The sequence below is a fragment of the Myotis nattereri genome, assembly GCF_964212035.1.
Source record: "Myotis nattereri genome assembly, chromosome: 1".
NCBI classification, from domain to species: domain Eukaryota; kingdom Metazoa; phylum Chordata; class Mammalia; order Chiroptera; family Vespertilionidae; genus Myotis; species Myotis nattereri.
The window spans coordinates 52,191,892-52,332,508 of NC_138075.1; the positions used below are offsets into that span (position 1 = coordinate 52,191,892).

The 140,617-nt window shown below is 39.4% G+C and overlaps 2 protein-coding genes across 3 annotated transcripts in view; both read right to left on the reverse strand.

The window, feature by feature from the left end:
• The window catches only part of CCNB2 (cyclin B2), a gene marked incomplete at its 5' end in the record, with an annotated part of 21,699 nt that extends 19,044 nt beyond the window's left edge, over window positions 1-2,655 (reverse strand). Inside the window, one exon of one of the 2 annotated variants that reach the window (XM_081099088.1) lies at window positions 2,523-2,655. In XM_081099088.1, coding sequence (XP_080955214.1) covers window positions 2,523-2,546 — 24 coding nt within the window. The remainder of the gene's footprint in view (window positions 1-2,522) is intronic. The other variant, XM_081099087.1, reaches the window with a different exon arrangement.
• Window positions 2,656-14,454: 11,799 nt separating this feature from the next.
• RNF111 (ring finger protein 111) lies at window positions 14,455-116,333 on the reverse strand. Its single transcript, XM_081099073.1, has 14 exons — window positions 115,954-116,333; window positions 62,239-63,131; window positions 51,565-51,691; window positions 47,823-47,986; window positions 44,531-44,725; window positions 36,486-36,805; window positions 32,448-32,706; window positions 26,789-27,137; window positions 24,979-25,104; window positions 23,817-23,943; window positions 21,008-21,100; window positions 19,133-19,228; window positions 17,964-18,067; window positions 14,455-16,150 (listed from the first exon to the last, which is right to left on the reverse strand). The coding sequence occupies exons 2-14, from the start codon at window positions 63,110-63,112 to the stop codon at window positions 16,033-16,035; spliced, it is 2,952 nt and encodes a 983-aa protein (XP_080955199.1). The 5' UTR covers window positions 63,113-63,131; window positions 115,954-116,333; the 3' UTR covers window positions 14,455-16,032.
• Window positions 116,334-140,617: the final 24,284 nt, after the last annotated feature.

A 140,617-nucleotide genomic window follows, 5' to 3' on the forward strand; every position in this document is an offset into this window, starting at 1 on the left:
ATAACATCACTCTACATTAGGCAGATCACTCATCTACCGTATCTATATATATATAAAGCGGTAATATGCTACTTGGTCCTAACAGTGTCCCAGTCACAACCATTGAACAGGCTGTGCGTGCACAGGAGCTGGTGGGCAGGGATGGGGGCAGGGACTTGCACCACCGGAGACATGAGGCTGCTGCCGGGGGCAGACCCCCGGGCAGAGGCATGCGCAGGTCTGGCACGTCACCCGGCCTGGATGGGGGGCATCAGGATGGGGGCGCGGCCTCAGCTGAGAGAGCTCAGGGTCTGAAGGCACGGAGAGGAAGGGAGAACAGATGGGCAGTTAGGGGGTTTAGACCAGGAGGGGAGAGCAGATAGGCAGTTAGGGGGATCAGGCTAGGAGGGGAGTGCAGATAGGCAGTTAGGGGGATCATACAAGGAGGGGAGAGCAGTTAGGGCCATCAGGCCAGCAGGGGAGCAGTTAGGGGCATCAGGCAGGCAGGCAGGTGAGCACTTAGAAGCTAGTGGTTCTGGATTGCAAGAGGGATCCCGGATTGGAGAGGTTGCAGACCAGGCTGAGGGACACCCCCACCCCCGCATGAATTTCATGCACCAGGCCTCTAGTCTATAATAATCCCATTAGGAGCTTAACAGATCAGTGACTATTTCTCATATAGCACCCATGTCACTTGTTAGAGAACCCTATCTATGAAAGGTTACTTGCAGTATTTAAAAACCTTCCTTTACACAGATAAGTAACAAGTGTGATTAAGACACAATATTAAAAAGTTATAACAAGCCCCAGTTGGGTGGCTCGGTAGGAGCATTATCCTGTACATCAAAAGGCTGTGAGTTCAATCCCCAGTTAGAGTTACACACAGGAGTCAACCGATCAATGTTTCTCTCGCATATCAATGTTTCTGTTTCTCTTTCTCTCTCTCTCTCTCTCTCTCTCTCTCTCTCTCTCTCTCTCTCTCTCTTTCTCTCTCTCTCTCTGTCCAGTGAGGATTTTTTTTAAAGTTATAATAGGCTGTTTAAAACCTAAACTAGCTTTGATTCGAATACCATTCTAGAAATAAGAAGTGCTTGTGTAGACATTATCTTGTAGAGACACAGCCTTTTAAAATGAGGTTACCATAGAATGGACTCTCTCTTATGTTAAGGTTACTTCGAAAGGAAATAGTTTTCATGGGTAAAATAGTTTTGCTCTGAAATTCACATAAAGTTGGAATTGCATGAAATAACAATTGTTAGTTGACCTTAACCTGTTTTAGACAAAATGTGCTTAGAAACAAAACCTGCTAGGAAAAGCAATTCATAACCAAAAAACTTAATTTTATTATAGAAGTGAAAAGTATGTCACAAGAAAAAAAAACAACACATCCTAGTCCCCAAAAATTGGGAGTCCTAATCTTAAAGAATCTCCCAACAGGGGGTTTGAATGGACCTACCAGGACAGAGAGGGCAAGGGAAAACTCAAGAATTTGACTATAAAAGAACTTTATGGGGTAGATTAGACAAAAATTACTCATCAGTTCGACTTCGATCACAAAAGGACGGGAAGTAAAAACAGAATGTATTCAACTTATCAGGATTCTCCAAAGTCACCAGTGTGGCTCAGTGGCTGAGCATTGACCCATGAACCCGAAGGTCACCACCGGGGTTTCCAGCTCCACCCTCAGTAGGGGGCGTGCAGGAGGCAGCCAGCCCATCAATGATTCTTATCATTGATGTTTCTTTCCCACTCCCTTTCTCTCTGAAATCAATAAAAACATGTTTAAAAAAAAAAAGTCATACTGTTCAATTTTTCTAACAGTAATTGCCAACGTTTTAAAGGTGGAAGCCCGTAATGTCACTACATTTTTATCCAGCTTTTTAAAACCAGCCTTACAGCCAGGAGGCCGGAGATCAGCAGCAAAGGAAAAGTAGATCCAAGTACAATTCAAGCCCGCAGGGAAAACTTCCAAAACACCATCAACACTTGGATTTTTGCAAAGATGAAATCAGTGGGGTCAAGCTTGATCCAACATTCAGAACACTCTACTGACGACGGAATTTCTTCCCGTCCTCTCCCCACCCCCCCGCGGATCCCTTGGCTGGTAAGGAGTCTGCGAGCAGAGGGAGGAAATCCGCCAGGCGGGTGTTCCCATAGCTCTCTAGCAACCAAGAGCACTCGGGTCGCCCCAGGGCGCCAGGCCCGGGCTCGGGCTGCTCCCGGTACAGGTGCCACCTCCCAGGGCTGGCCTGGCCTTCCCACCCCCACCCCAGCTCGGAGACCCGCAGGGCGGGGAACCGGCCTGCGGAGCCCAGGCCCGGAGAGGCCCGCGGAACAGGACAGGCCGCAGGGGCAGCGGGCAGCCGGAAGAGGGGGAAAGCGGGGGGTTAGAAAGGGAAGCGGGGGGCCGGGAGGAGAGGAAAGCGGGGGTCGGTGGGGACGTCCTATTCCCCAGAAGCTCGGAGTTGGAGAGAAGCGAGACGCGGCCGAGGGGCCGGCGCGGCCGCAGCCCGGCCCGGGTCGGTGTCGCCGGGCTCACTCACCGTCGGGCGTCGGAGTAGCGCCATGAGGGACCGGCCAGGCAGGCGTGCCGGCCGCCCGAGGAGGGACGCGGCGGGAGTGGGGGGCACAGGGGTCCGCGGCGCCGTTAGGTCCGCACTCTGAGCCCGCACCGCTGGGATCTTCGAGGTCGCCTAGCTCCAGGATTCAAATACCGCGCCGCTCGCGCCCCCATTGGGCGGCCGTACGCACGGTGCGCTCTTCCCATTGGCTAAGCGGGAGGCGTTCCCGCATGCTGATTGGCTGAACTTTCCAGACGTTTGTCATAACAACCGGTTGTTTTTCTGCCTGTCTTTTAAAAAAAATCGCCGCCGCCTAGATAAACAATTAAATGTCTCAGTGAGAAATCAGACGTAGGACGTCTTCTCTGAATTTTAGTAAGGCCTTAGCTACGGATGTTTCTCTACGTTTGTACTGGGTGGGCGGAAGTTGGCTCTAGGGAGCACCCTGAAAATGCCATTTCGGATCTTTATTCCTTTTCCGGAAATTTCGAGTTGGAGTTCAGGTTGGGTTGGTTTGGTTCGTGAACAGGCGCCCTTGGGTGGCTCAGAGCTGCATGGTATAAAGTAGTTGAGACTCAGACGTGTGCTAAGGGAGTGGGAATTGTGGCATTTATCCAAAAGCTAAGATTCCCAGGAGAGGCAAAAAGGAGAAAAGGTAAATGCCATTGGTGTGATTTGTGATTCACGTAAGATCTTCATTGTTGCCGGCACCTATTACCATTGCTTGGTATGTGTTTTGGTTGGTGCTCAATTTTCGTTGAATAAGTGATCCTACGATGTGCAGAATGCTTTAGAATGAAAAAGAAGGTGTGATCCAGCCTTGAGCAGAAGGCTAGGAGGATCAGGTCACGACAGGAAAACAGGAAAGAAAAAAGTGAGAACTGGAAGGGGGAGAAGGATGAGGTAAAGAAAGGCCCAATGCCCACAATAAAGGTAGTGCAATGACTCCTGAAAACAGGCATCATCAAGCATTTGAGCCAGAATTCCTATCACACCTAGTCTACTCTTATCTCTCTAGCCCTAACTGGTTTGGCTCAGTTAGGATAGAGCATCGGCCTTTGGACTCAAGGATCCCAGGTTTGATTCTGGTCAAGGGCATGCACCTTGGTTGCGGGCACATCCCCAGTGGGGAGTGTGCAGGAGGCAGCTGCTAAATGTTTCTCTCTCGTCGATGTTTCTAACTCTCTATCCCTCTCCGTTCTTCTCTGTAAAAAATCAATAAAATATATTTAAAAAATAATAATAATAAAATAAAAAATGGTTTACCTCTCTATTATTGGGGTACCAATAAGCCTTAAATGAAGTTAAATGATCTGTATTAAATTCCTTCCCTTGCCCTTGCATCTGACATTTCTAAACCTGTTTCCTCTTTTATAAAACAGGAATAACTACAGCTACTAAGCAGCATAGCAAGATGTTAGTGTACCCATCGTCCTATAAGAAAAACTCTTGGGAAGGAAAATAGATGTTTAATGCACTGGGGTTGTGAGTAAAATTACATTTCTGCTTTATTATTATAATACTAGAGGCCCAGTGCACAAAAATTTGTGCACTCGTGGGGGAGGGGGGAGTCTCTCAGCCCGGCCTGTGCCCTCTCGCAGTCTGGGACCCCTCCAGAGATAACGACCTGCTGGCTTAGGTCTGCTCCCGGGTGGCAGAGGGCAGGCCCAATCCCTAGGTGCAGCCCCTGGTCCGGCTCAGAGCAGGGCCGATTGGGGAGTTGGGGTGCCACCCCCTGTCATGCACAGAGCAGGGCGACTGGGAGGTTGTGATGCCACCCTCAGTCACGCTCAGGGTAGGGGCCGATTGGGGGGTTGGGGCACTGTTCCCTGTCACACTCAAGGCAGGGTCGATGGGGAGGTTGCGGCGCCACCCCCTGTCATGCACAGAGCAGGGCCAATCAGGGGGTTGGGGCACTGCCTCCTGTCACTCACAGAGCAGGGCCCACCAGGGGGGTTGGAGCTCCGTACCCTGTCACGCACAGAGCAGGGCCCATGAGGGGGTTGGGGCGCCGCCCTCTATCACCCACAGAGCCGGGCCGATCAGGGGGTTGGGGCACCGCCACTGTCACACTCAGGGCAGGGCCAATGGGGAGGTTATGGCTCTACCCCGTCACACACAGAGCAGGGCCTGTGTGTGGGGGAGGAGGGGGCGTTGGGGCGCTGCACCCTGTCACACACAGAGCAGGGCCGATCAGGGGGTTGGGGCGCCGCACCTTGTCACACACAGAGCCACAGGACGATCAGGGGGTTGGGGAGCTCCCCGCTATCAGGCACAGAGCAAGGCTGATCAGGGGGTTGGGGCACCTTCTCCTGTCACAAACAGAGCAGGGTGGATAGGGAGGTTGTGGCCCCGCCCCCTGTCACACACAGAGCCGCAGGGCGATCAGGGGGTTTGGGCGCTGCCCCCTGTCATGCTGATCCCGGTGCCGGGAGGCCTCGCGGCTCCGCTGATCCTGGTGCTGGGAGGCATATTTCCCTTTTACTATATAGGGTAGAGGCCTGGTGCACGGGTGGGTGCCGGCTGGTTTGCCCTGAAGGGTGTCCTGGATCAGTGTGGGGGTCCCCACTGGGGTTCCTGGCCAGCCTGGGTGAGGGGATAATGGCTGTTTGCAGCTCGTCACACATCCTTCAGGGTGGGGGCCCCCACTCGGGTGCCTGGCCAGTCTGGGTGAGGGGCTGAGGGCTGTTTTCAGGCTGGGGGTGACTGAAGCTCCCAACCGCTCCTTTTTTTCTTTTTTCTTTTTTTTATTCTGCGCCAGCTTTAGCTTTGAGGCTTGGCTCCAGCTCTTAGGCCTCCGCTGCTGAAAGTAGGTTTCTGGCCTTTGCTTACAATGTTGCGATCAGGCTGGCTGAAGCCCTGCGGACTAAAGCAGGTTTCTGGGGTTTTGTTTAGCTTCAATATTTGTTACATAGTTGCTTAGAGTTGCAGCTCAGAGGCCTGCAGCGGCAGGCAGGGAACATTGGAGTCCTCCGTCACTGAAGCAAGCAAGCCTCATATTAGTTTCAAGCTGCCTGGCTGCCGGCCGCCATCTTGGCTGGCAGTTAATTTGCATATTGCCCTGATTAGCCAATGGGAAGGGTAGCGGTCGTACGCCAATTACCATGTTTCTCTTTTATTGATAGGATGGTGTTAAGAGCTACAACTATAAAAGTAATCTTCACCATCTTTACAGGGCTTTGTAAACAAAAATGCAATGAGTGGTAAAGTGTTCTTATTAACTAACTTGACATCGTCAAAATAAATTACTTTAATCCATACTAGACATATTGTATTTTTATTATAAATGGAAGTAATTTCTTTTGTATCCCCCACTGCAACTAACCTAGAACCTTATAAATTAACTGTGATTCAACCTCTTGTTTAATGTATTATGGTCCTATGTTTTTATGTCCTGTTCCTTCCTGCCTTAGATAACATTGGTCACTCCTCCTATATACTAATTTATATAAACTTTCTCGTTGAAGCCTCATAACAATCCTTATAAAGTAGGTAGTATCCCAATTTTTAGTCATCTTTTTATTGAGGTAAAATTGACATATTAATTTTAGGTGTACAACATGATTCTATATTTGTATATCTTGCAGAATGATCATCACAATAATTCCAGTTAACATCTGTCACATATTATCTCAATTTGAAAAAACGAAGGCTCTGAGAAGTTAAATGTCTCGGCTGCAGTCATAGCACTTGAGTTTCAGAGCCAGGATTTGTAATTGGTATAATTCCAAATCCTGTGCTCTTTCCACTGCAGTTACCATTTCTTCACTCTATTTACAGTTGGCAGAAAGAGTGAAGACTGGGGGAAGTTTGGAACAGTCCTCGAAGGAAATTGAATAGAAAATTAACCAATTGGTCATGTAAAATTCTACATGATCAATTCACTTTATTTTCATTTCTTGGTCAAGTACTACTTCAAACAGATATGCATGTGAACTTCAGTGAGTATGGGGTGGAGGAAGAATATTGCAGGCAGAAGGAGCACCCCAAGAAAAGCACAGAGCACCAGTACTGGACCGGTTTGGTGGGAAACAGAGTGGCTTGCTTTGGCAGGGCCTATTGGGCTTCAAGGTAACTGTTGCCTAGTGTCTTCCAACCCCATGAAAAGGAGTCCGAGACAGATTCTGAGGTCCTTACACAAATGTCCAGGCCCTAGAGCACCAAATGGGAATTCTGTTCTGACACCTAAATGCCCCAGCTGGGGGTACAGGCTTGCAGTCTTGGCTATGAGGATTATCCTTCTGAATCACCAAAGATTTGCTTGCTGTTTGACAGACCCTCCTCATTTCCTATTTCTTATTCAGATATCCACTTCTTTCTCCCAGTCTTGGGATTCTTTTGATCCAGGACTTTCCCCCATTGAGACTACTTCACAGTCAGATAGCCACTGTTGATGGAGAATTTAAATTTTTAGAAGGCAAAAATTGCCCAGGTCAAGTCAAGGCTGGAAACCTCCTAGAAGTCCCACTAGGACCCTCTGAAACTCAGCCCCAGGTGCGGCTTAATTTCAGCAGATGCACTGCATGTGCTCCAGGTGGGCAGGGGTGTTGGGTTTTTGCACCATTTCATCTCCAGTGCCCATAACAAGGTGCTTATTTATTGCTGCATTTTAACGCCAATTCACTTGGGTTACGTGCAAGTGTATCACATAGGACAAGTCCAAAAGCTTACCTCATGTTCCTGGTTTCCTTGAAGAATACTTTCCCCTTCTGTCCTTGGTGACCTTCGGTAGCCATTGTTCCAGACCACAGTGAGGACATCAAGGGCCCAGTGTAATTAATATACCATTAATTTGTGAATGACATAACTGACAAATGATTTTCATCAGCTGATTTTGATCAGAACACAGCAGTCTTCCTAATGTGGTACTAATTTCTCTCCTTCAGTTGCTCTTATCCCATTTCTATTTCCCACCACACCAATTTCTGCCTACCAGTTTGATTTCTTCTCTTCTTTCATCTAGCTAGGAGATAAACTAAACTATATTTGATATATTAAAATTAACATGTCCGTGTGCCAGGCACTGCAGGGAACACAGAGAATATAGTATGAGCCATGTTCTCAAGTTCAAAACAAGAAAGGGATACATAGAAACAAAATTACTCTAAGAGGCAGAACCTACAAAATGCTGAGCACAAAGGAGAGATTAATTCAAAATGGGGGGAGATGAAGGAAGGCTTACTAGAAAGGGGACATTTGAGCTGAGCTTTGATGGAGGGTTAGATTTTAGCAGGCGGCAATGGCAAAGGCATTTAAGAAGTGGGAACAATAAGAATAAACCTGTGAAAAAAACAATGTATGTAGTCTTGGGCATTTGGATGATAAGTATACTAAAGACAAGCTGCAAAAGTCCAGAAAATGAGGAATCAAGGACAGTTTTTAAGAAGCATGACTTTGCCAAAATTTTGTTTTAGAAATCTGACCCCTGAGAGGCATGGAGGGTGGATTAGAGTGGGTGGGAAAGCTAAGAGTTTCCCAGGTGAAACTTGGACGAGTTTGGAGAATGGGGGGGGGGGGGGGGGGCGGGGGGCGGGTTTGAGAGGCATTTTAGGAGAAATGACAGACCTTTGGTTGGAGCATCATTCAGAGTGTCATACCCATGCACTAAAAGGTTGCGGTTCCGTTCCCAGTCAGGGAATCAATAAACATATCCTTGGGTGAGGATTAAAAAAATAAAGTTTTGCCTGCTGGCATGACTCAATGGTTGAGCGTCAACCCATGAACCAGGAGGTCACAATTTGATTTCCGGTCAGGGCACATGCCCAGGTTCTGGGCTCAATCCCCAGTGTGGGGCATGATTCTCTCATGGTTGATGTTCCTATCTCTCTCTCCCTCTCCCTTCCGCTCTGAAATCAATAAAAAAAAAATTTTTGAAAAAAGTTTTCAGGGCTCTGGTTAAAATTTTGTCAAGAGTTACACAAACTAAGTTATAAATATAGTAACTTTCATAATTTCTTTCTTACAAAAATAACGCCTTTTCTTCTGCCTTGCTTGCATCCATCTTGACCTACTGCTTTCACCTTGACCAATACTAACTCAACATTGTCTTTTCCAGTATTGCTGGCTAGGCAGGGTACATGGGTATGCCCTAGTCTAGGGCCTGTACATTTGTCCAGAAGTAGAGAGACCCTGAGAGGTGGAAAGAAACACCTTTCTAGTGCCTTTATGATCCTTCACTCAAAATGCTTTCTTAAAATCTGGACCTCAAGCTTGTGGATTATCTGTCTTGTTTTTGTTGTTGCTTTTTAATCAACCAAATGCCTTCTATAAGCAAGGTGCTGTTCATATACTAGGGGAAAAAACAAAAGCAAAAAAACTACATCTCTACCTTCATGGTACTTAAAATATAGAGATAAGGTACATGAAAGAACACCACCATAATTCACTCATGCTTAGTGAGTAGAAAGGTAAAAGGTTTGTTGAGGATAAGAAACCATTGACTCGTGTTTTTACATTATGCTGTTCGATTATTCATGCATGTCTGGTTCACTGGTACAAGATAAACATCGTGAGACACTCTAAGTTTTGTATCATACCCTAGTCAGCCTTAGTGGGATATTAAGGAGCTGAAGAATTCAAAGAATCTCCCAACTGGCATATCAAGTTGACTTGTTTCCATTGCAGCCCCGATTCTAGGCTATGCTGTGCCTGTGAGGTGTGCAGGTCCATTGGGACATGAGAGCCAGTCCCGCCATCACATAGATGATGGTGTCTCATTTCTCTTCAGTTTGTAATCCTTTTCCAATCCATTCTTATTCCTTCTATTTTCACACCTGTTCTTCTGGAAACCTGTGCTCCCTTAGAAAATACCACCATTCCAAGACCTAACTCACACCTAACATGGGATTATGTAATTCCATAAATGTTCAGACCGCCTTTGTAATAGTGATTGTTAATAAGTGTTGTACTTTGAAGAACATTAATAAGCTAGAAGTATCCAGAAAATGGTGATAAGAACAGTTACGAGGCTTAAGATTCAGTTTAAACAAAAACAAAGGTTCTAAGGATCTTTCACTTGTAGACCTAAAGAAGACAAGACAGCAGTCCTACCATAAATATCTGAGGAGCTAGCAAATAGCAAGAAACCAGATTTATGCTCTAGAATATAGAATAGGACCCTATGTGAGCTTATAGGAAAATCTATCAAAGGAAAAGAATGTTTGCAACTGTTTACAAAGAAATGCGCTTCTTCAATAAGTAGTGACCTCTGCCCAGCCAGCTCAATCGTTGAGTGTCGATCCATGAACCAGGAGGTCATGCTTCGATTTCAGTCAGCATATGCCTGGGTTGCAATGCAGGCTCAATTCTGAGTAGGGGGCATGCAGGAGGCAGCCAATCAATGATTCTCTCTCATCATTGATGTTTCTATTCCTCTCTCCTTTCCTCTCTCTGAAATCAATTAAAACATTTTTCTTTTTTTTAAGCAGTGACCCATCATCTCTGGAAGAACATAACCAGAGGCATGATAATTGCATTAGTCAGGGTTCTCCAGAGGTAGCTGATAGATTATGGAAGCTGATAAATCCCATAATCCAGTCTGCAATCTGGAAACCAGGGAGAGTCTATGGTGGAGTTCCAGTCCAAAGGTGGCAGGCTAGAGACACAAGAAGAGCCTCACTCTGAGTCCAAAAGCAGGAGAAAAACGATGTCCCAGCTCCAAAGCAGGCAGGAGGAATTCTACCTCACTTACAGGTGAGGGGCTGGGGAGGCAAATCTTTTTGTTCTATTCAGGCCTTCAACTGATTGGATGGGGCCCACCCACATTAGGGAGGGCAATCTGCTTTACATAGTCTACAGATTCGAATGTTAATCTCATCTAGAAACACTCCCACAGATACACCCAGAATAACATTTGAGCAAATGTCTGGGCATTTCATGGTGCAGTCAAGCTGACACAAAATTAACCATTACAATAATCATCTATCAAGAACACCACAGAAAGAATTTCTAAATTATACAAAGATATTGTAGTCAAAGGACCAGAAACCCTAGCCATCTCCATCCCGTAAGTTTTTCTCAAATATCAGCATAGGAAAGCGATTCCTCTGATGATTATACTTAAGAACAGAGACCATTTTGCACATATGGCTTCTCCAATTCTAGACTTTGTTTTAGGGGTGGGGGACTAAATACATTCAGGAAGCTTGTACTAGGAATTCTAACAAAGCAATGGGGCTTTGCTGTGATCGATTAAGCATGGCCACAATATTTTGCTACCGCTTCTATTAACAGGTATAGTCTATCTCCCCTCCCCTTGAATCTGGGCTAGCCGCATTACTCACTTTGACCAACAGAAGGTGATAAAATGATACTGTGCCTGTTCCAGGCCTGGCAGTTTCTTCTTTCTTAGAGCTCTGAGCCAGCATGTAAACAGGTCTACCAAGCTATCCCTCAGAGGTCACACTGAGAGAAATGCCCAGTGAGTTTTCAGTTGCCCCAGCCACCACAGCGGAAGCATCAGACATCTAAAGGGGGCCATAGTGGAAATTCTACCCCAGTGGAGCACCCGGCTGAATGCAGCCACATGAACACGTCATACCACACTGAGAGATGAGCTACTCCTGCCCTATCCAAGTTGTACAACTACCAGCAAATGTTGTGTTTTAAGTCACTAAGATTTGGGGTGGTTTGTTACAGGAAAGAGATGCACTTATTTGGGGCATCCGCAATCTTTGCACCAAGTAAGCCTTTTTGTTTGCTGGAATAGTCTTTGGTAGGATTTTGGCCACATAAGTCCAGGTGTCTATAGACTAGGTCTTGACATAGGAGATAAGAGTTATTAACTGTGATGTTTTGTTTTAAACGCAGTCATGTGGTCATTGACAGCCCACATACATGAAGGTGGAGATAAAATTCCTAGTGCCTAGTGATATGGTAGCTGTCATACCATCATAGCACAAAGGTTGCAAAAGTCAGCAAAGCTGAGGGTGAGATGGCCAACAACTTTAACCTGGGTGTGGATGAGGATGACTTTGAGAAGATCCTTAAAGGTGGTTCCTGAGGAACTGACTAATGAGTTGTGGGAAATGAAACAGCAACACATAGCTGAAGAAGAGGCAAGGAAAAAGAAAACCAGAAGAAAAAGAAGCCACCTCCCTCCCAAGAAAATTCAGTGAAGGGTATAGCAGAAGCTTTTGCAGACCTCAGAAAGCTCATTAAAAAGTGTGAAAATATGTCTCTCCCTTCCTCTCTGAAATCAACAAAAATATATTTTAAAAAGCATTTTAAAAAGTGTGAAAACATGGACCCCAACATTGAAAGGTTTTCATTAATAGAGGAATGTTCATGGTTCATATCTGCCTACAAGCAAATCTATGAAGATGACGTTAATTTATTATTGGAAAAACATATATTTTAAAATTATATGTTTATTGATTTCAGAGAGGAAGGGAGAGGGGGAGAGAGAGAAAGAAACATCAATGATGAGAGAGAATCATTGATCGGTTGCCTCCTGCAAGGCCCACACTGGGGATCAAGCCCACAACCTGGGCATGTACTCTTGACTGGAATCGAACTGTGACCTCCTAGTTCAGGGGTCCTCAAACTTTTTAAACAGGGGGCCAGTTCACTGTCCCTCAGACCGTTGGAGGGCCAGACTATAGTTTTAAAAAAAAACTATGAACAAATTCCTATGCACACTGCACATATCTTATTTTGAAGTAAAAAAACAAAACGGGAACAAATACAATATTTGTATTTGCATGTGGCCCGCGGGCCGTAGTTTGAGGACCCCTGTCCTAGTTCATACCATAGGCCAATGCTCAACTACTGAGCCACACCAACTGAGCTGCCTAACACAATTAGGAGAGAATGAAAAATTCTAGTTGTTAGTTTCTCCATAAAATTTTCTTTAGGTCAGAGAGAATAAATGGTTTCCTCTCCTGCACCAATTCTGATCCACTAGCAGTAGCTGCCTAACACACAGCACTGGATGGTTCTGGTGGGTGATGCTCTTGCTGTGACTGCAAGGCAAGGGAAGAAAGCACATGTGCTGGGATTCTTCTGACCCTCTGGTAGAAGAAAAACTCCAACTCATCAGAGAAGGGCTGAAGAGGATTGTTCCTGCTTTTCTAGCTGCTTGTATATAAGAGAAAGATTAGCACAAACCCTGATCTACAGTTCAGTACCTTGCTAGGCTATAATTTGTAACCAAAGGCAAGGGTATTTGGGTGGTGAGGTGAGAGAGTTGGAGCAAGCATTGAGTGAACTTATTTTCATAAGTATGCACTATATGCTCTTCATACTCACTATCTCATTTAATTCTAATAACCTAACTTCTGTTTTATAAAAATTAAAACATGAGGCTCAGAAAGCTTCAGTTGTTCAAAACCGCACAATTCAAAGCCCAAGTAAGTCTGACACTAAAGCCTCCCAAAATCATTTGTGTGGCCTATGACAGGATACACAGGAGGAGACTGTTCCTACTAGGCCCAACCACAAAACTGGTAACATTTAACTTTCTCAGTAAGAATTATTTGTTTTGTTTGCCGAAACCGGTTTGGCTCAGTGGATAGAGCGTCGGCTTGCGGACTGAGAGGTCCCGGGTTCGATTCCGGTCAAGGGCATGTGCCTGGGTTGCGGGCACATCCCCAGTGGGAGATGTGCAGGAGGCAGCTGATCGATGTTTCTAAGTCTCTATCTCTCTCCCTTCCTCTCTGTAAAAAATAAAAAAAATAAAAAAAAGAATTATTTGTTTTGGGTATAAGTCTTAATTGAAGAAAATTACCGAAATCTATAACTCAAAGGATATTTTGATCTTGATATATCCAATATCTTGACACATATTGGATAAGTCTTGAATAAACAAGAAAATTTACTGTTTCCAGAGGTTTTGTAAGTTAAGTGAAAAATCAGGATGCATTTTCTATGGAATTAAACTATTCCCACTTATGAAACACTAATAATGAAATGTCCACAGAGTTTATATTTTAATTTCAGTGTTACAAATACCATTTTTAAAACAGAGCTAGTTTTCTGTATGTCAAAGCGTTATAGTTCAATTGATGAAGTGTGTTTGCAGCTAAAATAAAGTCACCAGAGTAAGAAAAATGTTTCAAATATCAGTTTATCACTTGCATATTAACAACAATAAAAATAAGGATTTGCTGACAAAAGAATTTTAAAATATTTGGACAACTATCACTGAAATTTTCATTTTGACATAAGATGCAGCAAAATATGTAAAACACCAAAACAAAGCACAAAAAGTTAAAATATTAAAAATTTTCTTCCTTACTTGTTCATTACTAATCACATTTTCCTTTAACTAACTACAGTACCTTATAAGCTCCTGCATTAACAATTCAGGTTTATGCCACAAATACTTGCATTAAATAAATTTTAAAATAATAAGGCTTTATCTAATAAAAATTCAGTAGCAATTATTGAACAGGTCAACAGGTAGTTGTGCATCTAAATCTGATGAAATCTTAAAAAATAGAGAAATCTATCTGCACTTTTTGTGTTTTGGGAACATCAAGAGGAGTCCTTTATGTAGAATTCTCCCCATCTTATCCCTTGGCACAGACCCTGGGTTTTCCAGTGGCAAAGTCCTACATCCACCACAGGCTCCTTGAAGACAGGCTACTTGCTCTTTTTCCCAATAAGATGGCAGACATGAACCACTCTTTCATTCTCTGGCCTCCCCGAGCCCCTGCCCTCCATCCTTCTACATCTGCAGCTTAATCAAGTATTTTTAAAAATATTATTTTATATCCAAATTTCTTTACCACAGTCCATCTTCCATCTCTACACACACCATGTTGAAGCATGTTTGATATTGACAATTACTACAGTGTAACATTTAATAATACAAAAAAAGACAAATAGCCATAACTAAATGAATACAAACACCAAAAGCAAATTTGTACTTGTCAATTATGCAAATGTCAACTTCAGAGAGATCACTATTTTTGAATTCCAAGATGTTTAATGTAAACTGTTTTACAAAAACTAATTATAAAACACAAAGACAATAGAAATATAAGTTATTTATTAATCAATCCACTTACAAAGCAGGTGGCTTAATGCAAGCTTATTGACATCTTCACATATGATCCATGGGAACATGTCTTCCACATATAGACAGTGGTGTTACTGACTGATGCATTTGCAATCTGGGACATATTAAGCATATTTAAACAAATAAAATTAGGCTATCCTGTATATGAAAGCATCTTGATAATATGCATCTTGAAGTGGATTAAAACTTTCTCCAAAGGAGAAATGTTAGTATGTTAACTTAACTTTATATTCTATATTATGCAGTAAATCTTAACTATTGAAATTAAAAATTTTAAATCAGTGATCGACTCTTGGTTAATGTATGAAGTGGGAGTCTAAAATCAGAGCAACAGTAGGTTGACAGTATAATTTGTGCCTCACAGTATCTGCAGATTTACTGTTTTCAAGTTTAAAGAGAAATAAAACAAGAGACATGTAGATTCAGCTAACTTTATTTATCTTTAAACTAATAAAAATCCCTTAAAAGTGATCCTGGGACCTTTAGTATGAATGCATAGATAACTGCTAATGACTGCAATTCTAAATCCTGACTGAATGTGTGTACAAAATCAGTGTAAGCAGATATCTTTACTACACGTGCTTAGCAGAAGACTAAACAAATTCTACATGTCTTCTTCAATTTCCCCAAAATTTTGTTAAATCTGCAAGTATGTACAATCCAGCTAATTGAAATTAATATTTAGTGTTTATCAGAGCTGTTTCACAGCAGCAAAAACTGAACCAGGGAAATAAAGTTTTAAACGTAGTAGGAAAAAGATAAATATAATCAGAACAGCAGTTTAAATGTATAATATCAATATCAACTCTCTGCATTGTGTTGAAAGGAAAAGGATACACCAAGAAAATTTCTATTGATCACTGGTGATGTGAATACCACCTGCATCTGATTGAATATGGTTTGTATTCTGTTCCCAGTATTAAGGATGGTATTTAACTCAGAACTCCATATTGTAAATATACAGCAGCCATTTTGTCCTAATTAAGGAATGTCTTAATACACAATATTATCATTTTTCTAGAGGATCTTTATACATCAAACTAAAGTACATGATTGATTAAATTAAAGGTTAGTAATGGATCAAAAAAATTCATAATTCTTAAGACCTGATACTATGTAAAAAACAAAAAGACCACAAAATTCTACTTACTAAAGCAGCTAATCTTGCCTGCAAGTTTAGGGTCACAAGCCCATAATATGTGCAAAGAAATGCAATACAAGGAACCATGCAAAAATACAGTAAAATGATACAGAAAAAATGTCAAATCTAGAAAAAAAGTTTTTATAAATACATCAAAATCAACTGTATACATAAACTGTAGGTCTAGCATTAGTTGTACCATATAGCAGAGCCAGCACTCTAAGTTCAAGGCTTCCAAATCTGCGCAGGTAAGTCATGCCATCTTTGGTTGAACTGCAGTACCGGGAGGATGGGAATGAGAGGGAGGGCAAGAGTTCTGAAACATGGTGTCAACTTTCACTTGGCAGCTGGGCTTCAATGTCCACTCTGCATATGGGGCACTTCTTATTGGTAATCAACCACTGGTCAACACACACTTGGTGGAAAAGGTGCATACAGGGAAGGCGTCTATTATAGGCAAACAAAACAAAAAGCAAAATTAATTTTATGACAACTGCATGTGGCATTTCCTTTTAAACAAATGATACGTGTAATTGTAATGTTTTTAAGTTATTAGACATCTTCCTCTTCCATTCAAAACAATAAAACACCTCTCTAATAAGTTACACCTATATTAAATTAACACTCTAAGTAATACAGTGTATAAATGAACAAGATAATTGCACAGCAATGAAACCAAATCATGTAATATCTCAATAATTTTAAGAACAATTACACTGGCAATTAATGCTATTTTTGTTTCTATATGTGAGCCGCCAATACACTGAAGTTGCCAGTTCCTTCTTTGTTATGTAATCATTACAAAATCATTACATTATTGAAGTGAATTAAATATATATAATTTAATTCTCTCTCAAAAACATCAGAATTCATATTATAAATATTTAGCAGCCATGTCATACTAATTAAGGGATTTAATATCAATATTATTTTCTATCTAGAGGATCTTTACATATTAAACTTAAGTACATGATTGATTAAAGGTTAATATATTGTTTACAACATAACTGTTGCATTAACTGTTACAATTACTTAATACTATGCTACTTTTATAAAAGTAGGTTAAAAGGAGATGTTTACTTAAGTACACTACACTAAGTTATCAATTAGAAATTGAGAAATAAAAAAAAAAACCTAGGAAATCAGGGTAACATTAAATCTAAGTGTAACAGTGGGATATAAGTTACTGACTTAAGTACCCATTCCTACTTCCATCTACTGTTAAGAGTTGTCATACATTTTCAGACTTCCTAATAGTTTGCAAAAATAGTAGCTAAAAAGAAGTGTTGCAATTACTCATTATTGACAATATTGTCAATAATGTAAAAACTATCTTCCATATTTATAAATCTTCATTGGAAATACAATGTTCAAAAAAACCTTATATGTGATATAAAAGACAATTGTTTATATTTGTCTCTCGGCCAATTGAAAAAATATGACAAAATTATCCTTATAAATTAGGGCAACAAAATTACCATATGGTTCTGTTACATATATATAGAACCTTTATATATGGGATTATGTTACATTAGAAAAAAAGAACTAGGAACAAAACAATTACTTAAGAGATTATAAGAAAATGCCTAAAATTAATATTGAGTTAATATAATAACATTTTCTAAATCACAGAGTTGCAAGAAGAGAGTAGTCCTACAAGTTAAGAGGAAATTTTAAGATAAAATTCATTTATAAAAGATGCTATAGCCCAACTGGTGTTGAGCGTCCACCTATGAACCAGGAGGTTACAGTTCAATTCCTGTTCAGGGCACAGGCCCAGCTTGTGGGCTCGATTCCCATTGTGGGGTGTGCAAGAGGCAGCCAATCAATAATTCTTTCTCATCATTGATGTTTCTCTCTTCCTCTCCCTTCCTTTCTGAAATCAATAAAAATATATATTTTTAAAGATGCTGTAAAATAAATTGTATGGAGCTAAACTGGATCTCCCCCGTCTCAGCCTCAAAAGCGTCTCAAATTCTCCTTTCCCCAAGATTTGTAGAAGACAATTTTGACCACAAAATTTCAATGGCCGACTCATGGTGTGGCCCAAAAATAGGCAGTATATTTCCCATCCCTTTATTGGCAAGATGGAGGCTTTAATCTTTTTACTCTTTCACTCACTATAAGAAGCCAATTCTATATGTCAGAGATTAGTAACAGGGTATGCCAGGAATAATCTTTTAGTTTCTAGTCTACTTTTAAATAAATATAATCTCATAGAGTTTTGACAACAGATTTTAGATAATTAGCATCTAGTTACCTCACATCTTCACCTTCCTCTAAAATAGACAAACAGATAGTACATTTTTCCTCTGTGTCCTCCTCAGTCCCTTCTTCCCCATCTTGTTTGCAGTGCAGTTTCCTCTGTGAGAACCAATCAGTTGTTACCTTGTTAGTAGAGATGACATTATTGAACAACTGAGTAAAGTCTGTGTTTATTTGAAATACAAAATAAAACAAAACCACACATTCACCCACAACTTATTTCCCAGGTTCAACTGTCACGAATTAATGGATGACTTAAGTGACTATCACCAACTAAATGTTTCATTATGACCCTTAAATAATCAATCAGCAGCAAAATCAAAGTTAACAGAAATTCATTAGTTCGAAATCTATTATTTTTAATCCACAAAAAGGATGATACACAATATAAACTCTCACTGTCCTATCATGAGCATAGCTAAATAAACTTTATTTTACTAATGAATGTTTCAAAAAAAACATTCAAGTTAATTAATGCTAATTATAGTACTTAGCTTAGACAGTTGAAAGGACTTAAATTTAATGCTAATACCCCATTAATACACTTAGAAAACAGATAAAAACTACAAAGAATAATTTTCACAATTTATTATTCTCTGTACAGCACAGAACATTGTTTGTTGAAAGAAACTTATTTAACATGTCTATTTCACAACTTCTTGATATACTACTACATAAGAAATTGGGGATAGAATATTAGAAATGTACATTAACTAAATGTCCATCAAAATAAGTGGCTGGTTAAATTACGGAATTCTGTATATGCTATTAAATAAAGAATATGGGTGATCTGTGAATGAAGATACAGAATGAAAAGAGAATGTGCCAAACTATGTGCACAGCAACCTCTTTGTGTTTTTTTTTTCAAAGTGTAAGAAAAATAAATACATATGCACATTATTATAAATGTATAAAAATATTTGAAAGATTACCTAAAAATCCTTAACCATTATTTTTCTTCTGAGAAGAAAGACTGGTAACAGTCACCAGGGCAATAAACTTCAGGGTATATATTTTTTTATACTTTGAATATTTTTAAGTATATGTATTTTTGTTTTAATAATAAATAATGTATTTGTTATAATGCACAAACTAAAAAAAAGGTCCATATTAAATTTATCCATTTTAATAACAATGTAGATGTTTTACAGAGTAAATTCTTACCTTTTTGTATTTATGTGGATATGTACATCTTTCAATTGTTCCCTGGGATGCTCCACGATTGACATTTCCTAATCTTTCTTCCAAATGAATCAGTTCCTGAAGGTGAAGAATAATTAGAATTAAAAACCAGGATGATTATTCCTTAAACAGCACTGTCAATATTGTAAAAGAAATAAAGTTCCACATTTATAAACCTGCAATACAATGCAAATAGTGTTCAAAAAGCTATTAGTGCCTGAGCAGTGTGGCCCAGTGATTGAGCATCAACACATGAACTAGGTGGTCACGGTTTGATTCCTACACAGGCCACATGCCTGGGTTGTGGGTTCAATCCCCAATAGGGGGCATGCAGGAGGCGGCCAATCAGTGATTCTCTCTAATCAATGATGTTTCTATACCTCTCATCCTTTCCCTTCCTCTCTGACATAAAAATACACATTAAAAAAAAAAGAAGTGGTATGGAAAAATTATTGTTATAGATTAGAGCAACATATTCCCACATAGTATTATGTAAGTCAGTATGTATGCATGTACAGCAGGGGTGGGGAACCTTTTTTCTGCCAAGGGCCATTTGGATATTTATAATATAATTTTCAGGCCATACAAAATTATCAACTTAAAAATTAGCCTGCTATATTTGGTCAAACATTTAATTAACTCACCCCTAATGTCTTGGCAGGGCCTGACCAAATTATTTCGTAGGCCTTATACAGCCTGAGGGCCGGATGTTCCCCACCCCTGATACAGACAATGAAGTCATTGTAGTAAAAGAGGGAAACAAATCAAGCAATTTTCTAAGTCCCACTGACTCTAACTTACAAACTGACATGAAGAAACAAAATAAAACTTTAAACCATATTTAAATGATTTGTTCTTCTGAAAAATCAAACAAGGAGATATTTACTTATAAAACTAAATTACTTAGGTTTCTTTTCCTCCCACAATCCTATATAATGAAGAGGTAATATGCAAATTAACCCTCACTCCCTCACAAGGGCTGCCTATGACCAGGCCAGCAGGGGGATTAGTGAGGGATGACCAAATGACTGAACAAGCAGGCTGTGTGGGGCGACTAGGCCAGCAGGGGGAGGAGGGGGGCAGTTGGGGGCGACCAGGCCAGCAGGGAGGGGGCAGTTGGGGGTGACCAGGAGGGCATGGGGGGGCAGTTAGGGGCAACCAAGCTGGGGGGGGGGGGGAGTGTTTAACTTTTAGGCCAGGAATTGGGCCTAAACCGGCAGTCAGACATCCCACGAATGGTCCCGGATTGGAGAGGGTGCAGGCTAGGCTGAGGGGAACCCCTCACCCATGCATCAGGCCTCTAGTATTTTTATAAAAATTAAGCTTAGTCAAAAGCATTAAGCCCCTGCCCCCAACATTTCATAGTATGGTTCTTTGTCTGATATTTATGATTTTGTACATTTCTATATTTCTTTATATTAGGTTATTTTCATTTACTCTTCTTTAAATGCTTGGGTAATTTTGGTTTTGTTTTGTTAATCCTCCCTGGAGGATATTTTCCCATTGATTTTTAGAGAGAGTGGAAGAGAAAGGGAATGACAGAGAGAAACATCGATGTGAGAGAAACACATCGATTGGTTGCCTCCTGCACACGCCCTGATCAGGGCTTGGGCCGACGCTCTATCCACTGAGCCAAACTGGCTAGGGCTCCTTGGGTAATTTTTGAACTAAGATTAATACTGTTTATAAACCACAGTCCCTAGAAGAAATATCAGAAATTCAGACATTTTACCGACTTCTGCCTTATTGTCCAGTCACAGAGGCAATCCTATACAATTGTGAATACTAATAACACATATATTTTCTACCTACATTAATGATTCTGTGGCAAATAAATTCATTAATTTTATTACATACCTCAAAATTGCCCCTGAAAGGACCTCTAAATGACGTTCCATCCAATCCTGATGAAATGTAACGGATGTGAGGGTAGCCTGCCATGTCAGGAACCTATTTTAACAGAGGAGATAAGTTAAACCAATTAAGCACAGGCTAGAGTTCTACTGTTAACATTGAATAATTCAGACACTCAATTCTCTCCATTCACCTACTCACAAAATTCAACTTTAGTAAGTCTATATAATTCCAACTAAGCATTCTATAACAGGGTTAGGTTCCTCTTCAAATATAATCTTGTATATAAAAGCTCTTAAAATGTAATTAGATGAAAAAGAAGAAACAGCTGTCCCAAGAAATAACAGCTTTCTTATATTTGACTAGAGGCCCGATGCACAAAGATTCGTGCAAGAATAGGCCTTCCTTCCCCTGGCTGCTGGCACCAGCTTCCCTCCAGCACCCAGGACCCGGGCCTTCGCTCTGGCCACCACCTTCCACCTTTGCTCTGGCCCTGCTGCCATCCTGTAGCTTCTGACATGCCCCACCTCCCCTCTCATAGCAGGTGTCCCACGTGGCCTTGGCCGCTCCGCACCTGCGTGCACTGTCCAGAGGCCTGGAACAGCCGGGGCAAGGTGGAACGCCTGCGTCGTCATCATGGCGATGACGCAAGTGTCCTGGCCTGGCCACCACCATCTTTGTCACATCAATTTGCATATTCCCTCCTTATTTGCAGTGGATGCTGCCATCTTTGTCGCTGAGTGTCAATTCTATGTCACTTTGTCTATGTTAATTTGCATATTTCATCTTTATTACATAGGACCCTTTGTGCAAAATGAATCCTAAGTATAAAACACCCAAACTTAAGACTGATAGTAGCCTAAACATAGAGTAAAATTTGCATAAGATTTTATCAGTTTCCAAGAACTTTATTAAACAGTATTAAGGAACAAAAATGCAGAAAAATTTCAAACAAATCTTTATTTCCCGTCCTCTAAAGCAGTGGTCGGCAAACTGTGGCCCCTTGAGTGTGGCTCTTCCACAAAATACCACATGCGGGCGCGCATGTACAGTGTGATTGAGGCTTTTGCATATGAAAGGCTTGGCCCTTTGCAATCTGAAAATTACCTAACAAACTGCAGCTGGGTCGGAGAGACCCAGAACATCCAAAAGAAGGCCCAAGGCCCCACAGCAGCTTGCATTGCTTCACAGCTGGGCCTCATCTGGGCACCTCCAAACCCCAAATAATGAAGAGGAATCTGCAGATCTCTCCATAGCTCCTGCTGGGTAGCCTCAGGCAGAGGCCAAATTAGCACCTCCTTATAAATCCAAGAGCCAGTGTACCCAGTGGTCAGAGTGGGACCATCCAGATTACAACTCCTCAGATCCATAAGGGACACACTGAGGGGGCAGACTCAGTGAGCACCAAAGCCCCACTGAAGCAAGTCTTGCCCAGAAGGGTGTCTTCAGCACAGAAGTTCTCCCACTGTAGACACAGCTGATTCTCACAGCCAAGTGGCCTGGAGGTCAATTCCTCCCAGTGATAACTACAACAATCAAGGCTTAACTACAACAAGACTGTGCACCAAGAGTGTCCACCTCAGGTAATTGGGGAGGCTGAGCCACTGGACCCTAGAGGACACCTAGTACAGAAAGCCACTCTATCAACACAGGGAAGCATAAAAAATGCAGAGACAAAGAAACAGGTCACAAATGACAGAAACGGAGGAAAGCAAACTACTGGATATAGAGTTCAAAACAACACTTATAAGGTTTTTCAAGAATTTTCTAGAAACCACCGATAAATTTAGTGAGACCCTCAAGAAATCTAGTGAGACCCTCGAGGTTATGAAAAAGGACCAACTAGAAATTAAGCGTACACTACTGAAATGAAGAATATTGTACAGAGTTCCAACAGCAGACTAGAGGATCCCAAGAATCAAGTCAAAGATTTGAAATACAAAGAAGCAAAAAACACCAAACCTGAAAAACAAAAAGAAAAAAGAATCCAAAAATACGAAGGTAGTGTAAGGAGCCTCTGGGACAATTTCAAGCGAATCAACATCTGAATTATAGGGGTGCCAGAAGAAGAGAGAGAGCAAGATATTGAAAACCTATTTGAAGAAATAATGACAGAAAACTTCCCCTACCTGGTGAAAGAAATAGACTTACAAGTCCAGGAAGCGCAGAGAACCCCAAACAAAAGGAATCCAAAGAGGACCACACCAAGACACATCATAATTAAAATGCCAAGAGAAAAAGACAAAGAGAATCTTAAAAGCAGCAAGAGAAAAAAAGTCAGTTACCTACAAGGGAGTACCCATACGACTGTCAGCTGATTTCTAAACAGAAACTATGCAGACCGGAATGGAGTAGCAAGAAATATTCAAAGTGATGAATACCAAGAACCTACAACCAAGATTACTTTACCCAGCAAAGCTATCATTCAGAACTGAAGGTCAGAGAAAGAGCTGCACAGATAAGAAAAAGCTAAAGGAGTTCATCACCACCAAACCAGGATTATATGAAATGCTGAAAGGTATCATTTAAGAAGAAGAGGAAGAAGAAGAAAAAGGTAAAGATTGTCATCTTTGAATAAAATAAAAAACGTAGTCATTTTTACATTAAGAAGAGTTCATTTTATAATACAAATACAGATTTTAATGTACCCAATACCTTTTTATAGCAAATTTTCTCTAACAATTCTCAAGTTCTATTAAGACACCCACAACAACTAATACATTAAAACACATCTCCAATAAAATATTTAACTTAGAAAAGAAGGAATACTTTTAGGAGAATATATCAGAATTTTGCAAATTTCCTATTTTACCATTAAAGGAAGTGCTCCTAATTGTAAGTGATGAAGTCGAGGTGGTGCATGGTAATGGGCCAAGTGAGGATGCAATGCTCCAGGTGTGTAAGTAGTTGCAGTCACTCCAGCTTCAATTCCCAGTTCCCTGGCAAAGGATGAGAAGAGTTTAACTTTTAGACATCCTTAGTGTCTTTATTATCAATAAAAATGAGGGAGAAAGTAATTTAAGTTTTAATGTACATAAGTTGAGAAAAAGATAAGTTAGCCCAAAAGATTTAACTCATAATTTCAAATTCATTGCAGAAATTAAAACTCAAAAATTCAATTCTGTGACCATGAGACCCAAAGCAATTTGGACAGTTTCACATCTTACTAAGGAAAGCAATACAGTTGATGCTTGAACAACATTGGTTGGAACTGCATGAATCCACACCCGTCTTGTTCAAGGGTCAACTGTATACTGAATGGTCCCTAAGGTTCCTTCCAAACTAAAAGTCTGATTCTACTTGAGGAGCATACAAAGCAGAGTTCACATTTTTGTTTACATGAAAGTTACAGATGTTACAGTGGCTTTTGTTTGTTGGCATCAAAGATAATCAGAAGAGCAAACACTTCTGTAACTTATAAAGCAAGGGTATACAAAATTTTACAAATAGTAATATTGGTAAAGGCTAAATATACTCTCATTTTATATTTTGCCTCAAAAATCAACTGTGGGTCAAAATCACAACAACTGCCTACAAACAACTGTTTCAGAAAGAAAATTAAAGCAATTCTGCTTTCATTTCTCTAGGAAAAGACCAGAAACCTAGGAGGCTGGATTTCCCTTGTCAACAGCAGGGGTTAAGGGTGATAAAGCAAATTTGAGCACAACGGTAGATAAAAAAGTTGTGAAAAGTAGGATTCACTTATGGAGTTAACTTTGATGATAGAAACCCCTGAAAAACAACAACCAAAAAAGCTCTACTCTTGTTTAACATGGTTCCCTGATCCAGAACTCAAGCTCCTACTCTTTCATCTCCAGGTCTCTTTAACTCACCCATAGTCAGTGCCTCAAAGCTAAGCTGCAATTCAGTTTCTCCACATCATCCTTTTGTATGGCATTCCACTACAAAGCATCTCTTCCAGCAGTTTTACCACAAGATGCTGAGCAGAACTTTAAAATAAACAAGATACTGACCAGGCGGATCTCTCTGGAGCCTGTCGAGGATGTGAGGACATTGTCTGAGGCACATGAATATGATGCCCATGACCATAGTTTGGGTGCATCCTATGTGGATGGGGTGGGGGGCGTTCATGTGCCCGCCTGGAAACACAGAACATAAAAAGACCACTGGAAATAATTGAATAATTGGTTATTTCTTAATGTAGAAAACAATCTGGTATTAATAGTACAAACATCTATAGATTAGTCATAAAATTAACTATAACAATAAATTATAGAAATATAACACAAAATTAATGATTCATAATATATCAAGAAACCCTAGCCCACAAAATTCTTACTGCCCATTTATTATAATGCCTCCAATTCAAATATCATCCAAAGAAAAGGGCAATTTTAACATTATCTGGTATACCTTCTTTACAGTAGATATTTTGAATAGAATAGTAGGAATGGAATAAAAATATAATTTTAAAAATTAAATACCCCAGCAAATGCTGCAGGCACAAAGAGGTTATTTTATGTAAACATATAGGGCAAGAAAATGGAAGCTATTTGTTTGCTTCACTTTTATGTTATAACAACATTCATCCATTTTAATGGATAAAACTTTTAAGAGAAAAACATTTTGACCTTGTTCATTTTTTTAAAACAGATGCCGAGTACATGTTAGCATCATTTGAATTAACATCTGAGAAAGTGTTACTACTCCATTCACACTCTATTCTTCATCCCAGCTTATTATATCTTCTCTTTCTAGCCTTAAGTCAGTCGAACTTACAATTGTAAATGGCCATAAAGTTCTAAGTACTTATTTAAAAAAGTTCCAGGTAGTAATTCTTATTCTAATTCTTATTTTCTATTAGTTTTTAACATGGTTACAGATTTTGAATCTCTAATTATTACAAAAAGTAATTTTCTAAATACTAGATGCTCTGAATGTTAAATTGGCAACTTTCTATATAAAAGGTTACTATATTAGAATGGCAATAGCAGCCAGAGATTCTGGATATAATCTTAAATTATGTAACTAAAGCAAAAAGTTACACAAGTGCTAAGTCATTAGTTAGATCAACAGTTTTGCAAACACATTCTGTAAGGGCCAAGTAGTACATATTGTTGGCTCTTAGGCCACCTGGTCTCTGTCTCAACTACTCAACTTAGTCTTTGCAGTGTGAAAAAAGCCACTGACAATACATAAATGAACAGGTATAGATGTTTTCCTATAAAACTTTATTCACAAAAACAGGTAGGCAGAATTAGACCAACAGAGTTTACTGCGCTGAATTAGAAAATCAGATCCTGAATTTTCAAAAGAAAAAAGTTCAATTATAGTTTTTGCATGTTTGTGGAGTACAATATTTTGATATTTAAATTTGTAAATAAAAACTAAAGAAGGCTATTTTTTCAATACCAGTTGATAATGCTAATACTGTTCTGCCCTCTGGTTGATAATATATAAGTCAAACTATATCTATAATAACATTATATCTTTTTCCCCTGAACCATCAATTCTAACATTTATCTTTACTATGGAATACTGAGGAAACAGGCAAAGAAGGGATTGGTTTGCACAAGTAAATGACCCTGGATACTATCCTGAAAATGGTTTGATTTCATTAGATGACCTGATATAAAATTGTTTTGTCAACCTCTACAACTCAGGATAAGAGGAAGAGTCTAGTTAGTAAAGAATTAATTTTCTTTTAAATTGAGGATTTAATACAGTTCTATCACTTCTACAGGTTTTATAGTTTTAAAGACCAGTGGAGATAGAAGGGAATGCAGTAAAGTGTGATTATCTTTTTAAAAGTATAAAACCTACGTTGGATGCTGCATCATCCTCCTCCTTTGAACTTCCATCCTCTGCATTACTTCATGAGGATGCAGTCTCTGTGCTGGAGGTGCAGTGGCTGGAATATGGTGTGAAATCGGCTGGTGTGAGGGAGGAAGATGTTGAGGGATTGGCGCAGCTGCACTGGCTAAGTGAGTTGGGGGTGGGGGTGCCACTGGGTGAGATGTTGAATGAGAAGACATCTGAGAATGGAAAGCATGTACAGGATGAGGAATAACGTAATCCACTTGAGGTGGAGGCTGCGTCTGAGGAGGAGGGTTTCCATGAGAGTGGGGGCAGGCAGAGGCTTGATGATGAAGTGGTCTTGTTAAAGAAGCATCTGTAAAGAAACACACAGGCACCATGCAGTTGAGCACATATTGCTATTACCCATCCCTACTGGATTTTACAAACGTATTAGCACATACTTAACTTTTTTTTTATTTCTTAAAGTATTACAAAGAGTATTACACATGTCGCCTCCCGCCCACCCCCTTGACATTCCCCCGTCTAGCACATGCTTAATTTTAATGAATACTTTATCAAGTCTGTTCAATTTCGCTCTGCATCCTTTCTTGGAATAATCTTAGATATATTCTCATGTCAATACATATATCTTCACTTCATTCACAGTCTCACAGCATTCTATAATGGGAACGTACCAAGATTTATTGAAGAAATTGCCATTGATAAAAATTAAAAGCTAGCTAAAATTAAAGTCAGAGTAAACCATGGACTGTAGTTAATAATAATGTATCAATATTGTTTAATTAATTTTAACAAATGTACTATAATAATGTATGATATTAGTAATAAGGGAAACTAGATGTGGGGTATATACAAACTCTCTGAGCTACTGTCTCAATTTTTCTGTGAATCTAAAACTGTTCTAAAAAATAAAGTCTAATATTTCTTTAAAAATTGAAAGCAACCCAACCAAATGCTGTAATACACATCTGTGTATGGTCCTCCTATGTTGCTCACTCATATGTGCATGTACATAGTGTATGTGTGCGCACGCGTGCACAGAGACATTATTCATGGACAATTATTGTAGAATAAATTCCTATAAGTATGTCTGAGTCTAAGAGAATAATCTAGATACCAGTTGACAAAATACCCTTCCCAAAAGGTTACAGAAATTAATATTTCCACTAACAGTACATGAGTGGGTCTGATTATCCCTACACTATCAATAAATTTTTAAGATGCCAATCTGAGAAAAATCTTCTATTTATTAACCACTTATATTTCTTCCCAGAAATATCTATTCATATTCTTAGCCTCCTGTTCACCTTTTCTTGTTGATCTGTAAATATTCTTTGTATACATGGAAACTTTCTCATAATAAGGAATAAACATTTTTCTGAATTTTCTTTTGTCAATTATATTTTGCCATTTACAATTTTTTTTTTTTGCTTTTGTTGAGCCAAATGTATGTTATATATTTCTAAATACATAAATCTTCTTTGCTTTAGGATTTACTGGTTATAGAGCACTAGAGAAAGGCAAGACGGCAAAGACATTCTTTAATTGCTGCTCTTCTCTTTCCCCGCCCCATGCCATTTTTCCTGTGTTACATTAACTCTTTGAGTGCCAACCAATATCCTAGGAACTATGCTAAAATTGCCAAGGCATTTTTGCTGATTTCACAGCAGTTTAGGAAAAAATTATGAATCACAAGTAAATGAAGTTACATATTCAATATCTTCCAAAAAATCGTCATCTTCACAGCAAGAATTGACATATTTAGCAATATCATCATCACTAATAAAAGCAGACTTAGAACTGGACACTGCAGTAGGAGCGCGATAGCACGCTCCCGGCACTTTTGGCGAAAGACAGAAAGAGCGCAATCGCGCTCCCCGGCACTCTAGGGGTTAAGAAAATGAAAGAGACAGATTTGCCAGGAACATGCCATGGAAATCAGCCCTTCATACAGATAATTTCCCCCATATCTTTACTCTAAATCTTTGTGTTTCAAAATGACTGGTGAAAGGTCCCTCTGAAGACTGTATTCTAAGAGAGTATACAGCTGTTTGAAGTCTAAAAGTATGCTGGTCTCTCACTCATTCATGGATAATAAAGACCATTATAAACTTATGAACAATAACAAGATACAGAGGCAGAGCTGCCTCAAACAGATTGTCAAACTGCAGCGGGAAGGCTGGAAAGGGTTGGGGGGCAGGAGGGAGTGGGGTAAGAGATCAACTGAAGGACTTGTATGCATGCATATAAGCATAACCAATGGACTTAAGACACTGGGGGGTAGGGGAGGACGGGGGATTGTCAAGGGCGGGGGGAAAAAAAAGGACACATATGTAATACACTTTGTAATACTTTAAGCAATAAAACTTAAAAAAAATAAAAAATAAAAGTATGCTGGTCTCCTCCATGAATTTGAGTTTGAATGTGGAAGATTTTCTCAGTAGTCTGGTATGAAGCTATGGCCATTCTCTAGTTTCATTCCAGAAGAAATTCCTTCAATTCTTCATTCTTTTGATTCAGTCAGCAAGTAACCATGAACACTCATTCAGCTAAATGAAACCTTGCTAGCATGTATTTAAAAGAAACATTCAGTAGCTCAACAGGGTTGTAAGACAAATTTTTAAACTGATTATTTTTTTAAAAGTTATATTTTCAAATTAATGCTTCAGGAAGTCACCAAACTCAGTACTTCTTGATCATAAAAAAAAAGTCACTGTTTTATCATTAACTATCTTTTCTCAATTTTAGAACATTTTTCCAGTTTCATCTCAAAGTTTTCTATTTCCGTAATCATTATGCAAAAAATATTCACAAATATTATAAAATTTTGAAGTTTTGCTTCAGAATGAATTTATTTAAGTTAAACTCTTCAACAATCATTTTATTTTTCAGCTTTATTGAGGTATAATCCTATACAATAAAAGCCTAATATACTAAGTGTCCAGTCGAACGGTCAGCTGTTCAACCAATCAAAGCATAATATGCTAATGATATGCTAAGGCCACTCACTGCTCGCTATGACGGGCTCTGACCATCAGGGGACAGACGCTCCAACTGGTAAGTTAGCTTGCTGCTGGGGTCCAGCTGATCAGAACTGAGTGAGATAGAACGCGCTGGAACCCTCCCTGCAGTCCCTCCCCGGCTGGCCAACCTCCCACGTCTCTCCCCGGCCCCGATCATGCACCGATTGGATCCTCTGGCCTGGCCTGTGCCCTCTCGCAATCCAACCCCTCAGGGGACGTCAGAGAGCTGGTTTCAGCCCAATCCTGCAGGCCAGGCCGAGGGACCCCAAGGTGCAAAAATTCGGGCACCAAGCCTCTAGTTAACAAATACAACTGTATATATTTAAGGTGTACAATATGACTTGGCATACGTATACTTTATGAAATAATTATAACAATAAGGTTAACACATCCAATCACGTCAGATATTACCATCTTTTTCTGTGTGGTGAGAATATAAGCCATCATTATAATCACTATATATCTAAACAAAACAGATTGCTAACCATTGTGGAAAAATACCATCTACAGATTATTTCTCTTCCTTCCCTATTTTATGTGTTCTTGCGAGTTAAAAAAAAAAAAAAAAGTAAGTTACTGATATTCAACTTCCTAAAAGTTCAATATGTCATTTTGACCCAGCAATCTCACTCTTAGGAAGTTATCCTACAGATAGATTAAAAAACTACAAACAATCGCCCTGACTGGTTTGGCTCAGTGGATAGAGCGTTGGCCTGTGGACTGAAGGGTCCTGGGTTCGATTCCAGTCAAGGGCATGTACCTTGGTTGCAGGTACATCCCTGGTAGGGGGTGTGCAGGAGGCAGCTGATTGATGCTTCTCTCTCATCGATGTTTCTAACTCTCTTTCCCTCTCCCTTCCTCTCTGTAAAAAAATCAATAAAATATATTTTTAAAAAACCAAAAAACTACAATCAATTTAAATGTCCATCAACAGAGGAACTGGTAATGGAATATTATAAAGGTATTAAAAACAATGAACTAGATTTTTATGTGCTAAAAAATTTCCGTTTATGGAAAAAATCAAGGCATTATTAAATTTAAAAAACATCAGGAATCCAAAAGCAAGAGGCAAATAATGTTTAATATGATTCCATTTTTTAAATATATATACTTGTATGTTCAAATAAAATTTCTAAAAGGTTTTATAAACAGTTGTTATCTCTATGGTGTTAAGATTAGTAGGATGTGGGGAGAAGGGCTTTTAACTTCTCATTTTATATTATTTTGCAGCTTGAACTTCTTAGGATGTACACGTTATTTTTGTAATAAATCAAGTTGGTCTAAAACATTTATTTCTTCATTAGGACATTAAAAAGGATGAATTCACTATACGTTGCCTCACTATATTATTTAAAGGAGATGGGCAGAAAACCACACATTTTGAGTATTTAATAAAAGATGATCAGTTGAAGATGAATATCAACAAATATTACAAATCTGTATAATTTCATACCAGTGTTCATGTACAGAATCTGTCCATTTGTCAATGCTTTGCAAAAACTGTTTCAAAACCTGTTTTCTAGCTTACATTTTAAATGTTAAGTTGCATTATTGTAAAAATAAATCATGTCACCAGGTTTTACTGTACAAATTCTGGTTTGACTCTAGTTATATGTAGAATACAAACGTAAAAAAATTAGAGGAATGAAAGAAGAAATCTAATGATATATATAACTGAAAATGATCCTTTCCATGTAATCAGAACAAAAGCCTGGTTTATTCCTTGCATAAATTTTCAGTTCTTAAATCAAAGTACTTATTAAATTTCCACGATTACTAGCCTATGATTTAATGAAGTAGTAAATACATGTTACATAGCTTTAGGTTATTTCTTATTTCTGGTATCTCATAGATTTCAATTTCTTTAAAAAAGTCATGTCTGATTCTATTTTAATTGCCTACATTACTGAATATGGAAACCTTTTGTAACTGGTAAAGCTTTTGTCAAGGAATTCTAATGCCTCAGTTAAGTTTCAGAATTCTTTTTTTTTTTTTAAATGTATTTTATTGATTTTTTACAGAGAGGAAGGGAGAGGGATAGAGAGTCAGAAACATCCATGAGAGAGAAACATCAATCAGCTGCCTCCTGTACATCCCCCACTGGGGATGTGCCCGTAACCAAAGTACATGCCCTTGACCAGAACTGAACCCAGGACCTTTCAGTCTACAGGCCGATGCTCTATCCACTGAGCCAAACCGGCTAGGGCATGTTTCAGAATTCTTATTCAAAATTTACTTTCCTGTGTCTAGAAACAACTACTAAACTTCCAAATTTTCCATTAATCTTAGAGGATAAATCTAAGTTCCCTAAAACTTCCTTTTATAGGAATCTAGTATGCCATTAAATGTATTTCAATTTCATAGATATTAAAATGTTAAAATGTAAAATAAAATAAACTTTTTATTTTCCTGACCCTTTTAAACAACATCTGACCTTTTTGCCTTAGAAGACTGTTTTGAGAATGTGCGGTGAAGGGAAGATGAAATGGGAAAAATACACCCCATTTAGTATTTCCTTAGAGCAAGGAAATACTAAAAATCTATAAAGTAAGATGACAGAAAGGTAATTTCATACTGGAATGTAAAAGCTTCCTGTATATGGTGCCCCTAAGGTTTCTGCCTGTTAAATTTATACTTACAAGGAGGTGGCATATAATGTCGACATGATGAGAGTGAGGCTTGTACAGGGGGCTGGGGCTGGGGCTGTGCAACCATGCTTGACCCATAACCATCTAGTGATAATGGCTGGCTCGGGACAGCAGCAGCAGCCTGATGGCCAAAGATTGCAGCTCGGGAAGAAGAAACAGGGCAGCAGGGGTCAAATGCAGATGCTCCGTGAAAACCAGCACTTCCATGACTTCTGATAGCATTGCTGCTCAGGTCCACTGGCAAAGCCTGCTGCATAAAGAGAAATTGTATTTTATCTTTCAAAAGTTTTTTTAAAACATTGTTTCATGTTATGCTATAAAAGTACTTCTAACGTAATCTAGAAAATAGAATCTTTGAATTAAGAATTTGAAAATAATATTTTTAGTGTGAAACCTACTGAACACCAAGAAAATACTGTGTATCTTTGATTGTAAAAACTGTAATTATATACTTAAAATCTATAATCAATTTTTAAAAATCAAGCATAAGACCATGCTACAAGATGAACAAAGTTAATTATTACTTTAAGGTCTATTTCTCTTCCATTATCTAGATCTTAGAAAAAAAGAAAACTTTTCAATCATACTTCCATATTCTCCTTTACCCCAAAATTCTGATTAGTAATTTAGGACTTCTTTGAACAACATGTAATCACATTACTGAAAATATTAAGGTTCTAGGTAAAAATTTGTTCTATTTCTAAACTGTATATAGCACATATTCAACTGAATCTTAAATAGTGCCAACATTACCCAAGATAACAAAGGGCATAAGATTCCTTTTATTAGAAACATGAATTTGGGGAAAGTCCATATACTAAGCTGGAAAATAAACCCAAGAGTCTACCCATCAGTAATTAAGTTCCCTCCTCCCCCCTCCAAAAGCACTGAAAACTCCTATGTAAAACACTTGACCTTCTAATCTAAAGCAGATTACAGAAATAGAATTGCTTATTTGTATTCTTAATTTAAATACAAAATCTTTTGCTTAGTGTTCACCATAGCTGTAATTTTAAAAATGTGATTAAATAATATACTAGTAAAGATTTGGTGTTATATATGGAATTATATATAGGAACTATTCAACACTGGAAGCTGAGGGCTGGAGATAAAGAAAGCTTGGGTAATATAAGAGGCCAAGGCCATTCAAGGAGGAAGAATAGTGGTCTCTGTGCTTTCAGTGGGCTCCAGGCTCAGGGGACACCAGAAACAAAAGGAACTGTGGATGCTTAAAGGGAAGGAAGAAGCTGTGGGAAGGTGAAAAAGAATAGGTCCTTTCTTCCTCTATGTTATGTGTCTACAACTAATTAATGCCTGGCCTCTTTCTTTTGAGTTGGAAAATATAATGTATGCCCTCAAATTGGGTAAATAAGGTTCAAGAATAATACTATGAGGTCATGAGTTTTTATTTATGGTTCAAATCCTTTCACTATTTTCCTATTTAGGCTAAAATTTGGCAAATGCACTGGAGTATCAACATACTATGAAGGTGAGCAAATTTCCTATCTTCTTTCTCCAGTCACTGATTAAGAACACTCCCAGAGAGTGAGTAAAGTAGGGTGAAGGTCCTCCTGGAAGGAACCGAAGGGAAAGTTACAAGTAAAGAATAAATAGAAAGGGGGAAAAACCAACAAAGGGGAAAACCAGTTTTTCACAATTCCAACAGTTCATTCAATTCTATTCTAGAGGGAAGGAAGGATAATCGAGATTGGTACAAAAATGGCAAATATTACTTTACATAGATTATAAGCATAATACTGAACTACTCTTTCAAAAGAGAAAGAAGCCTCACACAAAGGAATAGTAAAGACTATAGAGAGTCAAGTGACTACTGCAACTTCTTTGCTATCAGGCCTAATACTCCCCAATCTTTCTCTGCCTATCCACCAGCTGGCACTCAATCATAAGACTTACACTATCACAAATCCTCAGATCAGTTTATGTCTCTCATTCTTCACTTTCTATTGTGGCCACATAGGTCTCAACTGGAGGTGATCTCATGAGCATGTGCCTAATTAGAGAGTATTCCAAATGTCTATATGAATCTCAATTGTTCATATTTCCAAAACCTCACTCTATTCTCCTTCATATCTGCTGTCACCACTGAATGCCTGATTCTGCTGATTTACCTCAAGTTTTGTATGTAGTCCAAATACATCTACTTAGAGACAGTATAGGTTATATTTATTTTACATTGAACAGAAATGTAAGCGACTCTACCTACAATTGAGTCTGTCAGGTTGAAAGAAAATGTGCCATACACAATTGATCTCTCAAACCAGCTCTATTATTTTATTACTTTAACAACAACATTCTATGAACAAAAGGCCCACCTTTTGGCAGCTCTTGAATGAATGTGGGAGAAGTTGGTAGATTCACTTCTTCACCATTTTCCTACTATAATTATAAACCCCTCTTCAGCCCAAATTTCTAGTAAAAGGAAATTTTGCTTTTAAGTAGGGCATTTCATTCAGTTCACTGAAAAGTTTTCCTTTTGCGTCTTCATTCCCAAGAAGTACACAGGTCTAGATGGTTAGTAGATATTAATACTTAGAACTGTTACCAAAACATCATCTAAAATCTTTTAAATCAAATTTTCCACTAAACATTTTAACATTTCTTCTCGATAACAGCACCTAGTTGTGTTGTGTTTTTTTAAGGGAACACCAATATTTCTTAATTATATTTTAATTTGTCAGATGCAGAAGTGATAACCATCAAAATTTAAAGATGAAACAAGTACTTTAGGAAAGGTCAAGGGATACAAAAAAAAAAAAAAACAACACAAAAAAAACCCAGCTGCTCTAAAGTTTATTTTTTAAATTGAATTTATTGGGGTGACATTTGTTAATAAAATTATATAGGTTTCAGGTGTACAATTCTGTAACACATCATCTGTATACTATATTTTGTCCAATATCCCAAGTCAAGTCTCCTTCCATCACCATTTATCTCCCCTTTACCCTATCTACCTCCCCGCAACCTCCTTTCCCTCTGGTAATCACCATACTGTTGTCTGTGTCTATGAGGTGCTTTTTTCTTTTTTTGCTTAAACCCCTCATCTTTTTCTTTAACTTTTTCCCCCAGTATTTTTTCTAAGATATAGGTCAGCTACCACTTTACTTTGAAATAACATGTTTTGTTTTCTAAAGTATATACCACCCAAGTTTATATCATAGTAAAAGTTAAAATAGCATATAAACTTGACTTCATTAACTACATATGACCACCAATACTAATGCAGTATTATTTGACGTTCTGAGTGTTCACTATGATCAACTAATTTACTGAATTAAAACTTTTTGCTGATATTTCAATTCCCTATAAACTAAAAATCTCATCTGCTCCTGAGAAACTATGTTACAGGTTTGCATCTGAGAAGGTTGTTTATCTCTAGAGATTCATAGAGATTATAGGGAGCTCCAAAATAGGAGGTAGAGGAGTAAAAACTGGGAGAATTTCTCAATTTCTCATTAAGTAAATTAATAATGCAGTTTCAACACTTTGTTTGAAATACAATCCCAAAGATCAGGTTTACCTGTATTTAACTAAAAAACCAAAACCATTCTAGAATAAAAAATAGTTTCATTTCTGATTTTCTACATCCCTGACCCCCTCTATTAACTGAAATAATTTAGAGCAGGGGTGGAGAACCTCTTTTCTGCCAAGGGCCCTTTGTATATTTATAACATCATTCGAGGGCCATACAGAATTAGGCTGCTATATTTGGTCAAACTCACCCCTTAATGCCTTGGCAGGGCCAGACCAAATTATGTCTTGGGCCTTGTATGGCCCATGGGCCAGACGTACCCCACCCCTGATTTGGACCATCAAAAAATCCTGGAGACTTAAGTAAAAGAAAAAATTACAGACCACTAAATTAGGCCACTTTTGCATGATCAATAGAATAATGACTTATTTAGCATATAAAATGTATTATTAGGTATGTTTTTTCCTCCTGAAAAAAACAACAACACCCAATATTTTAAAATTTTAGAAAAGAAAGAAAAAGTCATAAATTCCACATACCTGGTCATGGTAGCTGGTACCAGAACTACTATTTGCTCCACAAGGTGCTTGTACTTGTGGAGGTCTTTCCACAGGGCATGTAGGATCACTATAGGAGGGAGAAACTGGGACAGCTGGGTGGGGAGTATGATGGTGGTGGTGGTGATGTTGAAAATGGTGGCCATGCTGCTGAAAGCAACTTGTGTGTGGATGTCCTAATGCATGGTGATTCTGTGACGACCCTCCACATGGCGAGTGCTGGGGACAGCAGGAAGGTAACCTTGGCATTGCAGGAGGGCCATTTTCTGTTACAGCACTAGATGCAGCTCTCCTCAAGTCATCTTGTAACAGAAAAGAAATGCATAGAAAAATCAAATGATCAAATATCACTGTGTAATAAATAGGTTCTGTATATAAATAAGTAAATAAAGAATTAAATGTTTAGTAAGTTCTGTAAAAAAGGATATGATAGTGCCACAGTTTAACATACATATCATATAACTTCTAAAAGTAGTTATAACATACATATTAACATACAGCCTCTCCTCAAACTATGTATTATGTGGAAACTATATAAAACAGATAAATATGGAGATAAAATTTTTTACTTAGAATGTATAAATTAGAAGAGTGGAGAACCGAGTTGTGTCTTTTCCTCCCACATCATGCATATGACCCCGGAGGCATCTCCTCAGAACCCTTAGGATTCTGGAGTACCATTGTTCTAGCCTTATTTCTAGAGTAACTGATACCGGGAATATTCTCCTCCCATTTGGCTCACAGTACCTAGCTGATCTCTTCTGAGTCAATGTACCAATTAGGAATCTTCTGGTTACTAACAAATGGTATAAAAATACAACAAAAACTGGCTGAAACAAGTAAGGGAATTTATGGCTCACATAAATGAATTTGGGTGGTGGTGCTTTAGGCTCTGGTTGATAGGTTTGACTGCAGCAAACCTCCCTGTAATTCTCCTGGGTCTGCCCTCCCATTCATGTCCTACCCTGCCTTCATTGGTTCCCTTCTGGGGGAGGTCTATGATCTAATTCCTGTTCTGTAGTATCTGTGTAGTTTTCTTTCCAAGCTCCTAGTCTGGCCAATTTGGGCAAATTTCCTGAACCCTTTTGTAAAGGTTCTTAAGCTGGACACTAGAATTCAGGAGTCTGTAAACTTGGATAGAAAAAAATGACTACTTTTTACTAATCTCTTAATTGCCTACTGGATTAGTACTACCTTATTAGCATTAGATGAGAGGTTAAATATTACAAGTAATTTGTAACAAAAAACTATGCAAGTTGACAAGGTGTTTACTTTTAAAAACATAAATTATAGCACCTTAAATTAAAACATAAATTATAGCACTATATCACTTTCATTCATTTGGATTTCAAATTTCTTGAATAACCTGGACAGAGTTACAACCAGCAATCAGGAACTGATTATGATCAACAGCCTATCTTAGCTATGCTAAATCAAACATTAAGTACCTATTTTCTACATGCTGTAATATTTGTAGCAATAAACTCATTATTACAGGAGCAGTACTTCCTGCAACATTTTCAGGGTTTTATCTCAGCCCCCATGTCAAAATGTTGTGCAAGAGAATGTCATTTATTGTGTTACTTCAGGAAAAAAAAAAAAAAAGATTGAAAACCTCTGGGACACTAAATCCATTCAATGGATGGCCTAAATGACTTTTCTGGTACCTTACAATTCTGATACTTTAATTTTACAAATCCAATTATTTGAGGATTTTGTATAACTCAAGAGATGAGTTTGTAACAAGAGCAAATCTATGGATTACAAGAACTGTGACTGGAGTGACAGATATGAGACTTACCTTATTCAGAAAGAATGTACACCTTCTATGTCTTCAAATATTTCAAATACAAAACTCAGAGTGAAAGAAAAGGAAGTACAATGACTAGAATATATTCAAGACTGAGCGCATATTTAAGGGGTCAGATCATTAAAAGCATGGCCTCAAAAAGAAGGCTGGCCTTATAGTTCTACTTGTTAGGGTACAGTTTTGGCCTCCAATTAAATTGTCTATTTTCCTACAGTTCAAAACATCTTTGTTGCTCAAACAGGTTAGCAACTCAAAGAAACAATCAATGAATGCATAAGTAAATGGAACAACAAATAGATATTTCTCTCTCCCCCTTCCTCCTCCTTCTTCCTTCTCTCTAAAATCAAGAAATAAAAATTTAAAGGAGAGTTACTGACCAAAGAAAACTGCCATAAATTAGAAGTGAAATACAGAAATATCTGATCAAGTAAATAAAACATTTTTTATTAAAATTAGCCCAGAGTATCCACCAAAAATGAGACAATCACAAACCTGCACCAGGAAAATTAACTCTACAGACCAGTGACATCAAGCTGGTTAAAGTCCTTTCACTGTAATTCTAGGAGAATTACTGAGATGTACTCATGCATTTATTCATTCACTTGGCAAGTCTTACACAAAATAATGATATGGTAAAGGACTTACAAAAGGCACTGGAGCCTTGGCCGGTGCTCAGTGGTTAGAATCTCGGTCTGCGCACCAAAGGGTCACAGGTTCCATTACTGTTCAAGGGTGTGGATACCTGGGTTTCAGGTTTGCTCCCCACGTCTGGGAGTGTGCAGGAGACAACCAATTGATATGTCTCTCTCACATCCATGTTTCTCTCTCTCCCCCCTCCCTCCCTTCCACTCTCTTGCTGAAAAAGCAATGAAAAAAATCCTTGGGACCTAACTGGTTTGGCTCAGCAGATAGAGCATCGGCCTGCGGACTCAAGGTTCCCAGGTTCGATTCCGGTCAAGGGCATGTACCTTGGTTGCGGGAACATCCCCAGTAGGGAGTGTGCAGGAGGCAGCTGATCGATGTTTCTCTCTCATCAATGTTTCTAACTCTCTATCCCTTTCCCTTCCTCGCTGTAAAAAATCAATAAAATAGCCGAAACCGGTTTGGCTCAGTGGATAGAGCGTCGGCCTGCGGACTGAAGGGTCCCAGGTTTGATTCCGGCCAAGGGCATGTACCTGGGTTGCGGGCACATCCCCAGTGGGAGATGTGCAGGAGGCAGCTGATCGATGTTTCTCTCTCATCGATGTTTCTAACTCTCTATCTCTCTCCCTTCCTCTCTGTAAAAAATCAATAAAATATATTTAAAAAAAAAAATCAATAAAATATATATTTTTTTTAAAAATCCTTGGGTGAGAATTAACAAAAAAAGAAGGAAAGGACAGACCTGATCTTTGATCTTCAAGTAGCTCATCATCAAGCATAAAGTCAATTTAAGATATAAATCAATCGGTATTATAACTGAACCACTAAGTTGAATATAGGAGAGAGAAAATGGATTTGTTGTTCCACTTTTTATTTATGCATTCATTGGTTGCTTCTTGTATGTGCCTTAAATGAAGATAAAACCTGCAACTTTGGAGTATCAGGACGATGCTCTAAACAACTGAGCTACCTGGCCAGAGCTTTAACCTCCCTCCATTTATTTATTTTTTTTACTTTCCCCTGAAGGAATAAAAGTTTTAAGGAGAATGAGAGAATTTTGGAATAGCCATTGAGAGGAAGAAAAGGTAACTGATTAAGATACATCATACTATGGCAACTTTCTACCAAAAGCCTGAGATTAGACACCATACATCCAATCTGCTTGGTTCTATGCATTTTGTTAGCCCAATTTAAAAACCTGGATAGAGCAAAACTGGCTTAAGTTTTCCAAGGTTGGAACTATGCAATAAAATGCAAAGTTATAACAGGATAAGAGATCTACCAAAGGACTTGTGTGCATGCATATAAACATTACCAATGGACACAGATACTAGGGGGATGAGGACATGTTCTGGGGGCTGAGAGTGGCTGGGGAATGGTCAATGGGGGGAAAAGGAGACATACATAATACTTTAAACAGTACAGAATTTTTTTAAAAAAATGCAAAGTAAGGACAAGATGTGAAGAAAATAGGTGACTGATGTTCTATAGAGTCATAGAATAAAATGAAGCCGTAAGAACTGAGTGCCCCTAATGTATCCTGAATATCTGTATATGCGTCTATCAGGTTTATACAGAGGAACAATCTGGCCTGGAACAAGGTCCTCCTAGTCCAGAGAAATACAACACAAAGTCTATCCATCAATATTGTTACAGTGATACCATAAGAAGGCCGTTCAGGTTGTAATGCTGCTACTTAGGAGATTAAATGTGAATCCTGGGTGACCAAGGGTCTTGAATGAATGAATAAATAAATGAAAGATTTGAGACTATCTTGAAATAAAGTTGGGACTCTGTCACATAAAATCCAGATAAGAATAAGGGTACATAAAGCTATCAGGAAAGAGGAGTAAATCAATAGAGTTCAAATCTTTGCCTCAATTATTAACCTTGAAAATATTTAACATTCCAGATTTCTTCATTTCTGATGGGAAGAATAATAACATCAAGAAGTTTTTAAGAATTAAATGATAATATGATAGATAATAACTAAATGACAGAAGAAAAAACTAGCGATAACAATGCTAATTAAAATATCCAATAAATAAAATAAAATATCCTACTAAAAGCCTAATATGCAAATTGTTCAACAGTAGTTCAACCACTCGCTATGCCGTGCACTACCAGGGGTGGCGCAGAACATGGCGCTGGCAGCAGGTGGCAGTGCAGGTGCTGTGGGCCACAATGAGAATGCAACCTTGGTGGGATGCTGGAGCAGGTGAGCGGGCAGTGCCAGGACATGGCGGGTGCAAGCGGGGGCCCAATCACCCCACCGATTGCCCCACAGATGGAGATGGGGGGCGGGGGGGAGTGGAGGAGGGCAGGGCCACCATTCAGCTCCCAGGCACTGAGGAAGCTGGGTGGGGGGGGGGGGGGGGCCTGGCCCCAATCAATCCCCCTGCAGGCAGGATGGTGGAGTAGGTGGGGGGGTGGTGCCAGGCCATAGCAGGGTGCCAGGCAGGGCTGCGGGGCTGCAAGGCTGGGGGTTCAAGTTGGGACCCAATCCCCACAGACCACCCCAAGAGACCCCACCCATGCATGAATTTGTGCACTGGACCTCTAGTAAGAAATAATCTGAGATAAGAGATAAAACTATAGACTCTTAAAACACAGAGTAAATCCTATGACCTTGGATTAGGCAATGGTTTCTTAGACATGACACCAAAAAAACGAACAAATAAAACTAAGAAAAAAGACATCATCAAACTTTAAAAAATTCCCATCCACTTTCAATTCTTTTGAGTATATACCCGAGTGGAATCATGGGTAATATGATAGCTCTAAATTTAACATTTTTTAAAAATAACTTTTTATTTATCAATTAGTTATTGTACAATATTATATTAGTTTCAAACATACAACCCATTGATTAGACATTTATATAACTTACAAAGTAATATCCCAAATAAATCTAGTACCCATCTGACCCCATACATAGTTACGACAATATTACTGACTATATTCCCTATGCTATCCTTTACATCCCCATGACTATTCTGTAACTACTAATTAGTAGTTCTTAATCCTTTCATCTCTTTCATCATCCCCCAAGCCTTTGCCATCTGGCAACTGTCAAAATGTTCTGTATCTATGAGTCTGTTTCTGTTCTGCGTGTTCATTTATTTTATTTTTTAAATTCCACATATAAGTGAAATCACATGGAATTTGTCTTCCTAACTTATTTCACTCAGATATTGTGCCCATCCTAGGTCCATCCATATTGTTGCAGATAGCAAGATTTCATTCTTTTTACAGCTGAGTCATATTCCATTTTACACACATACACACACACACACACACACACACACACACACACACCTTCTTCTTTACCTATTCATCTATACATGAACACCACTTAGGTTGCTTCCGTATCTTGACTATTGTAACAAATGTTGCAATGAACATAAGGATGTACATGTCTTTGATTTAGTGTTTTGGGTTTCTTCAGAGAAATACCAAGAAGTGGAATTGCTGAGTCCTTTATCTCTTTTTATATAGCCTTTGTTTTAGAATATATTTTGTCTAGTATAAGTGTTACTACACTAGCTTTTTTTTATTTTAATGAAATATCTTTTTGCATCCCTTAGTCTGTGTGTGTGTCTTTCAATCTGAAGTGAATCTCCCATAGTCAGCATATGTAAGGGTCTTAATTTTGTTATCCATTCAGCCACCATGTCTTTTGGTTAGAGCATTTAATCCATTTGCATTTAAACTGCTGAGTCTTATGGGATCTCACTTGTAGGTAACAAACTGCTTTCCGCTTGCTGCTCTTAAAATTCTCTTTGAGTTTAATCTTTGCCATTTTAATTATATGTCTTGGTGTGGCCTCTTGGGGTTCATTGTTTGGAATTCTCTGTGCTTCTTGGACTTGTATGTCTATTTCCTTCACCAGTGGAAAAGTCATTGAAAAGGGCTTCAGTGAACCCAAAATTTGGGATGGACATTGTCTTGGGTGGGAGGGGATCTCAGGGAATCATCAATGTAGGGTGAATAGTGTGTCAGGTTGATAGACTCAGATATAGCATCCACTATCTGGTTTTGTGGGAGATAGAACTCAGCAAAGGAATGACGGAATAGGCCAGCACTTCTATCTGGGAGAAAGCTGCCCCTCCAATCCTTGCCCCAAAGCCAGACAATTCAGTTCCTCCCCATGTCCCTGGTGCCTTTTGAGCTGCTGCCCCAGTGCTGGAGGTTATAGCTAGTGAGTCTGAGGAAGGCCGTGTGCATGCCCTTTAAGAGGAACACCTCAGTCTCCAGCAACTCTCCCATCATACTGAGCCACTATCCCTGACGGTTTTCACAGCCAGAAGTTTGGGGACTTCTCTTCCCAAGACTGGAACCCTGGGCTGAGAGGCCTGGGTTGGGGCCCTTCACTCCTAAGAAGGGACCTCTACAGCCGACATATCCCTCCCAATTTTTAACCATCACATGTGAGTATGGGACTAACTCATTCCATGTCTCTGTCCTTCCTACCAGTCTCGATATGGCCTTCTCTTTATGTCCTTAGTTATAGGACTTCTGTTCAGCTAGATTTCAGACATTTCTGAATGGTGGTTGTTCTGTAGTTTAGATGTCATTTTAATGTGGTTGTGGAAGGATACAAGTACATTTATCTACTCCATCATCTCGACTGGAAGCTATAGTGTTCTAACAATGGCTGTGCCATTTTACATTCCCACCAAATTATTCATAAGGGTTCTAATTTCTCCACATTCTACTCAACACTGGTTATTTTATGATTTACTGTTTTGTTTTGTTTTTAAGGATAGACATCCTATTGGGTGTAAAGTGGTAATTCACTGTGATTTTGATTTGTATTTCCCTACTAACTAATGATGTTTTCATGTAGTTCTTAGTCATTTGTATATCTTCTATGGAAAAAATATCTATACAAATCCTTCAACTATTTATTATTTATTTATTCTTGGCTTCAGAGAGAAAGGGAGAGATAGAAACATCAATGAGAAACATCATTGATGGCTGCCTCTTGCACACATTCTACTGGGGATCGAGCCCCCAACCCGGGCATGTGCCATTGACCAGAATCAAACCCAGGGCTCTTTAGTCCACAGGCTGATGCTCTCTATCCACTAAGCCAAAGAGGCTAGGGCTATCCTTCACCCCATTTTTAAACAGAGTTGTTTTCCTTTTTATTGGTGAGTTGTGTGAGTTCTTTATATATTCTGTATATTAGATCCTTACCAAATGTATGATTTTCAAGTTTTCTCCCATCTCTAAGTTGTCTTTCACTTTCTTGATGTCCTTTGATGTATAAAAATTTTCAATGTTGATAAGTTTAACTTACCTATTTTTTCTTTTGCTGCTCACAATTTTGGAGTCAGACATTTAATTCCCCCAATTTCTTTCAGTTGAGCTATAATACTTTGGCAACATATAGCACACAAACTCAAATATGAAATCATAGTCTAATTCTAACTGAGACTATTTAGCTCACATATGATGTTGACTCTAAGACTATGTTCTTGCTAATACAGCTAAAATCTGAAAATAATCTTTTAACAAATGTAATAAAAAAAGAGTCCCTCCTCCCCCCCCCCCCCCCATTTTTACATACCTCCTATAGAAGTACCAGTCATACTATTGCTTGTAAGAGTAGCTGAAGTCTCTGACACTGTGGAGGATTGGCTACTAGTGACAGCTGAAGCAGTATCAGAGGCCTGCTCAGAGGTAGATGGATTGGAATTGTTAGTGGAAGCGCTTGTGGTTTGTGATTCCATTCTTGCAGAAGTGGTTGGTACTACAGTAGGTTCTATAAAATATAAAATGTTTAGTCAACATTTCAATACAAATTAGGTAATGGGTTATATTTTAATCCAAGCTAACATTTTTATGATAAATGTTAAAGCAAACTTTAATAATATGAACTCTGTAGGAAGTACAATATATAGTAAAAAAAAGCTTTCATGAAGTTAAACTGTTAACATTAAAATGTCGTTACTAACGTATGATCACTGCATTTTTAAAAATCCAACAAATGCATATTCTAATAATTCAGATGATTAACAGGGTTTTTGAATAATGATTATATAAGTTTTCTGATCTATCATAAAAAAGAGGATAAAGAAAGTAAAAGTTTCTCTGCTATGTTCATATGTATTATTATAAGCTGTCAGAAGGTGTTACAAACAGCTCTTTCCCCTTTTAAGTATGGATTCCAGAATCAGATGCTTAGAAAGTAAGTCTGATTTCACTACTGACAGGACGATCCTGGATAAGTTACATAACCACTTTTCATTTTCTCACCTACAGAATTAGGAAAGTATTCTTCATAGAACTTTCTTCATAGAACTATTGCTAGGATGAACTGAGATCACACATATATAAAGCACTTTGTATGATGCATTACATATACCAATAATTTAATAAACATTATTTTGAATAATGTTTTACATAGTAATCACATAATTAACATTATCTATGATGTTTAATATATTTTAATCTCTTTTTACATGTACTTTGGTATGTCTTTCAAAACTTTTTTGTAAATATTCAGCAGTACTTTTTAATAAAAATTTAAAAATTTTGTAGTGGAATGTATAAAAAATTTCAAGCAGATTTTAACTTATGAATGATTTATATTTTAAACTGATTATAAAATAGTTGTTTAAAAATAGAGAATCTAATTGTTATAACTAAACAATAACAATCAACTCTTAAAAAGAGGGACTCTCTTAATGTGATGTAGAATGAGAGGACAACTATTTTATATAATGCAGTGTGAAATGCAGACTCCTGAAACACGAATAGTACCTGCCTGGTCTATGGAACATTGCACTCTGGTTCCTTAAACAAATGCATTTGCTTGCAGCTAAAAGGTGAAGGGAGGAACCTATGTTTATTTGCAAATGCTTTATAACAGTTTCTCAACCTTAGCAGTACTGATATTTTGGGCTGGACAATTCTTTGTTGGGTGTGGGAGTGGGGATTGAGGGTGCCTGTCCTGTACAGTATGTTTAGCAGCACTCTCCTCCCAACTGTGAGAACCAAAAACGGCTATAGATATTGACAAATGTCTCCAGGGACACAAAAGGACAGCCAGTTAAGAACCACTGGTCTAATTGATATAGTTAAGTTTTTGGTTTATTTTTAATGAGAGAAAGGTTTCCACTGAAAGAAACTAGTTGGGAGAAGAGGGCATCTACTGATCACTGAAATCCTATTAATGTAGTTGAAATAGTTTGGTTAGACTAATTCTAATGGGTTAAAAGGCTACTCTGTCACCTTTTCCTACTTACCAGATAATAGGTGTCACATAATAAACACACAGAAAGTTTTCAAACTAGCCATCCTATATTTAACTAACTCCAATTAACCTTTAATTAATCCCTATTATATTAACCACTGACTTATGGGTAATTTATAATGCTTCAAAATAAAAACCAAGGCACTGTTGAATGAATGCAGGCTATGGAAATAAATTATCTCTTCATAAACATCTTAATTCCAAAGTACTAGTACTCTAAACTAGGATCATCCAAACTGCAAACAGCCTATCTAAGAACTGATTGCCCAAGGCCTCTATTTCTATCTATTTAATGTATCTTTTCTCCAATTTATAGCTAACCCCCAAAGTTAACAAATTTATACATGGTTGACCACCTCCCTAAGAAAATTATGATTGACCACTTCCTTCTAAGATGAAACTAATAATTCCTGAAGATAATTCTCAACATATAGGAAAATTCATATATGTAGTCATATATGCAAACATGCTACCACTATCCCTAATCCCTGTTTACTAACTATAGCTTTCCTTCCTCAGAGCAGTTATAAGCCAAAACAAAACACTAAAACTAAGCAGCACAAGGTACATACTATATTACATTAAAGAATAACATACTTTTAAAAGTAAATGACAGCCCTAACTGGTCTGGCTCAGCAGATAGAGCATCGGCCTGCAGACTGAAGGGTCCCAGGTTCGATTCCAATCAAGGGCATATACCTTGGTTGCGGGCACATCCCCAGTAGGGAGTGTGCAGGAGGCAGCTGAATTGATGTTTCTCTCTCATTGATGCTTCTAACTCTCTATCCCTCCCCCTTCCTCTCTGTAAAAAATCAATAAAATATATTAAAAATAAAATAAAAATAAAAGTAAATGACATTACAAATAACCAGTATTTACCATTTGAATTGTTATAGGACTTTACTGTTGTCCGTAATTCAAAAGTGTCATTTCTGCCCTTGTCAGTCCAAAGTGGCTAGGCTGAATGTCATCCCATACAATGAAAGGTTGCAGGTTTGATTCCTAATCAGGGCACATACCTAGGTTGCAGGTTCACATTCCCAGTTGAGCGCATATAGGCAGCAGCCAATTGAAGCTTCTCAATCATATCTATGTTTCTCTTTCTCTCTCGCGCGCGCTCGCGCGCTCTCTCTCTCTCTCTCTCTCTCTCTCTCTCTCTCTCTCTCTCTCTCTCTGCCAACTGAAGCTTCTCAATAACATCTATGTCTCCCTCTCCCGTTTCCCCTCTCCCCTCTCCCGCCCCTCCCCACCTCCTGTCCTCAGGTAAAGTTTTAAAAGAAAAAATTTTAAGTGCCATTTCTATTTTTTATAGCAAAAGGTAAAGTATGACAATATTATAAATTAATATAATAGGTAAGTCTGAGAATATATTAAACTATCACTTGTAAAAAAAAATTTTTTTCTAAGAAAATAACTACCAAGCAATAAAAAAATAACCAGAAAAAATTTTAGGCACAATTACTATATTATAACCAAGGTTATTACTGCAAATTGAAAAATAAGATTTAAAAATCTGAAAACTTCTCTGTAGTTTAATAGCATAGTAAGATATTTCATTTTATCAAGTTTTCTTCATAATTCTACAGTTACTACTCCACCTTACCATCTTCATCAACAGTAAGGTCCACAACTTCTGCTGCATTCTGCCTCAAGGGCTGTATCACAGTAGAAATCCTACTGCGGTTCCGTGGCTCTTGTGGTCGACTTGTATGAGAACTTGAACCTTGGCTCCAATGAGATCTGGAGTGTCCAAGGGTTGAACGAGACCTTAAATGATATCAATATTAAATTAGTAAACATAAAAAAAAATTCAGTTACCAAGAAATAATAAGCCTTTCTTTACAGAGTGAGTTGGGAAATACTTCATGTAAGACTTCTCCAAAGAAATAATGGTCACAGAATTAAAAGTTATGACTAGCACAATGTCTGTCTGGCACTCAATAAATATTTTCTGAATGAAATATTTACCAACCAACTGATCTAAGAATATGAGAAATGATACGTTATCATTTTACACCAATCACTGGTGTGAAATACAGGATACAGTTTCAAGAATAACGCTCTTTTCAATAGTTAGTGTGAATATTCACCCGGGTTACAATCAATTATTTACTTTTTATGTAAATACCTACATTTTTCACAATAGGTAAAGTAACAAAAATATCAACACCAGAACACTTGGGGAGTCCTAAACCAAGCTACCAGTAAGTTTCTGGTACTGATCTAAAAGAGATTCAAGACACTAGAGAAATTTCCTGGGATCTGAAAGGGTAAGGATAGTTGCAGCTAGTTTACTACAGATGGTCCCTGATTTAATGGTTCAATTTAGGATTTTTTGACTTTGCAATGGTTTGAAAGCAAGATGCTTTCAGTAGAAACTGTACTACAAACACTGAATTTTTATCTTTTCCTGTGCTAGCAATATGTGGTATGATACTCTATTGTGAGGCTGGGCAATGGCAGCAAGCCACAGCTCCCAATTAGCCACCTGACTATGAGGATAAACAATGGATACTGTGTATTCAGTGTGTATTCACTGATGATTTTGCCCAACTTTAGCCAATGTGTTCTAAGTACATTTAAGGTAGGCCAGGCTAACTTATGATGTTTAGTAGGTTAGTTGCATTAAATGCACTTTCTCTTTTTTTTCTTTTCTTGATTGGTTTTGAGATAGAAATGGTATTTAATATTATTTAAATGCATTTTCAACTTAGGGTGTTTTCAGCGTTCAATGGGTTTATTGGGATGTAACCCCCATTGTAACTGGAGGAAGATCTGCAATTTGTAGCCTTAAGAAACATCACTTGTGCCAAAACCGGTTTGGCTCAGTGGATAGAGCGTCGGCCTGCGGACTGAAGGGTCCCAGGTTCGATTCCGGTCAAGGGCACGTACCTGGGTTGCGAGCACATTCCCAGTGGGAGATGTGCAGGAGGCAGCTGATCGATGTTTCTCTCTCATCAATGTTTCTGACTCTATCTCTCTCCCTTCCTCTCTGTAAAAAATCAATAAAATATATTTTTTAAAAAAAGAAACATCACTTGTTTCAACTGCGTTGTGCTTTTAAAGTATATAATCCACAAACCCTCAACACCTAACTTATCATCTTTTAATCATATATATGGTATTGTATATGTGTACCTAAATTTCTTACCTTGTACATTTCATTACAAATATTTTTAAGGATTCACTGTAATGATCTGAATGACTGAGGGTACAGAGGGTAATATATGCAGTCCTAAAGCTCCAGGAGAAAAATACATGTTTTTGGAAGGTGGGGCTTATGAAGTCAGTGTTTTCTTCTCCCAAAGCTGAATGTAAAACTGCTTATAGGCTTATTGTTACCATGCATGAAAAGAGTGAGCCAAATTCATTAATATTCAGTTCATCAGGGGTGCAAACTCAACCATTCAGAAAAGAGCTCAAGAGTTTTGAAAAGGTTCAAATGAAAAAACAGGAGTATGAAGATTAATTCCTGAGACACAGTAAAAAAAGGACATTACAGCCCTAGCCAGTTTGGCTCAGTGGATAGAGAATCAGCCTGCAGACTGAAGGGTCCCGGGTTCGATTCCAGTCAAGGGCACATACCTCAATTGCAAGCTCCAGGGCCCTGGCCCTGGTCGGGGCTTGTGTGAGAGGCAACCAATCAATGTGTCTCTTTCATAATGATGTTTCTTTCTCTCTGTCTCTCTCCCCCTTCCACTCTCTCTAAAAAATCAATGGAAAAATATCCTCGGATAAGGATTAACAAACAAACAAAAAAAAGAAGCCCAGCCAGCATGGCTTGGTGGTTGAGCGCTGACCTATGAACCAGGAGATCAAGGTTCGAATCCCAGCCTGGGTACATGCACTGGTTATGGGCTTACTCCCTAGTGTGGGGTGTGCAGGAGGCAGCAACTGAATGATTCTCCCTCATCTTTGATGTTTCTATCTCTCTCTCTCTCTCCCTCTCCTTTCCTCTCTGAAATTAGTAAAAGTAAAAATAAAATTAAATAAATAGGAAAGCACATTCCAAGAAGAATTGTATAGACTGAAACATGATAGTAAACAACTGTCTCAGGATGAAATGGTTTTGGATGAGGAGAGATTACCATTTAAAATTCTAAGAAACCAAGATTCTAATGAGACTGTGTAGTTTATTTCTGGGAAGCTGTTAACAGCTGCAGGAAGTTCCAGGTCCACTTTGCAATACTCTTGTGAAAGCTACATAGGATGCCTTAACTCAAATATTATGCTGAGTGGAGCATCAACAAAAAAGTTGATTTATGGACAGTTGATGCGTGTGGCAACTATTAAATCCTGACACAAAAGAATCTGAAACACAGATGCATTATCTTAAAGAGAAAAGGCAAAGTGCCAGCTAAACAGTGACAAACTTAATACCTTATTTAACAATAAGGAAAATAAATATGGGTCATAAGCACTATGTGCCTCTTTTTTTGTTACTGTTAATCCTCACCCAAGGATATTTTTTCCCCACTGACTTTTAGAGTGGGAGAGATAGAGACATAAAAATATTAATGTGAGAGAGATACATCAATTACTTGCCAACTGCATGCGCCCCATCTGGGGCTGGGGATCAAACCTGCAACCCAGATATGTACTCTTGACCGGGAAACAAACCCGAGACCCTTCTGTGCACAGACCACACTCTAACCACTGAGTCATGCCAACCAAGGCATAGTGTGTGTCTTTTTCAAGATCACTGACCATTACTGTGGTAAATACATCTGCTTGAACATTAAGCGTCTCCAATGACAAGAAAGATCTTCAGTTCCACACGGAAAAACAGGTCTGTAATTTTAGCAATCTTTGTTGTTCATAAAAACTCAATGTCATAATAAGCGCTATGCACAGTCAATGGGATAACACTGGCATATACAATGGAGCATCAACTTTCCTCAGAGTCTGGGAATATCATTTAGAACTTAAAACAAACAGGGATATATTATACAGTGGTCTCTTCCATGCCATTAGAAGTTACACTCCAATGGGAAAGTGGCTAGTGGAAAAACACATTCTAAATATGCTTTTGTTGTTGTTAATCCTTACCCAAAACCCATGCTTGGGTTTTGGGCTCAATCCCCTGTCAGGAGCATGCAGGAGGTAACCGATTGATGATATTTATCTCTCATCAATGTTTCTTTCTATCACTCTCCCTTCCTTTCTCTCTAAAAAATAAATAAAAACATATTTTTTAAAAAAAGAAAGAAAAGCACTAATCTAGTATATACATACTCAAACTAGGTCTCAAAAAAAATGGTAAAAGATGCAAATATCTGCAACATAAATGTTTAAACACTTCTACTTAAAATTTTAAATATACAAACTAGCAATTAAAATCTTACCGATAGCTTTCTCCAACTGTTACAATCTCCACTTCACTATCAGTTGAGGTAACATTAATTTCTTCATTGGCAGCGACTTGGGGAGTGGAGGAAGCTTCTATCACCACAACATCTTCATCAATACTTCCTGGAAACAAAAAGAAAAGAAGAAAAAAACACTTAAAGGGCATCTGCCATCTTGCTAATGGATATACAAAAACTTTTATTTTGACTTTGACTATAAAATTCATTACAAAAGTAAAAATCTTATCTGTAAAAATGGAAGGTTTTTTAAAAACAGCTAAACACACATAAAAACAGTAGTACCTATTCTCTTGATCTGTATGTCTTCATGTTTATTTCCTCTTTTTAACTTTTGTTTGTTCTTTACAAAATTTTAGGGGTCTCCATATGAATTTGTATATTATATAGAGATATCAACACTCTTATATCTAAAGAACTGATTTTAAGATCTTATATAAGGTATTCACATTCTATGATATTTACCCTTTACTCTCTAAAATAAAAATACATTTCCTATAGATTTTCTCCAAGGTGGTAATTTTCTGTGATATAGCATTTTTCTAAGAAACACAGATATTAGTTTTTGAGTTTTATATGCTATGAAATATATCATTTTTGTACTTGTTTTTTTCTAAATTATTCTGTTTGGAAAGTACTTCCTTATTTAAAGGATGGACATATACTATATTTGGTTCATCTAGAACTAATTTTTGTTTATAGTATTAGATAAGATTATAAATACAATCTGGCCCTGACCCTCCCTATTACCAAACCATTTCTTAAAAAATCCTTCCTCTCCCCCCATTAAATTTTGAATCCTCCCGTTTTACGTTACATTTTGAAGCCATCTATGAATCCCCTTTGACCTAGATTCTTAAGTCAGGGTAATACAATATTTTTAAAACAGTTTTTCTGAGGCATTAGTTTCATAATTTAAAAATTCCATAACCAAGAGGTGAAAGCAACCCAAATGTCCATCAGTGGATAAATGGATAAACAAAATGTGGTACAGACATAGAATAGAATATCATCTGGCCCTGATGAAGAAAGGAAATATGCCCTGGCAGGTATGGCTCAGTTGGTTGGGCATCATCCTAGGCATCATACTGTGCATTGAAAAGTTGCTGGTTCGATGCCCATAGGGAAACATGCCCAAGTTGCTGGCTCAATACTTAGTAGGGGGCGTGCAGGAGGCAGCCAATGGATGTTACGTTCTCACATCAATGTTTCTCTCTCCCTTCCTCGCTTTCTGAAGATCAATAAACTATTAAAAATATTTTCTTTTAAAGGAAGTAAATACTATCACATACTGCAACACAAATGAACCTTCAGGACATTATACTAAGTGAAATAATGCATTATGCTAAGTAAAATAACACAAAAAAACTGTATGATTCCACAGATCCATAAAGAAAAAAGTAGAATGGGTTACCAGAGTTGGGGGGAAAGAGGGAAAGGAAAGTTGTTTAATGGGTATTAAGTTTCAGACTGCAAGATAAAAAAGTTCTGAAGATCTGTTTCACAACAAAATGAATACATTTAACACTACTAAACTGTATACTTAAAAAGTATTAAAACAGTAAAGAAAAAATTATGCTCCATTACTTCTCTTGCTCTAATTTTTCACAAATCTGGTACTGAATGTCTTTATTTAAACACTAAAGGCCCAGTGCATGAATTCGTGCATGGGTGGGGGTACCTTGGCCTGGCGGGAATTTGAGGCCTATCGGTGGGCTGGCCGGGGGAAGGGTCCCCAGGAGGTTGGCCAGCCCGGGGGAGGAGCTGTGGGAGGTTACCTGTAGTAGTGCACTGACTACCAGGGGGCAATTCCTGTGTTATCTGCCTCCTGCTGGTCAGTGCGTGTCATAGCAACTGGTCAACTGGTCGTCCGGTCATTAATGGTCACTTAGGCTTTTATATATATACTAGTGGCCCAGTGCACGAAATTCATGCATAGCGCGGGGGTGTCCTTCAGCCCAGCCTGCACCCTCTCCAATCTGGGACACCTTGGGGGATGTCCGACTGTGGGATCGGGCCTAAACCGGCAGTCGGACATCCTCTCACAATCTGGAACCTTGACTCCTAACCACTCACCTGCCTGCCTGATTGCCCCTAACCACTCTGCCTGCCAGCCTGCTCGCTCCAATTGTCACCCCCCACCAGCCTTCTCATCCCCAACTGCGCCTCCTTGCCAGCCTGCTCGCCGCCAACTGCCCCCTGCCAGCCTGCTTGGCCCCAACTGCCCCCCTTGATGTCCTGATCACCCCCAACTGCCCCCCCTTGCCAGCCTGCTTGCCCCCAACTGCCCCCCCCCCGGCCTGATTGCCCCCAACTGCCCCCACCCTGCCAGCCTGCTCACCTTCAGCTGCCACCGCCCCCCCGCTGGCCTGCTCACCCCCAACTGCCCCACCCCCACCCCCTGCATGCCTGCCCACCCTGCCAGGGCTCTGTGATCAATGCTGCACAGAGGGAGGCCCTGCCCACCCTGCTGGGGCTCTGGGATCAATAGCAGAGCAGAGGCAGACGTTTCCCACCCGGCTTGCATGCACTCTGCCATTAATCCCCAGAAGGTCGCCAGAAGATCTCCTGGGCTAATTAGCATATTACCCTTTTATTAGTATAGATAGACTAGAGGCCTGGTGCATGAAATTCATGCACTGGGGGGGGGGGGGTTGTCCCTCAGCCCAGCCTGCACCCTCTCCAATCTGGGACCCCTCGGGGGATGTCCGACTGCCGGTTTAGGCCCAGTCACTGTGGGATCGGGCCTAAACTGGCAGTCACACATCCCTCTCACAATCCAGGACTGCTGGCTCCCAATCGCTCGCCTACCTGCCTGCCTGATTGCCCCCTAACCACTCCCCTGCCAGCTTGATCGATGCCTAACTGCTCCCCTGCCGGCCTGCCCCCCCCCCCCCCAACTGCCTTCCCCTGCTGACCCAGTCACCCCCACTGCCCTCCCCTGCCAGCCTGGTTGCCCCTAAATGCCCTCCCCTGCCAGCCATCTTGTGGTGGCCATCTTGTGGTGGCCATCTCTTTATTAAAAAGTATTCTCCTCTCTTCATTCATTACCATCACCTGTCAATGTTAAGGTCAACTAAGAAAGTGTAAACTTGTAAACTACAAATCATGTTTGTATTAAGAATTTTCTCATAATATGAATATTGAGAGCTAAAAACTACACAATTTTAAGTGTACATTTCAATGATCTTAGTAAACTTTTAGAGCACAACCACCACCTCATTCCAGTTTTAGAATACTTCCAATACCCTAAAAAAATCCTGCATGCCCTGTTTCAGTCAATCATCATCCCTCCCTATACCCCTATAACTGACCTATTTTCTGTCATTATGGACTGGTACCTTCAAGAGTTCTATAGAAATGGAGTCACACATTACATGCACGTTTGTATGTATACTCAGTTTATTTACTTTGAGATTTATTCACGTTGTTGTATCAACAGTGTATTCTTTTTTATTACAGAGTACTATCCTATCATGAATATACAATTTATTTATCCATTCTTCTGTTGATGGACACCTGGATTTCTTTTACTTTTGGCTATTTTACAAAAAAAGCTTCTATAAACATTTATCAATAAATCTTAGTAGATACATGTATTTTCATTTTTCTTGGGTAACTACTGAGAAATATAATTTCTAGGTACTATGGTAAATTTATGTTTAACTTTTTGAAGAAATGCAAAATTATTTTCCTAGGAGGCTGTACAATTTTAGATTACCACCAGGAAAATAAGGGCCCGAGTTTCTCTATAACCTCATCAGTAACTGTTATTACCTATTTTTTATTATAGTTGTTCTAGTGAATATATGGCGGTATCTCACTGTGGTTTTGACTTCTATAACTAATGATGTTGAGTATTTTTTCAAGTGCTTATTAGTCACTTTGATAATGTCTATTCAAATCTTTTGCCCATGTTTAATTTGGACTTTGGTTTTACTGTTGAATTGTTAGAGTTCTTTATATCTTTACATATTCAAAATAAAAGCCCTTTATCAGATATACTAGTTATATTTTCTCCCAATTAGTAGCATATCTTTTTATTTTCTTAACAGTGTTAAAGCAGTCTTTAATTTTGATGATGTCCGAATTAGCAATTCCATTTATGAATCATGCCTTTGGTGACATATTTAAAAAATTTCTACCCAGATGAAGGTCACTTCTATGTTTCTTTTATTTATTTATTTTTGCATTTTCTTTTTCTTTTTTTATTGCTTAAAGTATTACAAAGAGTATTACATATGTCCCCCTTTTCTCCCCTTTGACAATCCCCCGGCCTCCCCTACCCCCCAGTGTCTTATGTCCATTGGTTATGCTTATATGCATGCATACAAGTCCTTCGGTTGATCTCTTACACCCCCCCCCCATTTATTTATTTTTTAAATATTTTATTGGTTTCAAAAAGGAAGGGAGAGGGAGAGAAAGGAAAAGAGAGGGGGAGAGAGAGAGACAGAAACATCAATGATGAGAGAGAATCATTGATTGGCTGCCTTCTGCACACTCCCTACTGTGGATCAAGCCTGCAACCTGGCATGTGCCCTTGAATGGAATTGAACCTGGGACCCTTCAGTCCGCAGGCCAACACTCTACCTACGGAGCCAAACCGGCTAGGGCCATGATCCATTTTAATATGTGTGTTTTACATGATTGTAAAAGGTCTAAACTCATCTTTCTTGCATATGAATGTAAAATTGTCCCAACACCAATAGCTGAAAAGACTAGAATAATTACCTGGTAGACTCAGGTTTTCCTAATTATTATTCACAATTAGAAAATCAAGGGGAAAAGAAAAAATTCTGAGGTTTGGACTGGAGTGGCATTAAGCAACAATAATGAAGTCCTGACATGTCTAACATTCATTCCTTCATTTATTCATTTCTTTATTTATATAAACATATATGTATATATGCTATATAAATACACAAAATATATATTTATTTTTCTCATCCAAGAATATTTCTTGTCATCTATAAAAGTCATCTTTTATAAATCTCTAGAAAACCTGTAGGGTTTGGATTGATTATAAAGGTAACTCTCTATAAAGCTAAATAATTTTATTCAGAGGCCAAATATACTCCTATTAAGATTATTCATATATTTTATTCTCCTTGCTGCTTTTGTAAACGAGCTCTCTTTTTCATATTTTCTACTAGTATGTAATCCATTGATGTTTTATATTCATTTTTATTCAACTCACTGGACTCTTGCTTACCACAATGACAACAAATGGTTCAACACTCTTGTCACTGAAATTTATGCAGTTTACATTCTTTCCCCCAAGGTACTATTCCTTGGCAACCTGGAATTTCATTTCTAATACATCTCTACATCATTAGACACCTGTACTACTTCAAAAGCTGGCCAGTGTCTGGAGGAGGTACAAGTGCATGACAAGGTTCTACAACTTATTCTCTGGTACTCCAAAGAGAAGAACAAAGCAGGCACTGATAAATCACAGAGGTAATGAAAGATGTTCTGATTTGGAGAAAGTTAATTTTGAATATTTAATAATATCATATTTATATTTTGAAATATTTGCAAATCACTATCAATTAAATAGGAAAATTAAGATTTAACAGTTATGATATGCACATTTTTAAAAAAATATATTTTATTATTTTTTTTACAGAGAGGAAGGGAGAGGGACAGAGAGTTAGAAATATCGATGAGAGAGAAACATCGATCAGCTGCCTTCTGCACACCTCCTACTGGGGATGTGCCCACAACAAAGGTACATGCCCTTGACTGGAATTGAACCTGGGACCCCTCAGTCCACAGGCCGACGTTCCATCCACTGAGCCAAACCGGTCAGGGTGATATGCACATTTTTGAAGTAGTTTCAAAGTTCTAAAGATTACACACATAGACGTACTGAAACATAGTAGTACTGAGGTAGAATATATTTTTAATAGCATAAATATATCTTATAAGCAGAGAAAACAAAATAGCAGCACTCAAGTGGCTATTTAAAATAATATTCTAGATTCAATTTCCAAATTACCTTCTCAATTCTTGCTTCATAATCATATACACAATGCAGCTTAAGGTAGGAGACAAGGGAATAATCCTATCTAATAATAGACAAACATGGTAATTGACCATACCTTCGCTAAACCTCCCATTGGCTAATCAGCGTGATATGCAAATTAACCAAGATAGCAGCTGGCAGCCACGCAGCTGAAGCGAGCAGGAGGCTTGCTTGCTCCAGTGATGGAGGAAGCCAAGGTTCCCCACCTGCTGTGGCCCGACTTTGAGCTCCAAAAGCAACGAAGTTTCAATTATAGAAGCTAAACAAACCCCAGATACCTGCTTTCAGCAGGCCGTGGTCACAGAGCCAGCTCTCAGCTCCAGTGACGGCAACAAAGTTTCAATTATAGAAGGTAAATAAATCCCAGAATAAAGAAAAAAGAAAAAAAGGACAGGCTGGGAGCTTCAGTCCCGGCCAGCCTGAAAACGGCCCTCAGCCCCTCACACAGACTGGCCAGGCACCCTAAAGGAGGTGTGGCCAGCCTGAAAACAGTCATCAGCCCCTCATCCAGGCTGTCCAGGCACCCCAGCGGGACCCACACCCTGAAGGGGGTGTGACCAGCTGCAAACAGCCATCAACCCCTCACCCAGGCTGGCCAGGCACCCCAGCGGGACCCACACTCTGATCCAGGACACCCTTCAGGGCAAACCAGCCAGCCCCGACCAGTGCACCAGGCCTCTATCCTATATAGTAAAAGGGTAATATGCAAACTGACCCTAACAGCAGAAAGACTGGGAATGACTGGTCACTATGACACACACTGACCACCAGGGGGTAGACGCTCAATGCAGGAGCTGCCCTCTGGTGGTCAGGGCGCTCCCACATCGGAGAGCTCTGCTCAGCCACAAGCTAGGCTGATGGCTGCCAGTACAGCGGTGGTGGTGGGAGCCTCTCCTGCCTCCTCAGCAGCGCTAAGGATGTCCAACTGCAGCTTAGGTCTGCTCCCTGCTGGCAAGTGGACATCCCCCGAGGGCTGCCAGGCTGCCGGAGGGATGTCTGATTGCCAGCTTAGGGCCAATCCCCTGGGGAGCGGGCCTAAGCCAGCAGGTGGTCATCCCCCGAGGGGTCCCAGACTACAAGAGGGCACAGGCCGGGCTGAGGAGACCCCCCCCCCTCCTGCCAAGTGCACAAATTTTTATGCACTAGGCCTCTAGTATATTTATAAATAAAACACCATGGATTTTTCTTTTTTTAACTTCCCTTATTTTAATTCACCAACAGTACATTACCATTCCACAATGGAGGAAAAATCTACATCTATATATCAGCTCTATTAGTGATTTTTCTGCGTGTGTGTACATGAAGTTTCTTTAAAAGCCTATAAAAAATAGCCTAACATTATTAAACACCATTTATATAGTTAAGCAAAGTCAACTACAAATGTAATGTTTTGAAGTTCCAATGATAAATGATACAAAACTAGCTAAGGCATTAAACTCAATTTATATAATTTTTTATGAACAGAGAGATTGTTCATAAAACAATCTTATATAATCTTAAAGGTTATATAAGTAACTCACTTAAGACACTCTTTGTTCTATTGCTTAAATAATCACTGTTTTTCTAACACCACTATTCATAAGCATAACTTCAGGAGATAAACTGCTAGCATGCCCTCTCTGGTTTGGCTCAGTGGAAAGAGCGTCAGCCTGTGACCTGGGTTTGATTCTGGCTAAGGCATGTACCTCGCTTGCAGGTTCAATCCCTGGCCCTGATCGGGGTGTGTGCAAAGCAACCACTAAATGTGTCTCTCTCACATCCATGTTTGTTTCTCTCTCTCTCTCTCTCTCTCTCTCTCTCTCTCTCTCTCTCTCTCTTCCTTCCCCTCCCTCTAAAAATCAATGGAAAAATATCCTCAGGTGAGGATTAACAAAACAAAACTAACTTTACTTCTGGGTAATAAGACTGGGACCTATGAAAAAGAGGTAAAGCAGCAGTTCTCAACCTGTGGGTCTCGACCCCTTTGGGGGTCAAACGACCTTTTCACAGGGGTCGCCTAAGACCATCGGAAAACACATATATACTTACATATTGTTTTTGTGATTAATCACTATGCTTTAATTATGTTCAATTTGTAACAATGAAAATACATCCTGCATATCAGATATTTACATTACGATTCATAACAGTAGCAAAATTACAGTTATGAAGTAACAACGAAAATAATTTTATGGTTGGGGGTCAACACAACATGAGGAACTGTATTAAAGGGTTGTGGCATTAGGAAGGTTGAGAACCACTAAGGTAAAGTTTTATTTCTTATTTTATCATTTCTTGGTACATTAAAAATTCCACACCATTTGAATGTTATTAAATCATGGTGTGTTTTTTTTAATACAAAACACTGATCTAGAAACCAGAAAATATCAGGAGTCCTTGGTTTCAACTTTTGGATTTGGATTTCCAGAGACAAGCATTTAAGGATAATGTCTGAAATTAACGTAATTTAAGTAATGAGATTCTTCCAAGAAAGTAAGACACCACATGCTGTATAAACAAGATTTAAAAATAAATCAGAGTTTTCATTTATCTTCAATACCTGAGAATATATGAACTACTTTCTTCCTAGAAACAGACAATGATACTGACCTAGATTTACTCTACTCTCATGTCTCCTATAAACGTCAGCTCCTTGGAACTTCTGCATCACACCACCAACCATCCTGCCTCACTAATTTCAAGTAGAAACTGGGCTCTGCTGCTCCCTCTCCCCACACTCTTCACATTCTATCCAAATGAGAAAATTGTGAAATGTGGCAAATAAGCAAGACAATTCCCATTCTCATTTCCCTCTTTCTTAATGGTTGCTGTAACCCTTTCCCAGCTGTAGTGTGATCTCAATAAACTCTTTAAAATAAGTATTTGGGTAGGTTAGAAAAAAAGGAGCTAAACATGGCTAAGAGTAAAATTAAAAACAAAATTATTGGTCAGGATATGGAAAGGGAGTCTTTGAAAAGGAAGGAACCAATGAAAGAGAAAAGAGGGCTGCGGACTGAAAGGTCCCAGGCTCGATTCTGGTCAAGGGCATGTACCTTGGCTGTGGGCACATCCCCAGTAGGGAGTGTGCAGGAGGCAGCTGGTCGATGTTTCTCTCTCATCGATCTTTCTGACTCTCTATCCCTCTCCCTTCCTCTCTGTAAAAAAATCAATAAAATATATTTTAAAAAAAAGAGAGAGAAAAGATTGAGTAATGGCATATTTGCAAAGTATTAAAGCAGACTCCATCTTTAAAAAGCAGGACATCAGGCAAAGACTGAGAAAGCTTTGTGCCAGTATTAAACCCCATAATCTGGTGTGCTCTCCCTCTTTTGAGCACACCGCGAGTTTCCCTTCTCCCTTTACTTCCCCCCAGGTGCAATACCTTTGCCTTTCTCCTGAACTCCAAGGACCCTTCTTCTGCCTCTTTAATTTGTTTCCTGAGCCTGCACAAGCCCGGCTGGCTCACTTCTACTAGCTCTGTAACTTTATTCTAAATAAACTTTCTCTTCTAATTTGAAAATACAAACAAACAAAACCCATAATCTTAGCCCTTTAAAAAGCTCTTCCTACCCCCCATTTTCTTATACTTTCACAAGAAATTAATCTTTTCCCTCAGCTCAGACTTTACTCCTAAAGATTTTTTCATCAACTTCTTTTAAATTACAACAAACTGTAAAAATGATATACATGGAACACATACTTCAGAGACTGTACATAAACTTATTCTAGTTAAATATAACATTACTGAGGGGAGAGGGAGAGCACAGGTGAGCTAATCCTCTTATCAATTCCATTTTAACTGATTAGTCCTATGCTCTACTGAGCATTGTCAGGATTAATGTTTGTGTTCCAATATTAGAATAAAAGTTACCTCTCAAATACTTGAAATTATTTTTCAGTTATAAAGATCATGACAAGTTAATAGTAACCAGTAAGAATAGAGTACTTAAAAGAAAAATAACTTGTCTTTTTTAGTGACTAGAATTGCTTTTACTGTGGTTAAATGTGAAAGGAATCCATCACACAGCTATCTGAAAAAGTATTCACAAAAGTTAAACATACTAGCCCTGGCCAGTGTGCCTCAGTTGGTTGGAGGGTCGACCTGCACACTGAAAAATCGAGGGTTCGGTTCCTGGTCAGGGCACATACTCAGGTTTCATGTTCAATTTCTGGTCAGGGTGCATATGGGAAGCAACTGATCGGTGTTGCACTCTCACACTGATGCTTCACTCTCTCCCCCCCTCTCCCCCTGCCTTTCTCTCCAAAATCAATTGTTTAAAAATCGTATTTAAAATTTGTACTTAGAATAGGAGTCATGGTTTAATACTACAGTTGGTAATTTACTTATATGGCTTAAAAATAAAAGTTAATTGAGCCTCATACTCTATTTAACCCTTTTCGGTCCAACCTCAAGGCTAACTCGACAGACCAGACACTAGGAGCAGGTCCAATGTCGAGCAATAAGAACATTAAAAAGTTCAACATTCATTCCCATCAATTAATTTGGACCAGACTGTTTGAATTCCAAAAATAACATTGGACTGCAAAGGGTTAAATACAATGAAATCACTAAAATGTAGAAGAAAACAAGCACAAATACAATGGAATAGCTTCCATGTTTTACTCAATTTAAGAAACATTTTTACCTGAGGGGACAGCTGCATTATTTTGGTGGTTTTCACTGGTAGAAACAAACAAATCATCTCCTTCAGTTGATGAGCTTGAAGAGGATTCACTGCTGAGGTCATTTTCACTGGAACTACTAGAACTGGGGAGCAATGCATACTTTCTTCGGGCTAACACTTCTCGTTTTTTCCTCTGCATCAATATCCTCTCTTTCTGTTTCTGTGTCCTCTGTGAGGAATTGTTTTTTACAAATCTCTTTCTGCATGGAAGTCTCCTTAATGAACTGCTATGAAAACAGGGTCTTTTCATTAACAATCCTGAAACAGACTCTGTCTCAGTGGGAGGCCACTTTTGGGACCTTGAACTATGAGTTCTACTTTTAGCATTCAAAATTGACTGGGAATGTCTTACAGAGAGTCCTTTATCCTCATCTGAAGTCACAGTATCAGAATCTCCAAAATGCAGACTAGATGAAGGAGAAGAAAGACAGTCACTAAAAGAGGAATCATTGTCGTCATCACTTGGTGCTTCCAGGTGTTGCCTCAATCCTAATGCTCCCTGGTTCTCTTTGACACAATTTTGCATGTATGAAGGGCCAGCCTGCTGGCTTTTGCGTTTTTTCCTCACAACACTTTTTTCTTGCTCTTGTTGATTACCATTCATGTCCTTCTCTTGTTTTTGAGAATCATCACATAAATGAGAGAATTCATTCCCCACTTTACTATTAATCATCTCAACTCCTGCAGGAAAACTTTTGGCTGCCCCAATGGGCTCTGGATGCAAGAGGATCCCTTTCAGACTCTCCTGTGTCTTTGGTGCATCAGAAGGAATCTCACTCTTCATATCCACTTCTAAGGTATAGAGCTTGCTATATTCAGGAGTCCATTGAGACATGGGAAACTATAAGGAAGGCCTAGAAGACAAAATTAGATATTAAAAAGATTGTTAGTGTGTTATATTATACTATTTAATTAAAGAGTACTCAGATTCCACTGAAAACATCCCTGTAACAGGGCAGGATTGCCTTTTCCTCATCAACATATAAAATAGTTGTAATACATCATTTTACTATTCTTATAAAACATTTTCCTCTGTTACCTCTACCCATATATCCAATTTTTAGGAATAAAGATCACAGAACATAAGCCTACTTGAAAACTTCTGTTAACTAAAAACTGCATCTCTTACTGTATCTCTTCCTACCTTTAGGAACATAACACAGTTGTTAAAATCAAACAATTTTTTCAAAACCTAATATAGTAAAAATGGATAAAAAAAATTAGAATTCAAAAGACTTTGACTACTCAGCAATGCTTTCCTCCTGGTATCACATTTTAAAGTGATAATGATATTAAATATTTCTGAACATCTAGGTGGTTGCTATCTTAGATGGATTACTATAAATAATGAACCAGTATGAATATAGATTTTCTTTCCCATGGGTCTTTCTTCCTTCATACTAGTCTATTATCTAACAACAGTCTGAATTTACCGATAGACAGTAGGTACAACTGTATTTGAGAAAGTTTTACTTACTAACAAGAAGACTCAAGCCAAGACAGTGAGTTGAAGATTATTCATTTAAAGCAGCAGAGCAGAACATAAAATCAAACTTCCTACAGTTAATCTAAGTGTATCTAAATAATTTAATCATTGAAATGATGAGCTTTTGAACAAAGTGACCTGAAATTAAAACATCTACATTAATGCAATGTATATACAAGAATGGTGATAATGTAAAAGCTGTAAATATCCTGACTCAAAATGGAACAAATTCATTAGAAAGATAGTTCATGTGACAAATAAACTAGCCCATCCAGTGTGCCTCAGTGGTTGGGCGTCAACCTATGAACCAAGAGGTCACAGTTCAATTCCCAGTCAGCACATATGCCCGGATAGCAGATAGTGGGCTCGATCCCCAGTGTGGGCCTTGTAGGATGCAGCCAATCAGTGATTTTATCTCATTGTTGATGTTTCTATCTCTCTTCCCCTCTCCTTTCCTCTCTGAAATCAATAAAATTATGTATTTTTTAAAAATGTGAACATATGGGCATAGCAATGCACAAAATGAAAAGGCAGTCAGTCAGACAGGACTCACCATAATTAAATGCAAGAAAACACAAGTTGCAATGATAAGGCTCAAATATATGTGATTTAAGGTTCAAGGGGGCCCACTAGAATGGCTATAACAAAAAATACAGATAAGTATTGGCAAGGAACCCTCATACATGGCCGGTAGGGATATAAAATGGTATAGGCACTTTGGAAAGCAGTTTGCAAGTTCCTCAAAAGATTAAACACAGAGTTACCATCTAATCCAGCAATTCCACTCCTAAGTGTATACCCAAGAGAAATGAAAACATACATCCACAAAAAAATGTACACACAAATATTCATAGCACCATTAGTCATAACAGCTTAAAAAGTGTAAACAATAGAAATATCCACCAAATGATGGATATCAGGGATTATTACTCAACTAGAGGCCGGATGCAGGAAATTCGTATAAGGGTAGGCCTTCGCAGCCCCGGCTGCCTCCCGGCCCTGCCCCACCCCCGCCTGCACCCACCTTGGCCTTGTGCTGCCCGTATCCACAGCCACACAACCCCGGTTCCCCAGTTCCACAAAGGCCCAAGATTGATCACCCTGCAGAGGGTGGCCTGGGCCTCCCTCTGTGGGGTGGTTGCAGAGCCCCCCAATTCATCCTCCCCAATTGATCCCCCCGCTGTCCAGTGGCCTGGGCCTCCCTCTGCAGGGTGATGGTGGGGCGATGGCAGGCCCCATGACCAATTGCATCACACCCGCCTTGACTGGCCTGGAGCCAGTGTGTGTCATAGCGTGGTCGTCCGGAAGATCGTCTGGGCAGTCGTTCTGCTGTTTGGTCGTTAGGTCGCTTTGCGCATTACACTTTTATTATTATAGATAATCAAAAGAAATGAAGTACTGATTCATGCTGCAATATGATCGGAACCTCAAAAATACCAATCTAAGTAAAAGAAACCAGTCACAAAAGACTGCATAAGGTAAGATTCCTTTTATAAGAAATGTCCAGAATACGCAACTATATAAAGATAGAAAATAGATTACTGAATGCCTAGGGCTGGAGATATTAGAAGGAATGAGGTGTGAAGGCCAAAGAGCATAAGGTTCATTTTTGGTACACTGAAAACGTTTTTTTAAATCTTTATTGAGAGTATAACAGATGGCCCCATCCCCATCTCTTCTCCCCCCCCACCCTCCCCGTGCTCCCCTCCACCCAGTTCCTGCTCCACCCCAGACCTTCAATACCTTATTGTCTGTATCCATAGGTACTGCATGTATGCCTATTAAGATCTTTGGTTAATCTCTTCCCAACACCCTCTTCCTTCCAGTCTGTTCCATGTTTCCATGCCTCTGGTTCTATTTTATTCATCAGGTGTGGTGGGTTTTTTTGTTCATTAGATTACTTGTTCATTAAATTTTATTTTTAGATTCAATTGTTGATATGTATTTATTGCCATTTTATTGTTCATATTTTTTTATCTTTTTTTCCCCTTCCTCTTCTTAAAGAATACCCTTCAACAGTTTATCAAATACAGGTTTGGTGATGATGAACTCCTTTAACTTTTTCTTTATCTGACCTTCAATTCTAAATAATAGCTTTGCTGTGTAGAGTAATCTTGGTTGCAGGTCCTGGCTATTTACCACTTTGAATATTTCTTGCCACTCCCTCTGGCCTGCATAGTTTCTGTTGAGAAATCAGCTGAGTCCTACGGGCATTCCCTTGTAAGCAACTGTTTTTCTCTTGCTGCTTTTAAGATTCTCTCTTTGTCTTTAACACTTGGCATTTTAATTATGATGTATCTTGGTGTGGGCCTCTTTAGGTTCCTCTTGTTTGGAACTCTCTGGACTTCCTGCACTTGTAAGTCTATTTCTTTCACCAGGTAAGGGAAGTTTTTATCATTATTTCTTCAATTAGGTTTTCCATTGCTTGCTCTCTCTCTCTCTCTCCTCCTTTTAGCACCCACATAATGCAAATATTGGTACTCCAGAAGTTGTCCCAGAGGCTCCTTACACTCTCTTCATATTTTTGGATTCTTTTTTTTTTTTTCTTTTTGCTCTCCTGATTGGGTGTTTTTCGGCTTTCTCATGTTTCAAATCACTGATGTGATTATCAGCATCCTCTATTCTACTGTTGACTCCCCGTAAATGATTCTTTCAGTTAGTGTACACTTAATTTTGACTGGTCCCTTTTCATGTCTTTGACATTCTAAGAAGCTGAAAGTAAGAGACTTAGTGAAGTCCCTTACAGCTCTCATTAAGATCCTTGAGTAACTTTATACCATTGTTTTGAACTCTATATCCAGTAGTTTGCTTACTTCCATTTCGTTAAATTCTTTTTATGGAGATTTCCTCACTTCTTTCACTTGTGACATGTTTCTTTGTCTCTGTACTTTGGCTGCTTCCCTGTGTTTGTTTCTATGTATTAGGCAGAGCTGTTATGTCTCTGGAACTGGTAGAGTGGCCTTGTATAGTAGGTGTCCTGTAGGGCCCAGTGGCTCAGCCTCCTAGTCACCTGAGCTGAGCACTCTAGGTGCACCCCTGTGTGGGCTATGTGCACAGGCTTGTTATAGTTGAGTCTTGATTGCTATTGGTGTCACTGGCCGGAATTGACCCCTACGCCAATTTGTTAGTGAGGACCTGCTGTGACTACTGTGGAAGAGCTGCTGTGCAAGAGACACCTATGGAGCAGAACTTGCTTCAGTGAGGCTTTGGTGCTGAGTCTGCCCCTTGAGTGTGTCACTTGTGGATGTGTAGAGTTGTAATCTGTTATGGTCTGAAGCTGTCCACCAGGTGCACTGATTCCGGGGCCTCCCTGGAGGTGCAAAGTCAACCACTGCCTGGGGCCACCTGGCAGGAGCTACAGAGTAATCTTCAGATGGCTTCTATTTGTGTTCGTTTGGAATACCCAGGTGAGGCCAAGCTGTGAAGCAAGGCAGGCTGGTGCTAGTGCCAGGTCCTGGATCTCTTACTGAGAGGTATGTGGCACACTGAGGCCAATTGCTTTTTTTAGAGATTTTAGGAATGTCTGAAGCCTGAGCCAGGACAAGCCATTTATATGGAGAAGCCACTGCAAATGGCTTGGGTGGGGCTGCAAATTAGATGGGGAAGGGTCTCAGGAAATCACCAGGGTGAAGTGAACAGTGTGAACCACGCTGATAGAAACTTCAAATATGGCTGCCAGTCAGCTCTGCGACTGGGGAGGTCCCAGCACAGGAACAATGATCCCTGCAAGCACCCCCATCTGGGAGAAAGCTACCCCTGAGTTCTTGCCCTGATGCCAGATGATCCAGTTCCTCCCCATATGTCCCTGGTTCCCCCAATGCCACCACCCACCATTGGAGCTCAGAGGGAGCGGGATCGTGTAAGTTCGTGCACCAGGCCTTTAAGAGAAACTGCCTGGGACTCCAGCAGCCTCCTTGTCACTCAGCCACAATCCCCACTAGCTTTTATAGCCCAAAGTTATGGGGACCCTCGGGATAGGGGTCTGGTGTGGGACTGTGATCCCTTGCTTCTCCCGGGAGGCCTTGGCAGCAGTGATATCCCTCCCAATTAAAAAAAAAAAATGCACATGAGTGTCAGACCAGCCCGTTCTGTGCCTCCACTCCTCCTGCCAGTCTCAATGTGCTTTCTTCTTTAACTCTCTAGATGTAGGACTTCCATTCAGCCAGATTTCAGGTGGTTCTGTTGTTCTGTATTTTACTTGTGATCTTAATGTGGTTGTGGGAGGCGGCAAGTACTTGCGTTTACCTACACCAATATCTTGGGTCCCTGAAAATGTTTTAAAATTGATTGTGGTGCCCTAGCCAGTGTGGCTTAGTGGATAGAACGTCAGCCTGGGGACTAAAGAGTCCTAGGTTTGAATCCAGTCAAGGGAACATGCCTGGGTTGTGGGATCAATCCCGAGTAGGGGGTGTGAAGGAAGCAGCCGGTCAATCTCTCATCATTGATGTTCCTTTCTTTCTCCCTCTCCCTTCCTCTCTGAAATCAATAAAAATAAATAAATAGATAAATAAATAAATAAATTTATTGTGGTGATGGTTGTTCAACTCTGTGACTACTGTAAAAACCACTGAATTGTACCCTGAAAAAGGGAGAATTGTATGGTATGTGAACTATATCTCAAGAAAACAGTTGCCAAAAAATCAAGAGGGCAAATGTCAAGTGTTCTGGGCATCATATAACAATGAACCCTTCTTTTGATCAGCATTAAAAGAGTCATGTCATTCTGAAAGAACTGGAATTCTTCCAGAAGTCCATCACTCCCAGGAGTTGTGTTGAGTTGGATGTCTGAGAAAAGTTTTTATATACTGAAGAAAAAAAATTGTTTTAGACTCCTCATCCTTAATTACTAAGTCACCCTCTGGGTCTTGGTAATGGAGATTCTGAGAGTATCTTGCCAAAAGGACAGATAAATTCTGAGAACAGGAATCCGTAAGTGAATTTACAAAGAAGTGACTCATAGCATAAGTTATTAAATTCAATTTCTTTTCCATCAGTTTGTGCCCCAAAGCCAAATCAATGAACTCTTTATGGTTAACTCTCCTCTGCTTTTTGGTGAGTTTCTTTTCCCCCCTGCTCAATTGGAGGGTTGGAGAAGGAGTAAGAGAGAGAGGTGGTGTATGGTGTGGTGTGTTTATACAACAGTAACTGTTCTCTGAATTATGCTTTGCAGTCATTAAATGCAAAATTAACATCCCATAGTATTTGATGTGTTCCCACCAAGGGAGTACAACTTCATGCTCTATTTTGAATTGAGGAAAAGAAAATAAGTTCATGAGAGAAAAAGAAAAGAAAAATACCATTACTACATTTTTTAACTAAAAAGGCAGCAAAACTAACATAAGGAATGAATAAAGAACATTCTGAACTATGTGCTATTTGATAAAATCATAATCTAGTCTTTGATTTCTAAAAAATTTATTGGCTGATGTAATTTACAAAGGAGGCAAGTGTGTACTAGATATATGTATCTCTTTGACCACAGTATGACTAGTTTCTACTATACACTGTTTCAATACTGAAACCCTAGTACTAGTCCCTCTTGGTACTAGTTTGATTCAATCATTTTTTGCTATTAGTAAGATGGAAGCACACTAATTACTCCTGATATTAGTGTAGGATAACCACTAGTAAACCTTGCATGAAAAAAGCACAATAAACATGCTAACTTTCAGAACTAAAAATTAGGGTTATGATTTGGCAAATTGCATTATAAACTAAATTTATGTTAGCATTAGGTGGGTAAAAACCCACTAAGATTACCTATACAACTTTGATAAACTCACTTCTAAACTGGTTTAAAAACAGTCATTATTGAACCATTACTACCAATGATAAATATAAATACTTAATAAAAATTTGATGATTACTTTTATAGAACTCTAAAGGAAAAAGATTTTAAAAGAAATCCATAAGATAGCTTTGCATTTTTCTATGAAAGTTTGAGATTATCAGAAAATGAACTGAACGTATGTCCACTATTTGTTTTTTTATATAATTAAGTGGAAAAAATTAGTATTTGTAACACAGGAATCTTACTTAGGGCATGTTTTAAAATTTCAATTACCTTTCACTGGTATTTATTTTACTATGTGCCAGTTTAAGTGCCTGACAGAATACTCTCTCCTGCTACCTAAAGGCTTTATAACCACCACTACTTATACGTTGACAAATGGACAATATACTTTATTACATATTCCAAATAGTCAAAAGTTCATTAGCAAGTAAGATATTTCCCAAAAAAAAGCATCATTCTGAGCTCATAACTATATTAGTAAAGTACCCAAAGTAAACTAATTTTATTAAAGAGTTTATTTTTCTCCTATAGGTATAGGAGCACATACTCTAATAAAAAAGGAGATAATTTGATAAAACTTATTAGCAGATAGTAGTTAATTTGCAGACTGACACCTGGTAGAAAGGAGGAAGTTATACTTAGAATAACTATTGTGAAACTGCCAAGACTTAAACTCAACTTCTTTTAGGAGGCTAGATGTAAAATAAAACTGTGAAAAAAAGACTAACAGTCAGGGCAACCTACCCTGAGTAGACAATAAAATTCAGAAGATAAGACTATTAGCTATTACCAAAAGATATATTTGAATTCTTGTTGATCAAGGGAAGCAAAATGAAATAAATAAATAATTACAGATAATCCACTGTAAGTTCTAAAAGAGGAAAGTACAGATATGTTATCAGAGCACCGAAGAAAATAAGACTTCAGGATAAAAATCACAGAATACTAAAAGCTGCACTTATTGAACCAACAGGCCTATGGTACATTATCAGGGACTGCATGAGATATTGGATCAGCACACTAACATTCTAAAAGCAAAAATCACAAAAGATCCTCACAGTGCTAACCCTCAGAGAATTCATAGATTGAGGAAGGAGACAAATACATATTACAAAGCGCCAAAGGAAAGATATTACATGGACACTTTAAGATATCAGGGATGGTGAATGGGGAAGGTTTCAAGAAGGAATTCATAATTTGTAGGATAAATAAGAGTCAGACAACAGGATAACAGTACAGGTGGGAGATAGATGAAACAAAGAGGCAAGACATTCTGAAATATCAGACAATGATCAAACCTTGGAAAACTCTTAAGCTAGAAAGTTGCATCATTATAGTTGCACTTCAGTTGGATCATCTGATAATGTTGTGTGAATATGAACTGAGGTGGGCCAAAACTGTATGCAGAACAAAGACAGTTAAGAGGTTATTGCCATATAAGACAAGAAAATATAAGAATAGATAATAACAGACTAGTGACTAGAACAGAGAAAGCACAAAATGCAGAGACAATTAAAGATAGAATTACTAGGATTGTATTAAACTTTGGATAGGAAATACCTACAGCTACCATCCTAGTCCAAACTACCATAATCTTTTACTTGTACTACTGGAACAGGTTCCTAATTTTCTTATTTTTATCAACAATTCATTGCTATTCAGTAACTTGGGTATACCCTAAGACTAGTACAACCCTGCTAAAAATTTTCCAGTAGTCGCCACATGTCTCAAAAATAAAACCCAAACTCTTTACCATAGCTTATAACACTGTTTATGGTCTCACGTTCATCTGTCTCTTACCTCCTCACCTCTTTATTCACTAGATTGCAGTCAAACTGGCCTTCATTCCATTCTTGAACATAGTAAGACTTCTCTGCCTCAGAGCCTTTGCACTTGTGTTCCCCATGCCTAAATGCTGTTTTCAAAGATTATTGAAAGGCTAACTAACCTCTGCTCACCATTCAAGTCTTGGTTTAAATGTTACCCCTCTGGAGAGGTCTTCTCTGACTGCTCTGTGGCAGCCATGGGAATGTGGCTTATAGACTTCCAAATACAAAGAGCTTAATTGATCAAGATCTGCTAGGCTCTGAAATCCATTACATTTGCTCAAAGCCACACTTTTCACAGGCTGCACCTAGTCAATGACTGAGGGTGGCAAGGATACTAAGTTAGGCCTGTACTTGGAGACACAGGACTCCTTCAATGGCTGACTTTGGATCTAGGACTCCCAATGACCTTGAAACTTCTTAGACTTCACCCAAACTTTCTTTCCTCTTATTCTCTATGGGTCAGATCTGCATCACAGTCTGATGACTCTCAGTTTTGTACAGCCCCCTCACTTTCTCTCAGACACATCCCCCTAATAAAATCCTTGCACACTGTGCATCCAAGGACAATACAGACAAACCTCGGAGATATTGCAGATTTGGTTCCAGACCTCACAATAAACACAGCATCGCAATAAAACAAGTCACACAAATTTTTGCTTTCCCAGTGCATATAAAAGTTATGTTTAGCCCTAACCCATGTGGCTCAGTTGGTTGAGGGTCATCCCATGCACTGAGGGGTCAGTGGTTCAATTCACAGTCAGGGGACATAACCAGGTTGTGGGATTCGATCCCTGGTCCTGGTGCACAACTGATCAATGTTTCTCTCTTTCCCTTCCCCTCCCTCTCTCTCTAAAATCAACAAAACATATACTTTATTGCCAATTAGAAGTGGTATGGCCCAGCTGGTATGGCTCAGTTGGATGGGCATCATACCTTCACCAAAAGGATGCTAGCTGGATTCCCGGTCAGGGCACATGGCCTGGATGCACACTCTATCCCTGGTAAGGAGTATGTAGGGTGCAGCCAATCGATGGTCTGCTTTCACATCGATGTTCCTCTCTCTCCTTCTCCCTTCCTCTCTCTCTAAAAATCAATAAAAATAAAATTTAAAAAACAAAAACAAAAACAAGATAAGCATTGGTAAGGATGTCTAGAAACTGTAACCCTTGTGAACTACTGATGGGAATGTAAAATGGTGCAGCAGCTGTGGAAAAGGATATGGCAATTCCTCAAAATATTAACACAGAATTACCACTTGATTCAGCAATTCTATTTCTTGGTATATATCTAAGAGAAAGCAGGGACTCAAACAGATTATTTGTACACATATGTTCATAGCAGCCTTATTTACAATAGTCAAAAGGTGAAAGCGCCCTAGCCGGTTTGGCTCCGTGGATAAAACTTCGGCCTATGGACTAAAGGGTCCCAGGTTCCATTCCGGTCAAGGGCACATGTCCGGGTTGCTGGCTCAATCCCCAGTAGGGGGTGTGCAGGAGGCAGCTGATCAATGATTCTCTCTCATCATTTGATGTTTTTCTCTCTCCTTCTCCCTTCCTCTCTGAAATCCATAAAAATATTTTTTAGAAAGGTGAAAGCATTCCAACTCTCCATCGATGGATGAATAGGTAAAATGTGATATACATAAAATGAAATAGTCAACCTTAAAACAAAAAGAATCCACACTAAAACCTTAAGACAGGTTTTTATAGGAGCTTTACTCATAATTGGTAAAACGTGGAAAGAACCAAGAAGGTAAATAAACTGGTACATCCAGACAGTGGAATATTCAGTGCTAAAAAGAAAGGTGCTATCAAGCCATGAAAGATGTGAAGGAACCTTCAAAGCACATTATAAGTGAAAGAAGCTAATCTGTAAAGGCTACTATACTGCATTATTCCAACTATATGATATTCTAGAAAAGGCAAAACTATGGAGACAAAAAAAGATCAACTGTTGCATTGCAGGGGATGGAGGGATGATGAATAGGTAGAGCACAGAGGATTTCTAGGGCAGTGAAAATACTCTCTTTGATATTATAGTGATGGATATATACCATTATACATTTGTCCAAACCCACAGAATATGCAACACTAAGAGTGAAACCTCTAAGGCAGTGGTTCTCAACCTTCCTAATGCCACGACCCTTTAATACAGTTCCTCATGTTGTGTTGACCCCCAACCATAAAATTATTTTCATTGCTACTTCATAACTGTAATTTTGCTACTGTTATGAATCGTAATGTAAATATCTGATATGCAGGATGTATTTTCACTGCTACAAATTGAACATAAAGCATACTGATTAATCACAAAAACAATATGTAATTGTATATGTGTTTTCCGATGGTCTTAGGCAAACCCTGTGAAAGGGTCGTTCAACCCCCAAAGGGGTCGTGACCCACACGTTGAGAACTGCTGCTCTAAGGTAGACAATGGGCCTTTGAGTGATTATGATGGGTCAATGTAGGTATAATGTACTATTCTGGTGATTGATGTTGAAAATGATAGGGTATACATGTGTGGGGGCAGAAAGTATATGAGAAATCTCTATACCTTCCTCTTTTATTTTATTTTATTTTTTGTTAATCCTCACCCAAGTATATTTTTTTTCCATTAATTTTGAGAGAGAGAGGGAGGGGGAAAGAGAAAAACATCAATGTGAGAGAGACCCATCGATTGGTTGCCTCCTACATGGCCAGATGTGGCCTGGAATCAAACCTGCAACCTAGATATGTGCCCTTAACTGGGAATCCAACCACAACCCGTCAGTATGCAGGTCGAAGCTCTAACCACTGAACACACTGACCAAGGCCCTTCCTCTCAATTTTGTTGTAAACCTAAAACTGCTCTAAAAAAGTCTTAAAAGAGAGGGAAAAAAAAGGAAATTCTGACACATGCTACTACATGAATGAACCTTGATGACAAAGTGAACTAAGCCAGTGACAAAGAACAAATACTGTATGAGTCCACTTATATAAGGTACCTAAAGTTGTTGAATTCAGAGACAGAAAGTAGAATGATAGTTGCCAAAGGCTAGGGGAGTAGGAAAATGGCAGCTAGTATTAAATGGATATTAAGTTCCGGTTAGTAAAATGAAAAATTCTGGACACGGATGGTTTGCATAACAATGTGTTATTTAATGTCAAATTATAAACTTAAGATGGTCAAAATAGTAAATTTTATATGATGTATATATTTTACCACCCCACCCCCAAATCTTTGTATATTTAATCTGTTTCTCAGAGGACATGTACTAACACACACTCCATTTTAAAAATCAACCTTTTTTCCCCATCATTCAAGATTACAAGTTGATTTTTTAAAGTACTTAACTTGCCAATAACTATAATGATCTTGTTAGCCTACATATTGTATATTGTACAGGTCCCCTCATTAGAATGCAAGTTCCAAGAAAGCAGTTTCCCTTATTCACTGCCTCATCTCCAGCAACTAACACAGTTGGTACACAGTAGGCACAGAATGAATATTTTTAATTGCATTAATCAGTAAAAGAATGAGTGGATAAAAGTAAAAACTGTATTTCTAGCTAAGTAACTAAAAATATGGTGATGCCAATCACTAAGAAAGGAAAGAGGAGAATATGAAAAATGAGAATAGTTATAACAAAATTATCCTATATAATAAAACCCTAATATGCAAATCAACGGAATGGTGGAATAACCGGCAGAACTGGTCACTATGATGTTCACTGACAACCAGGGGCAGACGTTCAATGCAGGAGCTGCCCCCTGGTGGTCAGTGCACTCCCACAGGGGAGCGCCACTCAGCCAGAAGCCAGGCACATGGCTGGTGAGCACAGCAGTGGTGGCAGGAGCCTCTCCTGCCTCTGCAGCAGCGCTAAGGAACAGCAAGCCCAGCTCCTGGCTGAGCAGTGATCCCACAGGGGGAGTGCTGCTCAGCGAGAAGGCCCTCCGTGGTAGCACTAAGGAGCAGCCAGAAGCCGGGCTCACAGCTGGCGAGTTCAGCGGCGGTGGTGAGAGCCTCTCTCGCCTCTGCTACAGGCGAGCAGTAAGGAGCGATGGGTCCCAAACTGCGAGAGCCCCGGACTACGAGAAGGATGTCTGATTGCTGGCTTAGGCCCAATCCCTCTAGGGCAGTGACGGCGAACCTTTTGAGCTCGGTGTGTCAGCATTTTGAAAAACCCTAACTTAACTCTGGTGCCGTGTCACATATAGAAATATTTTGATATTTGCAACCATAGTAAAACAAAGATTTATATTTTTGATATTTATTTTATATATTTAAAGGCCATTTAACAAAGAAAAATCAACCAAAAAAATGAGTTCGCGTGTCACCTCTGACACACATGTCATAGGTTTGCCAACACTGCCCTAGGGGGTCCCAGACTGCGAGAGAGCACAGGCCAGGCTGAGGGACTCCTCCCGGTCCTAGTGCATGCCCCAGTGCACGCCCCAGTGCACAAATTTCGTGCACCGGGCCTCTAGAGAGAGAGAGAGAGTGTGTGTGTGTGTGTGTGTGTGTGCGCGCGTGCGCGCGCGCGTGTGCAAAGTGTCCCCTCAGGAGTTCAACCAGGAGACAGGAGTTCAATTGCTCTCTACAATGTGCGCTGATCACCGGGGGGCGGCACGGAATGAAGGAAGGCCCAGGCTGGTAGCCAGGGAAGGCAGGCCCGGGCCAGCAGCCGGAAGGCCCAGATCGTCCCTGATCACCGGCCAAGCCTAGAATTTCATGCACCAGGCCTCTAGTGTAATAATAATGTCTCAGGCTTCTTCTTGAACATTTACCACGCCCCAATTTTCTGTTGCAGGAGCTCTAGATTCACAGAAGACTTGTATCTTATATTTGGGGATCCAACAAGCTCTTAAAATAGAAAAACTAATCAAAAAGAGAACAGCAGGAAACCAAGAAATTTTCTCCCCTATAAAATTGGAACCTGATCTACAGGCTACATTTTTTCTTCTTCTTCTTTTCCCGCAATAATCAGTTGATTTCTTTTTACATCATTTATTAATTTTTTAAATATTTATTTTATTGATTTTTTTACAGAGAGGAAGAGAGAGAGAGATAGAGAGCCAGAAACATCGATGAGAGAGAAACATCAATCAGCTGCCTCCTGCACATCCCCCACTGGGGAAGTGCCCACAACCCAGGTACATGCCCTTGACCGGAATCGAACCCGGGACCTTTCAGTCCGCAAGCCGACGCTCTATCCACTGAGCCAAACCGGCCTCGGCCATTTATTAATTTTTAGAGAGAGAGGAAGGGACAGGGAGAGAGAAAAAAGCATCAATGTGAGTGTGAAACATCAACTGGTTGCCTCCTGCATGCCCCCCACCAGCCAGGGCTACAGGCCACTTCGTGATGCATAGTTGTTAAATAGATAATCCATAGTCCTCCAGAATACTATAATTCTTTCTATATTAAATAGCTCAGAAGTCCCTTTACTTTTCTTTGAACCAAGGTAAAATCTTGATGCCCTTTTGCATAGAAAGGAGGAAGGACAGGGAGTCTCACTGGAGGGTTCTAAGCTGATATAACGGTGAGTACCTATTATTTGCTAGAGTCACGAGGTCGGTCTTATGGTTGCCTTTAAACATTACTGAGTAGTGTGCTTGCTTTAGCAACACATATGCTAAAAAAAAAAAAAAAAAAAAGTTACTGAGGTGGAAAGTAGGGGCTGGGGAATGAGAAATGGGGGACATATGCAACAATGTCAACAAAATATATATTGAAATAAATAAATAAAAGTTACTAAATGAAGAATGACTTATATGGAGAGCAAAGAAATTAAGAGACCTAAACCCAAAGATGTTCATTCTACTCCTTAACCTAAACAGATATCCAAAAAGACAATGACTTGTGAGGAAGTAGACATGGGACATCCACATCTTGGGGGACATCCTCCATTCCACATTGCTCTGGATATTATTGCTTATAGTATTAAAAAGGAATAATGGTATATAGTTCAATGGAGCTTAGAACTGTCAGACTCTAAAAGTTGCCTCACCAGAGGTCTGCCCAGGATCATTATCTCCTCTGAGAAGATAAAGGAGAACTGAAGAGCATAGAGAGGACCATGTTTACATTCTGAAACTTTCACATGGGTTGACTATCCTCAGCTAAGGCTTACTCTGCAAATGAAGAGTTTTTGTCCGGCCTGAGTACAAATTTGACCTCAAATGACTTAGGGTAGAAAATTAGCTGAATAACCAAACCAAGAGGGAGATTTAAAGCCCAAGAAATCTTACAAAATATTTTCAAAATATTCTAATAAGGTAGAAGAAATGAACCAAAAATGGCTAGAGCAAATCAAAGGATATTGCATCATAAATAGGGAAGGTGATTTTCCATGTTCAAGTAGGATCACTGACAAAAAGAAGTAAAAGTAGTCAAGCAAAGGTAAGTGCCATTCATTTGTGCACTAAAAAGATCTGTGTTCAAGTCTTAACTCTGCCCCTGATTAGCTGTATAACCTTGGGGCAGAGGTACTTAAAGTCTCTAGTAACTGTTTCTCATCCATAAAATTGGAATAATAATAGTATCTACCTTGTACAATTGCTTAAAGGGTTAAATGAGAGTACCTAGCAAAATGGCTATTATTGTTTATTCTAGAGGAGCAGTTACATATGTAAAACATAAGACCTTTAAGACCTTTAAGACCTTTCCTTATACCTAGTAATAAATGAAATCCTTAGAGTCAAAGAAGGGCATAAAATCCACTGCTCCTACCAAACCTTAAAGTACAGAAATAAACGGCTAAGTTTCTTTGGCATAAAACCCGTGAAAGCAAATCATTCTTACAGATTCTCTTCTACTATGGAGGATTCAAGTTTGAGGAGGTGGATGTTTCAGCTCCTTAATTTCTAATACCAGACAGTCTACTTTTAGAAAAAGATAAATTAAATATATCTCAAATAATAGGTTTTATTGCTCAATGAACTTAATTATTATCTTGAAGTATTTTAAAGTTCCTAAGTGTTAGTCATCAAAGAAAAACATATTTAACATCTATTTAGGTCTCCTATCTGTACAAACTGGGTGGAGTTCAATTTATTACATGGTGTACTGCTCTGACCATGTTTGTTATTATCAGGGCCAGTAGCAAAATGAAGGGTGTATCTATCCTGGCAAGCCTGAAGAGTAACTGGGAGTCAGTTTCAACTGGTTAGGAAGGCAGTCCTAAAAATGTCTAATATTTCTGGTATGAAAACCTGGACTCTGGAATGTATACTGCAACATGAAATAAGAGATATAAAGATATTGCTAATTATCTATCATATAAAATATAGTCTATCAAGAAAATCTGAAAGAATCAACAACAAAAAAGACCCACATGCAAAAACTATAAAACTGTACAATCGGAGAACCAAGATGGTGGCATAGGTTAACGCCGGAGTTTGCTGCCTTGAACAACTACTTCAAAAGTGAAACTAAAAGACCGAACAGACATCACCCAAAACCACAGGAACGCTGGCTGAGTGGAAGTCCTACAACTAGGAGGAAAGAGAAATGCATACGGACACTCAGAGGAGGCGCACTGCGGAAGTCAAATTCTGAGGTGCGGAGTGCGCAGAGCGGGCTGGCGGTGGAGGGCGCGGTTGGCGTTTTCAATCAGGAGGGAGTCGCAGACTCTGAGCTCCAGATCCGGGCGAGTCTTTAGGGACCCAGACTCAAACGGGAGAAGCGGGACTGTCTGGCTTCGGTCAGAGCGAGTGCAGCTTTCTCTCCAAGGTTTGCAGCAGTTGCTGGGACTCAGAGAGGCAGAGCCCCTGGGGACAGGACTGAGAGCCGCCATAACTGCTCTCTCCGGCCCACCCTGTTGATCCTGTGAGACCCAAGCCCTGCACAGAGGCATTTGCCGGATAGCCTCAGGCAAAGGCTAGATTAGCACCTCCCTAGAGGACAGAAGTTCTCTCACTGTAGACACAGCTGATTCTCACAGCCACTTGGCCTGGAGGTCAAACCCTCCCTGGTATTAGCTACAACAATCAAGGCTTAACTACAAGACTGCGCACAAAGACCACTAGGGGGTGCACCAAGGAAGCATAACAAAATGCGGAGACAAAGAAGCAGGACAAAATTGTCAATGGAAGATATAGAGTTCAGAACCACACTTTTAAGGTCTCTCAAGAACTGTTTAGAAGCTGCTGATAAACTTAATGAGATCTACAAGAAAACTAATGAGACCCTCGATGTTACATTGGGGAACCAACTAGAAATTAAGCATACACGGACTGAAATAACGAATATTATACAGACTCCCGACAGCAGACCAGAGGAGCGCAAGAATCAAGTCAATGATTTGAAATGCGAGGAAGCAAAAAACACCCAACCGGAAAAGCAAAATGAAAAAGAATCCAAAAATGCGAGGATAGTGTAAGGAGCCTCTGGGACAGCTTCAAGCGTACCAACATCAGAATTATAGGGGTGCCAGAAGATGAGAGAGAGCAAGATATTGAAAACCTATTTGAAGAAATCATGACAGAAAACTTCCCCCACCTGGTGAAAGAAATGGACTTACAGGTCCAAGAAGCGCGGAGAACCCCAAACAAAAGGAATCCAAAGAGGACCACACCAAGACACATCATCATTAAAATGCCAAGAGCAAAAGACAAAGAGAGAATCTTAAAAGCAGCAAGAGAAAGAAACTCAGTTACCTACAAGGGAATACCCATACGACTGTCAGCTGATTTCTCAACAGAAACTTTGCAGGCCAGAAGGGAGTGGCAAGAAATATTCAAAGTGATGAATACCAAGAACCTACAACCAAGATTACTTTATCCAGCAAAGCTATCATTCAGAATTGAAGGTCAGATAAAGAGCTTCACAGATAAGGAAAAGCTAAAGGAGTTCATCACCACCAAACCAGGATTATATGAAATGCTGAAAGGTATCCTTTAAGAAGAAGAAGAGGAAGAAAAAGGTAAAGATACAAATTATGAACAACAAATATGCATCTATCAACAAGTGAATCTAAGAATCAAGTGAATAAATAATCTGATGAACAGAATGAACTGGTGATTATAATAGAATCAGGGACATAGAAAGGGAAAGGACTGACTATTCTTGGGGGGGAAAGGGGTGTGGGAGATGCGGGAAGAGACTGGACAAAAATCGTGCACCTATGGATGAGGACAGTGGGTGGGGAGTGAGGGCGGAGGGTGGGGCGGGAACTGGGAGGAGGGGAGTTATGGGGGGGGAAAAAAGAGGAACAAATGTAATAATCTGAACAATAAAGATTTAATTTTTAAAAAAACAAGAAAAAAAAAAACCTGTACAATCCTCATACATTAAGAGACACTTCATTTGTGCCCTGGCCGAGTGGCTCAGTTGATTGGAGCATCAACCCATACACCAAAGGGTGGTGGATTAAATTCCCAGAGCACATACCTAGATTGTGGTTTTGATCCCCGGTTGGAGCACATATGAGAGGCAACCAATCAATGTCACTCTCTCTGTCTGTCTCTCCCTTCCTCTCTCTAAAATCAGTGAAAACATATCCTCTGGTGAGAATTTTTTAAAAAGAGAGAGGAAGACACCTCATTTCTGAATAAGCAAAGAGTCCAAATTGACTCTGATTAAAAATTAGAAGCCATCCCTTTTAAAAATATAAACATATAATATCAACCATGTTAGGTCTTTAAAAACATTGTATTTAATTTTATTTTTTAAATATATTTTATTGATTTTTTTTACAGAGAGGAAGGGAGAGGGATAGAGAACTAGAAACATCGATGAGAGAGAAACATCGATGAGAGAGAAACATCCATCAGCTGCCTCCTGCACACTCCCCACTGGGAATATGCCCGCAACCGAGGTACATGCCCTTGACCGGAATAAAACATAGGACCCTTCAGTCCTCAGGCTAACACTCTATCCACTGAGCCAAACCGGTTAGGGCTGTCTTTATTTTTAATAGTCAGAATACATACACTTAAAAATAAATTCATACTGATTGCACTTAGTTTCTCATCATTTTGTTCATTGGAACTTTCAAAGTGAACATTTAATTAAAAAATAATAACTAAAATTATATATATAACTGAAATGAAACTCGTGTTTTTATTCTATTTTTTCATCGAGCTTCAATTTTTATAACTAAGATAAAATTAAGGTATATCCATAAAATAAACAGTTTTAAGCAGCCTTTTAAAATAAGATAGGCTTGCTCTAACCGGTTTGGCTCAGTGGATAGAGCGTCAGCCTACAGACTGAAGGGTCCCAGGTTCGATTCCAGTCAAGGGGATGTACCTTGGTTGCAGGCACATCCCCAGTAGGGGGTGTGCAGGAGGCAGCTGATGGATGTTTCTCTCTCATGGATGTTTCTAACTCTCTATCCCTCTCCCTTCCTCGCTGTAAAAAATCAATAAAATATATTAAAAAATAAAATAAAGTAAAATAAGGTAGGCTCTGCACACTGATATATGAAGTACAGGTATATAAAGTCTATATCTGTACTTTTTTGTTTGTTTTTAACCCTTACCCAAGGAGTGAGGATATTTTGCCACTGATTTTTAGAGAGAGTGGAAGGGATGGGGTAGGAGAAGGAGAAGAGAAGGAAAAAAAGAGAGAGAGAGAGAGAGAGAGAGAGAGAGAGAGAAAATATTAATATGCTCAGAGACAGATCGATTGGTTGCCTCCCACTAGTGCCCAGCTGGGGATTGAACCTGCAACCGAGGTACATGCCCTTGACCGGGAATCAAACCTGAGACCCTCAGTCCACAGGCCGACTCTCTAACCTCTGAGAAAACCGGCCAGGGCTAGATAATTGTTTTTGTAAGCAGGTTGCAAGTAAGATGGTATAATGATCCTTATTTATTAGTTTTAATATATTTTTATTGATGTCAGAGAGGAAAGGGAGAGAGAGAAACATCAATGATGAGAGAAAAGCATCAATCGGCAGCCTCTGGCACGCTCCCTCTGGGGATCAAGCCCAAATCCTGGGCATGCACCCCGACCGGGAATAGAACTATGACCTGGTTCACAAGTCGACGCTCAGCCAGTGAGCCATGCCGGCCAGTCTAAAACATGTTTATATATGAATGGGGAAAATACAGAAAAATATGCACTTGGGCCCTAGCAGGTTTGGCTGTGGATAGAGAATTAGCCTGAGGACTGAAGGGTCCTGGGTTCGATTCCAGTCAAGGGCACATGCCTGGGTTGCGGGCTCGACTCCGAGTAGGGGTTGTGCAAGAGGCAGCCGATCAATGATTCTCTCTCATCACTGATGTTTCTATCTCTCTCTCCCCTCCCCCTTCCTCTCTGAAATCAATAAAAAATTAAAAGGAAAAAAAAAAAGAAAAAATATATATATATATATCGCCTATCTAATAATAGACAAACAGGGTAATTGACCCTACCTTCGCCATGCCTCCCATTCCCCGCCAGAGCCAGGAAGCAGGCAACATATCCGAGATTCCATCAACCTGGTTTACATTGTTTGCTCCACTCTGGTGATTCTGAGGCCCTGCCCCACCCAACATTGGGGCCCAACCAAGTGGTTTCCAGTGGTTTCTCCATGAATGGCCTGTCTTGGCTCATGCTTCAGATTTTCCTAAAATCTCTCAAACAAGCCGCATCTGACCTCTGCTAGGCCCTGTACCTCTCACTAAGTGGTCCCAGGGCCCCCACTAGCAGCAGTCAGACTTGCTTTGCAGCTTGCCCTCTCCTGGGCACCTCCAAGCCCAGCACAAGTAGCAGTCACTGCAGACTGCTTTGTAGCTCATGCTGGGTGGAACAGCAGACAGTGGCTGAACTTTGCCTAAACCTCCTGGGAGGCCCCAGAGCCAGAGCATCCAGTGGACAGCTTCAGACCATGTCAAAGCACCACTACCCAAACATCTCAAGCAACATATTCAAGGAGTGGATTCAGCAGGTAACAAGGCCCCACTGAAGTAAGTCCTGCTCTGTGTGATAGGCCCCTGCACCCCTGCACTGCTGATCCTCCACAGTTGTCAGAGGTCGGGAGGTCCATAGTCAAAGCTGATCAGCCTGGGGGTAAATCCCTCCCATTGACGTGCCAACAGCAATCAAGGCTCAACTACAACAGGAGTGTACATGTTGCTAACAAGCAGAACAGGGAGGAAGGGAGGACAGGGGATAGGTGAAAAAGGTGACAGGATTAAGAAGTACAAATATTTATAGACTAGTTGTGGGATGTAAAGTACAGCATAGGGCCGAAACCGGTTTGGCTCAGTGGATAGAGCGTCGGCCTGCGGACTGAAAAGTCCCGGGTTCGATTCCGGTCAAGGGCATGTACCTGGGTTGCGGGCACTTCCCCAGTGGGGGATGTGCAGGAGGCGGCTGATCGATGTTTCTCTCTCATCGATGTTTCTAACTCTCTATCTCTCTCCCTTCCTCTCTGTAAAAAATCAATAAAATATATTTAAAAAATAAATAAATAAATAAAGTACAGCATAGGGAATACAGTCAATAATATCTGAATAACTTTGTATATCAAATGTGTGTGTGATATTTATAGAGATGATCACTTAGTAAGTTATGTAATGTCTAATCACTGAAACTAATAATGTATGACAACTATAACTGAAAAAAAATTTTTTTAATATATTTTATTGATTTTTTACAGAGAGGAAGGGAGAGAGATAGAGAGTTAAAAACATCGATGAGAGAGAAACATCGATCAGCCGCCTCCTGCACACCTCCCACTGGGGATGTGCCCGCAACCCAGGTACATGCCCTTGACCGGAATCGAACCCAGGACCCTTCAGTCCATAGGCCGATGCTCTATCCACTGAGCCAAACCGGTTTTGGCTGAAAAATTTTTAATGATTTTTAAAAAGTATATTAAGTATTGTTGGATTAACTAAAAAGTGTCAATAAATAAAAAAAATAATGTGCAAAGCAAACAAACCTCCACAATTCTTTCACTGTTGGTACTCCTTTAAGCAATTAATCTGCCAACTTTCCAGGCTTCAAGTTTACAAACTAGTCTTAGAGATTACTGTTGTTTAAACATCCAGTTCACAAAATTGAGCTTCAAGAAGTCTCCAGGTTTCCTTGGAAATTGGAACTTGATGAGCTGAGTTCTCTCTTTTTTTAAAGTGATAGAAGCCAACTTAAAGATGATTAATTTTTTTAAACTGAGAAAGGTATCTGCTTTAACATGTCCGTTATCTTATCAAAATTTAACAATCTGCACAAGCTTAATGTAGAATTAAACCATCTTAAGTCTTTACAGCTGTACAAGTCACATCTTGAACTAATTTTTGTCAATAATTTTAAATAACTTGGTCTTTTTCTTCTGAATAAGCACTCAGATATGTTGAATACTGGGGTATAGCTCAGTGGTAGAGCATTTGACTGCAGATATGTTGAGTGATGCTAAAGGAGAAATCAAAATAAAAAATACAAAAATAAAAAATATTGTGTCTTATACAAGACTCGTTGAACAGAATCACTTTAATGAGCATATCCTTGCAAAAAGCAGGAAATACTATTTGGAATAAGTAGAGTGGTACCAAATTATGTTGGGCAAAGTCAAGATGACAAATTTTTTTTTTAAATATATATTTTATTGATTTTCTACAGAGAGGAAGGGAGAGAGATAGAGAGTCAGAAACATCGATGAGAGAGAAACATCGATCAGCTGCCTCCTGCACATCTCCTACTGGGGATATGCCCGCAACCCAGGCACATGCCCTTGACCGGAATCGAACCTGGGACCCTTCAGTCCGCAGGCCAACGCTCTATCCACTGATCCAAACCGGCTTCGGCGACAAATTTTGATTGATATGGTATATGCCCAGTTAATTCAAATGATTACAAAATAACTATTTGTATGCTGGATCTGTGAGCAGAGACAAAAAAGATATAGGATCCTATTCTTCAAGAAGCTAATCATTTAGTATGACAGCATGAAGCCATTGGTGTCTCTAGTAAAGGCTTCATAGAGAAGGTGAACATTCAAGTCAAACCAAGAAGGATGCACAGCGTGATGGTGGGCAAAAAAAAAAAAAAAAAAAGCCACCCTTCACTCCAAACAATGATGAAATGGCAAGAAATGGCAGGCTTGCTTGGCTGGTGTGGCTCAATGGTTGAGCACTGACCCATGTACCACCAGGAGTTCACCAGGTGGATTCCCAATCAGAGGACATGCATAGGTTTCAAGTTCGATCCCCAGCAGGGGGCGTGCAGGAGGCACTCTAACACTGGTGATGTTTCTCTCTCTCTTTCTCTTCCCTTCTCTCTAAAAAATTCAATAAGAACATATTTTCAAAGGAAAAAAAAAAGAAATGGCAGACTCATGTTGTGAGTGTGGGCTTTTTTTATTTTTTTAGTAAAAGAAAATAAGCTGGAGTCAAATAAACAAGAAATGAGGAGTTACATATTTCTGTTTAACACAGTTTAGAAAGATTTAACTGAGCAGCTGTTGACAGGAATAGACTGGAGGGACAGTCAGAGAAACCAAGAAAGCTTTGCAGTGATGGGGGGTGGGGTGGAGGCAAAGGGCAGTTTTAAGGATGAAGGGTGGAGCAAAGTATGAGGCAGGATAAGCAAATGTGTGAGTCATTTAAGAAAAATAAATATGACAAAAACAGGAATGAAGAAAAAAGCCAATGACTATTCTGAGGCCTCTAGATTGGATATCTGGAAAAAATATATATATAAGTCACTTGTCAGAAATAAGGTTAATTAGAAAGAGAATGCAGAGTTTCAGTTTTGGATATTTTGATTTTGAAATAATATTAAGACAACCAGATGGAAACATGCCTATAATATCAGGTCTTAAACAACAGATTTTAGAGTTATCTACTTAGAGGAAAATAAAATCACTAGAGTCAATAAATTATCTACTTCCATCAAAGTGAAGTTCTGAATATAGAGAATAAATAGCTAAAAGCGTATTAGAGGATATTGACCATAAGCATGACAATAAGAAAAAAAAGAAAAACAAAACATTAGGAAACAGTAACAAAGTCTGAGAGAGGAGAAAATCTGAGAAGGCAAAGTCCTGGAAGCCATTCTCCCTCCTTTTTTCACATTTTGACTAACCAGTAAAACCCTTCAGTACTACTCTTACCAGCTCTACGAATAAGTGCTTCCCGACAATTTTGGTATCATGATACACACAGGATATTATATTTGTTGCGCAGTTAGGGTAAAGTGGCTCTCTATAAGATGGCACAGCCCTAAGGCTGCTCTAGCTACCCCAGAACTCTCCTTTGATCCTTCGGGAATGAAGGGATCAATATCTTCACATACCTGCAACCCAATCAAGGTACATTAGCTGAACAGTTCTGCTCTAAATTCCTCATCACACTTTCTTCTGTAAATACTCTTTCAAACAATAAATAATTTTATACCAATCAAACCACCTGCCTTTGCTTTTAGGCCACTGCTATGCTCTTTAAATCATCTGACCACTGCCAAATATTTTTAATTGAAAATTTTTTTTCTTTAACCTCAACTAGACCAATAATAACTACCTGGCATTTCTTTCTTATATCTATTTGCCCATTCCTCATAGTATAGGACCCAAATATTTATTTCTTCAAATCCTCTACATCTTTTTACATCCCCTCATTTTAAGTAAATGACTAACTCTTATGTCAAAGAAAATACAGGCTGTCAAGAATAAACTCCAACATCTTCCTTCTCTTTACCCAATCACTAACTTTTCAATTTATATCAGGATCCATCCTTATCAAATATGCCACTCTAAATAAGATGGTAGATAAAAGCATCCCTCTACTCAAAAAAGAACTCAAACTGACAACTTTAGACTGTGAAAGCAGCCAAACCAAAACCAACAATAATCCGTTATTAAGTGGACTAACAGAAGTTTCATAGTCTCCCAAAATGGGAGGGACGGAGGAAGGGAGGGAGGGGAAGCAGGCTAATTTACTAAATCAAGGTCTGCATCCCTAGAATCGACCAAACAAGCCAAAAAAACAAAATATGACCTTGAAGTCTTCAACATTTTTTCAGAGCAACCCTCAACAAGTAAGCTAGAACTACAAACTGCAGAACATTACAGAATTCTGCTATTCTGGAACAAATGCTGTTTTTTGCTGTTACCATCCTTGGACTTAAACCTCATACTCCCACCCAAGCAAATATTCATGTTAAAATATAGTATCTTTCATAATTCAGTTACTTCTAATTCCCTTGCATAAAGTACTCTTCAGTCTTATCATGTTCAAATAATTCCCCTTTTCTCAATAACTCCCAATAACTAAAAAGTCAACAATTTGTCTAGATTAAATACCATTAATTTACGGAACAGATTCTAAGGGCAACACTGTAATATAGCACAGAATTAAAGCTTATGTTCAGAATCATATTCTGAGACATCCAGAAAACAGACTGTTCTCAGGAAAAACAAAACCACCACAACAAAAACATACATATGGTTAATAATTTTTAGTTGTTTACCAGCTTAAAATGGTAGCATGCCAGTTGTGACAAACAATATTATCTGTTTTCATCGAAAATGTACAAAATAAAACAAAAATTTCAATAGTATAAAAAACTGAATTTAAATTCTTAAAAAACTGTAAAAGAATAAAAATTTAAAATACTATACAGAATCTTGCAAAATATGAATCTATGTTCCTAATATGACAAGATCTTCTTCAAACTAATAGGGAGGAAAACATAGGTGACATCTATCTTATCTATGTTTTTCTAAATTGATTTTAGAGAAAAAGAGGCAGGGGGGGAGAGAGGGAGGGCGGGAGAAAGGAGGGAAGAGAGAGAGAGAGAGAGAGAGAGAGAGAGAGAGAGAGAGAGAGAGAGAGAGAGATGGATTTGGGGTTCCATTTTTTAATGCATTTATTGGTTGATACTTGCATGTGACCTGACCAGGGATCAAACCCATAACCCTGGTCAGGATGATATTCCAACCAACTGAGCTATCCAGCCAGAGCTCTATAATGTTTATTTTTATTTTCTTTTTGAGAAACTTATAAAGTAAAATAATGAAATAGGAAAAAAAGGTTTCAGTTTTGTTATTTAAAATCTTGGTCCCTAGTGGTTCCCAATCCCAAAACGTAAGAATAAATAAAAGTAAGACAAAGGCTGAGCTATAGAATTTTTAAAAGATATGAAATTGGTAAGTTCAGAAAACCTTGTTAGTATCACTGGCTCTTCCTTCATCTGCTGTGACAAGGACAAACTCTGATGTTCTACTAAAACCTCTTGTAGCACTGTAGTTATTTTAAATCAAGTTTTGCAAGAGGATTCAGCAATAAATCTTTCCTAGATCCAGGTTCATTTGTTTTCTAAGATGTTTTCTAAAATTTCAAGGGAGAAATACATTTAAAAACTACAATTTCCATTACTTGAAACCAGTCTCCAGCCAAAGAGGCTCCAACTTCTTGTGCCCTTTACCTGCACTGGAAGTCTATAAATCATTTTTAAGTGACTTCTATGATTTTAAAAAACATAAAAGCCTGGCCGGCATGGCTCAGCGCTTGAGTGTCTGAGCGTTGTGCCTGGGTTGTGGGCTTGATCCCCAGTGAGAATCATGCAGGAGGCAGATCAATGATTCTCTCTCATTATTGATGTTTCTATTTCTCTCTCCCTTTCCCTTCCTCTATGAAATCAATAAAAATGTATATTTTTTAAAAAGAAATAGTATCTTTAAAGCCCTAGCTGGTTTGGCTCAGTGGATAGAATGTTGGCCTATGGACTGAAAGGTTCTGGGTTCAATTCCGGTCAAGGGCACATGCCCAGGTTGTGGGCTTGATACCCATTAGGGGGCGTGCAGGAGGCAGCTGATCAATGATTCTCATCATTGCTGTTTCTATCTTTCTATCTCTCTTTCTCCTTTCCTCTCTGAAATCAATAAAAATATATTTTTTAAAAATAAAATAAAATAAAAAGCTGCTGCTCATGACTCCACGGAGGAAAACAGTCAACACACATAGATATTACCAAGTATCGTGATAAAAATGTGTGATGCTAAAACCCTTCACCATTCATCCAAATATCCAGGTTCAGACTTTCCAGGCATTTTACACAGAAACTGAAGAATCAAGTAAAAAGGACCCAGCATGCCGATTCTGGTTTTTAATACCATTCGCCATAAAAGGAACCAGGGCTCCTTGGAGAAATGGCTGATTCAAGGAAAATACAATATAAGCCTAGAATAGAACAGTGATGGCAAACCTTTTGAGCTCGGCATGTCAGCATTTTGAAAAACCCTAACTTAACTCTGGTGCCGTGTCACATATAGAAATTTTTTGATATTTACAACCATACTAAAACAAAGACTTATATTTTTGATATTTATTTTATATATTTAAATGCCATTTAACAAAGAAAAATCAACCAAAAAAAATGAGTTCATGTGTCACCTCTGACACGCGTGTCATGAGTTCGCCATCACTGGCCTAGAACATCTTATAGTGCCAGATAGTAAAGAACCTAAAAAACAAAAGGACAGGGACATGTCAAAGGGACACTGGAGCCAACCTGAAAGAGCTCCCATAGGCCAAAGCTAGACAATTGTAGCAACAAAATAAGTAATAGTATTGGAATCTAATCCCTCAAATTATAAAATAAATATCCATCTGATATAAACAAATAAATAAGTGGGAGAGAAGAAACAAATCTTCCTTATAGAAGAAATCCAAATGATTTCTGTAGATACACCCCTCCAGGAGGTAGAGCTTAAAGACTCATCCTCCTTTTAGTGACTTCCTGAAAAGACAATGGGGTCCAAGCTAGTGTGGCTTGGTTGGTTGTAGTAGTGTCCTGTATACTGAAGGGTGGCAGGTGCCATCCCCAGTCAGGGCACATACCCAGGTTGCTGGTTTGATCCCCCGTTGGGGCACCTGTAGGAGGCAACCAATCAATGTTACTCTCACTTCCTCTCTCTCTAAAATCAAATTTAAAACATATTCAGTTGGGGGATGGAGAGATTGAGGAGAAGAAAAAAGAAAGAGAGAACTCATGGGCATGGACAACAGTGTGGTAATTGTGGGGTGGAGGAGTGAGGGGTGGATTAACAATAAAAAAAAGTGATAGACTGTCCCAAATATTGTAACTACAATAAGTGTAATTACAACAGTGTAAATACAAAAATGAATAAGATACAGACCTGTCCTTAAGAATTTATAGTCTAGCAATTAGGAAAATATATCAGTAGGTAAATAAAATACAAATAAGTGATACTGATAGAAGTATGCACTAAAACAAACTGGGAGCAGAACTTAATTAATTATGAAGGGGAGTGTGTACCAGGGAAGGTTTTACAGGAAGAATAAAAAGAACTAGTGAAATGGGAAGAAATGAAACTTAATTACCCTATTTTCTATGGCAGAGATTCTTTGAACTACATATTTAATGATAAAGTGCACCTACAAATGTCTAAAATCAGTAATCTGAAAGAATGAACGACAACACACAATCTTCTGAGAGAAAACATAATCTCCAAAGGTGCCAATTTACTTCAAATAACTATTTGTCTAGAATTATTGTTAGGAACAAAAAAGGGAAATAAGGTGAGTTCTTAGGATACTTTTCAGTATATAAAAGACTACACAAAGGTCCACAGAATTACAAAATCCCCCCAGAATTCATTTCAATTTAATAATAGAGAGAGGAATCTACATTACCAGAATTAAAGCTCTACGTTTTCCCTTAATATTCAACAAACAAGCACCTCTCAAATCAGGCAGCACAGTTTCAACTTCATTACCCTGCAGTGGCCAGAGAAGAACTTACTGTAAGCCATAATATACTTAAAAGTTAAACAAGATTAAGGATCAATCACCAAACTTGTCTAGAAAAGTATAAATAGTCAGTAATATAAAACAGGTTATATAATTAAAAGTTAGCCTACAATATACATTCCAAAATCTGTTTTTAGCCATGATTTCATATGACGATGTATATAGAATGTTCACCACATTCTCAAATGACCCAAAGCTGAAAAAGCATTACATATAAACTGAATGGCAAAATTAGGACCTAAATATAAAAGCTTAGAATGATCAGCAAAATCATTTAAAAATAAAAACTTTGATATGTATAAAGTACTACAATTAAGTTTACCTTATATCCAGATAAAGACCTACGGGAGGAATTTTTTTAAATGGTTTTCATTAAATAATTTGCCTAAGGTCCGTATCTGGGAAATACTCATAAACATTCACTCACAAATGTTTCAAGTTATAATTTTGATCTAATTCTATAAGAGAATATATAATAAATATAACCATCTTTTTTTCAGATCCAAATACCAGTTTTCTTTTTTTGGTCTGAATTGATCAAAATTTAAAGACTTTTTCATAAATCATCACTTATCTGGTCACTTGTGTAAAAGTAGAATGGAATAAATTCTACTAGCCTTTTCTCTCACAGAGATCTCAGACTTAAAAGGATTATTTTCTAGCTATAAACCTAAAATTTGAACAAAGAAATCCCTCCCAAATTAGTAACATGAAAAGTAACATGTATGACAATGATAACACAAAACAGTAACACTAGCAACAATAAAAATTTTTTAAATATAAAAATAAGTAAATAAATAACAACAAAAAATGACACAAAGCACAGGAGGGGAACAATTAGAGGTAAATTGTTTTAAGTTTTTTATACATGAATAGATTTAATTTATTATTTCCATGAATCCAGACTGTGAAAAGTTAAAGATACATAGTGTAAACCCTAGAACAAGCACAAAAAATAAAAAGTAAAACATGTAAGTATAGTTAATAAGCCAAAAGTAGAAATAAAATGAAATGGAGCCCCCTCCCCACAAAAAAACAACAACAACAAAAAAAAAAACACACAAATGCAAGCCTGAAAAGAGCAGAAGAAAACAAACAAACAAACAAACAAAAGGAACAGGCCCTAACTGGTTTGGCTCAGTGGATAGAGCACCGACCTGCAGACTGAAGGGTCCCAGGTTCAATTCCGGTCAAGGGCATGTACCTTGTTTGCGGGCACATCCCCAGTAGGGAGTGTGCAGGAGGCAGCTGATCGATGTTTCTCTCTCATGGATGTTTCTAACTCTCTTTCCCTCTCCCTTCCTCTCTGTAAAAAATCAATAAAATATATTTAAAAAAAAATAATAAGATGTGGGAGCTATGTTTGATGAAATCTAAAATTTCTTCCTGCTCTGAAAAGGGGAAAAAAAAGGAACAGAACAGATGAAACAGATGAGAAAAATAGAAACCAAACAATAAGGTGACAGATTAAAACTCAACCATATCAAAACAGGTACTATTGGCATAAAAATAGACTGACGAGTCCAGAAATAGATGCACACATATCATAAAATTGTTTTCAACAAGTGCCAAATAATGGGAAGAAATAGTCTTTTCAACAAATGGTGGTAGAACAACTGGTGAGCCACATGGAAAAACCTCAGCACCTGTCTCCCACCAGACACAAAAATTAACTCAACGATCACAGCCCTGGCCCATGTGACTTAGTTGGTTAACCACCATCCTGTGCACTGAAAGGTCACTGGTTTGGTTCCTGGTCAGGGCACATACCCAGGTTTTGAGTTCGATCCCAAATGAGAGGCAACTGATTAATATCTCTCTCACACATTCTCTCTCTGTCTCTGTCTCTCTCTCCCTCCCTCCCCCACTTTGTCCTTCCTCTCTCTCTCAAATCAATATTAATTCATTAAAAACATCACAGACTTAAGCCTAAAAACTAAAACTATTAAACTTCTAAAGAAATGTAGCACAACCCTGGCCAGTGTGGCTCCATAGGTGGGCAGCATCCTGTGCACCAAAGGGTTGCTAGTTCTATTCCAGATCATGGTGTATGCCTAGGTTGTAGTCTGATCCCTAGTGGGGGGCGTGCAGGAAGCAGCTGATGGACGTTTAATTCTCACATTGATATTTCTCTTGCTCCCTCCCTCTCCTTTCCTCTCTCTCTAAAAAAAATCAATAAAAAAATATTTTTTTAAATGCAGCACAAAATTTATGCGATCATACCACGGGCAAAGATTTTGTAAAACAAAAATTACTAACCATTTTTAAAAACTTGATGAGCTGGTCTTTATCAAAATGAAAACCTGCTCTTCAGAAGTACCACTAAGAAAACAAAGAGATAAGCTAACAAGCTAAAGACGAAATTATATGTATGTAATTTATACATATATATAAATACAAACATAGAACTCAAATTCAAACATATTTAAAACTCTTACATCTTAATAAACAACCTCCAAAATTATAGGCAAATGATCTCAAAACATATCTAAATGGCCAATAAGTACATGTCAAATGCTCAATATCTTTAGTCACGGGGAAATGCAAATTAAAACCACAATGAGATACAACTATATACCCAATAAAAAGCTAAAACCTAAAACTTAAAAGACCAAAACACCAAATGTTACAAGGATGTAGCCCCACTCCACACACAACTCTTTGACAGTTTCTAATAAAGTCATACATACGTATAAGCTATGATCCAGTAATTCCATGTTAGGAATTTCAAACCATTCCTATGTTTGAAAACATAGGTAAACAAAAAGATCTGCATGTGAACGCTCAGAGCTTTACTTATACTAACCAAGATATGAGAAAAACAAATCTCCAACAAACAAACAGAGATATTATGATACAAAAATATAACAAGACACCAAACAGCAACAACAAAGAAGGAACTACTTGTACAAGTACTGCAACATTATGAATGAATCTCAAAAGCATCCTGCTAAAGGAAAGAAATTCAATACACAGTATCTATGATTCCATTGATATGAAATTCTAGAACAGGCTAACCTAGTCTAAAGTGAAAAAGAAAATAGAAACCGTAGTTGTGTTGTACAAAGGATAGGAGAAAATACTGAATAAGAGGTATCAGTGGGAGCTTTCTGAGCTGATGGTAATGTTCTATTTCTTCAGAAGGATTTGGACTGCACAAATGTATACATTTGGCAAAACTTAAGTAGCAGATCTAAGATTTGTGCATTTCATTACATATATGTAAATTCTACTTTAAAAACTATATATGAATGATAGGCTGTATATTTTTAAAAAGACACAAAGAACTATAAGCAAATATTCAACTCTACTTAATGATGTGGAAGCTAAATTTGTTTAGGGGTAAATGCATTGATGTTTGCAATCTACTTTGCAATGCAAAAACACTCACAGAAAGAAAAACAAACAAACAAAAATCCCATTTACCACTGCACCAAAAGAAAAAAAAGATACCTAGGAATAAACTTAAATAAGGAGGTAAAAGACCTATACTCAGAAAACTACAGGATGTTGAAAAAAGAGATGGAGGAAGACATAAACAAATGGAAGAATATACCGTGTTCATGGATCGGTAGAATCAACATCATTAAAATGTCCATACCACCCAAAGCAATCTATAGATTCAATGCACTCCCCATTAAAATACCAACAGCATATTTCACAGACCTAGAACAAACTCTCCAAAAATTCATATGGAATAAAAAAAGACTCTGAATAGTCACAGCAAACTTGAGAAAGAAGAACAAAGTTGGAGGGATCGCAATACCAGATATCAAGCTTTATTACAAAGCCACTGTTCTCAAAACTGCCTGGTACTGGCACAAGAACAGACATATAGACCAATGTAATAGATCAAAGAACCCAGAAATCAACCCAAGTCATTATGCTCAATTAATATTTGACAAAGGAGGCAAGAGCATACAATGGAGTCAAGACAGTCTCTTCAATAAATGGTGTTGGGAAAATTGGACAGATGTGCAATAAAATGAAACTAGACCACCAACTTACACCATACCCAAAAAATAAACTCAAAATGGATAAAGGACTTAAACATAAGATGGGAAACCATAAAAATCTTAGAAGAATCCATAGGCAGCAAAATATCAGAAATATGTCATAGCAATATCTTTACCAATACAGCTCCTAGGACAGTGGAAACTAAGGAGAAAATAAACAAATGAGACTATCCTATCTAATAAAAGAGAAACATGGTAATTGGCGTACGACCACTACCCTTTCCATTGGCTAATCAGCGAGATATGCAAGTTAACTGCCTACCAAGATGGCGGCCGGCAGCCAGGCAGCTTGAAACTAACATAAGGCTTGCTTGCTTCAGTGACGGAGGAAACCAACGTTCCCCTCCTGCCTTGCCGGCCTCTGAGCCTGCAGTTTAAAAAACATTGTAACAAATATAGAAGCTAAACAAAACCCCAGAAACCAGCTTTCAGCGAGCCGGGATCTCAGAGCTGGAAATGATACAGAGTTTCGATTATAGAACCGAAACAAACCAGATACCTGCTTTCAGCAGCAGAGGCCTCAGAGCTGGAGCCAGGGCTAAAGCTGGCCCAGAATAAAAAAAAAGAAAAAAAGGAGCAGTTGGGAGCTTCAGTCACCCGCCAGCCTGAAAACAGCCCTCAGCCCCTCACCCAGACTGGCCAGGCACCCCAGTGGGGACCACCACCCTGAAGGGTGTGTGACCAGCTGCAAACAGCCATCATGCCTTCACCCAGGCTGGCCAGGCACCCCAGTGGGGACCCCCACCCTGATCCAGGACACCCTTCAGGGCAAACCAGCCGGCCCCCACATGTGCACCAGGCCTCTATCCTATATAGTAAAAGGGTAATATGCCTCCCGGCACCGGGATCAGCATGACAGGGGTCAGCGCCCAAACCCCCTGATCACCCTGCAGCTCTGTGTATGACAGGGGGCGGGGCCACAACCTCCCTATCTGCCCTGCTCTGTTCCTGACAGGGGAAGGCGCCCAAACCCTCTGATCGGCCCTGCTCTGTGCCTGATAGGGGGGAGCTCCCCAACCCCCACCCGATAACCCTGTGGCTCTGTGTGTGACAGGGTGTGGCGCCCCAACCCCCGCATTCCATGGGCCCTGCTCTCTGTGTGACGGGGTAGAGCCATAACTTCCCCATCGGCCCTGCCCTGAATGTGACAGTGGCAGCGCCCCAACCCCCTGATCGGCCCTGCTCTGTGGGTAATAGAGGGCAGTGCCCCAACTCCCCCCCACCCCCACAGGCCCTGCTCTGTGTGTGATGGGGTAGAGCCATAACCTCCCCATCGGCCCTGCCCTGAGTGTGACAGTGGCGGCGCCCCAACCCCCTGATCCGCCCTGCTCTGTGTGTGACAGAGGGCGGTGCCCCAACTCCCCTATCGGCCCTACTCTATGAGTGACAGGGGGGAGCTCCTCAACCCCCTGATGGGCCCTGCTCTGTGCATGACAGGGGGGAGCTCCCCAACCCCCTGATGGGCCCTGCTGTGTGCGTGACATGGGGGAGCTCCCCAACCCCCTGATCGGCCCTGCTCTGTGCGTGACAGGGGACAGCGCCCCAACACCGACTGCCCCTGCTCTGTGCGTGACAGGGGGTGGCGCCGCAACCTCCCCATCGACCCTGCCTTGAGTGTGACAGGGGACGGTGCCCCAACCCCCCAATCGGCCCTACCTTGAGCGTCACTGAGGGTGGCATCACAACCTCCCAATCCACCCTGCTCTGTGCATGACAGGGGGCAGTGCCCCAACTCCCCAATCGGCCCTGCTCTGAGCGCGACCAGGGGCTGCACCTAGGGATTGGGCCTGCCCTCTGCCACCCGGGAGCAGGCCTAAGCCAGCAAGTCGTTATCTCTTGAGAGGTCCCAGACTGCGAGAGGGCACAGGCCGGGCTGAGGGACCCTCCCTTCCCCCCCCCTCCCCCCGCCGCAGTGCACAAATTTTTGTGCACCGGGCCTCTAGTATCAAAATAAAAAGCTTCTGTACAGCAGAAGAAACCATCAACAAAACAAGGAAGCCCACTGCATGGCAGAACATATTTGCCAATGTTATATCCAATTAGGGCCTAATCTCCAAAATTTATGGGGAACTCATACATCATAACCAAAAGAAGATTAAAAATCCGAACAAAAAATGGGCGAAGGACTTAAATAGACATACTTTTCAAAAGTGGACATACAGAAGGCCAAGAGATATATGAAAACATGCTCAAAGTCACTAATCATCAGAGATGCAAATCAAACGACAATGAAGAACCATCTCACACCTGTCAGAATGGCTATCATCAACAAATCCACGAACAACAAGTGCTGGCAAGGATGTGGAGAAAAAGGAACCCTCATACACTGCTGGTGAGAATGCAGACTGGTGCAGCCACTGTGGAAAACAGTATGGAGTTTCCTGAAAAAATTAAAAATGGAACTCCTATTTGACCCAGTTATCCCACTTCTAGGAATATATCCCAAGAAACCAGAAACACCAATCAGAAAGGACATATGCACCCCTATGTTCGTAGCAGCACAATTCACCATAGCTAAGATTTGGAAACAGCCTAAGTGCCCATCAGCAGATGAGTGGATTAGAAAACTGTGATACATTTACACAATGGAATACTATGCTGCTTTAAAAAAGAAAGAACTCTTACCATTCACAACAGCATGGATGGACCTGGAGACCATTATGCTAAGCAAAATAAGCCAGTCCGAGAAAATATTACATGATCTCACCCACTTGTGGAATATAATGAACAACATAAACTGATGAACAAAAATAGATATAGAGACAGAGAAGCATCGAACAGATTGTCAAACTTCAGTAGGAAGGCAGGGAGGGGTGGGGGGAGGGTAAGAGATCAACCAAAGGACTTGTATGCATGCATATAAGCATAACCAACACACAGACACCAGGGGGATGAGGGCATGTGCTAGGGTGTGGCAGTGGCCAGGGAGAAGTCAATGGGAGAAAAGGAGATATATGTAATACTTTAAACAATAAAGAAAAATAAATACATACATACATAAATACAAATAAAAACACCAATAAGCTTGTCTGATGGATGGTTAATGGAACAAATATATTAAGAGATATGTGATCAAGCAAAAATAGCAAATTGTTAATTGCAGAATCTAGGTGATAGGGAGATGGGTGTTCACTGTGCAATTCCTTTAACTTTTATGTTTGAGATTTTTTTCACTGTAAAATGCTAGAGAGATCACATCATAAGATATACAGATTAGAATCATTATGTTGTACACCTGAAGCTAATATACTATTGTATGCCAACTATACTTTAATACTAAATAAAAATTAAAATGCTAGAGGGAAAACATTTACAGACCAGAAGAAGCTGTACACAAAAGAATGATGCTATATAATTCTATTTATACGATGTTCTAGAACAAACAAAATTAAGCCATAATGTTAAAAATCAGATCAGTGCTGGCCTGGGGCAAGAGATGGGGCAACTTGTAGCAAAGGAGCAAGAAAGAACTTTCTAGGGTGTGGAATTTTTATGTCCTGATTGGGGTATTGGCTACATGGATATATACTTTTGCCCAAACTCATTTTTTTTAATATATTTTATTGATTTTTCACAGAGAGGAAGGGAGAGAGAAAGTTAGAAACATCGATGAGAGAGAAACATCGATCAGCTGCCTCTTGCACATCTCCCACTGGGGATGTGCCTGCAACATTTAACTGTACAGTAAAATGTGTGGCTTCAATTGTATATAAATTATACCTCAATTAAATTGCTTTTTAAGGTATGTTCACTATAGAAAATCTGGAATACACAGAAAAAGCTCAGAGAAATTATGACCCCCCCCCCTCCTAACCACGCCATCCAAATAAAACATCACCATCCTTTCCTCTCTTTTGACAAAGGCCATGCCTACTGGAGATAAACCCGTGTCACTCAGTGGTTGAGCACAGCCAGGTCACAGTTCAATTCCCAGTGAGGGTGAGGGCACATGCCTGGGTTGCAGGCTTAATCCCCAGTAGGGGGTGGGAGAGGGCATGCAAGAGGCAGCTGATCAATGATTCTCTCTCATCATTGATATTTCTATCTCTCTCTTCCTTCCTAAAATCAATAAAAATATATTAAAAAAAAAAAACTACACCTTACTGTTGTTGTTTTTTTAAAGCTTTTTCTTTTTCTTTTTTTTTAATATATTTTATTGATTTTTTACAGAGAGGAAGGGAGAAGGATAGAGAGTTAGAAACATCAGCTGCCTCCTGCACGCCCCCCACTGGGGATGTGCCCGTAACCAAGGTACATGCCCTTGACCGGAATTGAACCCGGGACCCTTGAGTCCGCAGGCCGACGCTCTATCCACTGAGCCAAACCGGTTCTGGCCTTACTGTTTTTCTTAAAGTCAGTGAAGAAATACTGGTTAAGCCCCTGAATTTTGGACTTCCTTTCTCAGGTGACTCAAAACCTACTAATGTAAATCGCTTTGACCCCATCACTGCTGTGAGTCTTTAGCAAGTTACTAACCATTATGTACCTAAATTTCCTCATCTGAAAAATCTTTAGTACCTCAAAGCGTTGTTAAATATTTTAAGCAAAAAAATGTATGTACATTCTGGCTTTTATTGTTATTTTAAAAATTGAAGTGTCAACTAGCTTTTAGAAATCATCCTGGCAAGAAAAAGCCCACTGGCTCTCCTTTGAATTTATTTTTTTAAAACAGGTCTTCAATTCTCTAGGTACATGCACCTCAAGCTAGTCTATCTTATTTGAGTGAACCTCTCGACCCTGAATTGCTAAAGACCCAAAGCAAAGGTTGAGGTGACAAAATAAATAAAAATGAAACATAAAACTAGTTTGGAAAGCTGGCAGCTGCCCTGAGAATGGAGGATCTAATATGGTGAGCCAAAGAGCCCAAGGAAACAATTTCTCCTTGAATGAAGTCCAACAAGTTTTAGATAAAAGTTGCTTTTGCTCAGCCTATGTGATTTAGGTCAAAATATGTAACCTAAGAGCATTCGCTAAAGAGTTTGTTCTAAAGAATGAGAATAAGAGTCATAAGAGAAAAACCAGGAAGAGTGGCTGACATTTTAACAATTAAAGGCAAAGGCATACTGAAAACTGAATTAAAGAAAATGCTTCTGGAAAGAGAGCACACCCACACTGTGAATTTAACTACATGAAGACAAGAAGAAAAGAAGTTAAACAGGCAGATATGCTTGCTATTCTGTTCAATGATTATATGCCCCGAATGAACACAACATAAAATTTTACTGTTGTGTATAGTTGGTCTCACTTCCCACGTGCCTCTCATGATATGAGCATCTTGCTGTGCTGTCAGATTCTAATGGTTAGAGCCATTTATTTTTCCCACAACATGGACCATAAACAGACTACTACTTCACCTGGTGTTTAACAATAAAATGTGATTTCTTCCAATACTAAAGGAAAAACAGTATGAGAGATACTATGTCTATATTTTATATTTTATGGGCAACTTTAGAGACTTCAAAGATTATTCTGACTAAATGATAATATTTTTATCTTCTGTAGATCTGTGTATTCAGACAGCACAGTTAAAATCTTTGTGGCAAGAAACAAAAACAGCAAAACTATTAAACAATTCTAGGATACTGGTTTGGGGAAGTCAAGGATTTATTATCCTGTATGCTAATATCATCACTTTATTCAAACCTTTTTTTGTGTGGGGGTTTTTTGTGGGGTTTTTTTTGGCTACCAGTCACTGTTAAAGGTGATAATTAAGATAGGTAATATGCTACACTGTCCCCAAAAATGTCAGTCTAGAACAGTGGTTCTCAACCTGTGGGTCGCGACCCCTTCGGGAGTCAAACGACCCTTTCACAGGGGTCACCTAAGACCATCGGAAAACACATATATAATTACATATTGTTTTTGTGATTAATCACTATGCTTTAATTATGTTCAATTTGTAACAATGAAAATACATCCTGCGTATCAGATATTTACATTACAATTCATAACAGTAGCAAAATTACAGTTATGAAGTAGCAACGAAAATAATTTTATGATTGGGGGTCACCACAACATAAGGAACTGTATTAAAGGGTCGCGGCACTAGGAAAGTTGAGAACACTGGTCTAGAAAACGACTGTAATCCCAACCATAATAATGTGATACATGCAAGTCCAGAATACATGCATTTACTTACTTTCTGGAAAATGTTCAGAATTTTGGTTTTAGTATACATAAATTGTAAGTTTTTCCAGGTAATCAGAAAAAGAAGCAACTCAGGGTTAGTAAAGATGATGAGAGAAAAAGAAAAAATATTTTAAACTGAAGCTTGTTCAAGACCACATAAGACTAGTGAAAATTAAGTCTAGGTCTTAGAACTGCTACCCAGAACTGCTATCTACGAAGAAAAACATTCATTCACACTACAATAAAATAGGTAAATCCAAGAGTCTAAGAAGAAGGTTTCAGAAAGATCAACTCAGTTATGGCAAACAGAAGAAAGCCAAGTTAGGTTATCCAAACTTTCTCTATCCCAAGCATCTGGAATCAGACCAGAATCTGGAAATGTCACCCAGGTAGCAGAAATTAATTTTATAGTAGCTCATTATTTTATTTTTAGTTATTTATTTATAGTTACTTACTTTCAAAAGGGACGAAGGGAGAGAGAGAGGAAAAAAGAGAGAAACATCAAAGTGAGAGAAATACACCTATTAGTTGCCTTGCGCATGCATCCCGACCCGGAATTGAACCTGCAACCTAGGTATGTGCCCTGACCAAAATCAAACCTGCAAACCAAAAGATACACAGGACAACGCTCCAACCAAGCCACACCAGCCAGGACAGCTTATTAATATTTTAGAAAATACAATATCACTGATAATATATTAGCTAACATTTATTACTTACTGTTTTCATTCAATAAATATTTATTGTGAGCCTATGATAAGCTGGACCAGCAGTTCTCAACCTGTGGGTCGCGACCCCTTTGGCGGGAGAACGACCCTTTCACAGGGGTCGCCTAAGACCATCCTGCATATCAGATATTTGCATTACGATTCATAACAGTAGCAACATTACGGTTACGAAGTAGCAACAAAAATAATTTTATGGTTGGGTCACAACATGAGGAACTGTATTTAAAGGGCCAGAAGGTTGAGAACCACTGAGCTGGACACTGTTGTAGGCACTGGGATGAGCCATGAACAGGGTACAGAAAGTTCTTGCTCTCATGGAAATTACATGCAAATAAGGACAAACAAGGCATACACAGACAAACAATGAAGTTAAAATTTTAATGAGAAATATGTGCTATCAAGGAAATAAAGCAAATGATAAAGGCTGACCATCAACAGGTTCCTTGCCTAGAAATTGAAGTCCTGAATCATGAGAAAGAACCAGTCACCAGTCAGCCAAGCCACACAGTTCTAAGAGGAAGAGAATTCCTGGCAAAGGAAACAGTTAGGAAAGATTGTGTAACAGGAATGGGCCTAACATGTGCAAAGAACAGAAAAAGGACAGTGGAAGAAAAGGTGTTCAAGGGCCAGATCAGGTAAGGCCTGTAAGGAAGGACCTATGTGCCATGTTTACATTTTATTTCATCCTCACCAAAAACTATTATCTCCACAGAACTGAGGTTTATAGAAGTTTAGTGACTTGCCTAAGGTCTGGCACAAACATCTATATCTAAATTCCCATGTAAATTGTTGGTTTAGATCTCTCTTTTTTAAAAACTAAATGAAAAGATTGTTCAGAGAACCAAGATGGCGGCATAGGTTAACGCCGGAGTTTGCTGCCTTGAACAACTACTTCAAAAGTGAAACTAAAAGACCAAACGGACATCACCCAAAACCACAGGAACGCTGGCTGAGTGGAAGTCCTACAACTAGGAGGAAAGAGAAATGCATACGGACACTCAGAGGAGGCGCACTGCGGAAGTCAAATTCTGAGGTGCGGAGTGCGCAGAGCGGGCTGGCGGTGGAGGGCGCGGTTGGCGTTTTCAATCAGGAGGGAGTCGCAGACTCTGAGCTCCAGATACAGGCGAGTCTTTAGGGACCCAGACTCAAACGGGAGAAGCGGGACTGTCTGGCTTCGGTCAGAGCGAGTGCAGCTTTCTCTCCGAGGTTTGCAGCGGGTGCTGGGACTCAGAGAGGCAGAGCCCCTGGGGACAGGACTGAGAGCCGCCATAACTGCTCTCTCCGGCCCACCCTGTTGATCCTGTGAGACCCAAGCCCTGCACAGAGGCATTTGCCGGATAGCCTCAGGCAAAGGCTAGATTAGCACCTCCCTAGAGGACAGAAGTTCTCTCACTGTAGACACAGCTGATTCTCACAGCCACTTGGCCTGGAGGTCAAACCCTCCCTGGTATTAGCTACAACAATCAAGGCTTAACTACAAGACTGCGCACAAAGACCACTAGGGGGTGCACCAAGGAAGCATAACAAAATGCGGAGACAAAGAAACAGGACAAAATTGTCAATGGAAGATATAGAGTTCAGAACCACACTTTTAAGGTCTCTCAAGAACTGTTTAGAAGCCGCTGATAAACTTAATGAGATCTACAAGAAAACTAATGAGACCCTCGATGTTACATTGGGGAACCAACTAGAAATTAAGCATACACGGACTGAAATAACGAATATTATACAGACTCCCGACAGCAGACCAGAGGAGCGCAAGAATCAAGTCAATGATCTGAAATGCGAGGAAGCAAAAAACACCCAACTGGAGGGGCGGAATGAAAAAAGAATCCAAAAATGCGAGGATAGTGTAAGGAGCCTCTGGGACAGCTTCAAGCGTACCAACATCAGAATTATAGGGGTGCCAGAAGATGAGAGAGAGCAAGATATTGAAAACCTATTTGAAGAAATCATGACAGAAAACTTCCCCCACCTGGTGAAAGAAATGGACTTACAGGTCCAAGAAGCGCAGAGAACCCCAAACAAAAGGAATCCAAAGAGGACCACACCAAGACACATCATCATTAAAATGCCAAGAGCAAAAGATAAAGAGAGAATCTTAAAAACAGCAAGAGAAAGAAACTCAGTTACCTACAAGGGAATACCCATACGACTGTCAGCTGATTTCTCAACAGAAACTTTGCAGGCCAGAAGGGAGTGGCAAGAAATATTCAAAGTGATGAATACCAAGAACCTACAACCAAGATTACTTTATCCAGCAAAGCAATCATTCAGAATTGAAGGTCAGATAAAGAGCTTCACAGATAAGGAAAAGCTAAAGGAGTTCATCACCACCAAACCAGGATTATATGAAATGCTGAAAGGTATCCTTTAAGAAGAGGAAGAAGAAGAAAAAGGTAAAGATACAAATTATGAACAACAAATATGCATCTATCAACAAGTGAATCTAAGAATCAAGTGAATAAATAATCTGATGAACAGAATGAACTGGTGATTATAATAGAATCAGGGACATAGAAAGGGAATGGACTGACTATTCTTGGGGGGGGAAAGGGGTGTGGGAGATGCGGGAAGAGACTGGACAAAAATCGTGCACCTATGGATGAGGACAGTGGGGGGGGGGGGAGTGAGGGCAGAGGGTGGGGCGGGAACTGGGAGGAGGGGAGTTATGGGGGGGAAAAAAGAGGAACAAATGTAATAATCTGAACAATAAAGATTTAATTAAAAAAAAAAAAAGATTGTTCACCTGTTCACTCACGACTTCAGTTCCCATGATCTTATTTTTACATAAAATTTTACACTTTTCAACCACAGTTTCTTCTATTTACCATGGAAATTTTCAGAACTGAACCTCCACAGTGGGAAAATGCTTAAGTTCTAATAAAATGTAGTAACTACAACAAGATAAGAACCAAATACTATGAGAAAACAGAAGAACTATTCATTATGGAGAAGAAACCTCACAAAAGTTTTAAGTTAGTGCTTAAAAGTGAGATTAAGAATAAAGGCAAAAAGAATAAAGACATTTCAGCATCACCAATGAACACAGACAATAGGGGGGTTGAGGGTATATGCTGGGGGGCGGGAGCGGGCGGGGAGAGATCAATGGCAGAAAAAGGAGACATATGTAAAACTTTCAACAATAAAAAATTAAAAGAAAAAAAAGAAGAAAGGCATATTAGAGGAATGACAGGCAGGACAACGGTTATGAAAATAAAATGGCAAGTATTATCCAGTACTATATGTAGTTCTTTAAAGAAATGTGACTTCATAGAAAATACAATTAAATCCATGATTATAAATCACATTCTGCTGTGCTCGCTTCGGCAGCACATATACTAAAATCACATTCTGTAGATGTTCTGTACTAAAAATGTTGTATCACATGATTTTCTTAATAAAACTTAGAATTTATAAAGTGAACCTATTCCCCGCATATATAAAAATGTACATACTTAAATATGATTTTACCATTAAAAATTAGGAAGAAAGCCCAGTTCCATATCAATAACATAACTTGTTCCTGGTAAAACTGTTATATTTATCAAAAGCAAATGTTTGTATCTTGTTTAAACATGGTAAATTATACACATCCCCTTATCTCAAATTTCCCTATAATCTCCACTAAACTGACTACTCATCCACTCCCTCCAGCTACTTTTTGGCTATTCCTTGAGCAGGCCAAATATGCTATTACTACTCAGTCTCCCAGATAGCCACAAGGCTCTCTCACTCCCTTTAGGTCTGTGCTCAAATGCTCATGAGACCATTCCTGACCACCTTACATACAATTAAAAAGCTATCAAATCCCGTAACTTCTTTTTCCAGCTTAGTTCATAATCACCATTTGTAAAATTTACTTGTTTTCTCACTAGAGCCAAGTCTTTGTTTTAATCACTACTATGTGGTCCCAGAACTTAGAACAAATAGCTGGCATTCAATAAATATATGCTGAATTACTACTTAAAATATTCTAAAATTGCGATATAACTATACTGGAAGAAAGGGTGAAGGGAGAAGTGTGAACTCCTTTTCCATAAGCAGTCAAAACATAATGCAGTCTCAAGCTTTTTGACTTGTGAACCTCTTTATACTTTTTAAAATTAATTGAGATTGAGAAACCTAAACAGTTTTTATTATATGGGTTATAGCTATGGATACAATATTAGAAAAAAAAGTTGATAAATGTTTAAAAATTTATTATTTAAAAACAGCAACAGTAAACCAAACATGTTAATATAAGTAACACTTATAAATATATTTTCCCAAAAAATTGAGAACATGGCACTGCTATAAATTTTTACTCTTTATTGTCTGGCTTACTAAAAGAAAACTAGGTTCTTATATCTGCTTCTGTATTCAATCTAATAAGAAAACCCAGCTCCACACGAATATGTAGTTGAAAACAAAGGAAGGAATATTTTTAATAACCTTTTCAGATAAGTGTGGATATTACTCTTCTTTGACACTATGTCAAATCTTAACAAAGTGTAATTTTGTAAATGTGGAATCGGAAACCATATCAATGAAACTTTTCAAACCATTTCATTAAAAACTATTTATTTAAGTGGACCTTCCTTTACCCACAGCATAATTTTGTAATATCATGCATTGGTCATTTGAAGAAAGTGGGCCCACCAAGTTATACACATCTTTCCAAACACCAACACATTTCATTATACAATAGCAAAAAAAGAAAAGTCTCATTTGTTAATATCACCATCATTATCATCAGAAAGGTGCTAAGAAGCTGCCAAGCTCATAGTGGCAGATATGTTTTCCAAAATTCTAATTTTTGCTTGAAAGACTGAATTTATCTTGGCAATAAATTGTCAGTTGTTTTCCCTGAAGTGACAGGCCCACTTCATTTGTTTTTCAGAAAACATATACAAATACCCGTTTAAATAACTATAGTTATCATTCTTTCAAGTAAAAATAGTGTTTCATGAAAAAGCAACTAGTTTGTTAGCCCAGCTCACAAATCAATCACACAAGTATTTTTCTTCAAGACAAGCATATGCAGCCATAGCACCTTATAACATTCTTCCTATTTTTGTCACATGAAATATTAAAAAGACATGTATTAAAGTGTCAAGATTAATAAAATTAACAAGTTTTACTGCTTCATAAAGGTCATTTTTAAATGAAACCTTTTCTTCTTCCTATAAATGTGTGGCAGTGAAGAATATAATGATTATTAGTTTTGCCACTGTCCTGATATGCACTGCAGACCAGCAGTTTTACCCACCACTGTATTTGCACCATCAATGCAAATGTCAACATAGTTAAGTAGCAAAGAACTTAGTATTACTGTATTATTAAATAGTTTCAACCTAGCAGACCTTCTGAAACATTTGAAGACCCCCTTAAGAATCCAGGACCCAAATATATGTCCTACCCTGAAATCAACCAAAAGAAGCAAGAGGAGAGGAACAGAGGAAATAATTTGTCCATTTCATCCAACTGTATTGACCTAAAGTTATTCATACTATCCCCTTTTTATGTGTTTAATATGTGGTCTTAAGAATCCAGACCACAGATTGAAAACTGCTGTACATATAAAATAGTAAAAGAAGATATATCTATCGCCAAGAAAAAGGACTGGATAGTAGGAAGACAGGGATGGCAAGACTACTTATTTTTCCTTGTACACCCTTTATACGTTCTGAATTTGGTAATATTTGCATGTTTTACTTTTATCTTTAAAAAAACTAAATAATTCTTAAAAAATAAAAACAGCCCTAATTGGTTTGGCTCAGTGGATAGAGCGTCGGCCTGCGGACTCAAGGGTCCCAGGTTTGATTCTGGTCAAGGGCATGTACCTTGGTTGTGGGCACATCCCCAGTTGGGGGTGTGCAGGAGGCAGCTGATCAATGTTTCTCTCTCATTGATGTTTCTAACTCTCTATCCCTCTCCCTTCCTCTCTGTAAAAATTCAATAAAATATATTTAAATAAATACATAAATAAATAAATAAATAAATAAATAAAAACATCAAAAGTGGCTACGTAGACATATTAATATACTACTTAGAAATATGGAAGTAAATACCAGAAAAAATTTTAAGAGCTGAATGTTTCTGCTTAGGAAGTGGAACTAGGGGATAATGAAGGAGGACTGCTGTTTTTCAGTAGAAGCCTTTTGGATTCAACTTTTTAAATCATCAGTGCAGATTAACTGTTGCAAAAATAAAAATCATTCAAAATATTATCTGGAAAAACACATATGTTAGGTTTAAAAGAAAAATAAACCAAGTATGCATAGAGGAGAGAATGTCTGTGAAATATGACAAAATGTAAAAGTAACTGCATGAAATAATGTGCTTGTGAGATTTCACTAATATTGAAATACTAGAGGCTCAGTGCATAACATTAGTGCACTGGGGGGAAAGGGGTCCCTCAGCCGGCCTGCGCCCTCTCGCATTCTGGGACCCCTTGAGGGATGCTGGTTTAGGCCCGTGGGCCTAAGCTGACAGTCAGACATCCCCCGAGGGGTCCTTAGCACTGCCTCAGAGGCGGGAGAGACTCCCGCCACCGCTGCTGCACTCGCCAGCCATGAGCCCGGCTTCTGGCTGAGCAGCGCTCCCTGACCATCAGAGGGTAACTCCTGCATTGAGCATCTGCCCCTTGGTGGTCAGTGCATGTCATAGCGACTGGTTGACCGGTCAACTGTTTGCCCCCTGGTGGTCAGTGCACATCATAACAAAAGGTTGAGCGGGCTTAGCATATCATTAGCATATTATGCTTTGATTGGTTGAACGGACAACTGGATAACCGGAAACTTAGCATATTAGGCTTTTATTACATAGGAAGGATTGTTCTATATTAGAGGCCCAGGGCACGAATTCGTGCACGGGTGAGGTCCGGCCGGCCTGCCCCAATTGGGGCCAATCAGGCCAGGCCGGCAGAGGGGAAGGGCCACAGGCGGTTGGCAGGCTGGCCCCACCCCAATCAGGGTATGAGGGCCAATCAGGGGCAGGGCCAGCCACAGAAAGGGGCCACAGGAGGTTGGCCAGCTGGCCCGCCCCCAGATCAGGTTGGTGGGGCTGATTGGGGGAGGGGCTGGCTGGGGGAAGGGACCGCAGGCAGTTGGCCGGCCCGCCGGCCCTGCCCCCTGGTCAAACTCACAGTTGTGGGGACATTTTGCATATTAGCCTTTTATTACATAGGATTACAATAAACATTTTCATTTAAAAAGCAACAATTGCCTTCAGACCAGAAGGTCTTATAACTTAAAAACAGTTTTAAGTATATAAATCTTAAGTCTTTTTTTTAAGTTAAGTGTTTTTTTTGTTTGTTTGTTTTTTGTTTTGTTTTTGTTTTTTATATTTTATTGATTTTTTACAGAGAGGAAGGGAGAGGAATAGAGAGTTGGAAACATCGATGAGAAAGAGAGACATCGATCAGCTGCCTTCCACACACCCGCCACTGGGTATGTGCCCGCAACCAAGGTACATGTCCTTGACAGGAATCGAACCTGGGACCCTTGAGTCTGCAGGCCGACGTTCCATCCACTGAGCCAAACTGGTTAGGGCTTAAATTAGGTGTTTAAACCCTCCCCTATCCACACCCTCCACATATACACAAAGTAACACAAAGTAAAGATAACCTTTTATTTTATTCCTTCCATTTTATTTTATCACAATTAAGATCAAATCAATCACTTATTTGAAAAGAATAATAAAATAGTTGCTTTCTGAAAGAGACTTGACTTGGGGTGATGAACACACAATACAATATACAGATGATGTATTATGAAATTGTATACCTGAAACCTATATAAGTTTATTAACCAAAGTCACCCAATAAATTCAATTAAAAAGTTTTTTAAAAAGTTGGGGTGTTTTTTGGGGGGTAAATATAATAAACTGTTAATTCTTATGTAATTACTACTACATGAACAAAATCTTTTTTTTTTCTAAATATATTTTATTGATTTTTTACAGAGAGGAAGGGAGAGGGATAGAGAGTTAGAAACATCCATGAGAGAGAAACATCGATCAGCTGCCTCCTGCACACCTCCTACTGGGGATGTGCCCGCAACCAAGGTACATGCCCTTGACCGGAATCAAACCTGGGACCTTTCAGTCCACAGGCCAATGCTCTATCCACTGAGCCAAACCAGTTAGGACCATGAACAAAATCTTTATAGAAATATAAACCCACTATCAAAATTTAATTTTAATTTTTTCTCAGAGGATGTCCTAATCCAGGAAAGAATAGATTATTACTATGAATAAATAGGTAACTCAAAAGCAAGTTGGGCCCTGACCGGTTTGGCTCAGTGGATACAGCGTCGGCCTGCGGACTGAAGGGTCCCGGGTTCGATTCCAGTCTAGGGCATGTACCTTGGTTGCAGGCACATCCCCAGTAGGGGGTGTGCAGGAGGCAGCTGATCGATGTTTCTCTTTCATCGATGTTTCTAACTGTCTATCCTTCTCCCTTCCTCTCTGTGAAAAATCAATAAAATATATTTAAAAAAAAAAAAAGCAAGTTGGATTCCCCACAAAATGGCACCCGGGGTCCTTGGAAAATGGCTGATTCCAGGATTGAGATCAAGATAAGTTTCAAACATCCTAATGTGCCAAAAAGAAAGGAAATACTAAAGAAAAATTAAGAGATTATGTCAAAAAGACACAGGAGCCAGGACGAAGAGGTTCCCACTGGACAAATCTGGGACAAGTTGAGCATAAAATAATAAAGGCAGTAATGGACTGTAACCCACATGTCCATATTGATAATAGATAAAAGGATGCTTCTTCCTATAACAGCATGACTATACTGATAAGGTAGAGAAGATGGAGGGATTAGAAAAATAACCATTTGCAACCATCAAAGTAAAGAGAAGTACAGGCAATAATCATCAATATATGCTAAATCCAGGAGGCAAATTCATGAGGATATAGAAGGTCAAATTAGAAGCAGGATATCTGTACTATCTCAAAGTTATTCCCACAGATTGTTTATTAGGTGCAAGAAGAAAAAGTATAACTATACTATAAAGAAACAAGATATCATCACCAGGTAAATAAAAATTAACATCAGCACACCAATGACATGTGCTTCTGTATCATACCTGAGAAGGATACAAAACCCCTGAGGATGTTTAAACTGAATCTAATTATGAGGGAACATCAGACAAATCCAAATTGAAGAATATTCTATAATATAGCCTATATTCTTCAAAAATGTTAATGTAATGAAAGAAAAAAGCTAAAGCGCTATTTCAGATTAAAGGCAACTAAGTTACTACAACTAAATGCAATTTGCGATCCAGACTGGATCCTATGGGGAAAACACTATAAAGAAACAAATGCTATCATTGGGAATAATTGACAAAACTGGAATAGGGTCTATGGATTAGATAAAGGTTTTATATTATCAATGTTAAATTTCCTAAATTTAGTAACTGTACTGTGATAATGCAAGAGAATGCAATATACTGTGAATATTCCTATATAATAAAAGGCTAATATGCAAATCGACCAAACGGTGGAATGACCAGTCACTATGACATGCACTGACCACCAGGGGACAGACGCTCAATGCAGGAGTTGCCCCCTGCTGGTCAGTGTGCCAAAAGCCGGGTTCACAGCTGGCAGGCACAGCTCCCGCTTCCACGACAGTGCTAAGGATGTCTGACTGATAGCTTAGGCCCGCTTCCTATGGGGAAACAGGCCTAACCTGTCAGTTGGCCATCCCCTGAGGGCTCTCATACTGCAAGAGGGTGCAGGCCGGGCTGAGGGACCACCCCCACCGAGTGCACAAATTTCATGCACTGGGCCACTAGTTTAGAGATAAATGGGCAGAAAAGAGAATTAGAAAGCAAATGTGACAAGTGTTAAAAATCGGTAAATCTAAGTATAAGCTATTTAAGAGTTTTCAGGACTATTTTATATTTTTCTGTACTTCTGAAATTATTTCAAAATAAAAAATTTTAATAAAGGCAAATTGGGATATGAAGAGATGGTGAAAGGAAGTAATTTATTCTGATGTCCTATATAGTAAATACAAATAAGGGAAATGACTACAACAGTGACTTAGACTGGCATATAGCTAGCTCCATATAGAATTTCTTAAATTTTTAATTCTCTAGAAAAAGAAAAAGACTTTTCAAGGAATCACATAAACACTAAGATGCTGATCCTGTATACCTCCACAAAAATCTATGATTTCATGTTAACACAGTACACACTGAGGAACTCTTCCTTCCTCCAGCAAACCAGAAGCTCCTCAGAGGCAGGCCTAAAGGTCCTGGCTCTTTGTTTTAACTCAAGCACTGACACAGTGGCTGAAATATAGCAGTCATATTTGTTGAATAAATGCTGGTATAAATTATTTTAAATACATTTCTAAACGTGGACATTTTCAAAACTCACAAAAGCAGAGAATATTATTAATACCCACATACCTATCACACTCCAACCCAACAACTGTCAAGATTACACCACACTTGCTTCATTTAGCTCTTCTCTTCCCCCTGTATCCCTTTTCTGCTTGGAAGTATTTTTTAAAATATATTTTTATTGATTTCAGAGAGGAAGAGAAATAGAAACATCAACGATGAGAGAGAATCACTGATCGCCTGCCTCCTGCATGCCACCTACTGGGGATCAGGCCCACAACCCAGGCATGTTTCCTGACCAGGAACAGAACCATGACCTCCTGGTTCACAGATCTAAGCTCAACCACTGAGCAACGCCAGTTGAGCTTGGAAATATTTTTAAACAAATGCCAGACATCTTATTTGTCCTCCTCATTCTTCAGTTTCCATCTTTAAAAAAATATGGGCATATTCTTACATAAACATAATGCCATTATCGTCCCTAACAAAATTAACAATTCCTTGACATCATCTAATACTCATCCCCATTCAGGATTCTTCCCAAGTGTTTTAAAAATAGTTTTACTGATTTGAGTCAGGATTTAAACAAGGTCAACACATTACATTTGGCTGCTACACATAAAATATTCCCAACCTTTCTAAATTGTCTTTCAGCAATTATGAAAAAGCCTAACAGACAAACCAGTTTTCACTTGTAGATTCTCCAGAATCAAACCCAATTTAATGTATTTGCTGTTCCCTTTCTCTACAGCACTCTTCCTCCAGATTGTCACTATGGCTGATTCTTTCCAGCCATTGATCGCAAATCAAATATTACCTCTAAAAAGAGGCCCTCTCTAACCACTCAACCCATAGTAGAGCTCCACTTTCATTCATTCTCCATTACATGGTCCTATTTTTTTCACGGCACTCACCACTACCTAAAACTATTCTGTTTACTAGATGTTTCCCCCGTAGATTGTCCACCCCATGGGGGCAGAGTGCCTTCTTCACTGAAGGCCAAGAACAATGCCAAAAACATGAGGCATTCAATAAATACTTACCAAATGACTAAATAATAAGGCAGTATCTCTATTTAAAATGTAAGCTCAGTAGTATTTGTTTTTAAACATTTGTCGCTCACTCCTCATGTAATGATTTAAATCGAGTATCTGTAGAAACCTGGGCCAGCTGTTACCAAGAATCTGTGGCATACAGAAAAGAAAGAACAGAGGTGTATGCCATTTTACTGGACTTTTACTGAACTGTGATAAGTTTCCTGAAAGAAAAATTATTCAGGATGATTTCAAAAGCATTACCAGGATTTAAAACAAAGTTTCATTTTTTAGTATCACATGAGAGCTATTAAATCATGAAAAATAGCTACAATGTGACAGAGGCATTACCTAGAAAAACAAACATGGCTTCATCACTGATTTTTTTCCTAATATACAGTACCAGTATGTATCATGAATGAACTCAGAGTCTCAGTATAGCATTCTTTCTGGAGACTGGATCATAATGAATATAACAATGAATACCAAAAATACCGAAGTAAAAATACCAACCATTAAATTTGGGACCTAGACAAAACAAGAGTTATCTATCCCACACTTGTCCTTTAACAGTGAGAGATCTGAAGTCCAGGGTGGTTATCAATAGTCACAGATCTAATGAATAGCAAGCACAGCCAGATCTTAAATCCAGAGCTCCTATCTCTAGCCCAGCATTCTTTCATAAGATAATGTTCCCGCATAGAATGTTAATGTTGTGTTATAACATACTTTAATTACTATCATTTTTAGTACTGTCATTTCCCCCCCCATTGAAGTCCTAGCTCATAGGGGGGGAAATGTCACGGGCACATATAATTATTCTCTAAGTGAAGCATGCTATAGAAACCCTTCTTTGGCAAAATAATAAAAGAAACATCTAAAAAAATCCAACTGGTTTAATTCAGTGAGTTTTTTACTCCACATTTTAAAGTAAAAATAACTATTTAGAAATATTTATTGACTATTCCTTGCTTTAGGACATGTAAATTGCTGTTCTCTTATTTTAAACACCTGTATAGGTATTTTTCAATTACCCATGGAAATAAAGTACTGAAGTGAAATCTGTCAAGATGTAAGCTCCACTATAACGTATTTTCCACCAAAATGGAATTTTGGCTGTATCTTTCTTTAAAAATCAGCTCTAGTGAAAGAGCTAACATGAAAGTGACCAAAAGACACCAAACAAAAGGAAAAAAGTGATGGAAGATTCCACACACATAAGATACAGCAGCCCTGATGAACAGGGAGAGACTCTACTAGTTTTTCATACAATACTTATCAGACCAATTCAAAAATATCCTCACTAGTTCTTTAAAAACTATTAAATCTTAGGAAACAAACAAGCAAGCAGTAGAGATGTCATTTGTCCAAGGTTAAATGACAAGAGACAAACTAATGTAAAATAATTCAAGGCTTTAAAAAAAAAAAAGACAATTTAAGATTATTTTTACAGTAAAAGGGCTTCTTTCTCATCCTATTTTGTCCAACAAAAACCACCAATGACTACTGTATAGTATGAAAAACAACATGGTTTATATGAAAATTTTTTCTAAAAAATACAGTAACAAACTATCAAAATGTAGATCTTCACCCTAATAAAGCTAAGTAAAACCATTATTATAGGACTTCTATATAATAATGACATTACCTTCTATTATTGGAAAGCAATGACAAACAAAAATGAGAAAGGAAATGAAACTATTTCCCCCAGTCTGTTCTTTTTGGTTCCAGAGGTCCCTAACACAAGAAAATTAAACATAAAATACCAAATGGAATAAAGTTTGGATGGACAGGTTCATAAAGGATAGCAACTCTAAAGTCTATGTCAGCTGGCATCTTACCCCTTCAGGGTCCTAAATTCATGCCGCATACAAATCAAGAAACAGGAAAGCATAAAATACAATGAAGTCCCTCCACACCACGAACATGAACACATTAAATGAACACCCTACACTGGCTCGTGTTGTTTTGTTTTTGTTTTTTGTTTTTTAACGTTAAAACTTAAGACCTAGGTTAAAAAGTATCCGTAAAGATTTACTGTAACCTACTTAAGGACGATTGTGAAAACCCTCTATTTCTGCAGCAGAGAACAGCTACTTCCTACGGCACTGCCACTGACAAATTATCTGAGAACAAAAATATCAAGCTTCTTTCTTAATGACCGAGCCAACTCTGTACAAAATCGGGCGCGTCTGTATTTCTGCGGTTCCGCGGACGACGTTTCCTTGATCACAGAAGGCAACTCCCCAACCGCCAGGCCGACTCGGCGCCCTCCGACAGACACCCTGGGCGCGGGTGCCCCTCATCACTCCATTGTCAAATCACACTCCCACGCCTGGGTCCTCGGCCCCCATCCTGCGACTCCAGGGGGAGTCGGAAAAGAAGCCCCCTCGCCCACACTTCCTTACTCTGCGGGGTGTGGGTGTGTCTGCGGACGAACGCGGCGCTCCAACACCCATCTGCGGAGACCCAGACCCTAAGTCACGACGCCGCCAGCCACCGCCGGCCGGTCGCCGACCCCAGCCTGCCGCGGCCGCAGCCCTTCCTCTTTCTCCCCTCCAGGCCGGCCCCTCCCCCGTTGCGCGCACGCGCGGCCTCCCGGCGATCCCCTCCCCCCTGGCCCCCTCACCTTAGTCATTAGCCGCCCTCTTCCCAGGGTCCTGGAGTCGCCGGCCCAGGAAGGAAGACAGGAGATACCAGGGTGGGCGAGGCTATGTCGAGAGCCGGCGATCTGCGATTCAGATCTCGGCCTGATAGGCCCCTCTAGTCAGGAGCGGCGTCTGTCACCGCCACCAAAACTGTACGAGCGGCAGCGCCTGGTTCGGCCCAGCTCAGCCGGTTCGGGCTCAGAATGCCTAACTTGGTCCCACGGGAACTCCTTCCCACAAGCGGTGGGCGTTCCGAGGCTGCACGGACCTAGCACCTCGCCTCCGTCGCCGCCACTGCTGCTGTTCTGCTGCTGCCGCTGCTGCCGCCGCCGCCGCCTTACCAATCCCTCTTCTACCCAACGAGCACGACACTCCGCGGCTTTACGACAGTTCGGAAAGTGAGATCGCTGTAGCCGTCACGCCTCCAGTAACATCTGTGTGTTTCTGCGCCTGCTCGGAGCCTCGGTTCTCACTGTCCCGCCCCTGCCTCCCCGGCCCTCCCCTTTGTACTCGCTTTACCGGTCTGTCCCTAAAGCCGAACGGTGTCGGTAAGCGCTTTACAGTATTTCATTTTCCTTGGTGCTTGTGCAATATTTAAGCAAAATACTGACTACATCTTAGCTAATTTTTCGTAACTAAAAATTACAACTGATCACGGGATTATTGACCATATTTACGGTACAATTAAAAAAAAGGGTTGAAATAAAATAATTTTTTAAAAAAATAAAATAAAAAATAGGCTTTAGTGTCTTTCACAACAAATGATACCCAAGTTACACTCGCTAATGACAACGATCGTGGCCCCTCACTATTAAGACGAATTTGCTTCCAGATCAGATCAGAAGTAGTCCTAGATATCCTGGGAACTGGCTGTACAATCACACACGCCTTTATAATTATTTTCTAAAAATCAGTAGATAGCAAATGCTTCATTATGTATATTAGGAGGATATAGGCTTCAGAATCCAAGTTCTTTTCAACTCGCTGTGATACCAACTAGCTGTCTGATGTATTAGACTTTTATAAATTTGTTTAAAATAAAATATCGATTTAACCTCAGTTTTAAAAATAAAATGAAAGCATATCTAACACAAAAAAATCTGTTTCCTTCCGAATAAATAGACATATCATTATTTATCTCAAAAGGTTCTTGTGAGATTAAACAAGACAGTTTATATAATGCTTCGAACATTATTTACCAGTGAAGTGTTAAACGTTAATTCCTTCCCTTTGTCATCAAGTTTTCCTCAATTCCCTTTCTTTTGTTCACTCATAGTCTCCATTTTCTTCAGTGAAGAAAATATTTAAAAATAATAAGATGAGGCCCTAGCTGGTTTGGCTCAGTGGATAGAGCTTCGGCCTGCAGACTTCGGGTCTCAGGTTCGATTCCAGTCAAGGGCACATGCCCAGGTTGCAGGCTTGATCCCTAATAGGGGGTGTGCAGAAGGCAGCTGATCAATGAGTCTCATCATTGATGTTTCTATGTCTCTCTCCCTCTCCCTTCCTCTCTGAAATCAATAAAATTATATTTCAATAAAATAAAAATAATGAGTATCAGATCATATGGGGAAACTGGGGGAGCATTGGACTAGGATTTTTCCTCAATCCTCCTTTCTCCCTCTGAATATAAAGTTCTGCCTGGACTGTCTTATCTACTGCCATGATTTAACTGTTATCGGCTCATAATTTTTTAAGTCATGTATTTCCAGACTTATATTTTCTATATTTCTAGACCTAACCTTTTTTCAAAAGCTCTTGACCTGTCCTCCTTAATCGGGTAGGCACTAGCTACATGTAGCTATTAAGTGCTTAAAATGTAGCTAGTAAAATGAATAATACTGTAACTGAAGTCCTGGCCACTGTGGCTCAGTTGGTTGAACATTGTCCTATACACCTAAAGGTCACAAGTTCGATTCTGGTCAGGGCACATGCCCAGGTTGCAGGCTCCATCCCCAGTGGGGGACATGCAGGATACAGTCAATCGGTTGTTTCGCCCACACTCCCTTCTACTCTCTCTCAAAAATCAATTTAAAATTATTTTTAAAAAGAAAAACAAGCCGAAACCGGTTTGGCTCAGTGGATAGAGCATCGGCCTGTGGACTGAAAGGTCCCAGGTTCGATTCCGGTCAAGGGCATGTACCTGGGTTGCGGGCATATCCCCAGTGGGAGATGTGCAGGAGGCAGCTGATCGATGTTTCTCTCTCATCGATGTTTCTAACTCTCTATCTCTCTCCCTTCCTCTCTGTAAAATATCAATAAAATATATTAAAAAAAAAAAAAAAAAAGAAAAACAAAAATGCTGTAAGTGAAAAATGTATATTCAATTTCAAAGATACATTACAAAAAATCTCAATAATTTTTAATACTGATTACATGTGGAAATAATATCTTGGCTATATTGAGTTAAATCAGTGGTTCTCAAGCAGGGATGGTTTTGCTCCCCCACCCCCCTGCCTCAGGACATTCAGCAATATCTAGAGACATTTTGGTAGTCACAATTTGGGTCAGGGTGTTTGTGGCTACTGGCATTTACTAACAAAGAGGCCAAGGATGCTGCTAAACATCTTACAATGCATATGATAGCCCTCCACAACAAAGTATTGCCCAGCCCCAAATATTAAGAATACAGTTGAGAAAGCTCAAGGTTAAATGTTAAATAAAATAAAATATACTATTAAAGTTAATTTCAACTATTTCTTTTACCTTTTTTTAAATATATTTTATTGATTTTTTTACAGAGAGGAAGGGAGAGGGACAGAGAGTTAGAAACACTGATGAGAGAGAAACATCAATTCAGCTGCCTCCTGCACACTCCCTACTGGGGATGTGCCCGCAACCAAGGTATATGCCCTTGACCAGAATTGAACCTGGGACCCTTGAGTCCGCAGGCCGACGCTCTATCCACTGAGCCAAACCAGTTAGGGATCTTTTACTTCTTTAAAATATGGCTAGTAGAGCCTTGGCCAGTGTTCTCATTAGTTAGTGTCCCTGTCCCCCCACCCCCACCCCGCACGGTTCTATTCCAAGTTTCAGGTTCACTCCCTCCCCTGAGTCGGGGTGTGTGAGAGAGGCAACCACATGTGTCTCTCTCACATGATATTTCTCTCCCCACTCCCTCCTTTCCACTCTCTCTGAAAAGCAATAGAAAAAAAAAAAATCCTCATGTGAGGATTAACAAAAATAAAGAGTAAATAAACAAAAAATATATATGGCTACTAGAAATTACATTTGTAGCTCACATTATATATCTATTGGACCACGTACTGATCCAGACATATTGGCTAACTGCACTGGATATGTCACTTCCACTTTAATCCCCCCAGGCATCTCTAACCCATCTTGTCCAAAATAAAGGAAGGGAGGGAGAGAGGGAGGGAGGGAGGGAGGGAGGGAGGGAGAAAGATTGTATTTACACCCAATGCATCACAATCTTTCCTGCCTCAGTCAATAGGACCAAGTTATCTAACTAGAAACCTAATGGTCATCTTTCACTACTCCTTCTTCCTCATTCCCTACCTCTAATCAATCTATAAGTCTCTGAAATATTTAAATATTGAAAATCTCAAATATCTCAGGTATTTTAGTATTCATTTGTTTAACAAACACTTATCAAATAGTTACAATGTGCTAGATGTTGTGTTGGGTACTTTGAGTACTAAATACATAATCATTGCCTTACTGGCAGTGCTTTACGAGACGACGAAAGCAAATTCATTATTTACTCTATAATGTGGAAGGGATAGGATGGTGTACTACTGTGCTGAGAACACAAAGATGGAACACTGTAGTCAAGCCAAGAGTAGGTGATATTTAAACTAAATTTAGCAACATTAACAAACACAGTTAAATAAAGCAAAAGGAGAGGGCATTCCAGGCAGTAATATCAGCACATGCTAAAGTACAGAATCCTGTACTTGAAACAGCAGGAAGCAAACTCTCTACTGGAAACTACTGAATGTGTTGTTCAGGGAAATTATCAAGAGACAAGGGAAGAAAAGTAGACAGAAATCATTAAGTAAGGTTGCTTTTGCTAGGATAAGGAGTTTGGCCTATTTTATACTGAAGCCATTAAAGGAAACCAATCAGAGGACTAAAGATCAGACTTGATTATTAGAGATCCCATTGTATAAGCAAAATAGAGGGTGGAATGGAGAGGAGCAAGAGTAGAAATGAGAATGAGAAGGGACAGATTCAAAAGATAAGAAAATTGAATAACTGGATAATTGGGGGTGCTGGTGCCATTCAAGAAAGAAACATAGTTTGCAAAATCCAACTTTTTGGGGTTTGGGACTTTTGGTTAGGGCAGCATGAGGGAGGAAGTTGAAAGAAAGGAAATGATTCTTTATTGGGCAAGTTGAGTTTGAGGTGTCTAGCATTTGCCCAAAGTGGAGATTCCAGTAAACTGTTGGATATATGGGTCTGGAGCTCAGAAGAGAGGTCTGGACGGAAGGCAGAGATTTGGACTCATTAACTTCTATGTGAGAGCTGACACAAAAATTTTGGATGAGTTCACCCAGAGTAGAATTGAGAAGAGACAGACAACTGGGGGTGTCTGGTATTTTAAGAGCTGAAGAATGGAACCAAGTTCCAAAAGAGATGCAGATGGGCCAGAGCAAAGGGAAAAGGAAACTAGAGAGGTAGGTAACAGGACAAGTAAGAAAAAGTTTCAGGATCAAAGTGGGTAATCAAGAATATGAAATGTCCATTAGTTTGGCAATAAGGAGATCTGTAAGAGCAGCTTTAGCAACCGCCCTTTATTTTAGAACAGAGGCTCTTATCTGGGGTCGATTTTGACCCACAGGGGTTATTTGACAATGTCTGGAGGTATTTTGTGTTGTTACTACTGGGAAGATGCTACTGGCATCTAGTGGATAAAGGCCAGAGATGCTGCTAACCATCCTACAGTGAACAGAACAGCCTCCACAACAAAGAATAGTCAGGCCCAAAATGCCAATAACATTCCAATTGAGGAATCTGGTTTAGAAAGGAATGAACAGTGAAATTAGACAAAAAATAGGTGTGTTTTTTTTTTCCATGAAACTTGTAGTAAATGTAAAAAGAAAGATAGACACATACCTAGAAGGCTATGGAGTCAAAAAAGTTATGCTGAAGGGAAAAGAGCTAGCAGAAAAAGAAAGAGGTGAAAGATAGTCGAAATAGCCCTAACCGGTTTGGCTCAGTAGATAGAGCGTTGGCCTGCGGACTGAAGGGTCCCAGGTTTGATTCCGGTTAAGGGCATGTACCTTGGTTGCGGGCACAACCCTGGTGGGGTGTGTGCAGGAGGCAGCTGATCGATGTACCTTTCTCATCAATGTTTCTAACTCTCTATCCCTCTCCCTTCTTCTCTGTAAAAAATCAATAAAATATGTTTTAAAAAAAGATATTGGCTTCTCATATAACTTAATTTATATGAGCTCTTGATTATATTTTTTTAAAAAGATAGTGGAAATAAAGGGGTGCTCAATGGAGGCAGAGGGAATGGGATTCAAAGCTCAGATGGAAGAATTAGCCTTGGATAGAAGGAACAGTCCTTTCACGGAAACAGGTGATGACGAGTTGGAAGTGATTGTACAAATGAATTAAGTTTATTACCTTCAGGGGGAATATTGAGGCCTTGCTAAATCAATGACTTTGATTTCTCTGTGAAGCATGAGGTAAGGCCATCGACTAAGATATTGGTTTTTGAAATGACTGGTTGGAGAGTAACTAGAAGAGAGGGATTGAAAAAAATCAGAACAGTCACTAACACGATGGCAGGGTGGATATTAGATGGGCAACAAATCAAAGGCAGGAAGCCCAGAGCAGAAAAGGAGTGAGACTGAGAGAACAGGTGCCACGAGGTTGCATTTAGAGGAACAATGGTAGATTATTCATGTGGGAGATACCTTTCACCTGAATTACATACAATAGTTTCCTGATTTCTATGCTTCTGCTCCCAACACTATCACCATACCACCCCCAATTCAACCTTAAACCACTATCAGAATATAGCAGAGGACTGATTGGTATGGCTCAGAGGTTGTGCCTATGAACCAAGAGGTCAAGGTTTAATACCCGGTCAGGGTACATGCCTGGGTTGCGGGCTCAATCCCCAGTAGGAGATGTGCAGGAGGCAGCCCATTAATTATTCTCTCTCATCATTGATATTTCTCTCTCTCCCTCTACCCCCTCCCTTCTTTCCTGAAATCAATAAAATATACATTTTTTTAAAAAGAAGAATATAGCAGAAACTGATGGAGACACTAAATTGCTTATAATCTTTCAATAGCCCAGCTGGTGTGGCTCAGTGGTTGCCCATCGAACCACGAACCAAGAATTCACGGTTCCATTCCTGGTCAGGGCACATGCATTAATACTGTCAGTATAGCTCAAATTTCTGAAAAAACTGAGGTAACAAATTATGGACTAACAAGGAGACATAGAATGCTTTGAATTTTGTAGACAAGAAATCAGAATATCCTGAAATATTTCTGGCTATCTGGCCAAATTCTGGGCATGTTTGAGACAATCTGGTTTTGTGAAAGTATATCTATATATATAAAAGGCCAGTGACCAGAACACCATAATGACCTAAATGACTGGTCACTATGACACCCACTGCAAACTGCCTGATCAGCCTCTCCCACCCTGATCAAGGCCGGGGCGGCAGGTCACACCCCCCCCCACCCCCTGCTCCCCCCCTTGCTCCCGCAGCCTCTCCCCCAGGCTGGCCCCAACTCTGATAGCCCACCCACCCCAATAGGGGGCAGTGCCAGCCGGCCAACCTCCTGCAGCCCCTCCCCCTGGCTGGCCTCACCCCTGGTCATCCCCTCGTCATCCCCTCATCCCAATAGTGTGCAGGGCCAGCCAGCCAACCTCCTGCAGCCCCTCCCTGCAGCCAGCTACATCCCTGATTTCCCCCCTCACCCCAATCAGGGGTGGGGGCCACCAGCCAATCGCCCATGGCCCCTCCCCCCTGCCAGCCCGGACCTGATCAGGCCCAATAGGGGCGGGCTGGCCGGACCCCACCTGTGCATGAATTGGTGCACTGGGCCTCTAGTTTCTAAAATAAAACGAGAAAAATTAAAGAGAAAGCCACCATCCATTAGGTTAATGTAAGTCTAGTGTCATAACTGAAGTGTCCGAATTGATTGAAAAATATTCTCAGAAATAGTTTAATCTGTTAATTACCAGTATTTTTATATACTTGGTCAAAGTTGGTCATAGGCTTACCACTGAACTTTTACAATAAGTTGTTTTGGCTCTTTTTGGAATTCTTTTAAATGGTGTTTTTAAGATCCATGATTTCTAAAGGGTTCACTTCTGTTAGCAATAAAAAAAATTCACAAGTTTCTGATCATTAAAAGTTGGGCTATATAATCTCCAAAGTCCCTTAGATCTCTAACATTTCATGGTTTGCCTCAGACCTAATAAGATTTATTTGCAAACCCTGTGAATATTACAATTTTAAGTGTGATTTACATATTGGTAAATTTTTTGCAAATTCATAACATGAAGTAGAGAGATTTCTATGTACTTGTTTATTATTTATAAATCATGTAAAGTTTCCCAAAATATTGTTTCTCTAAATTATATTAGTATTTCTCTAATTGCCTAAAGTGTATCTTTTTTTATATTTTTCTTATAATCTCTTTTTTTATGTTTTATATTCTTTTTAAAAAAAATTTTTTTTATTGCTTAAAGTATTACAAAGAGTATTACATATGTCTCCTTCCCCCCCCCCCCCCCAACCTTGACTAAAGTGTATCTTGATTATAATTTTGGGTTACAGAGTTGCAAACAGATACTGTGCTTTGTTTACCTAGCTGGTTTGGCTCAATGGATAGAGCATCAGCCTGTGGACTGAAGGGTCCCAGGTTCGATTCCAGTCAAGGGCACATGCCGGAGTTGTGGGCTCAATCCCCAGTAGGGGGCGTGCAGGAGGCAGCCTATCAATGATTCTCTCATCATTGGTGTTTCTATCTCTCTCTTCTCCCTTCCTCTCTCTGAAATTAATAAAATATTTTTAAAAAATAAAATACTGCCAAAACCGGTTTAGCTCAGTGGATAGAGCGTCGGCCTGCAGACTGAAGGGTCCCAGGTTCAATTCCGGGCAAGGGCATGTGCCTTGGTTGCAGGCACATCCCCAGTGGGGAGTGTGCAGGAGGCAGCTGATCGATGTTTCTCTCTCATCGATGTTTCTAACTCTCTATCCGTCTCCCTTCCTCTCTGTAAAAAAAAATCAATAAAAAATATATTAAAAATATTTAATAACTAAACTATGAATGCTTTTTGTACTCAGGTCTTTTGGTAAAACTTCAATTATTTTTAACTTTTGAGAGAGCATAAGTCACTATTGTATTACTGTTTCAGAAATTTGTAGAGATTATTTAGAGATTTTAATTTAATATCTTTATTTTAAAATATGCTCAAATTTTGGTTTTTAATTTTCTATTTACTGATTTTAGAGAGAGAGAGAGAGGAAATGAGAGAGACAAAGAGAACAAGAGAGAGAGGAAGAGAGAGAAAGAGAAATATCGATTTGTTGTGCCACTTGTAGATGCAGTAATTGGTTGCTTTTCATATGTGCTCTGATTGGAGATTAAACCCAAAACTTGGTGTATGGGAAAGATGCTCTAACCAACCAGGGCAAATTTTTAAGTACTAAAAATATAAATAGGTCAAAAGTTGATCTGAAAGCTTATTTATTTGGATTATTTGAATAAATAAAATCTATGAACCGATCAAACAATAATTTAGGACTTAGTTAAACTAGGAAAGAGTGCCACCTACTGAATCAAAATTACTTAAACCTCTCAACATTAGGTTAGTGTTTCAGAACATGTAAAGTTCTAGCATTACTTTTTCAAAGATGCACATTTAATATTCTTTATAAAGTATTCAACTAAATGTTCCCACCCGGTAGAAGATAACAGTCTGGTCATATGTGTTTATCATCCCCAAAGTCACCCCAACAAATGATAAAAGAATCAAAAAGGTACAAACCCAAAACAACAAGAAAATGGGATGTCATCAACAAGAGAGTTATTCCACCAACTATCTAAAAGATAGAAATCAGATAGAGAACTAGTGATGGTTGTTGCAGAGTTAAAAAAAAAAAAAAAAGAAGCTATGCCATAAAATACTACCAAAAGGGATACACCAATGAAGGAGCCCATAGGCCTTATGGAATACACCAAAATCTAGGAACATGGACCAAAGACAAGGGAGGCCAAGAAAAAAATGTAGAAATAAGAAAGGAAGAGATTCATGCAACTGTAAGACTATATATGGCATGGTCAAACCTCTGCATACCTGTCTTCAGCACGTAAAGAATATATGATATATAGGCTTTGAAGTCCTAGGCTACAAACAAGGCCAGGGAGTTCTGAAAAGAAACATTGAACTAGTTTTCCAGACTAGAGCAGGTGGTGTGACAACCCACACTAAATATTTCACATTTGAATACTTATAGGCTACACCTGCCTACACCCTATTACACAGACTTCACATTTAGTTTTATACTACATCATTTAAAAATATTTTTTGAGCTCAGCTGGTGTGGCTGTGTTTGAGCACTGGCCTGTGAACCAGGAGGTCATGGTTCAATTCCCAGTCAGGGCACATGCCCAGGTTATGGGCTTGATTCCCAGTGTGGGGTGTGCAGGAGGCAGCCAATCAATGATTCTCTCTCATCATTGATGTTTCTATCTCTCTATCCCTCTTTGAAATCAATTTTTAAAAAATCAGTCTGTTTAAAAATAAAAATATTTATTGACTACAAAGATATGCCAGATATTTGAGGAAAACCTATAATGTGAAAGAGACCAAGATGAACATTTTTAAAATGACTATAAAGAGATAATTTGCCAAAACCGGTTTGGCTCAGTGGATAGAGCGTCGGCCTGCGGACTGAAGGGTCCCAGGTTCGATTCCGGTCAAGGGCATGTACCTGGGTTGCGGGCATATCCCCAGTGGGAGATGTGCAGGAGGCAGCTGATCGATGTTTCTCTCTCATCGATGTTTCTAACTTTCTATCTCTCTCCCTTCCTCTCTGTGAAAAATCAATAAAATATATTTTTTTAAAAAAATGACTATAAAGAGATAATTTAACAAACAGAAAAACATATTTTAAACCCATAAAAAAAAAGCAAAAGGGAATACTTATAAATTAAAATGATGATTTGTCCCAGCAGGTTTGACTCAACGGATAGAGCATTGTTCTCTGGACTGAAGGGTCCGGGTTCGATTCCGGCCAAGGGCACATGCCTGGGTTGCATGCTCGATCCTCAGTGGAGGGTGTGTAGAAGGCAGCTGATCAATGATTCTCTCTCATCATTGATGTTTCTATCTCTCTCTCCCTTTCCCTTCTTTTCTGAAATATATATATATATATATATATATATATATATATATATATATATATAGATTTGACATACACACCTAGGACAAAAGTACTTCTGAAATGAATATAATGTTATATGTCAATTATACCTCAATTCAAAAAATGGTGTTCCTGGCCTTGGCTGGGGAGCTCAGCTCGTTAGAGCATCATTCCATTAGGTCAAGGTTGTGGTTTCAATCCTCAATCAGAGCACATAAAGGAAGCAACCAATGAATGGATGAATAATTAGAACAACAAATCGATGCTTCTCCCTGTCTCTGTCTCTTTCTCTCTAAAAATCAATAAATTTATTTTTGTGCACTGTTGGGAATGCAGACTGGTGAAGCCACTGTGGAAAAAAGTATGGAGTTTCCTCAAAAAATTAAAAACAGAACTGCCTTTTGACCCAGTAATCCCACTTCTGGGATATACTAGTATCCTAAGAATTCAGAAACACCAATCAGAAAGAATATATGCATTCCTATGCTCACAGTAGCATTATTTATAATAGTGAAGATTTGGAAACAGTCCAAGTACCCATCAGCAGATGAGTGGATAAAAAAGCCATGGTATATTTACACAATGGAATACTATGCAGCTATAAAAAAGAAGGAACTCTTGCCCTGTGTGGCTCAGGGGTTGAACGTCGACCTATGAACCAAGAGGTCCCTGGTTTGATTCCCGGTAAAGGCACATGCCTGGGTTTTGAGCTTCATGCCCAGTAGGAGGTGTGCAGGAGGCAGCCAATCAATGATTCTCTCTCATCATTGATGTTTCTAACTCTCTCTTCCTCTCAGTAAAACCAAAACCAAAGAAATTAAAAGAAAATATGGACCAATATCTCTCATGAACATAGATGCAACTACCTTTAACAAAATTTAAGTAAATCAAATATAGTGATATATAAAGATGTATAATACATCATGACCAGGTGTGTTTTATCACAGGAATACATGGTTGAGCTAATAAAGCAGTTGTCCTGGCCGGTGTGGCTCAGTGATTGGAGCATCGGACTACACACCGTAGGGTCTTGGATTCAATTCCTGGTCAAGGGCACACACTTGGGTTGTCGGTTCACTCCCCACCCCCAGAGCGGGAGGCAACCAATCGATGTGTCTCTCTCACATCAAAATTTCTCCCTCTCTCTCTTTCCCTTCCCTCCCTCCCTCCCACTCTCTGAAAAGCAATGGAAAAAATATCCTCAGATGAGGAGTAACAAAAACAAACAAATAAACAAGTAGTCAATGTAATTTACCATATTATTATATTTAAAAAGAAAATTTATTTACGTTTAAAGTTATTATTGAAAGGTACTTGTTTGTAGCCATTTCTATTTTTTGTGCCTGTTTTCTTTCTTAGCTTTTTATTTCTTCTTTTTACACCAGTCCCTTTAGCATTTCTTGCATTGCTGGCTTGGTGGTGATAAACTCCCTTAGCCTTTTTTTGTCTGTGAAGCTTCTTATTTCCCCTTCAATTTTGAATGATAGCCTTGCTGGATAGAGTATTCTTGGATTCAGTCCTTTGCTTTGCATCACTTTGTAAATTTCCGTCCATTTTTTTCTGGCCTGATGTGTTTCTGTTGAGAAATCATCTGATAATCTAATGGGAGATCCCTTGTATGTAACTTTCCGTCTCTCTCTTGCAGCCTTTGAGATTCTCTCTTTGGCCCTGGCTGGTTTGGCTCAGTGGATAGAACGTTGGCCTGCGGACTGAAAGGTCCCAGGTTCGATTCCGGTCAAGGGCATGTGCCTTGGTTGCGGGCACATCCCCAGTAGGAGGTGTGCAGGAGGCAGCTGATTGATGTTTCTCTCTCACTGATGTTTCTAATGCTCTGTCCTTCTCCCTTCCTCTCTGTGAAAAATCAATAAAATATACATTAAAAAAAAAAAAGATTCTCTCTTTGTCCTGGACATTTCCATGGTAATTATGATGTGTCTTGGCGTGGGTCTTTTCGGGTTCATCTTGTTTGGGACTCTCTGTGCTCCATTGTTCTTGATTCTTGCATAAGTTGTTGATTTTTTCCTCCATCCGGTTTATGCACTCTAGCACCCTTAATCTGAATTCTTTTTCTGACATGTTGCATGCCTCTGTTTCACTTAGCAGCTTTTCTGGTGCGTCCTCCTTTTCTTTCCTTTGGGGGTTTCTTTGTCTACCCAGGTTTGATCTCACCAACATACCTAGATGTTGAGTCGTTCAGGGGCTGCTCCTTGGGTGGCAGTGGCTCCTCAGGCTGCGGTTGCTCCTCGGGCGGTTGTGGTAGCAGCTGCTCCTCAGTTGGCAACAGCTCCTCTGGTGGGTGCTGTTCACAGCTGTGGTGGCTCCTTTGGCTGGTGGGGGGAGGCTTCTCACACAGCTGCTGTTCCTCAGACAGAGGGTGTGCTGATCACGAGGCTGCTGTTCCTTGGATGGGGGCGGGCTACACATGCAGCTGCTACTCCTTGAACTGGGGCGGACTGCTCACGTGGCTGCTGTTCTGTGAATGGGGGCTGGCTGCACACTGCTGTTGTTCCTCTGATGTGGTGGGCTGCTTGTGGGGTTACTGCTCCTTGGACTTGGACAGATTGATTGCAAGTCTGATGCTCCTTGGATGGGGGTGGGCTGCTTGCGTGGCTGCTGCTCTTCAGACGGGAGTGAGCTGCACGCGTGGCTGCTCCTCCTCAGATGGGGATGGGCCACTCAACCGGCTGCTGCTTGTCGGACAGGTGCAGGCTGTGTGTGGCTCTGCTCCTCGGACCGGTGTGTGCTGCGCTGGGCTGCTGCTCCTCGGACGTGGGCAGTATGCTCATGTGACTGCTGCTCCTCGGACCGGGGTGGGATGCTGCTGCTCCTCAAATGGGGACGGGCTGCTCGCAGAACTGCTGCTCCTCGGATGGGGGAGGGTAAGAGATCAACCGAAGGACTTGTATGCATGCATACGAGCATAACCAATGGACACAAGATACTGGGGGGCATGGGAGGCTAGGGGAGGGTCAAAGGGAGAAAAAAAAAAGGAGACATATATAATACTCTTTGTAATACTTTAAGCAATAGAACAACTAAAATAAATTATATCCTATATAATAAAAGCCTGAAAAATAATTTATTTCAAAAATATTACTCTGAAATTTAAAAAAATAAATAAAATAAAAAGAAAAATTATTTCAATAGATTCAGAAAAGAAATCATTTGACAAAATTCAGCATCCACTCATGATAACACAGTAAACTAAGAATGGAAAAAAAAAAACTCACCTTCCTCAATCTAAAAAAGGCATCTATAAAACATCTACAGCTAACATCATACTGTTTTTAAAAAATCTTTATTGAGAGTATTACATATGTCCCCTTTAATTCCCCACTGACCCCTTCTAGTCTGCCCCTGCCCCCTCATCCCTCCAACCCCCCTTCCAGTAGTTAGTGAAAGACAAATACCTTTTCCCCTAAAACAAGAAACAAAGAAAGTTAATTTCTTCACCTCTGAATCTTCCCCTGGGTTTGCAATTAGAGCCTATTTCTTTCCTCTATATCAATAAAATTATGTTTATAAACTCTACTAGAGCACATATCATATTTTAGTTAATCCATTTACCCTTCTGTTTCTTACTCTACAGTGATTTTCTAAAGGACAAGTCCTTTGCTTTACTCATCTTTGTATGAATACTTATTGAATAACTCAGTTAAGCGTTTATAGGGTCTCAAGAATGTAGTTCAGTCATCCTATTTTCCACTAGAGGAAAGTAAACTCTAGAGAGATAAAGTAACTTGTCCAATATCTTATAGCAAGTTAGTAGAAATAATCAATAATGTATTTTCATCTAAGAGGTACTGTCTCCTTGAACTGATCATTAGGTTTTTTAGGCTTTATGTACATTGTAAATGAGAAAATTTTAGCTGAGAAAGCTTCAATATACTTGCCTGTGGTCAGTATTAAGTGTTAAAGCAAGGAGTATACAAACAGAAGAAGTTTCACATTAAAAATATTTTTGTTGTTAAAGAAAGGATATTTCCCACAGCTTCACTTTTGGCTTTGGCTTATGTAAAGCAAAGCATATCCTAACAATGAGAAAATGAGCTTAGAGATACAATCTAAAAATCTGAAACTATGACTGCACTTTAAAATGTGAAGTATTCACCAATTCCTTGCTACAAGTGCCACTTCAAGTGAAGCATCTTTTATTATATTTACTTATGTGTGCAAGCATTCCCAACCCTATCCTCTAATAGTACTTGTGATAGCTTACATGATCACAAGTAAGGGTAAAAACCTAAATGCATCAAGACTTTTTTAAAAAACAATGGAAAATAAGTGAGAATAGTAGAATTCAGTTAGAGGTCATTATGATACAGAAATACATACCATGGAATCCTGGACAATGTATAGACATTAGCCACAAATTTAGCCAACAGGGAAATGCTATCAGATTCACAAGTCTCAATAAGGTACTATGTCACAGAAGAAGCAGAAATTTCATTACACTGAGATCTAAAAGAAATATTATTATTAAAGATATAATGTGTAACAGTAAATGGCATTCTTAACAATATCCCTACAATAATTATCATGGTGAGTTTCATGAAGGGGAGGAAGCTGATGAGACCTGTACCACAGGGAGGTCCTTCTGTAACTCTTTAAGAAGTGAGACAAGGCCCTAGCTGGTTTGACTCAGTGGATAGAGTGTCAGCTTGCAGACTGAAGGGTCCCGGTTCTATTCCAGTCAAGGGCACATTCCTGAGTTGTGGGCTTGATCCCCAGTAGGGGGCATGCAGGAGGCAGCTGATCAGTGGTTCTCATCATTGATGTTTATCTCTCTCCCTTCCTCTCTGAAATCAATAAAAGTATATTTTTTAAAAAAAGATGGTAAGCCCAATTGGAAGTATGAGAAGGAGGCTGATATAGAAGCCAAAGTGTGAGTCTGATAATAAACTCTCTCATAATCTCTTCCTACAAAAACTGTCTAGGAAGTTTAAGGTCATTTGCTTTCTCACCAAAATGAAGGAAGAGTTTTGTAAGAGTATTCTTCTATAGGTAAAATATCCTCCTGTTCTGCTCTTATGTGTAGTTTATCTGAAGTCCAAAAGCTAGGTAAGACAAAGATTTTAGAACATAGTACTACTAGTATAAAGAGACCAGTTGTTGCATGATATACACAAGCACTATTATTTCAACATTGCCATCTACAAGGGGAAACTTGTTATATGTGGAAAGGATTTCAATAGATATGTCTTGAGTAGCGTAGGACAAGGTTTTTAAGAGCATCAATCTTTTTTGTTTTAATATATTTTTTATTTATTTCAGAGGGGGGAGGGAGAGAGAGGGGGGGGGAGAGAGAGAGAGAGAAACATCAGTGATGAGAATCATTGATTGGCTGGCTCCCGCACACCCCCTACTGGGGATCGAGCCCACAACACCAGCATGTGCCCTTGACTGGAATCAAACCTGGGACCCTGCCGTCCACAGGCCTAAGCTCTATTCACTGAGTCAAGCTAGGGCAAGAGCATTAATCTTAAAAGACATGGAAGACATATTAAGCTGTGTTCACTATACTCTTTTCCCCACTTTTATCTGTTTGCAATATTCTTTTTTAAAAATCTTTATTGTTGAATGTATTACATATGTCCCCTTTTCCCTTCCATTTACCCCATATAGCCCACCCCCGGCCCTCGCCCCAGGCCTCCACAACCCTATTGTCTGTGTCCTTGGGTTATTCATGTATGCATACAAGTTCTGTGGGGTGACCAGTGGGGCGATCAGGGGGCCCGGCTGGCACCCGCCTTGGCCACCCTGGGGCCTTTGGACTGGGGGCAGCTCCTGTGTTGAGTGTCTGCCCCCTGGTGCTCAGTGCATGTCATAGCAATCAGTCATTCTACTATTCGGTCAATATGCATATTAGGCTTTTATTATATAGGAATCCAGAAAAGACAAATCTATAGAAACAAAATTATTAGAGATAATAAGGGTTGGAGGTGGGGAACAAGGGTTAATTTAAATGGGCACAAGGAATCATTTTGGTGTGATAGAAATATTCTAAAACTGGAGTGTGAGAGTGGTTGCACAAACTTTGTAAATTTATTAAAAATGTTATGTAAATTTGCCATAGATTGAATGTTTATGTTCCCCCAAAATTCATATGTTGAAACCTAACCCTAGGTATTTGGAGATGTGGCCTTTGAGAAGTGATTAGCTCATGAGGGCAGAGCCCTCAAGAATGGGATTGATGCCATTATAAAAGAGGCTCCAGAGAGCTCCAAGTTCCTTCCACTCTCACAAAACACTGAATCTGCTGGTGCCTTGATCTTGGACTTCTGAGTCTCCAAAATTGTGAGCAATAAGTTTTGTTGTCTATAAACCACTTAGTATATGGTGTTTTGTTATAGCAGCCTGAATAGACTAAGATGAAATTATATCTAATTAAACAACCAACATTAAGTTTCTGTGCATTCTTCCAGATATCTATAATAACAAAAGCATAATATGCTAATTATATGGGACAGCCGAACGACCTTCCAGACATCATTCTGGACATCCTTCTGGACAACCTTCCGGATGGAGCCACGGCAGCAGGGGCCAAAGCAGAGGTGGTTAGGGGCGATCAGGCAGGCAGGCAGATGAGCAGTTAGGAATTAGTGGTCCTGGATTGTGAGAGGGCAGTTGGACATCCCTCGAGGGGTCTCGGATTGTGAGAGGGTGTAGGCTAGGCTGAGGGACCTTCCCCCCCCCCCCCCCCGCATGAATTTTGTGCACTGGGCCTCTAGTGTTTATATATTTAGATACGTAATCACACATATTATTTTTCCCTTACAAATGATAGCCTGCCATTCACATAATCCTCTGGTGTCTAGCTCTGTTTCATTCTTAAAATAGATCTTATAGATCAGTGGTCAGCAAACTCATTAGTCAACAGAGCCAAATATCAACAGTACAATGATCGAAATTTCTTTTGAGAGCCAAATTTTTTTAAAACTTAAACTATATAGATAGGTACATTGTTATTAACTTAATTAGGGTGATCCTAAACTGGCCTTTGCTAAAAATGTCCTCAATCTGATTGAGGTACGTTCGCTGAGGTCTACCCCTTCCAACTCTCCCATCCACACATGTCTTGTATACTTGTTTCGTCTATCTCCTTTCGTTCATCCTCTCTATATGTCCAAACCATCTCAACATACCGTTCTCAATCCTCGATACTACATATTCTTTCACTCCACAGTGTTCCCTAAAATTAACTTAATAAACTTTACTTAAAGTTTTAAGTCTTAGTTAAACTATAGGTACGTTGAATAAAACTCGATATCATACTTAATAACGATATTACTTATTGATAAAATTAAATTCCTTACAATTTACCTTACAATATTCATAAAATTAAATCATGACAATGACTGACAAACACTAATGTGAACAATGGCCTTGCATCTCCTTGGAAAGTTTGGGTAAGTCAGGTTTGTATGTTGTTGTTTTTAATTTTAGGCATGATTCCAGGTTCTCATCAATAAGACGACTTCTCAATTTACTCTTGATAAGGTTCATGATTGAAAATGATTGTTCGCATAAATATGTAGGCCCAAATAAGGAAAGAACAGCAAACGCTAGATTTTTCAGTTGATTATATGAGTCAGGAATACTATTCCAGGTATTAAAAATCAACATAGCTTCCTTCTCCAGGTCTTTCAAAGCAGACCGCTTGTGCTGTGAACTAAGCTCACATTTGTTTTTCTCCAATATTTCTATATCAGCACAAAGACGTTCAAATTTCGAGCTCCACAGTTCTTTGTTTTTTAAATCCAGCAATTGCATTTCAAAGTTGCCAATGTCAATATTAAAGGGAGAAAAATTTAATTCTGTTACAGTAGCATTAAGAGGTTTTTTAACAAAGGCTAACGTCGCTTTGCTGTTTCTGAATTCCTGAAACCTGTTGAGAAAAGCTTCCCTTATATTTAAAAGTGTTGTTTTGAAATAGCAAATGTCAATATCAGAATTATTTTCTTGGCAATGTTTCAACAGGCTTGGAAAGTGAATCAAAGTTTCTCTTTCAAGATCTTGAGCAAAAAGAGACAATTTGTTTTTGAATGAAATAACTTCTTCTAACATCGAAAAAACTATGTTTCCTTTCCCTGTAGTTTACGATTAAGCTGATTTAGATGAGATGTAACGTCTACTATGAAATAAAATTTCTGGATCCACTGATCGTTCGTTAGTTCTGGATAGTGAGCACCCTTCTCAAGGAGAAATGCTTTAATTTCTGTTAATAAGGAAGCGAAACGTTTCAAAACATTTCCTCTTGATAACCAACGTACCTTGTTACACAGCAGAAGATCTGTTTACTCACTCTCCATTTCAACTAAAAATTCTTTAAATTGGCGATGATTAAGAGCTTTAGCTATAATGGAGTTGATAATCTTAATCACCAATTCCATAACTTTGCAAATTTCTTCTGGAAATATCTGCGCACAAAGCACTTCTTGATGAATGATGCAATGGTAAGTAAGTATCTCGTGATTAATTTTTTTCTTTCAAAATAGCAACAAACCCGTTTCTTACACCGGTCATACTTTTCGACCCGTCTGTTGAAATTGAGACAGTTTTATCAAGTGGAATATGATGTTTTTCAATGCACTCAATTACAGCATTTGCTATATCCTCTCCACGTGTTTGACCTTTGAGTGGCAATAATCCTAAAAGTTCTTCTTTAGGACCTGTAGATGAAATAAATCATACAAAAAGTGAAACTTGCGCTGTATCGTTTATGTCACAAGACTCGTCAACTACTATTGATAAAGCTGAAACCAATTTAAGATCTTCGACTTGCTGGTTGGTTATATTCGAAGACATTTTGACTGTTCTATTGTTTCACTGTATTAGCAGACAATGGTAACTCTTTAATTTTTTTTAGAATATCTGCTTTGTTCTTAAAATCCCGAAATAGCTCTTCGGATGCACTTATAAAACAACTTTTTATGTATTCGCTGTCTGTATATGGTTTTCCTCTCTTAGCAATCTCTTGACTAACCACAAAACTTGCAATATTAACATTGTTGGAAGATTGCATCCAGTAATTAAATACAGAACTTTATTTTTCTTGACTTTTCTGAAGATCCTCAACTGTTTTCTTCCTTGCATCACCGACAGGATATTTAGTACTAAATGACACGCATTTGGTTTTAAAGTGTCTCTCCAAATTTGATTTCTTGTTATGAGCCAATTTTTCCTGACGAATAAGACAGGTCGGAAGGCCATTTAAGTTTTGAATAAACGCAAAAGTCTTGGTCCATTCAACTTTAAATTCACGGTTTTCGTCTTCCGTTTTTCTTTGCTTCTTCTTTGTAGCCATGTCAAACAGGGCACTTAAAAAGTTTCATTTTATAATAATAAAGCCACCAACACAAAATAATTACAATTCTTAAATTGATGACAAAAATACCTGTAGGATTTGCAGCTGGTTGGAAAAATACAGGTAACTTTATGCTTCGAGTAGGTACTTTTGTCACCCACGCGTGATTTGCAGAGGCGACTAGCACTAACCACTGCACATGAGACTGCTGACTGACTAGCTCACTCAATTGGTGCATGAATCACGTGCGCCTCCCCGCAGCCGCCTGTGCTGCGTCTCCAGTCGCCTGACTGACCAACACCCCCAGTTCTTCTAACGCCACTTCTTCAAAATAGACTCGCCCAGGCCGAACACCAACTTCTGCGCATGGGCCATGAAGTTTCAATCGCACTGTACATGCCCGCCCGCACGTGGTATTTTGTGGAAGAGCCACACTCAAGGGGCCAAAGAGCCGCATGTGGCTCGCGAGCCACGGTTTGCCGACCATTGTTATAGATCTTTCTATAGCAGTATATATATTGATCATCAGTCTTATTAATATGTGCAGAGCATTCTGCTATGTTACTGTACTGTTGATGAATTTTGGGGTTAATGTTGCAATAAATATCTTAGTACATATGCTGTTTCCTATAAGTATATTATTACCTACAAGAATATATTATTACTTATGAGTAGAATTTCTAAGCCAAAGGGTCTGTGCATTGTAATTTTGTTACATATTTTCAAATTGATCTCTATAGTGGTTAGTTTATACTCCAATCAGCAATGTATGAGGATATACTGACAACACATTTTTGGCAATGCAAGTTAACAAACTTTTAGCTTTATGCCAACCTAAAATGTTAAGGGGAAAAAAGGCACTTCACTATACTGTTAATTTGTCTCTTAGAAAAACAAAACTTTTATTTTTACCTGGAACAACCTTATGCCAATATTTTTTAAAATATATTTTTATTGATTTCAGAGAGAAAGGGAAAGGGAGAGAGAGATAGAAACATCATTGATGAGAGAGAATCATTGATAGGCTGCTTTCTGCATGCCCACACTGGGGATCAAGCCCGCAACCTGGGCATGTGCCCTTGACTGGAATCAAACCTGGGACCCTTCAGTCCACAGGCTGATGCTCTATCCACTGAGCCAAATCAGCTAGGGCAATATTTTTGACAACTTAGATGAAAGGGACAAATTCCTCGAAAAACATAAATTACCAAAGCTCACTCAAGTAGAAATAAGCTACCTAAGGAGACACATATCTAGTGAAGAAATTGATTTTGACTCAAAAACTTCCCACAATGAAAATTCTACATTTAGAAGGCTTCAATGACAAATTCTGCCTATCATATAAGGAAAAAGAAATGATATTCTATATATATATTAACGAAAAAGGAACATTTTCTAAATCCTTGTATGGGGGCAGCATTACTCTGACACCATAAGCAGATAAAAATATTACAAGTAAAGAAAAATTCATACCCTATAAACATAGATTAAAAAATCCTTGCCCAGCTGGTGTGGTTCAGTGGTTGAGCCTCCACCCATGGACCAAGAGATTCCTGGTTCTATTCCCGGTCAGGGCACGTGCCCAGGTTGTGCCTCAATCCCAGTAGAAGGTGTGCAGGAGGAAGCCAATCAATGATTCGCATCATTGATATTTTTAGCTCTCTCTCCCTCTCCCGTCCTCTCTGAAAGCAATAAAAATACATTTTAAAAAAATCCTTAAAACTAAAAATGGAACTTCCATTAGAACCAGTGATCCCACTTCTAGGAATATATCCCAAGAAACCAGAAACACTAATCAGAAAGGATATATGCATCCCTATGTTCATAGCAGCACAATTCACCATAGCTAAGATTTGGAATCAGCCTAAGTGCCCATCAGCAGATGAATGGATTAAAAAACTTTGGCACATCTACACAATGGAATACTATGCTGCTGTAAAAAGGAAGGCACTCCTACCATTTGCAACAGCATGGATGGAGCTGGAGAGCATTATGCTAAGTGAAATAAGTCAGTCAGAGAAAGATAAATATCACATGCTCTCACTCATTTGTGGATTATAATGAACAACATAAACCGATGCACAAAAACAGATGTAGAGACAGAGAAGCATTGATCAGATGCTCAAAACTCAGAGGGAAGGCAGGGGAGGGTGGGAGTGAGGGGGAAAGATCAACCAAAGGACTTGTATGCATGCATATAAGCATAAGTGATGGATGTGGACAACAGGGGGTGAGGGTGAGGGCAGGATTGGGGGGAATGAGGGGACATTTGGGGGATAAGGACACATTTGTAATATCTTATTCAATAAAGGGAAAAATATAAAAAAAAAAATCCTTGCGCTGGCCAGTATGGCTCAGTTGCTTGTTGGTTGAACATTCTTCTGTGCACTAAAAGGCTGCTTGTTCAAATCTCTGTCAGGGCACATAACCAGACTTCAATCCTCAGTAGAGGAAGCAGCAGACCCATGTTTCTCTTTTGCATCAACGTCTCTCTCTCTCCATCTCTCTCTCCTTCTCTCCATCTCCCTTTCTCTCTCTCTAAAACAAACAAGCAAAAAAATCACAACTTTTGATGAGACATCATAACATACCTATAATACCAAGCACTGGTTAGAATGCAGCAAAGCTAGATAGCTTAGAAATTGCTACTGGGAATATAAAATGGTACAGCCACACTGGAAAAGTTTGCCAGTTTATTAAAAAATAAAATGTACATACTACATGACTTTTTCTTCTCTATTTAATATCCCTCTTTTTATATTAGGGATATTAAACTTTTGTTTTTCACAAAGCATTCACACTCCTGGGCATTTGTCCAAGAAAAATGACTTAATTTTGCATAACCCTGGTCCAAAATGGAGTCACTTATGCTAAAGTGCAAACCTAGACCTAATACCTGGCCTAATTGCAGTTTCAACCTTCTCCAGGAATGTAATCTTAATTGCTAAATCTGGAATTTCCTGGTCGGTAGCAATGAGGTAATCTGTCACATGGGCTTTTTCATCCCTCAAAGGAAGCTGAGGTAATCTGTTTGATAAGACCATCTTTGTGGAAGGACAATCCTTTTTTTTCTTCTGCTAATAGCTTTCTAGTCTCACCCTGTTTCTACCTATAAAATCCTTCCATTTGCACAGTTTCTCAGAGCACCTCTCTACATGCTAGATGGGATGCTGCCAGATTTGTGATTGCTCAATAAAGCCAATTAGATCTTCAAATTTACTTGATCGAATTTTTGTTAACACTTTTTTTTTTTAAGAATCCAGAGCAGTTACTTTGTAGAATGTCCTACGATTGGATTTGTCTGACTATTTGCTCATAAGATTCAGGTTTAAACATTCTTGGTATTTTTGGCAGGTGATGAGTTCTTTTCCAGTGCACCAGATCAGAAGGCACAGATCTCCATTTTTTTAAAAAAAAAATATGTATTTTATTGATTTTTTACAGGGAAGAAGGGAGAGGGATAGAGAGTTAGAAACATTGATGAGAAACATCGATCAGCTGCCTCCTGCACGCCCCCCAGTGAGGATGTGCGCGCAACCAAGGTACATGCCCTTGACCGGAATCAAACCTGGGACCCTTGAGTCTGCAGGCCAACGCTCCATCCACTGAGCCAAACCGGTTCAGCAAGATCTCCATTTTTATATAACTCCATTAGTAGATTTTTTTAGACAAAGAAAAACTCATTCACTTCAAATATAACAATAGCTCTTTTTTTTTTTTAAACTATGTATTTTATTGATTTTTTACAGAGAGGAAGGGAGAGGGATAGGCAATTAGAAACATCGATGAGAGAGATACATCGATCAGCTGCCTCCTGCACACCCCCTATTGGGGATGCACCTGCAACCAAGGTACATGACCTTGACTGGAACCGAACCCGGGACCCTTCAGTCTGCAGGCTGATGCTCTATCCACTGAGCCAAACCAGTTAGGGCAACAATAGCTCTTTAAAAAATATATATTTTCATTGATTCTAGAAAGGAAGGGGGAGAGAGAGAAAGAGAGATAGAAACATCAATGATGAGAGAGAATCATTGATCAGTTGCACCGAGCTCACAACCCGGGCATGTGCCCTTGACCAGAATCAAACCTGGGACGCTTCAGTCCCCAGGCTAACAGTCTACTCACTGAGCCAAACCAGCTAGGGCAACATTAGCTTTTTATAACCCTTCTTTACAAGCTCTACAGATGGTGGGAGCATGGCTCAGTGGGAAAGACACTGAAATGAGATAAATGGTATGAGGTTTAGTGACAAGTTGTGGGGCCCTAGATTAATTTCTTAAAAATCTTAAATTATTTGCCGAACCAGTTTGGCTCAGTGGATAGAGCGCCGGCCTGCGGACTCAAGGGTCCCAGGTTCCATTCCGGTCAAGGGCATGTACCTTGGTTGCGGGCACATCCCCACTGGGGGGCGTGCAGGAGGCAGTTGGTCGATCTCTCTCATAGATGTTTCTAACTCTGTATCCCTCTCCCTTCTTCTCTGTAAAAAATTCAACAAAATATATTTTTTTAAAAATCTTAAATTATTAAAAAAAAAAAAGGGAGGATTGGGTCAGAAAATTTCTGAAGATTCTTTGAATTCTAAAATTCTATGACTGTAAATAAAGTTGTAGTAGAGACAGAGCTAGATTTGCCATCAGGAGACCCGGATTTGAGCACCAGTTCGGCTGCATACCAGCTACGTGAACAAGCTGTTTAATCTCTCTAAGCCTCACAGAACTCGACCTCACAGAGTCCGGAAGGATTAAGTGAGTTGTATGTCAAAGTGCAGTATAAACCTCAAAAAACTACCTGAATGTCAGGTTATAATGTCCAGTTTCTATTATTGTGATCTAATTAGTCAATCAGAAATAGTGTCCTAAAGTGAGACTCAGCAATTTAAATTTTATAAAACCAGGAAAGTGCCAGTAGAGTTCATTGTGTGTTGTACTCAGTTTATGGAATTTCCAGTTTTATTCTATAAGTGCTTATGCTT

Excerpts from the sequence above, each read along its gene's own strand:
- RNF111 (XM_081099073.1), bottom strand. The coding sequence starts at position 63,112 with ATGTCTCAATGGACTCCTGAATATAGCAAGCTCTATACCTTAGAAGTG. Across the intron at positions 36,806-44,530 it reads GACTGGTACTTCTATAGGAG|ATGACTTGAGGAGAGCTGCA; the intron begins GTATGTAAAAAT and ends TTCTGTTACAAG. Across the intron at positions 19,229-21,007 it reads CTTTCAGGGGCAATTTTGAG|GAACTGATTCATTTGGAAGA; the intron begins GTATGTAATAAA and ends CTTCACCTTCAG.